Consider the following 135,912-nt stretch of genomic DNA (forward strand, 5'->3'; position numbering starts at 1 on the left):
CAAGAATAAGTCCCCCAAAATGAATTTAGAGACTTTCACAGAGCTTAACAGAGCACAAGCTACTGTAAGCTTTAAAATGAAATATGATTTGTCGAAAATTCATAGAAAAAAAAATTGATCAACAATAACCCTCACAAGTTCTGAATTGAATATTTGTGATTCACTCAAGCATGAGATGTGCACAATCTTGATGAAACTTCAATACAGTTTGCAAAAAAAAACACTTGTATCTTGTTTTTTATTCAACTTTACAACTTCAAACTTTGACACTATGAAGAAGAATTACTCTTTCAGACAAGTTAATTTTTGGTTCTTTGAAGACCAAACTACTATTTTGGCTATTTACAGAGAACGTTCCCTGCTTACTTCTTGTTGGTTTTGGAATGGCTGGTAACATAAGATCAGGCCAAAATCAACTTCATAATTATCAAACAGAATCATTGTTATTAAACACTCACAATGCATACTGGAAATAGATACTAGAATGCAAGTATGGGTTTTTCATTTCTGCATGCTGAATAAACAATTTGAAGTTTACACAATAGTTGACAAAACATAGTTTTAAGGGAATTTTCCACCGAGTATTTCATGGAGCCAAATACAATAAAGGAGTGAGAGAAAATATACACAACAAAAAAAGTAAGTCCCCCCTAAATCAAATTGCTGTAACTTTTGAACAGAATTATTTTGAGATATGATATTTCGTAGGTGGTTTTCTACACTCATTAAGCAACTCCTGGTGAAAAATGAGATTGATCGGTTGAGTCATGCATGAGTAATTAAAGATTGAATTAAAAATGACCATTTTTGAAAGTCACAAGAGTCGTTTTTCAGATTGTGCAAATACAAAGTTGGGCAAAAGTTGTTTTCAGGTGAATTTTATGGTGTTATGCTGTTGTACTATCCATCATTTAGCCACTCCACACTCAATTTTGATATCGTATGTTCATGGTTGAGTGAGCACAATGTATTGCAGGGGCCGCGGAAGCTGGGGGGGCCCCCACTTTTTTACAAAAGCATGTACAAAAATGTAAAAATGACCATACGATTGTGATATTTTGCATGGTCAGCCCTGTTACAACCGATAATGTCGCACCAACGCATAATGTCGCAGCAACGCATAATGTCGCAGATTGCGACATTATGCCAAGAGCGTCCGACGCATAATGTCGCAGTCAACGCATAATGTCGCAGCAAAGTGTCAACGCATAATGTCACATGTCGCAACGCATAATGTCGCAGCGGTATTTTCTTCAGGACTCGAGCTACAGATAAGATATAAAATATGCTTTCACTAAGTATTTTGAGACACGAGAAAGAGAATTTGGAAATCAGGATTACTCTTTGTATGGATATTTATCGGTTTATTGCCATTTCGTCTACTGCCTTTTTCCCCACTATCGCATGGTCTGATATCATTTCGTCTACCATTAGTTAGTCAACAACTATCAACATAGTCCAATAACCATTTCGTCTAATAGCCAGTCTAATAGCCGTTTTGTTTATTATCATTTAGTCTAATTGTATTTTTTTTTCAATTGGTCCAATATCTACTTTGTCTACTCTCATTTCGCCCACGTTCCATTTGGTCTAACTTCAGTTGGTTCCCTATCACTTTGCCTAAACCCATTTCGGCTAACAATCATTTGGTATTGTTGCCATGGGTCCAATCACTGGGATTTTCTTCAGGACTCGAGTTACATAACTACACAATTGACGGCAGCGCGAGCCGAGAAAAATAGATTTCGGATCTAAGAACAGGACACTCTTTTAATGTTTTGTAAATCGTAACTAGGTATCTTCCTACATTAATGTTAATAATGCGAGCAGAAGTTTTTTGATATTCTAATCTGAAACTGGATAATTCAAGCACGTTATAAATATATAGAACAAGCTGCGTATCTCAATAAACTTGGGTGCTGAGTGCGCGTTTTTTTTTAGATTTAGACCTAGAATTTAGGCATTTTGAATACATGTTTTAATCATTTCATTTTATTTCTGTTTCACAATGTTGTATATAATGAACATATCATAAAAATAAAGAATATAACAAAACATAACATCTTATAAAACATAATAAGGCCTATACATTTGATAAACACAATTAATAACATTAAGCTGCCTTAAATGATTTTTTTTTGTATTTTAGAGTAAAACGGAGGGGCTGCCGAAAATAAGCAATACTTGTATGTGAGGCCAGCCCCAAAACTTAGTTTCATTACTTAATTTTACGGAAATGCATGAATATAACTTCGTAATAGTAGAAACAATAATAGTAATAATTATCGATGTACACTTTGCAAAGCAAGTCAGAACTGAAAAAGCATAAAAATATAAAGCGAGAGCTAAAAATACTTCATATTCCAGTCCGAAAAGGGGTAAATTTAAGCACTTTTTCAAGCACTATGCATGAAAATTCTGAAGTGGATGTGGATGCGAAAGCGAAGCGCGAGCGAAAATTTTAGCCTATATAGTACATGGTGATTTTTTTTACCTGGTTGCTAAGAAAGCATGAATGCTTGTAAGCAAGCAACCAGAGAACCGACGGCTTAAGGTCCTCTCCAAGGGACCTGGTAGGCATAATGACTATTATGAAGGCATAGACTACTATGAAGGCATAGGTAAGGACCAAGGGCCACTAACGCACCAATTAGGAATCAAATGCATGTCACCGGAATCAGAAACCCCCATTTTACCGACTGAGCTATCGCGCCTCTTTTGAGACATGAAAGATTTTTTTTTTTTCCAAGTATTCACCTCACCCTATTTTATTCACTCTTCTGTCTCCTCTTATTTTTCCTCATTTTCCCTCCTCTCTTTCCCCGTTTTTTCTCTTTTCTTTCGTTCCCCTAATAAGTAATTATGCGGGGGGGGGGGGGGGCCGGGGGGAGCTGGGCCTTTCCCTGGATCCGCCTATGCCCTGTCGGCGGATGGTAAAGGCGTTTTTTGCGCTCGCGAGCTGATCTGAACCACAAATCAGGAGGAGTACTGCAACAAGTCGGCAATGATACATAGAGTCACCGTAGAGGTCTGGTGCCAGTAGACCATTATGGTTATAAGATGAAATGAATATGCCTATTGGACGAAATGATGATTGGACGAGATGGTGATCGGACCTATTGGTGATTGGACCCATGGCAACGATACCAAATGATTGTTAGCCGAAATGGGTTTAGACAAAGTGATAGCGAACCAACTGAAGTCACACAGACCAAATGGAACATGGACAAAATGAGAGTAGACCAAGTGGTTATTAGACCAATCGGCTATTAGACCAAAAGGTAATCGACGTGGTGATATTGGACAAAGTGGATATTGGACCAGACCTGCCAACCTCTGGGAATGAAAAAGTGTATTCTGTGATTAAAAAAAGGGTATTTTTCCTCAAAAAAGTGTACTTCATAATAAAATGCGTGGCGCACTCGCTCATCGCGGCGCTCAAGCTGCATGCAAGCTAAAATGCGCACTGCTCTTGTAGATGAAAAAAAAAACATTTAAATATGTGTATATCTCACCCTGGTTTTAACAAAATGATTGAAAAAAAAACAAAGTTACCTGAAATTACATTGATCCAATACCCATATTTGTGTAAGTTTTATTTGTTTTTTGTTTTTACAAAAATGTATTTTTTAAAGAAAAAACGTACTGCCGTATTTTGGTTGCAAAAACATACTAAATACGCCAAAAACGTACTGGTTGGCAGGTCTGTTGGACCAATTGAAAAAAACAATACAATTAGACTAAATGATAATAAACAAAACGGCTAGTAGACCAACTGGCTATTAGACGAGATGGTAATTAGACCAAATGGTTATTGGACTATGTTGATAGTTGTTGACTAACTAATGGTAGACGAAATGATATCAGACCATGCGATAGTGGGGAAAAAGGCAGTAGACGAAATGGCAATAAACTGATAAATATCCATACAAAGAGTAATCCTGATTTCCAAATTCTCTTTCTCGTGTCTCAAAATACTTAGTGAAAGCATATTTTATATCTTATCTGTAGCTCGAGTCCTGAAGAAAATACCGCTGTGACATTATGCGTTGACACTTTGCTGCGACATTATGCGTTGCGACATGTGACGTTATGCGTTAGAAAAACTACGACATTATGCGTCGGACGCTCTTGGCATAATGTCGCAATCTGCGACATTATGCTCTGCTGCGACATTATGCGTTGGTGCGACATTATCGGTTGTAACAAGCCCCCCCCCCCCCACTTTGAAAACTGTTCCGCAGCCCCTGTATTGTGACGTATCATCATAGGGGTTTATGGTAGTATCCTCTACAACTTGTTAGGTCATGTTAAAATTTGAAAATGTTGTTGTCTCCCCCGATTATAGGCCCCTCCCCCATTTTAAAATTCTGGATCCACCACTGATTTGTCCATAAATTAAACTTATGAGAAATTGTTAGGAAAAGAAACTTAGGGATGAATACTCTTTATACTGCATAAATGTATATTTATGCAGTATAAAGAGTATTCATCCCTAAGTTTTTGAATGTGCTCACTCAACCATGAAAATGTTTAAAGTTAGGAAAGTGTGTGGTGATAGAAATGATGGATGATAAAAACAACAGCAATTAAAGTCACATTTGAAACCCAATTTGCCCCCAATATTCATTTTATTACCCTTTATAATGAGTCAGTGACATTTAAAATACCAATTTTCCCACTTTGATGCGTGCTCACTCATCCATAAATAAACAAAGCGATTTCATTTTTGCACAGAATTCTGCCCATAGGTTGATAAACATTACTGCCAAATGACATTGCTAAAGACAGCCTTGAAAAAAAGTTCCACCATATTGAATAAGGGGTTACTTATTCTTAAACATATGCACCCATAATGTACACAAGTCTATGAGAGAGGAAGTCAAAATTTTAACAAATATGAAATGAGGGTTTGTTTCATGGACGGTTTTTGTTACTTCTGCCAACAATTATTTCATGAAACTTCGCACATGGTTTCAGAGTAACACTATCCAAAAGGCGCGCACACCAAAATAACCATTCGATACGGCACAGAGTGGGCCAAGGCCTTGAACTTTCTTCTCATTGGCATAATTTTCTAATATTGTGTGCTCACTGATGCATTAAACATCGGGATTTTCATAAAAATCAAATCAAATGAACTATGCAAGGAGGTTTGTGACAGATATCCAGAGTTAGAAATTGCATTTTTTCCAATAACGTAAAAAAGAGCTAATCACATTCCACATGTTCATTCAAGCGTGAATGTTAAATTAAATGCCTTTGAATCATTGAAGCATGTTAATTGGTCATGAATATAACAAAAAATTTGAGAAAAGATCATTTTTCAGTTACCAAAATGAAACAATACATGCCTATATTTGAAAATCGTATTTTTTTTAAATAAATGTTCATTGAACCGTGAAACAATGAAAATTGTTGAAGATACTCTTCCCAAAAATAACTGTCATCATATTCTATCATTTTTATTGATAGAAATGTGTAAAAAATTAGACTTGTGTTTATTCAACCGTGAAATTTAGCCAAAAAAGTTGTATCGTCTTTTAGAAAGTACCTTTTGCAAGCCTTCTGACTATTTTTCATGATGAGAATGTGGAATTAGTTCCAATAAAATGGAATCAAAGTAATGATATTTGGCTTGTGACTTTTGAAAAGTGACATTTTTGCCTTCTGACGGTGCTCATTGAAGCATGAAGTAAATTACATCCATAACTCTTACTCAGAGGATAGCTTATAAAATTACCTATACGCTCATGTAAAAATATATTAAAAACTCGCATTAGTTCGGAAATTATTGATGTTTGTTTAAGGGGGGACTTACTTTATTTCTTGTGTATAGATAACATCTTTTTGTACATTTCAACTGAATGATCGGGCACTTTATACCTGATTCATGTTGTTTGTGATTTATACCTGATTCATGTTGTTTGTGATTTATACCTGATTCATGAAACGATTTACATTGTCATAATCTGCTATCCAAAATCAAATTCATTGTAAAACCATTTTTTTTGGTCAAACCCCACTGCAAACACCCATTCATAGTTCCCAGGGGAATTTTTCATAAGTGATTAGCAATCGTGATCTCACTTATTCCAGTGCTCATGCAATTCAAATGGTTTAATGGATTTCAATCCCCTTCAATATCAGTCTGATCAAAGTTCAGAGAAAATTGATCTTTTATCTGCATTTTTCACATGAATAGTCACTGCATCTAGTCTGGGTTCATTCATTCATGCTGAATTCAGACATAATACTAAAATCATTTTGACACAGGTTTTGGCTGTCTAATGCGAGATAACATTGAAAATCGGTACACACATTTTTCAGGACATTATTCCGATCACCAATTACTAATTTTTCCAAAAATAATATTCATTTCATTCATTTCATTTATTTCCATTTCTGGTAAAAAACATTCAAATACAATCAAATATTTACAAAAGAAAACATATGAATACAAATACCAAGAATATGGGGGAGCCAGCATTGGCCTTTCAAAGGCTGGGCTCCAATGCCATATTGAAACATACATAATATAGAGAGAGAGAGAGAAGGGGGGGGGGTACATTTATGTCTGGATTGTGATGGGTAAATTATAAAGTACTTAAGATTCCTTCATGAGATGCATTTTATATTTTCGTTTAAATGAGGCAATAGATGGGGACATTTTTATATTAACAGGTATTGCATTCCAAGTAATTACTCCAGAATATTTTACCGATTTACGTGAAGTTTGATATTTCAACAGAGGAATATACATATTATTAGCATGTCTTGTATTAAGTGTATGAACATCCTTTGTCATTTTAAACATATCATAAAAAATTTGAGGAAGCAAGTGTTTATTATACATGTACATAAATGATCCAACTTGCAGTTCATGTATTTGAAATATAGTTAGCATATTAAATTTTCTGAAAAGAGGTCCAGATGGAGTTCTCGGATGAGAATTTGTAATTGCACGTAGTGCTCTTTTTTGTAAAACATACAATTTATTTAGAAGAATTTTGGCACAATGCCCCCAAGTCACAGTACAGTAAGACAGATGGGGAAGGATAATAGCATTATATATATTAATCAATATTTTCAAAGGAACAAAGTGTCTTATTTTGTATAATATACCAATTGCACACGAGATCTTCCGCAGGATGATATTAATATGTGGAGTCCAAGTAAGATTTTCATCGATTGTCACTCCAAGAAATGTGGTGTTTGATACCTGTTGTATATTAAAATTATTGATTGCAACATCGCAGATTTGTTCAGAGAGTTTTTTATTTTTTGGTTTGAATATCATATAATTAGTTTTTTTAGAATTAACAAGTAATTTATTAGCCAAAAACCACATCTCCAATTTTGGTAGTTCCGAAGTAATTATATTAGATATTTCATGGACATTTTTACCCGATACAAAAAGGTTTGTGTCATCTGCGAATGTGATTGGACGAAAGTTTGGGGTTACATATTGCATATCCAATCGCTGATGTGGTTTACGGTACACCATGTGAAGTGTTGTAGAAACAGTGGATAGGAGAAGAGAAGAAATGGATAGGCGAGAAAGTAGAGATTTGAGAGTAGAGTATTCTTTCTTGAAAGTAGTCCTGAAAAGGACTGTAAACCAGGAAAGATTGATGAGTTGAGAACAGCTTGAGTAGTAGAGCTAGTGAGGAGATGCTGGCTTGAGTCGGCGAGTAGAGATGATGAGTAGTAGAGAGACTCAACGTTTCGGGCAGTAGAGAGACTCGACGTTTCGGGCAGGTTGACTGTCCGTCTCCTGAAGACGGACAGTCAACCTGCCCGAAACGTCGAGTCTCTCTACTACTCATCATCTCTACTCGCCGACTCAAGCCAGCATCTCCTCACTAGCTCTACTACTCAAGCTGTTCTCAACTCATCAATCTTTCCTGGTTTACAGTCCTTTTCAGGACTACTTTCAAGAAAGAATACTCTACTCTCAAATCTCTACTTTCTCGCCTATCCATTTCTTCTCTTCTCCTATCCACTGTTTCTACAACACTTCACATGGTGTACCGTAAACCACATCAGCGATTGTACATACCACCATGCAAACCTTCAAACAACATATTGCATATCGTTAACATATAATAGAAAAAATAACGGGCCTAAAATGGATCCTTGCGGAACACCTGCATTAAGTGTTAGCAATCTAGAATTAATACCATCTATACATACAAATTGTTTTCTATTATATAAATAACTCTGTATCTGTATCTGTATCTGTAATAATAATGTGATATTGCCCTTTTACTTGCCAAGCGACTAAATAAAGCCCTTGAAGTGCTATTTTGATAATATGTACATAAAAAATATAATCAGTATCAAAATGTTGTATTTTATTGTTGTTGTTTTTTTCCAACATTTTGTTTTTAATAATTTTTTTATGAAAAATGTTTTCCCAATCAAAAAAACCATGAAATTAATCAACTTTTATCAGTTAAATCAATAATAAATATTCAGTTATGAATTTTGGCTAGTAACAGGATTTAGATCGGATTTGTACACAAATGTTTTCAAGCAATTGTCTGATATACACTTACATAATGTTGCATGATTTCAAAACTGCTTAAGATTTCATCTCAAATTTTGTCTTAAAATCGTGCGAGACTTGAAAGAAATAAGTCATAAAACAACACAGCACAAACCTTTCACTTTGCTGATTTGTGGTGAAAAATGTTAAGGTATTTTATTTGATTTTACAATACAAGAAGAAGAGAAATATTTCCTCACAGTATTGTACATACCTTGAGATAAGAATGATAAAAACCTCTCAGCATGGAGTTTGACTGCTCCTTTTGTTGCCTTGACGACCCGTTGAAGGAACTTCTCCCCACCCTCTGAGATGAAGAGCTGCTTGATTCGCTGGTCTCCCATCATATTGCGTAGAATAGTAAGGCCTAAATTACAACGATGAATGAAACATCATGACCTGCTCACTTTACAAAGGGCAAACACTCCAGAGAAGTACTCAGCCCATGAAATATCTTTTAAAATACCTCTGAATCATAAAAATAACCTCATTAATTTGCAAAATAACCATATATTAAACTTTGAAATGTGATTATGAATGAACAGAAGAAACCCAACTCACTGCACACATCACAGAATTGTGTTTATATTCACTTGGTCAACACTGTTCAGATAGTCTAACACCACATGGACTAAACCCATTTGGTTTACACTGTTCAGATAGTCTATTAAACACCACATGGACTAAATTCATTTGGTCTCATTGATATATGGTCTACACTACTTTTAGTCTAATTTTCATTGGCCTGAATTCACAAAGGTTGCTTTGAAAACCCACGCTTGAGTCCATGGTTTATGTAGATTTCCTGTATAAATTACGACTAATTTAACGCGTATCAGGCGCGTGTATAAAAAATGCCCGATGCTGATGCACACTTTTGTCACAGTGCGCCAAATTGACGCCCGTTACCATGGTTAGATACACTATTTTAATCATGAGTCCACTCTTTTGAGTAATGAGTCTACTCTTCAAACAGTGGACTCATTAATAAAATAGCATGGATAACCACGGCAACAGGCATCAATTTGGCGCATCAGCATTGGACATTTTTCAATATATGCGGTAAAATGAGCGTAATTTATACAGGAAATCTGCTTAAACTATGGACTCAATCGTGGGTTTTCAAAACCACCTATGTGAATTCGGGCCATACAGTCTCTATTCCATTACTATACTATTTATTTTGCACTGTAAAATGAAAATTTGATTCAGACTTTTCAACCCAATGTAAAATTGGAATAAACAGTATTTACCACAGGATTGTGCATTCAAGTTATCAACAAATAATAGGAAAATCATACAAAAACAATGATACGCAAGAAGTCACCATCACACACACAAGAAAAATAGAACAAGCTTTCAAATACCTCAGTAAAAACACTTCAACACTACTGACCTCTTTTTTCCCTCAATTTATTTTGGCAAAAACTCAGAATTTGTATGAAGCCTATCAATTTTCAAAATTGGTATTTCATGTGGCACAAATTTGTCATCGCTCGCTGCAGGGTTCCCAGCTTTTCAAGAAAATAATATTCCCTGATTTTTTCCTGATGAAGTTTAAAAATTCCTTAATAGTTATTTAAAACATTCTCAGTTTTGCATGTTTTCGCAAGTTGTTGCAGTGAATTACATGTAAAAAAAAACTTAAACACCACCATAACCAGTCATTCAATGGATTTTGTTTTGATATGCAACAAATATAACAAGAGTCTGATTGAGTCCGTGCTTTCGACTTTTGGGCAAATCAAAATTCCCTGATTTTTCCCTCATTTGGGGCATTTGTCCCTGATATCAAATTCCCTGATATTTCCCCGACATGGAAAAAAAGTAAAATAATTTTCCCCGATGGGCTGGGAACCCTGCGCTGGTCTGACTGGCTTCCTATGGGGGCTGGTGCCCTTATTTGCTAGAGTTCATCCCTTTAAACTGTCGGTGAACAGGGCAGCAAGCAGAAGAACACAAGGCCCCACCATGATAAAACTAGGAATGGCCGGCGAGTGATGCAAAACTGTACTTTTGATAATATATAAGACATCAACATTATTTTTATTATTATTGAACTGCACTTTCCACCTTCATCTGGTGATTACCAATGCGATATGATGTTGATAATTTGTATAGAAATTAAACAAAATTTTTTTCTAGTTATAACCAAGGTACAATTTGTACTTGTATGCACACCTAATTGAGCACCTCTAGGCGGCTTCCGAGTTGCCAAGCCGATTCAATTTGGCACCGGCAAGATATTTTTTAAGCAAAGAGGTATCATCTTTTACAGTGTGTATTGAGTGTAACAAACCTTGCATGTGCTTGCAAAATCTAATAGCCTTATATTTCTTGAATCTCAAAATATAAGGCCTTATCTACTGAAAATCATAAAATAAAAACATTTTGATATGATAAAATAATTTTGATTGGTGCATATAATCTTATTTGAATGAGAGCACCATAAAAAACAACATTTTAAGGAGCAAATTATTTTAATGAAATTGCTGATAAAATCCATCGAAATAAAACGTGATCAATTTACTTACAAATGAGGATATTAACCGAGTATTGCACATTCTTCTGGATATACTGTATCAAATATGAGTGTAGTCCATAAGATGCCAGTGTCATATGCATAACAACCTGAAAAAGGTAAAGATTGAGGAAATCAAATTAATTATAAGATTCACAACATTCACCTATATTTGGCGTATTGCGAGACAGTATTATATACAAGAATAGGTTGTAGAAATACAATCTATAAACCCATAGCAGAGAGCTAAAATCAAAGCAAGTCTATAAATAAAACATAAATGACTTTTTAGTTGTGTTTAAAAACAACTCATTCTGCAACATACCCTAGCACCAATTCAAAATGGTTTGTATGTTGATTTATTGTACGACTGAATGTACATTGTGTCAATGCAAATGCCAAAAAAATTGTTTTTAGGATCAATCGCTGAAGTTTGTGATATGTGCCAAACGTTGAGACGGGATGAAAATAAACAATGTCAATGAATAACATTCTGAGAAGATTTTTCTAAATATGTTTGTGGATCTTGGGAAAGTAATTCCACTTTTGAAAAATATAAAAAGGAGCTGAGATTTCTAGTTCCCCATGATTGTGCCATGTATCAATAATTGTCTGGTGATAGAGTTCTTACTGGCAAGAATTAGATCACAGTGAATTCCTGCAAGAGCTATACATAGCGCATCTACTAACGGTTTCTGTCGGTTTCAATCCTAACATGGTAAGTAATATAAAAATAAAGAAATATAATGAAAAAAGGGGGCTACATATAGAACTCGCTCCAATAAAATCAGTTTAACAATAACTCACATCTCCATGTGCCACTAGATCATAAAGCACTAATAACTGCTTTCTTTTGACATCAGATGAAGATTGATGGCTTAGACTCTTTACCAGCTGTTTCCCAATAACATCCAGAACAGTAAGGCTAGTCTGGTGTGCCAGCGGTTTGTCTGATTTAACTGTTGGTTTGTAAGCAGATACCGAATGCTTGTTACGTAGCTTTGATGCTGTCGCTGAAGTTGACGTACTACTTACAGAAGTAGCTGAAATGAATGAAAAATATGACAATGAGGTGAAGAGAAAAATAGGAAGACCTAGTAGACCTCGGGCCATACATCAGATATATGCCTCCTTTTTCATTTTCGTGCCTCAACTCTTGTATCTACCTGATTTTTTGTCACATTTTAGAGATAAAATCACTGAACATTGTTTTATAACTCGTCAAGGTAAAAAGTTGCACAGTAATTAATTATTCAAATTTTAAAATCTACAGCGCCCTCTTGTGTTCAAGCAGTTATATCTGTATTGCTTTTACATAGGTTGCTAGTAGTAAAACTTAATTAGACTTGCTCTTATGTATGTTAGTTGTTTTCTACACATTCATCATGAATGACAGGGGCGGTGGGGCAAAGGTGGAAGTGGGGAGGGGGCGGTAGGTAATAAAATGGCATTTTCTTTTGAAAAGGGCGTACACCACTCTAATTAAATGATGACATTTACAATCAGTTTTTTTTTTAATGGCTGTTTTTTCGTGGTCATTTAAATTGGACAAAACTTTTTTTTGACTGAGGAGATTTCTGATTATTAAATATAAAGATTATATGCTTGTGGGTCATATATCAAGCGAGCGAGCATAGCAAGCGAGTGTGCTAGTTGGAAGAGCGGTTAACACAAGCAACTTATAGAGAATGGGCACTTATAAAAAGGCAAAAGGGCACTCATTGACACATGACACACGTCCTTCTATTTCTAAGAAAAAAATGGCACTAGGAACATCTGTAAGGGGGGGGGGCATTTTGGAAAAAGGGGCACTTTGTTAGTGCTTCAATAAGTGTGGGGACACTGTCCCTTCCCCCAAGGTAACCACCCCTGATGGGCAGAATGTATAATGTCCGAAAAATTAAAGGGTAAGTTAAAAGAAAAATATGAAAAATTTAAGTTCTCGAGTTTATATTGTTTTTTTCAATTTCACTCTCCTTCACCACTTTCTTTTTTCTTTCTACATGTACTTCACTCAGTTTTCTCTATACCAGCCCTGCTCTATACATTTATCGGTACTACCCTCTCTCTCACACATATTTCTCCCCCCCCCCCCTCTCTCTCTTCCAGTGCTTATCCCTCTTTTCTTATATAACTTTCAGGTCATGTGATATCTAGTAAGTACACTAAGTTTTGATAGAATACTGTAATTATTTTTTATTTGCTTTGTTATGTTGTAATTCATGAATTTGTACATTGGCCCCTTAATATTTATGTATACACCAATAAAATTAAATTAAAAACAAATTCATCCCCGATTTTGTCTTTTGCTTTCATCTCTCATCTGTGAACGTTTGATGCATTTGTAAGTTAGTTTGTATGCCATTGTGTGTCTTTTTTATTTGATGTGTTATGATTGTGTTAATTTAATTGGCTTGTTCTTGTATGATTGATCAATGAGTGATGGTGAAATGTATCAGCTACAAAGACTTGGTCTATATGGATATACATGTATCAGTACATTTTTACAGTCAGTAGGCAGGTCAGTAGGCAGGTCCCCAAAAAGTGGCTTCTTTCATCCAAATGATATTCATGACTTGAGAAGTTTTGCATATTTAATGAGCTTGATGCGGACCAAAACACCTCTTTTCATTCGGTCATTGCTGCTGTAATTGTGCATTGAATTTCATGATTCTGGTATCATTGTAAAGAAGAATTATTCTTTCAGGTCATGTGTTTGAATTTATTCAAAGATTTTGTAATATAGGTTAAAGTTTTGATCTAAAATATGCTACAAAATAATTATTTTCACCTGACAAAAGCTGCTATTTTCACACTTTATTTTTGTTTGAGCCCAAATGATTTTTAAATCATGATAAAGTTGAATATGTATGCTTTAAAATGGTATAGGTTTCAAAAGAAAAATTGGTTTAATCGGGTCAAGATCACACTTTTCATTGTCCAAGTACATAAAGCAGCTTGAAAACAAGAATACTGCACTCTGATTGGTCAAAGAGACCACACACTGGCAAATTCCAACGGTTCCAGTGCCTGGGTTCATGGGAAGGTCACACTTCCCATGTGGTAATCTCCTCAAATTACCAGCGCCTGTTGTTCTGTGAACCTTATCCAGCCAATCAGAACTCTGGATTTCAGTACAAAATTTCAGAAATCTCGTCTTGTACCTTGGTGGGAAGTGTGATCTTGACCCGATTAAAAGGTGCCGCATATCAAGAGTGGCATTGTGAGAAAGTACAGAAGTTCAGCTTTATGGTGCTTTATATATCATTGAGGCTCAAAATAAAAAGTTTTGCACAATTTGCAAAAGAAAACAGAGGAAGAAAATTCAGTTTTGAGGCACATTTTCAGGCCAAAAATTTACTTAATGGTTATTCATCAAAATATTGTATACAAAATAAATGACCAGTATGAAAGAATAACATTTACTCTATCTGATGGTGCAATGATATTTCATTTAAATAGAGGTTAAAACAGGTAAATTCTTAGAGAAAGAAAATCTCACGAATCACGAGATTTTGCAAGGAGGATTCAGCCACGAGATGATTTGGATGAATCTGACCTTTTTGCTCATTAGCATAGGGACCTGCGGTCTGACTGTTTATGAATGACACTACACATGAATTAAAGACCCACACTGCACTCTTACTGCCACATACATGCAATATAACACTCACAATCAGGAATGAATCACAGTTGTGCTAAGAAGTTAGAAAACCCCACCAGACAATGAATATATTTCAAGTGTTCAAGTCTGCCATGTTTTGATATTTTATCCTGAAGTCAGGTAATACAATATTACATTCAATAAAGTTTGTTTGTCTGGGCTCACCAAACACTGTAGTGTTGTTGTCTCCACTCAACACTCCGCATGCAGGAGTGCTTTTTTTGGTTGAGTTCACTAACTTTTTAGAATCACCGTACATGTATACAGTGTATTAATAAATTACAAAAAATAAAATTCATCAAGACAATGCATTTAATTCTCACACCACAGTGATTGATATTTTTCAAACCGGTTGTCAAAAGACAGGAACATTATTTCACATTAAATCAATAGTTATTGTCTTTCATAAGTCAGATACACTGCACTGAAACTTTTGGTAAATGGGAATACAAAATAGCTAAAGGTTTGCAATAAGGCTATGCAATAATATGAGAAAAAAAACTCATTATTAGAAAGGAATAATAAAAAAACATAGTAATCAATATTGCAATAAACAACACGTAATGTGGAAAAACACCAGTGCATTACACAAATCTTTTTAATTTCCCCATTATGATTCTGTATTAGTGATTTCAGTCTCCTTTGTAGAGGTAGAATCTCTGTAGTTACTAACATAAAACAATGTACATGTAATATGTTTAAAGCACATAATACATATCCATCTTCCTTGTCCATTTGCCTTTCATGACTTACAGAGCCAAACTGCAATGGCTAACTAGGAGTGTGAAATTGAATATGTATACATTTTTTTAATTCTATGTGAGACTTCACATCTGTAGTTAGTCAAAAGAAAGAAATGTCTGTTCTTCCTTTAATCTATGGGAACAGTAATGGCATTGTTAAGTGCTAATAATCCTCAATCAAATTTAATGAAAATGATTCAGAGTCATTTGCTCAGATAAAATTTCTGCAGTAAACAAATAGATCTACAAAACTCTGTAGTTTGATAGCATGTAAATACACTGCACATGTTCATATTTAAAAAAATCATTTAGATTTAAACATTTTGCATTTTCATAACTTGAAAAAAGTAACAAATGATCCGCTTAACAATTGTAACATTGAATGCAGATGTACAATATTCATTGGAAAATAGGACACATCAATATTTCTATTCAAACACAGGGCTGGCGATTTTCAAATTCATTTTTCCCAATAAAAAAAAAATCAGATTATTTAATTTTTTTGAAAACAAAGTGCAAACACCAAAAATGTAACCCTTACATTGACATCAATTTTAAAAAAAATCACTAAACTGGTAAATATGTGATTTCTATGTTAGTCTATTATCGCCAGCAAAATGTGGCTCATAAAATGCATCCTACAGGTAATGTGTGTCTCCTGTCTTGGCTAGTAGAGGGTCGATGCACATGCTTGCTAGAGCCTGGCCATAGGAGTCTCATGGGTGAAGGGGCAGGGGTATCATAATAATTGCCAATCGACTCTTCCTGGGGCTCCTGTGACAATGACTGGTCCTTCTCTGCATCTGAGCATGCTGAGGGGTATAAAAAAAGGAAAAGGAAAGATGAGTCTAAGGTTTTTAAAGGTAAAAATACAGCCTTACAGGAAAGAGTAAAATTTTCCATAAGTCATTTCTTGTAACCATTATTCTATTTATTTTACAAGGAAAACTCAATCTGCATGGCAAATTTGTACAGGATAGTAATTTTTATAAACATTCATGTGATAACCCACCCCCCCCCCCCATCACATCATATTGCAGAGTTCAGAGTGGAATTGATGCTACGGTAACTCCAGTTGTTTTTACCATAGCATGATCTAGATTACCTCAGGCGATGGTTCGTATAGGTTCCACTACACTTCACTACCGCTACTCTCCGCTGCACCTATCCGAACCATCGAAGAACAAAAATTATCTCTCAAACACCAGTGACAAACTGTGTCACTTTATAAATGGTACAAAAGGCAACATATCATGACAAAAAGATACATTAAGCTTACTCTACAGTGCGTCTTGTATTATTGATGAAGAACAAAAAGAAACAAGATGGCGACGTAAACATTACGCAAGTTTTCCCCATCTTTTCATATTTTTCTCGTTTTTATGAATACTTGTTTAAAAATGAAATCAATATCGTAGGAAATGAAGTTGTATCTCGTTTAGACTACATGATTTAGGGCTACATCCTTTAGAAGTAGAAATCTCAGGGGCGAAAGTCTGTTTTCTGCGCGGTACACACACACGAATGAGAATGGGATGCAATCCCTAGCTCCGTCGAGAGTAAGCATTCTTTATTTAGTAAATGAATGACCGTCGTTTCTGGGGATTTATTTAACAATTTCTGACATTTTACTGTATTTGTGAAGCCAACGCAGTTCAGCGGAACAACCAAATACTAGTCTACAGAGACTGAAAGTGCCTTGGCTTGGTCCATACTAATACTAACCTCGCATGTTGTGTGAGTGGGCTTGGTCTAGCCAGCGCGCGAGTCGGGATCTCTGTCATGTCTTGGAAGGTTAACCGTTACTTAGGACAATAGCCAATATGCACATTCCTTTTGATAAAGAAATTAGTTGTATTATCAGAGTTCATGGAATTTACCTGGCATTTCTCAATCTGCATGCAGCTTCATCTTCACAACTTTCCTCCAGCTCCAGTGCTCCACGCAATCGCCAGTGCAGCAAGGACACGAATACCTTGTCCCACGCCTTCACTTCTGTGTCAGTTGCCAAGAAACATCTTGGCGACTTTGCTCTCTTTACTCGCTTCCACGCTGATCCACTTGGCCGCACACTCTCTACATTTCCGATGATTTTTTTTCCTCTAAATTATACAAATTTACTCCTAGTGGTTATTACATGAATGGAACAAAAAACTGATTCCATGGACTCGAAATCCTCCGGAGCACTGCCACTGGAATCGGTGTCAGACGATGCTATCTGCGACCGTGCGCCGGGCCGGAGGTTCGTGCGTATGAAACAAAGAGCGTGATTGGTTGTAAGCTAGTCAGTCCGCAAATCACGCTATGAGTGCTGTATTGTGATTGGTTATTTTCACAGAGGAAATGAGAAAATCTCGGCAGTTTTTGTATGATATTTTTCATTTTTTTCAGAAAACGTGCAAGTTTTGTCTCTGACGAGTTTGACATATGATTTTAGAATTATTTTTTACACATGTTGACAAAGTTGTAGGTAGATACAACATTTGAGGCACGAAACGGAAGAAAAAAGCACCTCGGCCCGCGGTCTATAGGTCACAAAGGTGGTTTGAAAACAAGGCTTATGCAGATAAACCATAACAAAGACAGGGGTGGTATTCTGAAAGTTGTGTTAACATTTCTTGTAACTCAGTACATCTCGCTAAAATGATCTTAAATCGGTATTCTGAAAATCGTCCCCTATATTATCTCTGACACACCCAATATTTCATCATCAACCAATAATTTAAGTTGTTATATGCTTAGGTCAACCAATAGAAGCGTCTCTTCTGTAAAACATTTAGCGCATTATTGACATGAGGCGTTATTTCCCTTGCGCATCTGATGCTCATGCTTGTGCACGACTGTGCTAAAAATACACGTCGCTGTTCTCCCAGGCATGTTTTCTTTGAAAAGATTCATCTTCTCGAATGATATCATTAAATTGCTGAAAAGTCTGCAAACTGTCTCTGTAGTATCTCCGGAATGTTTCCTTTTGTACAAACAAGATGTTCTTGTGTGATGCAGCAAGAAATTATTATTTTTGACCGAGAAATATCGCATGCAATATTGAGTTACAGTAGCCCCCTACCTCTTGTAAATTTTATTGTATTTTCAAAAGAAGTCAACAGAACGCAAAGATAAAAGAATTTTCAGAATACCTTTATCTTGATATATTAACTTGCGCACAGAGATACATACTGTATGCCCCGTTCTCAACTTTACGCTTAATTCTATCTCTGACATCATATGCGCTCAGCGAAGTTACAAGAAAATTTACGAAAAAAATACAATAATTTTCAGAATACGGATGTTATTGTTACTCTGAAGATACAAGAATATTTCTCTTAAGACAATTTTCAGAATATGGCACAGGCTATTTAGGAATGTTAAGAGCTGAGGAAGAGATGGAGCAGAGATCCCCCCCCCCACCTCTAAATCTTAACCATCGACTGTGCTATCACACCAAAAATCAGAAATTGCCAAAATCTGTATGTCCCTTAGGGCATAATTTAGATTATTGCATATTTAATTTGTTTGAAAACTTGTGTGATTTCATGAAGTATTATGCATACAATGGGAATTCTGTTCTAAATAAAGAAAAAGGTTCAAATATGATAACAATATAACCAAATGAAATGACCTAACTATAAGAAATTAGATAATTTGTCTTCCTCGCTTTTCCTTTATTCAAAGGAAAGAGATGCAGACTCACCATCATCATCTTTTCTTTTCTTCTTGCTAATCTTGGGTTTCTCATCTTTCTTCACCTCACTGTAACCCTTGACCCCATCTTGACCTTTGACCAGGAGACTGTCTGACACGAGGTCAGCTGTCTCCATGGACATCTGAGATAGGATCTTTGAGAGGAGAGCATCCCTTTGAGCCAGGCTGTCGGCCATCTCCTGGGCTCTGGATAACAAACATAAAGTCATTGATTACTCATGGGCTCATATGGTACTACTTTCCATTAAATCTCATCCCACATGATCTAATACTAATTCATATACTATCAGTTAGTCTACTTTCCACTTGGTCTAATTGCCTGTCAGCCCAGATACCATTTTGGCTAATTTCAATTGTTAGGCTATACCCGTTTCTTCTAAATATCAACTTGGTCTATTTTTAGTGTATTTAAGATGAACTGATTATGAACCACATTGTAATTTAACAAAGTGCACATAATAAGTAGACAAATTGGAAATAAAATCATCTGTGCATTTAACAGCTAGACTTAGTGGGTATACTATTAGACCAAGTGCAGCGTTGACCAAATGGCAATGAGCCCAAATTGATAGTTGGCCAAAGGAATATATAAAAAAATTGGCTTTGTGCAGATCACTCCTTTGTTGGGTGACTTGAATAAGATATTGTTTCCTTTTTATGTAAGAACAGAAGATATTAGCATGTCAAGTGAAAGAGGATAAGAAAGTTCTAAGACATAATAATAATAATGATTATAACAATAATAATATGCATTTATATAGCGCAAAAACTATTTCTATATATTCTATTGCACTGCAAGAACTTCCAAGATGCTTCACATACTACTGGAATAGATAGGTTTTTAATTTTAGTTTGAAATTATGTGAAGTTATTGAATTACTAATGTCAAGGGGAAGTTTGATACATAGTTGTGTGGCTGACATCAGAAATCTCCTAGTGTTGCTTTAGTCTTGTGCTGGGGTACTTGCAGGGTATGACCTATCTCCTAGTGTTGTTTTAGTCTTGTGCTGGGGTACTTGCAGGGTATGACCTATCTCCTAGTGTTGTTTTAGTCTTGTGCTGGGGTACTTGCAGGGTATGACCTATCTCCTAGTGTTGTTTTAGTCTTGTGCTGGGGTACTTGCAGGGTATGACCTATCTCCTAGTGTTGTTTTAGTCTTGTGCTGGGGTACTTGCAGGGTATGACCTATCTCCTAGTGTTGTTTTAGTCTTGTGCTGGGGGTACTTGCAGGGTATGACCTATCTACTAGTGTTGTTTTAGTCTTGTGCTGGGGTACTTGCAGGGTATGACCTATCTCCTAGTGTTGTTTTAGTCTTGTGCTGGGGTACTTGCAGGGTATGACCTATCTCCTAATGTTGTTTTAGTCTTGTGCTGGGGTACTTGCAGGGTATGACCTATCTCCTAGTGTTGTTTTAGTCTTGTGCTGGGGTACTTGCAGGGTATGACCTATCTCCTAGTGTTGTTTTAGTCTTGTGCTGGGGTACTTGCAGGGTATGACCTATCTCCTAGTGTTGTTTTAGTCTTGTGCTGGGGTACTTGCAGGGTATGACCTATCTCCTAGTGTTGTTTTAGTCTTGTGCTGGGGTACTTGCAGGGTATGACCTATCTCCTAGTGTTGTTTTAGTCTTGTGCTGGGGTACTTGCAGGGTATGACCTATCTCCTAGTGTTGTTTTAGTCTTGTGCTGGGGTACTTGCAGGGTATGACCTATCTACTAGTGTTGTTTTAGTCTTGTGCTGGGGTACTTGCAGGGTATGACCTATCTACTAGTGTTGTTTTAGTCTTGTGCTGGGGTACTTGCAGGGTATGACCTATCTCCTAGTGTTGTTTTAGTCTTGTGCTGGGGGTACTTGCAGGGTATGACCTATCTACTAGTGTTGTTTTAGTCTTGTGCTGGGGTACTTGCAGGGTATGACCTATCTCCTAGTGTTGTTTTAGTCTTGTGCTGGGGTACTTGCAGGGTATGACCTATCTCCTAGTGTTGTTTTAGTCTTGTGCTGGGGTACTTGCAGGGTATGACCTATCTCCTAGTGTTGTTTTAGTCTTTTGCTGGGGTACTTGCAGGGTATGACCTATCTCCTAGTGTTGTTTTAGTCTTGTGCTGGGGTACTTGCAGGGTATGACCTATCTCCTAGTGTTGTTTTAGTCTTGTGCTGGGGTACTTGCAGGGTATGACCTATCTCCTAGTGTTGTTTTAGTCTTGTGCTGGGGTACTTGCAGGGTATGACCTATCTCCTAGTGTTGTTTTAGTCTTGTGCTGGGGTACTTGCAGGGTATGACCTATCTCCTAGTGTTGTTTTAGTCTTGTGCTGGGGTACTTGCAGGGTATGACCTATCTCCTAGTGTTGTTTTAGTCTTGTGCTGGGGTACTTGCAGGGTATGACCTATCTACTAGTGTTGTTTTAGTCTTGTGCTGGGGTACTTGCAGGGTATGACCTATCTCCTAGTGTTGTTTTAGTCTTGTGCTGGGGTACTTGCAGGGTATGACCTATCTCCTAGTGTTGTTTTAGTCTTGTGCTGGGGTACTTGCAGGGTATGACCTATCTCCTAGTGTTGATTTAGTCTTGTGTGGGGGTACTTGCAGTGTGAGTGTATCTTGTGAGCTACGAAGGTGATGATCAGAATTTTGATTTCAAAAGACATGACAATGATCTTACCTAGCATGATGTCTCTGGGCAGGGTTGAGCTGTTTTGATGATTCGGTAGCAAACCTATGGATTTCTTCAGGATCCTGAGGTTGAATTACACACTGTATCACATCACATGCTACTTCCTGTAAAACACATTCAAAGTATGCAACAATTTCTATTAAATATTAATACTGCACATAATTACATTAATCCAATTAATCCGGTCCTATTGACTGGTCTTGATTAATTGAATTTTGAGGTGGGGCTGATTACACAAAAGGGTCTTTGCTAGAAACGTCTATCGTGTCACCCATCTATTATGATGCGCCATGTGAAAAACATTTTCAATAAATTACCTGCAAACATATTTAATTCGTCCAATTAAGTTAACAACATCTTTGTTTAATATGAAATGTGATATCTAATGAAATTGTATAAAAAAATGATTTAAAAATCTATTTAACAAATCTTATTTATTTATCATAAATTTCAGAAATATCCTGCATACAGCGCATCATAAAAGATGGGCGACACAAATGACAGTCCTTGGAAAGACCCTTTCTTGCAATCGGCCCCTGGCCTTTTTTTTCCTCCCTTATAAAAATATGTCTTGCATAAAAGTGGTCTTACCCTACATACATCATAATTTAAGGCCTTTTACAGTTTGTTGTACAAGCTGTGTTGTGGATCTGAAGATAAGATTTTTTGAATTATTTTTTTTATACCTGCTGTCGATGATTCAATTTGAGCTGGTCTGAAAAACCTCAAAATCCCAATTATACAATGAGCTGTTGCAACACATGCAGAGATGCCAACTTGATCAAGAACATTTCAGTATTTAAAGGATGAAAATCAGTATTTTGGTGAAGAAATCACTATTTTCACAGAAATACCAAAGGACAACACATAAAACTGAAATTTTAGAAATCAGTATTTTGCATGAAAGCATCAGTAATCTTTCTCATTTTTCAGTAATAATTACTGAAAACCAGTAATACTTGGCATGTCTGCATATGTCTTACCAAATACCATTTATTCATGGAAGCTGCAGTTAATTTTACAATATTTCAAGGGAATCATTAAAGCATGTCATGGTCTAGTCGTTCTGACTCTTGTCTTTCATTCAGAGGGATATGGGTTCAAATCCTAGCCATGGCGTGTTTTCCTTCAGCAAGAAATTTATCCACATTGTGCTACGCTCAACCCAGGTGAGGTGAATGGGTATCAATAGCACTGGAAGCGGCAGACCAAACTAAGCTGAGGTAATAACTATGTCTCAGAATAGATTTTTATCTAAGTAGATAGATGGTACTATATCTTACCTCTAATCTCTCCTCTCCACACGCCATCCATGATGAAACCGTTTCACAGACCCCACCCCTAACCAGTGCCTTCTTGACCACCAGCTGCCTCCTCTGGGACACTTCCAGGTCATCACCATTGCCATGTTCATAACCGTTTCCTTTGACAGAGGTTTCCCACTGATTGTTATGTCTTCTGTTATTACTCTTGTTATTACTATTGTTTGAATTTGACCCATGAGGTTTTGGGCCACATGGCAAAGCGCTGACCCCAACATTGTGATCGTTATTTTCGTCCCATGCAAATTTAACCTTTGACCTTCGTTCTTTGATCCCTCTGCTATTGGGGAGTCCCCTGTCATGAAAAGCTTGACCTATGCTCTCAATGTACTTATACTGTGCAGGGAGAGCAGTAGAGTCACTGCCATCCTCTATCCAGTTGGTTGATTCAAGAACTTGCTCTTCAAGCTGTCTAACTAACTGCCTACTCCATCTATTGCACGATGCTTCGGCCAAACCCAATAAAAATTCCAGGACTGACCGAACAAAACTCAGCTTAGATTTGTCATAGAACTCCTGGACATCTACAATGGAGTCTGTCCTTTTCGTTGCTCCTTGCCAGAGCTTCATAGATGCCTGAAGATAGAGTGCCTCTGGGTTTCGCTGCTGCCTGTCGGTGTCTGGGGTAACACAATTGGTGAAACCAAAGACTGTTGCTGAGAAGGTGTGAAGGAGATCAATAAGGCAAAGAGAGCCATGGGAGACCAGAAGACAATGCGTTGAGTTGGAACTCATGATTGCCTCAGACCTGCAAATATACGGATTAAACCTTTTATCAAAGATTTGATTTTCAAAGCTAAAAGTGATTTTTGTTCACTCCAGGAAACCTTGCCTAATGACTGACTGTAATTTTTATCTTGGGAGCCACTAATTGTAGTTTAATAGTTTAATACACCATGCATACAATATACATGTATAAAATAAAAGTTCAAAATCAATGAACCTCTCGGCCAAAATGTGTTAGGCAGGAAATCATTGCTTATACGTGAGCCTATGTTGCGTGTAACTTATATCCCGGCAGTCCATCCCATAGTGCCCCCCCAAAAAAAATGAAATACTGATCAAAATAATCACTGGACATACATCTAAATGATTCAAACCAGGCAAATAATAAATTGGTTTCATCAATGGGGCCTACATGTAAACGGTATTAATTTAGCCATATCTATTCTAGGGGCACCATGAACTGATTTTCACGAAATTTGATATATGTAGATATTTTTTATCATGCTCTACCGAAATATGGCATCATAAGAGCTGAAATGCAAAATAGACAACTGATGACAAGACACTTCAGTACTCTATTACATGTATCTCTACAAGATGCATTACAACAAGCAGTGTCTTATTTATTAAAAACTCCTTTGAAAAGGGTTAGATTTCAGTTTCAAGGTGGGGAGCATGTCATATAGGACTGGGTGGGTGATTTCAATGTTAAGTTCACTGAGATAAGTAAGAGCTATGTATACTCAATTTTGATGTACATACATGTTTGCTAAAGATTTCAGACAGTTAACAGCTTCTTGAAGACACGAGATATCATCATGAGTCGGCCGGAACCTCACATCTGTCACATTGCTCTTCTCATCTGTGTGGATTTTACCTGAAAATACAAACAGAAATAACAAATTGTAAAATTAACCAAGATAAAACAACATCAAGCTCGTACAAAGAAAATGTTTAAAAATGTTGAATAACATGATAAATCTCATGATGTACTGGTTCCAACTCTTGCCTTGTGTTTGAGTCCCACCGAGACACTAGCATCCTTTGGCAAGGCACCTATTCATACTTGGTCACTCTATATCCAGAAGTTAAATGGATACCCGGTAGGATAAAGACTGGCCAACACACAGTGGCTAAGAAGTATTTATTGTAAGAGCAACTTTAGGTGACAATTGCATATTTTTGCAAAACAAAACTAAGATTAATTTGATTGCTGCACATGAGTAGGCTCTGTGACATGCAATTAAAAAAAAAAGAAGAGGAGGGAAACAAAAAGAAAATATGAAGACACATGAAGAAAGGGAGTATAAAAACAGAGACCTCTGGGTTGTGTAACTCTATATCACTTGTTAATTGAAATAAAGTCATCTTGAGCCCCAACCCCACCCAGATCAAAATACCCTGACACTGCCCCTGTAGATATCTAATGGACCTTGTGCGGGAGAAAGACAGGAAAGAAGATCATCTCATGGATAAATAATCTGACTTGCTCTCACCTTCCACTAGAATCACATGTACAACCAGGTCCACTATCTCCTTGACTCCAGACTTCATCTTCTTCTCCTTCTCATCAACTCCCTTCCGTTCTTCCTGATCTCCATCACCATACTCTATCTCAAAGGTCTGTTTGGTCAGGGGTATCCACACATCCTTTGCTCTCCGACGATTGGGATCTAGATGGACTTGGGTCCTCTCATTGAATGCTAGGTCTGTTTGATTGAAGAATGCCTGGAGTTGCCTGGTGTTTGACCCTCTGAGGAGGGCATCCAGAGTGGAGGTGCCTAGTCTTCGGACATACCTGTAACAAAGTTACAATGGCATAAAAGAAGTCATAGGGGAAGCAGCTTGGTTTCAGAACAGAGAAGACTTGCTCAACACAAGTTCAATACAAGGATAATCTATGCTACTAATTGCCATATATTGCCCTGAGTTTAAAAGTTTTCACAGTAAAAAATCAATTAAACTTCTGATCATATGAAAAATCAATAACAAGTAGACTCTCATCAAAGTCTAAAAGGAAGTCATCATTGGTGCCGATATGTCTAGGACAGTCTGGGAAAATGAGGGGATAGTCCACTGACCAACCAATAGTAAACTGCATATTTTCTCTGAACATGTAAGTGTGATACAAGATGCTTGCTCAGATTTAACAAGTATGAGACCAACCAAGAGTCAAGAACTTGAGGAGTGTAGACTCCTGGAAACTGTGAAAACCCAGAGTAAACAATGATCTGAGTTTAGACAACTTGCACTTACCAATTTTGTATCACATTAGTCACATGACGGACAGATAATTATGTACAAATATATCTAAACATTCTGTACAATTTTTTTTTTTTTTTCAGAGATGGGTTAGCCTAGTCGTGGAGCACTGGTCTCAAACCAGAAGATCTCTGATTCAAACCAATCACATGCTTATGTGTTCTCTTGTAAAAAGAGAAGAACAAAAAAATAAAGAGTGATAGAAAGAAAGGAAAAATTGTGTGAAAACAGGGGATAATAACAGAGAGAGAGACCCTACCTGCAGTTAGTTGATTTCAAGACTTGAAGACAAGTCGCTAGTAACATAGTGTCTTTGATTAGAGCATGGATACCAGCTTCATACATGCACAGCTCTCTACAGAAATCCATCGCTTTGCACTGAACACAGCTATAGAGAAAAGTTAAGAAATAAAAACAAGTTGTGGTGGAAATGGAAATAGTCATTGAGGCGTATAAAACTCTTTACATGACATTAAGGGAGAATGTACAATTAAATGGTCCATTGCAGTTCATCCAGCACCCTCACATTCAAAAATTCATGCAGTAAAGTGAGGTACATGTAAGTCAAGCTATATCAAGCAGTAATATGCAGTATAGACCTGCATAAGCTGATCTTTGTTGCCTAACCTTGCTCAAATTTGCTTGTTGCCACTCACCTTAGTTCATATAAACATTGGCTGCATACAATAGCACATGTTTGAAATAATTTTTCAAGTATTCAGCTTATTATCTGCTTATTGACATTGTACTAGCTTTTTTCATTGTATTAAGTTGTGTTCATTGTGTTAAATTGTGTTCCTGCATTCATGCACAAGCTGCTGATCGCCAGCTAAAACAAGGTGGTTCGCGAACCAAGAGTCTTGCCTGATTTTGCGATCAATAGAACATGCAATATGTTCATTTAACCCCTAAATGACCTTTGACCCCATCATCCTCATCAACGCAGATTTGTTATTACCCAAGTTCTTACCAAGGACCATCTCTGAGTGCCACTGCAACAAGGGATGTAAACTTATAATTGAGGACTCCTCCAGCGGTGTGATCATTATGACGGATCAGATTGGTTAACAGTTCTGTGATTGGTTCCTGATGGGTGGAAGGACACAGTTTATAAATGACAATGTTTCATTACCATATTCACACTAATACTTTAGTTCATCTCTATTACACTTCAGCTCTCACCTCCATACATGTACATGGCACAAAGGTCTAATCTGTGCCAAACAATGCATTCTTGTACTATTCCTGTACCGGTGTAACAGTTGATTCATTGCATCATCAGAGTGTAGCTCCAGTTCACAAGATTCTGAGCATCAATACATCAATAATGTGTGTACCAAATTTCATGAGAATTGGTTAAAAACTGAGCAAGTAGTGTGAACTGCAAGATTTTTACCTTATTTTTGCCAAAATATTCCATTACCATGGCAACACAATATCTGACACATGTAGAATACAAATAAAATAAATACATATGATTTATATAGCGTCTTTTCCATTTTGATTAAATGCTCAAGGCGCTTATAAGAGAGCAAAACATAAAAGTAAAGAGATACTAAGACAAGTGCAAGAAAGGGTAAATTACAAATTATGAGGAAAGTGTGTCTTGCACATCTTTACCCCAACACCAATATGTGTTCCAAGTTTCATGGAAATCGGTTAAATCCTCAAGAAGTAGTTCGATGCGCAAGATTTGCAACAAACCAACTGACCGACCGCTCGACCGTACCCTGATTCCTATATACCCCTTCAAAGTTTGTTTAGCGGGGGTATAATAAGTGCCGTCCAACCTCTCTTATCTGGCCTCCCCTTATCCGGATCTCTCATTTATACGGACGCACACTTGCCAAGATTTTTTTTTCAATCTAGTACGTGGAGAAATGATATTTCAACCTTAACTCAAAATTCCTAAGCAAACACACTTTGATAACATACATTTTCCAATATAGTCTACCTACAACCACATTATTTTTTATGATAATATCTTACCAAAATCACCGAAAGAACTTAGACAGGATAATTTCCAGGAAATCAGGGCGCAGCACAACCATTTTTTCACATTCTCTTTTTTTTCCCAGGAAAAAACAACACATGTCTCACTAGCTAGCGCTAGGCCTTGATAAGGACAGCGCCATCTATCATGTTTGTGCCTACAGTCAGTATAACAATGGCTGACTTTGCGAAGCTGCAATGCTCACCGCGATGATCCAATTTTAAAACTTAGTTTCATCGATTCATTCTCTTTCTTTTTGAGGTATGCTTGATGTATACCTCAATCATTTCAGCAGGCAAATTATCCAAGAATTTCGGTAACCGATCAATTTCATTTCCGTAAAAAACGGCTATAATTTGCACTGACAGCAGTGAAATACTCTCTGTGTACGCCCACTACAACAGATTACGCGTAGCTACCATAGGGGAGGAAGCTGCGTGTATTTAATATTGGGTCTCCCAGATCCAGATAAATCCCTTACCCGGATTGGTGCTGGTCCCAACGTGTCAGGATAAGAGAGGTTGGACTGTATAGAATACATTACCCTGATAGCTGACTGCTTCCTGAAGGCCACCTCAATGTCATCCATGCCATGATCCAACATCATGATACCTAGTTGAAGGTGATTGGCTAGCTTGCTCAGAAGACAGGCAGCTGCCCGCTCTGATTGGACAGAGGTAGTGGCTTGGCTCCTCCCATCTCTTGATAACAGACCAATCAAAACGGTCAGGCCAGTGACTATCATCTCCTCTAGCCAAAGATCTTTCAAGGCATTGTGGCTTGTGATCTGAATGCATAGAGGATTCATAATAACAATTAGAATAATAATAATCACAGTAACAGTAAATCCAATATGATGATAATGATGATTGTGACTATGATGACGATAACTAAGGTGACGACAAAGACAATGATGGTGATAACGAGAAGAATAATCACAATAATACTAATTATCATAATGATAACATTAACAATAATTACAATTAATAAATAAACTGGTAATGATGTGAATTCCCAAAATGTCAAACTAATCAATTTGTCGAAAAAGATGAAGAGGAAGAAGAGAAATAGGAGGAGAATGAAGAGATTGTCAACACAAATTCTGAAATGGTTTTTTTGTGTGTGTGTGTTTTCATGCAATACAGAGCAATTTTTAGTGATATTAGACATATCTCCCAAAATATTCTAATTTACATAAATATAGAAAAAAAAAATACTGGTGAAAGTTTATCAAAATCCAATACCATATAAAGGTTTCACTAACTTTACAAAACGGTGATATACACTGATAACATTTTTAGATGCTATAACTTTCTACATTGACATCTAATTTGATGAAATTTTCAGTTTTATGCTCATATCATTTCCTTTAGTTATTCAAATCCATGAATTGCAAGGTTGGACTTGGCCTCTAACAATTGTTCGCTGCAACTACAAACAAGTTTATCCTAAAGCGTTACCTCTTCTAGAAACTGGCATCCAGCGATGATAACAACACCTTCATCTTCCCCATGGAGCAGCATGACTACCCTGCCTAAGGCACCTGATTCTAACAGCATACTGGCTAGATGAGATATCTTTCCTGCCTGTTTTAGGGTTAACAATGCTGCTTCCCTGACGCATCCAATATGGCTTGTCAACAGACGAAGGAGCTGGGGAAATACAAATCAGCGATTTCAAGGATAATCCAAGACTTAGATGTAAATTGCAGATTGGTTGCTTCATCAAACATCCATTAGGACTCATCACACATGGTATAATCATAGTTCCTCTATAACCAGTTCAATCTCCTACATGTTCAACGTCATTCAACTCAATCCTACGGCCAAAGATCCTTTGAAGTAGCAGTCCCAACACATTCACTCCTTCTGTACATCCGCCAGGCTTCCTCATGACAGTCCTTTAAATCTAGTTTCTTACCTAAATCTTAGTATCTTTTATATCATTTTTATAACAATGTTGATATAATTCCATATATTGCTAGTTTATTCCAATTTTACAATAATTAATAAATATCTACATGCTATTCGACAAATGTCTTAAAATGTTAACTTTGATTTAATTATGCTTGGTTTTATTTTCATGCTGTATCAGAAATTTATATCTTTTAGCTAGTTTGCATTCTTACAATTTCTTTCTTTTATACTATGTTAATAATTATGTCTTACATTGTAAAGTGCATAGAGAGAGCATTCTTTTGTGTTTTGTAGGGCCTCGGCTATAAACAGTTTTGCTTCTTAGGGGTCCTGACCATTAAGTAACTTGTAACTTGTTATATTTTGTATTATTTGTTTGGTACCATGTTGTTTCTGTAAATAATTTGATGTTTTTTAATGGTCAATAAATGAAATTGAAGTGAAGATAGGTCAAATGAGTTTCATTCATGTTCTATTACATGTAGAATAGAAGTAGACAAATTGTTTGAAACTAGGTGGTGCATATAAAAAGGCTTGAATTTTATAATAAAGTGGTTCCAGTTCTAGCAAATGTATGGTTACCTGCTTTGTTAAGAGTTTAAAATACATGTACATATACTCAGGTGATTTTTTTTCAAAGGGTGACATGTCCTCTTAATCTTGAGAACCAACCCTCTTTCAAGCGAATGCTCGCGGGGAATCACTTTTTGGTCGAATACAGAATATAACCTCCATGCAGAAAAATGATAACTTTCTTTGTCATACCTGTTAAAAGGTGAATATGATCTTCTGCATAAAATATGGATGCCCCCTTCCACAGGGTACTTTAATTTGAAAAGAAATTCCAAATATAATTATACAATATAGAATAAATTCATCTGCATACACATATTGTAAATAACCAATATGACAAACATAATGTAAATCATCACGGTCGTTGGCATGGTTTACATGGTTTGAGGCAAAGATTTCCTGACAAAGATTGGCCCCTTTCCTACAATGTACATGACAAATGTGTTTATCAAGTTGTTTTTTTTTTTTGGGGGGGGGACAAAGAACAGAATGTAGCAAATGCAAAGTACATGTACCATGAGATGGTTTCTACAGGGAATTCTAAACTCCCTCTTGCAGCACCTTGGAGATTTGTTGTGCCTTTGTTTAAATTGTCTTCCATATGTGCTGTTTAACATCTACTATTGAGTGGATTGTAATACCTGATGGAGTTGGACTTCTGTCACATCTTCTCCAATAGTCACGCTCCTGGCAAGATTTCTGAGGATGCTCCCCAACCTCTGCGGCCCTTGCTTGGTCTCCTGTATGATCAGGAGCTTTATCAAATCTGCGACATCATAGCCTCTCTGATCCTGCTCATCATTCTCTCCCTCATCCTCACTTTCATCACTAGAGGACCAAGAAGACGATGATGACTGGATTGGTGAAACAATACCTGGCTTTCGGTTCTTCAGATTTCCACAGCTGCATTTGAAGTGAAGAGGTCGAAGTTCAAGCTCATTTGATTTTGTCTGACCAGGATGAAGCTCTGATGATAACAACTTATGAAAGACATCAGACTTCTGTGGACTGTAAACCAATTCGAAACAAGACTTAAAAAGCTTTGACAACATGTATATTTTTCGGACTAGGACCTTTGTAGCACAGAAACGAAACACCCCTATTCCTTGTGAAATTTATTGTTTGTGAGCTAAAATGGTTAAAAATAAATGTGATAGAATATATCTAGACTACCTGTTGAGAGTCCAATATTGTTAACAAAATGTAAATTATGATAAACAGAACTTTGAAAGGTTTAAAGAAAGCTGACAAATATTAAGAAATTTATGGTTGTTCAAAAGCAGAGATCACTAACACCAAGGAATCTCTTTATTTTCCTGATTATCAGACATTAATTGTAATCAAATCAAATGTAACATACATGTAGATGTACACATAATGTCCTCATAAAAGAAAACTATCATTCAAAGTAAACATCAAATTGTGTCTTGAGTTTGAAGGAGAAGTCAGCACAATGATATCACCACTTGTATGTTGCCATTCTGAATTGTCTTTCTTGGTACAAAGTTATCTAAATATGAATAAATTTTTGAAAATCTATTCATTCATTGTTTGTCCAATTTGGTTCCAAATGTCCATCTATCTGCTTTTCTTAAACAAGTATCCCTTTGAGGTTTATAGATTCCCCTTTAATAGAGGTAATGTGTGCATTGCTTCTAGTTATCTGCCATACACTGTACGTCATAATGGTTACTTTTTCTGCAGAAGGATCCTGGCATTGACTTTTTTCATACAAAAGTTTGATTCCGTTAATATTTCTAAAGATGCTCAATTTCAGATGAGCAATTGTTGCCTAGTACAACTAATTGTCTGCAGTGATTTCTTTTCTTCTCAAAATGCACAGCAGGATTTTAAATTATTGAATTTTTGAGGGTTGTTTCTCACATCCTACTGCCTTAATCTGCAATATTAGAAAAGCAAAAGATCTGGGAGTTTCTCTGTTGTTTCAACCCAAGTTCATCTTCGTGATAGGTTGCAGAGCCCTTTGAAGATTACAGCAGATGATGATGATGATGATGATGAAGTTCCATAAAATGTAATCTAAATCAGATAATTATCTTCTGAAGAAATTCCATTCAAATACAGTAAGGTCAGGAATATTCAATTGGTGTCACAGCAAGCGAGTCACAACAAACAAATTGAAGTATCTCCCACAAAAATAACTGTAAATTCTAGTTTGCTGTTTGACAATGTGTATGGTACAAAATATTTGGATTGATATAAAGATGAAACAGGTCTACAATATAATATTTTCAAGTGATTAACTTTATTTCTGTGCCCTGTGAATCACAATGGAATGGATCTTAAACATTGAACTGAAGGGGGACTTTCTTATTTTCCATGGCTCTTTTTAGCGGGCTAAATTGTCTTGAGTCCCTGTGTATTTTTCCCTTATGCATAGTACATGTACCATTAATTAGCCCCTAGAGAATAGTTTTACTAAAAATTACTGGATTTGAAAATGAACAATTATATATTTTTTTTTATAACCACCTTTAAATGATTTTACGCAAAGAAAATGACACAAAATCATTCTCTTGCCAATATAATTTATTACACATAATTTCCCTTCAGAAAGATAGCTTTAGATCACCCTGAAATGATAGTTTGACCCATCCTTGACATAATTTGTGCATTTCATATTACTCTTACCTCACAGGAGCTTGCATAGGTTTATAAACAGGAACATGAAGACTCTTCCCAGTAGCTGCTAGATCATGACCTTTGACCCTAGACTGCTTGCTCTTTTCACCTGATTCAGTTTTACCCCATTTATTTCTTGATCCATCATCTCTTTTCAATGGAGTTGGTGTCCTTTGACCTTTGTGACTTGATATGGCCTTTGACCTAGTAGAATTACTGTTCATAGAGTGTGTTGGAGGAAAGGCGGGGTTGACAGATCTTCCATACATAGTGATGTTTTCAACATGGCTGCATACATCTATATTAAGAAAGGAGGAGAAAGAAGACAGACTGTCTGCTGTGTGTGTAATGTGTACCAATCAGATCTGATTATTTGCCTTTGGAACCGACTTTCAATGTCACCATAAAAAAAACGTGACCGGGGCTTAAACCTTTGCATCAATTTTGTAACTTCATTGGCAATGCGACAAATATGTGTGATGTCACATGTGAACAACTTTCCCTTTGATGGACTATAAAATACCCCCAAAATGTCTCTTTTTGCTCTTTCTTAAACTCTTTATCCATAATATATTCTTTAAAAATCTGTATTACAAGCCCTCCTGTAGCAAGAATTCATGATCTATTGATAGATGTGATGAAAGAGGCATTTTAAGTGAAATATACAAAAGCAATGGGAAAGTCGTTCACATGTGGCATCACACATCTTTGTCGCATTGCCAATGGGAGGATATATATTATACAATAATGATCTAAACTTCAAATGCTCATAACTTTCTTATCATTTATTCAATTTTTCTCAAACTTTCATTGATCTTTTTCTTTGATTTTTTTGTTTTCACACAAACCATCTTGTTCCAAAGGTTTAATTTTCCTTTAATGTATTTTCCATGAAATAATTTGATTTTATTGTCATCTGATTGACCCTATACAGGTACATTGGTAGCTATTTGTATACTCATGAGTCACATGACCAGAGCTTTTAGAGGTGAAAGATTCTGTTCACAAAATTCTACATTTTTGCACTTTTTGCCTACGCAAAAATAACCGCTCTTACAGTATAGCGTAATTTACAATGCATTGTTCAGCTCAACTAGTGTAACATGATCAGTAAAACAATGCTCTATAATAACTGCAGTCAAGATCATTGACGCAGGTTCGAGTCTCACATTGGCTTTAACGATTTTTCAAAGTTATCTTTTAGTTTTATGGAGTATTTTTAGAATCCAATGTCATCAGGGCTGTCATAATCGATTATGAGAACAAACGAAAACTAGGGGACATGGATCTTGATTTAGGACACCTCATTGCAGCAGTCAGGCCTATGCCTTTCCTTCTTCCCAAGAACCTGTAAGGACTGGAACAACCTCTAACAGGATCCAGCCCATTATCCCACTGTTGGTGCCTTTTAAGTTCAAGGCCTTCTTAAGTGGGATGCAGAAGTAAACACCACAAACAAGGATGTTTTACTTAAAGGTCAAGTCCACCCCAGAAAAATGTTGATTTGAATAAATACAGAAAAATCAAACTAGCATAACGCTGAAAATTTCATAAAAATCGGATGTAATATAAGAAAGTTATGACATTTTTAATTTCGCTTATTTTTTTAACAAAACAGTGATATGCACAACTCAGTGACATGCAAATGAGACAGATGATGACGTCATCCACTCACTATTTCTTTTGTTTCTTATAGTTTGAATTATACAATATCAATTTTTTTACAGATTTGACAATATGGACCAACTTGACTGAACCATATATTATTAAACAATGCTTATTCCACATGTTCAGGGAGGAATTAATCGTTGTTTCACTTGACAATCCAGAGGATTGAGGAATATTTTATATTTCATATAATAAAATACAAAAGAAATAGTGAGTGGATGACGACATCAGTCTACTCATGTGCGTAGCCACCAGGATGTGCATATAGCAAAACTTTAAAATGTCATAACTTTCTTATTTTACATCCGATTTTGATGAAATTTTCACTGTTATGCTTGTTGGATTTTTCTCATTTTATTCAAATAAACTTTATTTGTCCTTTAAAGGACAAATCCACCCCAACAAAAGTTGATTTCGATAAAATGAGAAAAATCCAACAAGCATAATGCTGAAAATTTCATCAAATCAGATGTAAAATATGAAAGTTATGACATTTTTAAGTTTCGCTGAATTTCACAATCCCAGTCGGTATGCAAATGAGGGAACTGATGACATCACTCACTCACTATTTTTTTTAAATTTTATTATAGGAAATATTCTAATTTTCTCCCCATTGTCCTGTGAAACAAAGTTTCATTTCTCCCTGAACATGTGGAATTACCATTGTTTAACATTTTATGGGTCAATCAAGTTTGTCCTTATTGTCAAATCTGTAAAAATTAAAATAATGTATAATTCAAACAATAAAAACAAAAGAAATAGTGAGGGAAATCATTGATTCTCTCATTTACATGTGAATAAATTGTGCATATAACTATTTAGAGAAAAATAAGCGAAGCTTTGAAATGTCATAACTTTTTTATTAAAAATTTCACATCCGATTTTAATGAAATTTTCAGCATATTGCTTGTCTGATTTTTCTCTATTGATTAAAATCAACATTTTTCTGAGGTGGACTTGACCTTTGAACATGATGTATATATATATACACACAGGTCTGCACGACAAGGGAAAAGAGCCTTTTAGATAAAATATGTGAAAAGTTCCACACATACACACACAACCAGTGTGTTTATCTTCATCATCTTGAAGCAGCACTTACTCTGGAAGAAGACGAAGAAGAAGAATATAATGCCAGATGCTAACTGTAGTTTTAGAAGGAGGTACATGTATCATCACACACGCTGACATTACCCTGAGTGACATCATCATCACCGGTACAAAGCAACAGAACGATAGATCCATGACACTGTGCCCGTAGTCATGGAACTCTCAATGCGGCAGTGATTAGACATTAGATTCTAAAGGTAGACCTAAGGTACTAAAAATTGAGGCAAGACTGACAAATACAATTCCAACTCCAACTAGGTCTTGTAGTCCAAGATTTGTAGTCTGATTCAAAGCCTCCAAAAGAGCTGGGTGCACAAGGTGTCCCAAGGCCAAACTTTCGCAGTCCCTGACTGCGCATACGAGCACGAAGAGTGCCACAAGTATACAAAGACTTGATCTACAATTGCACAACAACCACAATTTAGTTTTAAACCTGCAATAGCCTAGGATGGGGAGGTGAGTCGCTAGTCGGGTGTCCAGACACTTGATATTTTTGAAGCCTTCTTTTTTGTCTTTATCATTGACTTTGGATTACAGTAAAAATATGAATGCAATAGATATAGTTGTAATAATTTTTTCTTCTCTCTATACTACTATAGATAGTATATAAATATAAGGCCAAAAAAGATAGTAGTTGATCGTCCAGGTTTTTTGAGAGCAGTGATGAGGGAGGTCCTTACTATTTACTATTTTTTTGCTATTTTTTTATCAAATGATTGTCAGGCTATGTCAAGCTCAATTTATGTGATCGATGCATGCTCAATATTAATAATAAATGAGTAGAAACATATATCTATCTATATATATATATATATATATATATATATCTTGGTTTTCCACGTATTGGCAATAATAATAATAAGACATCAGAAATGCGAAACAAATTCACGAGTAATGCAGTTTTTGAAGTGCCAACAGTTAAGTTCTTTTATTAAATCTCCAAATTTTCAAAAGCCGCACGTTTGAAAGTGGCCTGAACAAAGATCTGTCTTGGCTCAACGCATTCACATTCTATAGATAATCATATCTTTTTCCTCTTTGCCTTAATTTCCTTAATTCAGCTATCTTGTTTATTATGATCTCTCTGTGCAATGTGCAGCGTGCGCGGTCTCAGTTAGACACTCTTATTATTACGAAATATTTTTATTGTTACGAAACCTAAATCATACTCTTTTATTATTACGTAACTTACGTCATTAATGGTATATTACCCAAAAGCGCGCACTATACATTCATAACAGCATTTTGCGCAGCTAGCAGTGGTTACCCTAGTCCCGCTGAGATCGCGCACGCTTTAATAAAAACAACTGTCATTCAAACTTGTCACAATTCACGAATCTTCCCTGAAGAAGGTAGATGTCTACCGAAAATTTGGAGATTTAATAAAAGAACTTAACTGTTGGCACTTCAAAAACTGCATTACTCGTGAATTTGTTTCGCATTTCTGATGTCTTATATATATATATATATATATATATATATATATATATATATATATATAATAATAAACACAAGTTCACAAGGTTAACTGGAGGTTCATCAAATTTAATTGCAACTCTGAGTTTCACGCAACCTACATGAGGTGCGATCTTCAGGCAACTCTTCAGTTGCGATCTTCAGTTGCCTGAAGATCGCACCTCACGTAGGTTGCGTGAAACTCAGAGTTGCAATTAAATTTGATGAACCTCCAGTCAACCTTGTGAACTTGTGTTTATTATTCAAAGCTCTTTCTGTGAAGGACATCGAGCACTCTATAAAAGGATAGAATTCCCGAAGTATATATATATATATATACATATATACATCGTACGTAAGGGCAAAGTCTATGAATGGGTTTATTCCGTCATAATACACATTTAGACGTTAAGTCGAAGGTAGAGGGCGTTAAGGCGCATTGTGAACATTGAAAGAAGACAAAGAAGTTCGCCTTAACTGCAGATGTAGAAAGACACTTTTTCAGCTCTGGGCATGGTTTCACATCGCAGTTTCTAGCTGCTTGTATATTCGTTTACATAATATTTATTCAACTGCTATTCATTTTTTTTTATCAATTGTTAAATGATTATTGAATTAATTGTTCACTTAATGTTTATCATTTCAATATTTGCAGGAATATTTACTAACTTACAATTTTACAATTGTCCATCAAACTGAATAGCTCAAGGAAGGGTGAAGTTTATCAAATTTGAACAGAATTGGCACTTACTGGAATGCCATTAATGATTTTCAATTTCTTGATAATAACTCACTTGAAATTATTTTTTTATATTCAATGCATTGCCTGCTGGATAGCCATACCTGCCAACCTTTGATAATAAAAAATCAGTATCAAAGCTACGAGGGCGCCGAGCGGGTGTCCGGCCCGCTCCAACGGTAGGGACTCTTTGCATTTTCAGCATGTAAAAGTAGCATTTCCCTACACTTTTTAAAGCAAATTTACCCTCATCACCACACCAGAGGATGACCTGCATGTAGAGTCTACTTTCACTTATCAATTAAACAAGGTCTTTATATCACTTTTGTGACAAAAAATCACCCAGTATCATTCAGGTTGGATTTGTTTTCATTTAAGGACGTTCCACAGTTATGTTTGTGCGCATTTAGATCTGCGCATATTTTACACTCCGCGCGCTGACGTCACAATGGATGAACAGGTGATTAATTAGCTGTGGGTATGAACTGATTTTTCTCATCATCTGCACTCTAACTGCAGATCCGATGCATTGTTTTATGAAGCTAAAAACCTTAAATTATTCCATGGACCATTTTAAAAAACATCTCTACAATTTCAAAATACTTTACTCTGCAGTTCTGCCAAAAATCACGAATATGACCCTGAGTTTGAATAAATGGTAGAGTGGTTTTGATTTTTTCTTCAAATAGGTACAAAGCATTTGGCGCATTTTTGTGTTTTAAAAAGCACATTTGCTCTAATGAAAATGCTGATAGTTTGAAAACAAGCACATGAAGCCCTATTTTTTAATGTTTGCACCTCTTAGGTATACCTTCCTCTACAACTTTGCAAATTTTGGTGAAAATGACATGGATTTTGAATTAAGTGCAGCATTTATTGTACTTTGTAGTTTGTAATTGAAATTTCACTTTTTTTTAGATTGGGTTTTTGTTATGTTTTACGCCATTTTTCAGAACTGACAGTGCTGTTAGACTTAAAATTGCAAACAAATAGCACTATAAATAGATTCTCCATTCTAACGATACAATTATTAACTCTTTTGCGAAATTTGATACCTTTTTAATGTATTGAGACTGAGTAACAGAGGTTTAAACTCATTGTAGTGATCTTGCGAGGTCTAAAAATGCCAAATTCTTTTGAATGCGCAATTCGTAAGGACATCCAGTTGGGTGAACTTTGAAGCTCTATAGCAAAAAATCAAGGACATGGACCTATGTTAATTTTTGCATATTTCGAATATTCTGGTTCTAAAGTATCTATGTGCAAAGTTTGGTGAAAATGACATGGATTTCATTTTAACTGTGGAACGTCCTTAAATCTATATAGACTTAGGGATAATTTTTCTTGTTCACCAGAGCTCTCAAAAACTTTAATTTTGAGCATATTTTTGTGAGGCCCTCTATTGGTGGAAAGGGAGATTGATGCAGATCTTCGTCTCCATAGAATCTCTTTTTAATTAGAAAAAAATAATTTCAAGATTTCAATTGAGTTTTGGGCCAAGGCATATTTTTTAATGATGAATTTAGATTAAAGTTAGCCTTACTGTATTAAAAACTGACGTGCCAATAAATCAAACATTTGTTATCCAGGATTCCAGCCTAACTATCAATCATGCATCAAGTCAAGAGAAAATAAGCCAAACATTGACAATCTTATTCATGTTATTTCACCACACAGGGGTTACTGACTGAGGACAAGGTTATATCATAACCTACATTGGATAAGTGCTTGTTGGTATAAGAAAGCAGATTTTCAACCATGACAAAAACAGAGCCGAAACTAACGGCTGCATGCGCCCGACCTGCACCCACCACTGCACTTGCGGTGCGCCGGTGAGGCTGATCGAGGCGCAGCAACTCGACGGGCGCCGGGAGTTTAGGCAAGTAGATTTGGCGTTCGGCTCCGAAGGCTCAACTTGAGATTGAAAGTTGATAATCTCCTTCCTTTCTCAAAAAATTGACAATTATTCGAAAAATAAAGTACAGATCAATGTTAAAATTGCGTAGGGATAGATCTAGCTTAAGGGTAACTGCGTCGGTGCGCGGCTGGGCGGGGGTTGGTGTGCAGCCGTTCAGCAGATTCGGCAATATACCACTGAAATCACCAACACACTCGAGACATGTACACTACACATTCGCCAACTCACTCCCACACTACAATATCATCCAGCGACATGGGCAAAACCTCAAATAAAAAGTGAAATTTTCTTACCTAAATCACCATGTTTCGCATAAAAAATATCACCATCGGTGATTCTTAACATCGTAGTTAGGAAACAATGGGTCTAAAAAGGTGAAATTTTCATGGTTTTCCGATGTTCGTGGATTATGAAAACATGTCCTCACTAAAAAATGGCACTTTCGCTAGCCGATGTCAGCCACCATTTTTTTCCGGACGTCAACGCTAATACCGAAAAAATATATGAAGAATACGACAACACCTCAAAATGTAGCGCCCTAAGTGCGGCCGTTGCGTGTACGCTCGTTATTTTCACATGCATTTGCAATGGAATTGCGCACTTAGCAGTATTTGCGCGCCGTTTAAAGTCGCTCTCTGTGTATATCGTGTAGCTAGCGCATTTACGTAGCCGTGCGCTCCAGTCGTTTATGCGTTAGTCGCATCATACAGCCGTTTCAATAATTTCAACACTATATTGATTAACCCAAAAATCTGAATTTTGTTTTTAAAATTCGGAATTCGGAATAGAGGTTGAAAAATCGGTATAATTAATAAGCACAGTCAATCACATCACCACAGCACACATGCACACCCAACACAGTCACAATCACCGCAACAAACATCGAAGTACAGGAAGCGGGGTCCCCGAAAATGCACTAAAAATTAAGAAATCCGTGATTTTTTCTGAGTTTGCAAACTTTATTTTCTCGCTAATTTATGATCGTATCTTCAAAATAACAAACCAAATCAGAATTTTTTTCTTTATCGCCGTTACGGCGATATCGGAATTTGCAATCGTTTTAAGTTGCGAGAGAGATCCCAGAGCACATGAGAGCAAATCGCTCGCCAATCTTGTGAATTTTTTTCGCTCTTCAGCGGCCATAAAAATAGTAAATATCAAGAAAATTGATGCGGCAATCAAAAAGGGAAGCGGACGCGGACGAGAAACATCACTTTTAGAAAAAAAATTTCATGCGGCGGCCATAATAGATGCGCGCGAGGACGATCAACTACTTTCTTTTTTTACTTGGCCTAATATTGTCGGATAGTTTTGTACTAAAAATTTATGAAACTTCATGTTCATTTGTAGTTGGACGCAGTCAGTCACAACCTGTCCGGACACAGGCCAAGGGTTCATTACAAGCCATAGAAGTCGTGTGCTGTGGACACTAGACAGGAATAACCGTCGTTTCTGGGGATTTATTCAACAATTTCTGACATTTTACTATAATCCCCATTCACCGACGGTAGTGTGTTAGTGCGAGCCTGCATGTGTAATCTGGTCGGCAATTCGGAGGACGGGTTTTGTCCAGATTTTAATTTCGTTTAGATTCTAAATGACATTATATTATCTTGAACGCAAAGGCCCACTATTTTCGTTAGACTGTAATCTTTCTTTTGAAACTATGTTAGTTCTATAAAATATCTAAAATATTCGTTACCGATGAGTTATTCCCCGGGCAGGGTGCTACATAACTTTTTTGAAGCACTTGCCCAGTCGGGCAAGTAAATTTTCAAATAGTTGGAAAATACTTGCCCGAATATAGATTTCACTTGCCCGAAAAAATCCTTCAAAACAAAGTTTTATTGCTTCAAAACAAGTTATAGCCTTATAGTTTTACATACCATACCACTGACGGCTTTAAAAATACATTTTTCAACATGACTACTGATGTACCTTCTAGTTGTATTTCTTTTTTTTTATGATTTTTATCTTGAACATCATGACAAAATATATGGTAAATATGCTCTTTAATTAATTTCCTAATCTCATATATTTTCCATATATTTTGGAGGGGACTAGGACACGCAATAAAAAGTAAAAAAAGGGGAAATCACTGAAAATAACCAGAGAAAAAAAATAAGAAAGGGTGAGAGAATGAAAGAAAAAAAGTAAGAAGACAGACAGAAAGGAAGAAGAAATAAATAAAGAAAGAGAGATAATGGCTGCGGGGAAGAGTAAGATGGAAAGAAAGAAAGAAAGAAAGAAAGGAAGAAAGAAGGGAAAGGAGGATGGAAAGAAAAAAGAAAGAAAAAAAAATAGAAAAAAATGAGAGGAAGAGACAGGAAGGAAAAAAAGGAATTAACAAAAGGAAAAAAAGAAAATAAAAAGGTAAACAGAAAGGAAGGAAAAGGGAAAGAAAGAAAACGAGAGAAAGGAAAGGAAGAAAGAAAAGGTATAAGGATAGATGGAAGGAAGGAAAAAAAAGAAAAAAAGAAAAGATAGATACAACGAAAGACAGAAAGAAATGAAGGAAGGAATGAAGGAAAGAGATGAAGGAAGGCAGAGAGAAAAAATAAGGAAGAAAAGAAAGGATAGATGAAAAAAAAGAAAGATCAAAAGAACAAAAGACAAAAAAAAGAAAATCAGAAATAAAGAAGGATGGAAAGAAAAAAATAGAAAAAAAACTGAGGGGAAGAGAAAGGAAGGAAGAAAGGAACGAATAAAAAAAGAAAAAGAAAGAAAAAGGTAAAAAGAAAGAAAGGGAGAGAAGAGAAAAAGAAAAGGATTGATGGAAGGAAGGAAAAGAGAAAGAAAGAAAACGAGAGAAAGGAAAGAAGGAAGATAGGAAGAAAGTAAAGGTATAAGGATAGATGGAAGGAAGGAAAAAAAGATAGAATGAAAGACAGAAAAAAATGAAGGAAGGAATGAAGGAAGGCAGAAAGAAAAAATAAGGAAGAAAAGAAAGGATGGATGGAAAAAAGAAAGATCAAAAGAACAAAAGACAAAAATAAAGAAAACAGAAAGAAAGAAGGAAAGAAAGGAGAAAGAATGAAAGACCAAAAAAAGGAAGGAATGAAGGAAAGAAAAAGAAAGAAAAGAAAGAATGAAAGGGATGAAGAAAGTGAGGAAGAAAAAAGACAGGAAGAAAAGGTAAAGAATGGATGGACGGAAGGAAGACAGTAAGAAAGAATGAAAGGAAGGGGAAAATGAAGGAAGGATTAAAGAAATAGGTAAACAAAGGTTGGATTGAAGGAAGAAAGAAAAGAATGACAAAAACAAAGACAGCTATAGTAACAGAAAAAATGAACAAAAGAAGGAAGGAAATTTAAAGAAATACAGAGAGATTCAAAAGAAGGAAAGATAGGCAGAAAGAAAGAAAATAGAGGAAGAAAGCTCAAACTATCCAGTCATAAATAAAGAAGAAAAATTATCAATTTCCTTGGCTAAAAAAATGGTTACGAAAGAAACCACGTTTATCAACATACACACAAATGCATCTGTGGGACTGTCAAACAATGTATTTCAGTGTGTGCGATACAGACGATCATTCGAAACCCGATCTTTTTGAAGCATAACAGAAGTGAAAATTTATCCTTTTACTGCTTACAAATGACAGAGCTACCCCCAATTTTTAGGAAATATGGACACTACAAGAATTTTCATTGGTAAGAAATGTGAATTTTGACAGTTCTGTGGGAGATTTCTTCCTGAGCAAACTTCGTTCGTGCAGCACCGTACTCTGTATGCATCGGCTACGTGGACTATGCGCTAGCTAGCTAGGTATGCTAGACTGCCATTGATTCTGTGTGTGTGTGTGTACGTCTCTAAGCTGTGTGTTTATTGCAGAAAATGGCGCAAATTTTGCAATTCGAAAGAAGAAATTAATGATATTGCTTTTTTTGTCTCTTTTTCTTTTTTATATTTTGATGGTTAAATATGGGGAATCTTTCTAAAATATAATTTCCACAGGAGAATTTTGCTTGCCCGATTCGGGCAAGCAGTTTTTGTCTTTGCTTCAAAACACTTGCCCGACTCTAACTTTTACTTGCCCCGGGCAATCGGGCAAGCGCTTATGTCGCACCCTGTCCCCGGGTTATTCCTTATTTTTTTAATTTTCTGCCGCAGAGGAAAAAATTGGCCGTCAACGAGTTGTGCTTTTATCAAGGCTTTCCGATTAAATTTTCGATATCCTGGCCAATCAATGCGAGCGACAAGTTCCGAACGCACGCACATCTACAAGCGCAAAGCAGCGGCACAAATCGCGATATATAGCGACTGGTAAATACGTCTGTAAGCAGGGCGCGACAAACCCGCTTGCCCGGGGCAAGTGAAATTGACGTGCGGGCAAGCATTTTTCAAAGTCAATTGCCCGATCGGGCAAGTGCTTGTTTTGAAAATGAAAAAGATAAATTGACAGTAAAGGTTAATAATTTTTTGATAAATTGCAATCATCGGCCAATTATCTCTCATACAATGTCATACCAGTAAAAAAACAGTGGAAACATGTCAAATCAGCGCCAATTTACCGACATTTTATCGCCAGCGGTCCCGTTCGATGGGGGCTGCCATCTTACTTTCTAAACTACACTGTGCGCATGCGCTAGCAATCGACGAAGGAGCTAGCTGGGGAAACCCCTCTCTCGCGCACTCTGAGCGCATGCTCTAATACATCGGCGCTACAGTACATGTACGGACGTACACGAGCGATCGCGAGCCAGTCGACTTTCGAGCTAGATTGCGCTGAATGCATGCAAGCTTCGGACCGACTCGGCCAGGACCAGGGTGACCAGACGTCCCGTATTTTATTCATATCTAAAACAGTTAAGTTTTTTTTTTTTTTTTAAATAAAAAAAACACCAAATATCATTAGGATTTTTGTTATATGATTGGATTGTTTTTATTTGCTTGAAGTTTGAACTTTTTCCTCTTTCTTTCTTTTCTATCCTTCCTTCTTGCCCTTTTTTGTTTCACATTTATTCTTATTTCCTGATCCTTTCTCTCTGTTCATTTTCTTTCTTTCCTTCTTTCTCTTACTTGCCTTCTTTATTACATTTCCTTTTTTTATTTCCTTCATTCCTTCTCCCTTCCACTCGTTTTTATTTTCGTTCTTTCTCTCCTTCAATTATTTTCTTCTTTTTTTTTCATTCTGGCCTCCCTTCATTCTTTCCTCCCTCTCTTTCTTCCTTTCTTTCTTTCATTATTTATTTCATTTTGTCCTTATTCTTTTCCCTTATACTTTCTTTCCCTTTCTTCCTTCATTCCTTCCCTCCTTCCTTCCTTCTTGTTTTCTTCTTTCTTTGTTTCTTTCTTTCCAAGAATGAAGGAAACATTTTCTTTCCTTCATTCCTTCATTCTTTCTTTCCTCCTCCCTTTTTCTTACTTTCTTTTTGTCTTTCTCTTCTTTATTTTGACTTTCACCCATTTATTCATCTTCCCTTCTTTTTTTTTTTTTTTTTTTCTATATTCAATTCATAGAATGACGGAAACTTTTTTATCTATTTTTATTCTCTCTCTCATCCTTCTTTTATTAGAACTTTCTTGTTTTTTATTATTTCCTTCATTTTCCCCTTCATTTTTTCTTTCTTCTCAATTTATCTCTTTTCTTTCTCTCCTTTATTCTTTCGTTCACCCTCCCTTCCAATTCTGTATATTTTTTTTCACAAGTCTAACACTGTGTAGCCTTCTTTCTTGATCTTTTTTTGTTGATTGTCCTGTATTTCATAATTTTGTGAAATCTTGTCACCCTGGCCAGGACTCGGCTTCAACTTCAAAGTTCAAACCAAATAAACAATGAGTCGTCAGACTAAAATAGGCTACGTTTGTCGTCGTGATCGGCGACCAGAACAACTTGAACAAGAGTCAAGAAAAAGAAATGCCAAGGGCAGCGCCAGTAAATCAAGTTCAGCCAGGACAGAAAAGAATAGTTAAGAGCAAAAGAATTTTTGAAAAAAAATCGGGCAAGCAGTTTTTTCTATCGGGCAAGCAAATTTTTTTATCACTTGCCCGACAGGGCAAGTGATGATTTTTTTTTTGTAGAGGCCTGTGTAAGGATGATGACGTCATCAAAGGTGGCAACTTACGTTGACCAACGAAAGGATCGAAGATGACGATGTTTCGATCATCATTTGAAAGGAATTAGCGGTAACTGCGGTCTAAGGTACGATATTTCTGAATTTTAAACATTTTTTCGTTAAAATAAATGGATGTGATTTCTTTTTCATAATGTGACATTTTATGTACAAAAAAACAATGTTAGATCTAACGTTACTGCTAATATGTTGTCTGTACGTACGGGCCTCCAAGCTCTTCAGTATTGGTGAGTGAGCCAACGCAGTTCAGCGGAACAACCAAAATACAGAAACTGAAGCTTTTGGTCTATGTGGACACCAGAACAAGGCAGCCAGAACTAAAAGTGGTGTCGCAGCACGCGCGACCCGTGTAATAGAAATCTACTTTCAAACGCGGAACTGTGAGGCCTCACATATAGCTTAACTAACAGTAGACCAAAAGCTTCGAACAGACTCTGTTTTATTGGTTGTTCCGCTGAACTCTGTTGGCTCCACTCACCAATTACAGAGACCGAAATTCAACTCAATCTTTACAGGGACTCAATGGCCATATGTTTATGTATAAAGTTCGGATAAACCAGGGAAGTGAAGTTGCGTGAAAGCCGAAGTCACTCTTTTTTGTCCTTTTAAGTTTATTTTTTCCCAATTTGGATTTTGGTGCATTTCAGGCCAAAACGGAATAATAATCTTTATTTTGGTCCAGTTCTTTTCGTATATTTTTATTAAATTAAAAAATCGATGAGCCCTGTCGGGGGGATTTAGCATTTTTAACCCCCGGCCCCCAATGGCGGCTGCACGATCACGAGCCATCTGTGTAAAGTTATTGTACCGACTGTCTGACTCTAACTTTAAGTTACAAGATCAGTCACAAGACACAACTTCAATTCAAGGTCAAGGAGAATTTTTTTTTTTAAATGTTAAACTCCTCGAAGCAGACGGCTGCCAGCTCTGGCCCAGCTGTCTAAACTAACAGTTAGTTAGGCCTACTGAGTGAACTGTGAATCCCAGCGATCTAGTCTAGATTAGCCAGGCGGCTTCTAGAGAGTAAAATACATTTACTAACGTAAGGTTACTCTCATCCATGCTCATAGTATGAAGCCAGGCCTTCTATCTCAGTCATAGACCCACACAGAGCCAGCTAAAACCTGAAACTTTCACCCCCGAGATTTCTACTTTCCTTCTAAAAGATCTAGCTCAAAATCATGAACATGGGATAAAACTTCATTTCCGACATTTCTACGCTCTCGTTGTTATTTTTAAAACAAGAATTCGTCAAAAAAATGAAAAAATATTATGAAAAGACGGAAGAGACTTGCCCGATGTTTACGCCGCCATCTTGTTTCTTATTGTACTTCCCCAACGTTAACGGACGCGAGCGTCGCGTAACGTTGGGGAAGTATGGCAGTGAGTCCAAACTTCGCGCGTGTCCATACTTCGCGGACGGTCATTATCTAAAAAACTAGCCAATATCCTTAAAATCTGACATCACCTTGACGTGAAAAGCGACCTAAAATTACCCTTTGGTGTAAGTTTCTTTAGGATGAGTTCAGTATTCATGAAAATATTGGTAAAAGATCGGCAAATTTGTCGCCGTTAGCGCCCGTTTTGAAGAAATCTGATATTCTCAACAAGCATCACGATATCACCATTTTGCAAGCATAAATCATCAAAAATGTGAGTTAAATATGGTACTAACCGATTCTATAGCATTTTGCCATCAATCTGATATAAATTTTTCACTTTTTCAGCTTGAGTTTCTGTTTAAATCTCCACAAAAACTTTGGTCCGCGAAGTTAGGTCACACTTTTTCTGAACGGTTTTCCAGCACAGCGCGCATTCGCCGATCGGAATAGAATTTTGAGATCGCGATACCGGCGAAAGCCCTTGACCTACTTCACATTTTCGTCCATGATTTTATACTTTACGATCTTGCCGTCAATGTGGTAACTATTTCTTGAATTCTTTTTGTATGAATTATGAATATTTTGTGAAAAAAAATCAGCCTGATGAATATTTTTGAAAAGGGCGCGAAGTTTGGACACCCCATCATACAATAAGAAACAAGATGGCGCCGTAAACATCGCGGCAAGTCTCTTCCGTCTTTTCACAATATTTTTTCATTTTTTTGATAAAATTCTTGTTTTAAAAATAACAACGAGAGCGTAGAAATGTCGGAAATGAAGTTTTATCCCATGTACATGATTTTGAGCTAGATCTTTTAGAAGGAAAGTAGAAATCTCGGGGGTGAAAGTTTCAGGGGCCCGTTTCTCAACACCGTCATAAGTCTAACTTCTTGACTAAATCGAAGATAGTGAGCTACTTGTCCGCTAACCGTTTCACGAAGCCCTCTTTGCCAAGATCGGGGACAACAACCTGACTAAATATTTATGACACCTCCGAACCTGTCATAACTTCTTTCTTAATGACGTAGTGGCATCACGTGGGTAGACTATGACACGCAAAGGTGCCTTGAAATGTGAAAATTTTAATCTTACGTAATCATTCATAAAAGTTGAAATTACATTACAAAACAGGCCATATTAGCTAATATGCCCAGCCGCCATTAATACCGCTCATCTAAGTAAAAAAATCCGGGACGGGCGCAAAACGCACACATATGAACACACACAGTGCTTCGCTTCGCGAAGCACTGTACCCGTGTGTTCATATGTGTGCGTTTTGCGCCCGTCCCGGATTTTTTTTGTTGGTAAAGCTTTACGCGGTATGTATGAATCTTAATTTCACCACGACGAGTGAATAGGTGAGCGTGGCGCAGTGCATAATACGTAGGCATCTAAGCGTTTGAGGTTCGAACTTCAACATGGTTCTTTTTTTTTTTAGGGGATCGGGGATGTGAAGTATTTCGGTGCTATTTCTAAAGGTCGACATTCTATCGTTTTTATTGCGTATTTCATGAACTTCAACAACTTTCTATATTGCTTAAATCCGTATTTTCAGGAAATTTGTCACTCTATACTAGCACCTTAATATGCCCAAAAGAATTTTGAATAAAATATGCCTTTCCTACTTTTCTCTTTTCGCTCTATCCCCCCTCAGACATTTCAACCCCCCTGTCCGCTGCTTATATACCCCCAACAGAAAACCCCTTTTCTCGCCCTCCGGGCCAACACGAATTATGAGAATCTTGGCTTGTTCATCACTCTATACTAGCACCTTAATATGCCCAACAACTTTTCATTATTGCTTTATTCCGTATTTTCATGAAGCTTGTCACTCTATACTAGCACCTTAATATGCCCAAAAGAATTTTGATTAAAATATGCCTTTCCTAATTTTCTCTTTTCGCTCTATCCCCCCTCAGACATTTCAATCCCCCTGTCCGCTGCTTATATACCCCCAACAGAAAACCCCTTTTCTCGCCCTCCGGGCCAACACGAATTATGAGAATCTTGGCTTGTTCATCACTCTATACTAGCACCTTAATATGCCCAACAACTTTTCATTATTGCTTTATTCCGTATTTTCATGAAGCTTGTCACTCTATACTAGCACCTTAATATGCCCAAAAGAATTTTGAATAAAATTTGCCTTTCCTACTTTTCTCTTTTCGCTCAACTTTTCAATATTGCTTTATTCCGTATTTTCATGAAGCTTGTCACTCTATACTAGCACCTTTATAAATTATGCCCAACAACTTTTATATTTTGCTTTATTCCGTATTTTCATGAAATTTGTCACTCTATACTAGCACCTTAATATGCCCAAAAGAATTTTGAATAAAATTTGCTTTTCCTACTTTTCTCTTTTCGCTCTATCCCCCCTCAGACATTTCAATCCCCCTGTCCGCTGCTTATATACCCCCAAAAGAAAACCCCTTTTCTCGCCCTCCGGGCCAACACGAATTATGAGAATCTTGGCTTGTTCATCACTCTATACTAGCACCTTAATATGCCCAACAACTTTTCATTATTGCTTTATTCCGTATTTTCATGAAGCTTGTCACTCTATACTAGCACCTTAATATGCCCAAAAGAATTTTGAATAAAATATGCCTTTCCTACTTTTCTCTTTTCGCTCTATCCCCCCTCAGACATTTCAATCCCCCTGTCCGCTGCTTATATACCCCCAACAGAAAACCCCTTTTCTCGCCCTCCGGGCCAACACGAATTATGAGAATCTTGGCTTGTTCATCACTCTATACTAGCACCTTAATATGCCCAACAACTTTTCATTATTGCTTTATTCCGTATTTTCATGAAGCTTGTCACTCTATACTAGCACCTTAATATGCCCAAAAGAATTTTGAATAAAATATGCCTTTCCTACTTTTCTCTTTTCGCTCTATCCCCCCTCAGACATTACAATCCCCCTGTCCGCTGCTTATATACCCCCAACAGAAAACCCCTTTTCTCGCCCTCCGGGCCAACACGAATTATGAGAATTTTGGCTTGTTCATCACTCTATACTAGCACCTTAATATGCCCAACAACTTTTCAATATTGCTTTATTCCGTATTTTCATTAAGCTTGTCACTCTATACTAGCACCTTTATATGCCCAACAACTTTTATATTTTGCTTTATTCCGTATTTTCATGAAATTTGTCACTCTATACTAGCACCTTAATATGCCCCAAAGAATTTTGAATAAAATTTGCTTTTCCTACTTTTCTCTTTTCGCTCTATCCCCCCTCAGACATTTCAATCCCCCTGTCCGCTGCTTATATACCCCCAAAAGAAAACCCCTTTTCTCGCCCTCCGGGCCAACACGAATTATGAGAATCTTGGCTTGTTCATCACTCTATACTAGCACCTTAATATGCCCAACAACTTTTCATTATTGCTTTATTCCGTATTTTCATGAAGCTTGTCACTCTATACTAGCACCTTAATATGCCCAAAAGAATTTTGAATAAAATATGCCTTTCCTACTTTTCTCTTTTCGCTCTATCCCCCCTCAGACATTTCAATCCCCCTGTCCGCTGCTTATATACCCCCAAAAGAAAACCCCTTTTCTCGCCCTCCGGGCCAACACGAATTATGAGAATCTTGCTTGTTCATCACTCTATACTAGCACCTTAATATGCCCAACAACTTTTCAATATTGCTTTATTCCGTATTTTCATGAAGCTTGTCACTCTATACTAGCACCTTTATATGCCCAACAACTTTTATATTTTGCTTTATTCCGTATTTTCATGAAATTTGTCACTCTATACTAGCACCTTAATATGCCCAAAAGAATTTTGAATAAAATTTGCTTTTCCTACTTTTCTCTTTTCGCTCTATCCCCCCTCAGACATTTCAATCCCCCTGTCCGCTGCTTATATACCCCCAAAAGAAAACCCCTTTTCTCGCCCTCCGGGCCAACACGAATTATTAGAATCTTGGCTTGTTCATCACTCTATACTAGCACCTTAATATGCCCAACAACTTTTCAATATTGCTTTATTCCGTATTTTCATGAAGCTTGTCACTCTATACTAGCACCTTAATATGCCCAAAAGAATTTTGAATAAAATTTGCTTTTCCTACTTTTCTCTTTCGCTCTATCCCCCCTCAGACATTTCAATCCCCCTGTCCGCTGCTTATATACCCCCAAAAGAAAACCCCTTTTCTCGCCCTCCGGGCCAACACGAATTATTAGAATCTTGGCTTGTTCATCACTCTATACTAGCACCTTAATATGCCCAACAACTTTTCAATATTGCTTTATTCCGTATTTTCATGAAGCTTGTCACTCTATACTAGCACCTTAATATGCCCAAAAGAATTTTGAATAAAATTTGCTTTTCCTACTTTTCTCTTTCGCTCTATCCCCCCTCAGACATTTCAATCCCCCTGTCCGCTGCTTATATACCCCCAAAAGAAAACCCCTTTTGTCGCCCTCCGGGCCAACACGAATTATTAGAATCTTGGCTTGTTCATCACTCTATACTAGCACCTTAATATGCCCAACAACTTTTATATATTGCTTTATTCCGTATTTTCATGAAATTTGTCACTCTATACTAGCACCTTAATATGCCCAAAAGAATTTTGATTAAAATATGCTTTCCTGCTTTTCTATTTTCGCTCTATCCCCCCTCAGACATTTCAATCCCCCTGTCCGCTGCTTATATACCCCCAAAAGAAAACCCCTTTTCTCGCCCTCCGGGCCAACACGAATTATTAGAATCTTGGCTTGTTCATCACTCTATACTAGCACCTTAATATGCCCAACAACTTTTATATATTGCTTTATTCCGTATTTTCATGAAGCTTGTCACTCTATACTAGCACCTTAATATGCCCAACAACTTTTATATATTGCTTTATTCCATGTATTTATGAAGTTTGTCACTCTATACTAGCACCTTAATATACCCACAGAATATTAAATTGTGTTCAAAATTTTATATATCGCTTTATTCTGTATTTTGATAAGTTTGTCACTTTATACCAGCACCTTAATATGCCAACATTTCTGTATTGCTTTATTCTGTATATTTTGTATGCAGTCACTCTATATACTGCATCAAATTAATACGGACTAAAGCAATAGAGAATTAAGAATCTTGGCTCGATCATCACTTAGTACTTTATGCCCACAAACTTTTCTTTATTCCGTATTTTGGTAAAGCTTGTCACTCTTTATTAGCAAAAAAAATATGTATATTATTGCGTTTCAACTTTACTATATCGGTTTTTGTGTATTTTGTTGAAGTTTTTATACTAACACCCTAATATGCCTCCCATTTTTGTTGCCTTACTTTTCCTTCGCTCTACCCCCCGCCCAGCCAGACATTTCAAACCCAGAACACCACTTTTCCCGCCCTCCGGTCAATAGTTATTATTAGAATCTCGGTTGATTCGTCCTTATGCTCACCAAGTTTTCTCTATAAGCTTTATCCCGTATTTAGTGAAGTTTGTCACTATACTAGCACCTTAATTAATTTGCCCATCAAAAAATTCAAATTGCGTTTTAACATATGTTTTTCCTTTATTCCGTATTTGTAGCTAATCACCTTTGGAATATACATCTGTACCATTAAAAGTTCGTCTTGCTCTTTCTTGAGGAAAATAAAAATAAGCTAACATTGACAAAATCCATTTATGATAGGGTGACGATGGAAGAGTAGAAAAGATACGCAAAAATGTTGGACATAATAAAATGCCCTATATAGAGTTTAACAATTACGGAATAAAGCAATAACGCGAAGGAGGAAAATTGAGAAACAACATAAAAATACAGCATAAAGTGAAAGTTCATGAATATATAAAATCATGCATAAAAGTTTATGCATTATGTGCGAGATGCGGCAAGACACATCTTGATGTCAGTGGGGCACGATTGACATGGAGGGCGCAACTTTTCGCAGAGGATTAGAGTGAGGATTGTTTGAGAGGATTAGAGTGAAGAAAGAAAGGTTTAATGAGAGAGATGATTGATGAGCTTGCCGGGCGAAAAAAAAATGAGGAAATTTGTTGACTTGGAATATTTTGGCGGAAGGAGTGAAGGAGGTTAAAATTCAATATAACGGGGCATTTATATAAAACCAAGAAGGATAACGCAAAAGTGAGTATATGAAATTATTTACAATTTCTTGTGCATACTTTTTTTTTCAATTTTGCCGTGCCTACCAAAATGCCACATTTATTTGAAAATATCCGAGAAGATCGTATATTGGCGGACCGATAGCGACATGATGTTTGCTGTACATAGAGGGGATAACTTGGGAGTTTAGAATGAAAAAAAGGAAGCTATATATATGTTAAAATAAAGTTTTAGGCCTACACGCCGACTACGAACATCAAGTGCAAACTAGTTGCGTGAGTTTTTTGTTCCATGTTTAGGCCCCCTGTTGCCTAAACAGAGAAAAGTTCCGGGTGTTATTTCAGGTGACTCAATATACTCAATAGTAAACGCACATCGTGTTAAAATACATAGCGATAATATAAACGAAGTGAAAGAAATAACAAAATCCTGTTTGGAATTATTGGTACCATTATCTATAGCCCCTGGATCCTTAAATATATATATTTTCTAATTAATTAAATCACGGATCGTTGATTCCCTGGCCTGCTAACTGCTGCCGGGGAAACCTCCGTACGACTTGAGCGCTAAACCAGTTTCGGCTGTCAGCTCATCTCATGTGGCGTGCTGACTACGATGCTGGACTGCAGATCAAAAGGTTCGAGTTCGATTCCCATCAAGGACAGAAAAAATAAGGTTAGTAAAACAGTGTTATGTAATATGATATGAAATGAAATGTACAGTATGATGAATAAATTGGATGGAATGAATGAATGAGGAATAAATCCACCCACCATGTATCATACAGAAAACACAAAAAGAAAACGAAAATACGATGCACATAGTATTTTATTGAAAACCCGCCGATTTCATATATTTTAGTGCCCCTTCACCCCCCCCCCCCCCCCCCATCCCTAATCCCCGCCCCTCTCTCGCACGGCTGAAATACCCATTAACACGCCACTTCACTGAACGCCGATATCCCGCTGACTGAGCTTTGTTATTGTGCGGTCATGTGTGACACCGGTCGCACATGCTCTTACGCACGTCTAGCGATAAGAATTTTCACTGGGCTGAGCAGTTTTAATGGCGCTTGGGCACAATAGCGAATTTGGCCACAAAACAGGTGTGATAGATCATTCAATAATAATTGTAATGCACAGAAACTATAAAAACTGTTGGTCAAACGCAACAAAACCATTCATTTTGAAATAGTAAAATAATTGAATCGATAAAGATTCTACCACGTCAGGCCATCCATAACTGGACTCGTATTCGTCGTTTTCAGACACTTATCAACATTTTTGATAAATGCTATCTCTAATTTATGCAAAAAAATTGTCAAATCGTGTGTTTCGGTATGTTAAAATTTCAAATTTATGTTAAACTATATTTTGATGATGTTTGGAACCATAAATAAACGTATAATTATCATTATTTTACAAAGAAAACAACTGTGGTTTACTTTCGTAAACTATCAAAATTTACTATCCCGGGGATACCCATCTCAATGTCCACATAAGTTTTTAGTCATGAAATGAATTATTCATAATTTGATTTTCTCAGCAAACGAATGCTCCAGTCTTCATGGTTTAGGTATGCATGGTACATATTTTGCCTCCGCTATTATTTTGATTAAATGTATTTCCAAATTAATCACAATAATTGCAGTTTTATCATATTTTTACTTTTCAAAAATTATGCTATTTTGTGACTAAGGCTACGTCTCGTCTGCTCTTTCAACCGATAGTATCGATATCAAGGTATTCTAGTTAGGAAGCCTTTCGTGAAACAGGTTTAGTAAGATTGGAACTAACTCCGTGGTTGGTGGATAAAGATATGACTAACTTGTCCAGGTGTTAAGAAACGGGCCCCAGGTTTTGGCTGGCTCTGTGTGGGTCTATCAATCATGAGTACCGTATGGGTACTAGTAGTAGTATTCAACCCGGCATAATTCAAAGATTTTGACATATTCCCCAAAATATTTAGAAATAGGGAATTTATCTTAATTTCATACCTTTGTTATTTCCAGGGTAATCTGTTGTCGATATTTTCTTTGTCAATCTGTCGACTGTATGCGCGGAGGATCGAATTATGCGGCGATGGCCTTTTGCACTGAATGGTACTATTCAACCTAGTGAGGATTGATACTGATAGCAAATCTCAAAAGGGTTTAGAATGCTAAATTAGATCTAGATCTATGTAAGTTATTAATTCCCTGTTTGGTCTCATCTCAAATGGTCTAGTCCATAGTCGGATGGGACAAGGGCAGATTGAGAGACAGGGCCATCTTTCATCGCTAGGTTGAATACTAGTGCCGACGGGTTGAATACTAGTACCAAAATCCGTCGCCGTATAATTCGATCGCCCGCGCAAACAGTCAACTGGTTGAAGAAAAAAATAACGGAAAAAGAATAACCAGCATTTGCTCTTGGAAATAAGACGGGTCTGAAATTCAGGTAAATTCTATATTTCTATATATTTGAGGAAACTCTCCAAACGGGTTGAATACTAGTGCCCTTACGGTATGACTATTATGAGATAGAAGGCCTGGCTTCGTATGAGACTGAGAGTAACCTTACGTTGTCGTTAGTAAATGATTTTTACTCTCTAACAAGTTAGAAGCCGCCTGGCTAGTCTAGATCTAAATCAAAGTTAGATCTTCCATTGACGAGTAAAAATATCGCCCCACAATAACCGCTGACCTTCGGCGGGGCATGTCGGGGGAGGAGCGGGACAAGAGCGGGGCGAGGACACACCGTCACCGGCAGTGCGAGTTTTCTATCCGGGACAACTGTCCCGCACACATCTTAACTCTTTTTTCTTTTAGTTAAATTCTTGACGAAGCGAAAAATAATCGCAAACAAGTCAGCTCAGCCCGATTCTTCTATTTCTCACTACCGTACAGTACCGTAGGTATGTGAATTTAAGCTAGGCTGAACTCAGTAGAGATCTAATTTTAGGAGAAATTTAGTCAGACTCACCATCCGACGGTTCCGGTTCCGATCCACGATAGCGATCCGGCCGTACGATCGGATCCGAAGCGGCCCGTACGATACGATCGAACACGTTTGACGTTGAGGGCTAGCTGAAAAATCTGTGAGTGTGAATCTGCGAGAGAGCGAAGCAATTAAGGGAGCAAAATTTCTGAGCCATTTAATGGCCTGTGGGGGTGTCGTGGTCTGTGGTTACGACATTCGTCTTTCAGTCGACAATCGAGGGGCATGGATTTGCGATTCAAAGCCATGATATGGCGTGTTTTTATTTAAGGTCAATTCCAGAAGAATGCTGATTTCAATTTTAGTTTGAATTCATAATCTAGGGAATCTAGCTAGCGACAAATCCAACAATGATATAGCATAATGTCGGCATAATGTAGAAAGTTTCATCAAAATCTGCTGTAAAATAAGAAAGTTATGACATATAAAAGTTTCGCTTTTGTATAATTATATACCGTATATATAAAGCGCCATCTACTCTGTAGAATGCTCAAGGCGCATATAAAAGCTATAGAGTTAAATAAACAAAGTTTTTAGAAGATTTTTGGAAGTTTCGACAGATCGAGGTACATATTTTTATGTCTTCAGGAATTAGGCTACTCCAAAAAGTGGGGCATATGCAAAAGTAAATGATCTCTCCCCCCCAAGTTTTTTTTATATATACCGGGTAGGCCTATAACATTATTTTTGTAGTGCCATTAGTATTATTGTCTCAATAATTATAATTAATTTAAAAAAAAAAATCCATGTCAAATCAACCAATGCTTGTTACCCGGCCGACCCCCTCCGATTTCTTTAAACTCGCACCAAAGGTGCCCCAAAATGTCTGACGGAAAATTTTAAAATGTCTTGCCCGCCCGGCCCCAAGGTCAAACGGTTGCTAAGATAATCATATGGCCTCCCTTAGCAACCAAGGTGTTTCCAATTAAACAATCGAGTTTAAATAAAATTAGTTATTTTTCATTGACTGCTGGACTACTGGAGCCAAGTTTAATGAGGTAGAGTCCAATTGGAAGAACAGGCAGATCGAGCATATCATGCGCATGGATCTCATCAGCGCACGAGGTTGCCGAAAATCAACCGCGTAGCCAGGATTTCATTTTGGAGGGGGCGGTAAATGCACGCGAAGCGTATGAGGCGCCGATTGTACCAATATTATATAGAACAATTATTTGTTATATAATCATTATTTATTAAATAATAACTATTATTTATATATAATTTACATTTTATTTGTAAATAATTACTATTATATAAAACAACATTTCTAATTATTTATGTATAATTCCAAGTAATACTTCATTATTTGTAAATAATAATAGTTCGACATTCCATTATTTATAAATAATGATTATTTGATTTTCATTATTTATAAATAATGATTATTTGTTTTCATTATTTATAAATAATGATTATTTGTTTTTCATTATTTATAAATAATGATTATTTGTTTTTCATTATTTATAAATAATTTTTATTTGTTTTTCATTATTTATAAATAATGATTATTTGTTTTTCATTATTTATAAATAATGATTATTTGTTTTTCATTATTTATAAATAATGATTATTTGTTTTTCATTATTTATAAATAATGATTATTTGTCTTTTATTATTTATAAATAATGATTTTCGTTTTTCATTATTTATAAATAATGACACTACATACTTCATTATTTATAAATAATTGCAATTCGTTTTTCCATTATTTATAAATAAGTTTTCTATTATTTATAAATAATAATTATTTATTAACAATGCCAGTGCACATTTCTTTATTTATAAATAATTTGTTGAGTTTCCCATTATTTTATAAATAATGATTATTTGTTAAATAATGAAAACGTCTACTTCATTATTTATAAATAATTTTTTCGAGTGCGCCATTATTTTCATTATTTATAAATAATCATTATTTAATGTTCGAGTTTTCCATTATTTATAAATAAAGATTATTTGTTAAATAATGAAATATCTACTTCATTATTTATAAATAATAATTTTGTTTCAATATCCCATTATTTATAAATAATCATTATTTGTAAACAATTTTTACAGTTTGCCATTATATACAAATAATCATTATTTATATACAAATAACCATTATTTATTAAATAATTGAAAAATTCGCTATAACATGCAAATGTGGGACCGCCCATGATGTAAATATTCATGATGCGATTTCCTTTTTCGTGATTTTTCTTCACAAATTTTTGTCCGTTTCCTCTTCATAATGGCATTTCTTGAAGCAATTTTCTAGGGATATGGTCTGATTGTAATATTCTTCATTTTCTATAATTCGTCTTCGTAGAAATATCAAAAAGTGTAATTTTATACGATTTTTCCTACAGTTCACAATCCCCGTAGGCGCGCGTGTATTTCACCTTTTCTCTCTGATCGTAGGAACAACCCAAGGGTTCATTACATGTTGTCGCGCACAGAAAAATTAAGCCATAGAAGTTGCGTGTTGTGGACACCAGAAGTGAGATCCCAGCACGCGAGACCCACTTGTTAGAAATCCACTGAAAAATGCGGTTCATGGTGCGACCTTAGTATACGGTACCTCGCAATACGAAATATTACGTTGGTTGGTCCCCGATACTGTCGGGCGGAATTTAGCCCGAAATCCGGATCCTTAATGGAAGTGGATCAAGTGCATATGAGCTGAGAGAGTATGTAAGTGCATCAGGCCCTTCTACTTTCTATAATTTTTTGTTTTTTGTTTTTTGTTTTTGTTAAGTTAATTTTTCCCCAAAATGCTCGCAACGACAATACGGGGGCATGATGACCCCTAAATTTTTGAAAACTTATTTTTCTATTGAAAATTATCATTAATATTAATGAGGGCTTATTTTAGCTTCTAATGGATTAAACAAAATGGCGGTAGCTTCGGGGGCTTGGTGCCAACACTTACAGAGCGCGCGAAGCGCGCGCTCCCTAGGGGGTGGGTGCAGGGAGGGGGAGTTTCCCCCTCCTTCGCGAAGCGCGAAGCTTTTGGTGTTTCATTATTAAAATGAAAAGGAGCCGTCTCTCTTGTCTCTAGTATCTATATCAGCTCCAATTCAGTTGACTATATTGTGATTTTGAACCTGGTTTTCATGAACCTTGTTTTTAAAAAAGATTGTGAACGCACAAAAAAGGAATACAATGGAGGAAATTAAAATGATAATAACCCCGCGCGAAGTGCGGAAGCTAAAGAGTTTTATCAATTTTTTTGCCATGAAAAGGGTCCCGAGAAAAGGATATTCTCAAACATATATTGAATACTTCCCTTGGAAAGATCAGATTTGATTACAAACAATTTAGCGACAGTGCATATTTTTAACTCGCAAAACAGAGGAGAAGAAGTGTATATGCCAGGAGGAAGATATTCCTCCCCGCGAAGAGCAACGAAACTCTGAAATTTCAAAGGGCAGATGTTTCATCAAAATAATGCAGATATCTCCAATACCCCATCGGCTCTAATTCAATTAATTTTCTAAGATTATTGAACTTCATTAAAAGGAAAATAGTGCGCAAAAAGTTGAAACTTCTGTGATTTATTGAAATTATATAAAAAAGGATGGCTAATTTCTTTGACTTATCCTGAAGTGCTTCATTTTGAATTATAAAGAAACTTAAGAGTCATTCAAAATTTCAAACTGAGGGCGCAAAACAGGACAGGAGATGAATGTACAGGGAAATGGCATGAAGGTTAATAGAATTTGATAAAAGATATTGTACTTTTTTATTTAATACCCTTATACGATACGATTTTTATACCTTCCTCTTTTTGGATTAGGAACCTGTTTGCCCCAAAAATTATGGTTGTTTAGTAATGAGCTGAAAAGCGGGAGAAGTTGACTTTATGGAGGTGACGGCAGAAATTGATATAAAGATTTTACCCGCCCGGAGCCGACCCGATCAGAAGTTGCGCGATCAATAAAAAAAAAGATAACTTCATATACTTCGGCCTAACCTTACTCTAATTCCATGCCCTAATGTATACATTTTAACTTTAACTGGCAATAAACACATATAGCTGAGGTAGAAAAACAGGATTAGAGAAATTAAGGGTGGGGGAAACAATGGAGATCTTCAATATTGTCATTTAACCGCGCGCAGCGCGGAAGCAAAATTCATATATAAATTTAGAGCAAGAGTGAAGGAGTTTCTCTTTTGAGAAAAAAAAAAGAATAAAAAGAAAAAAAAACACAAAGCTACCTTTCTTCCCTTTCCTCCCTTCCCTTTTCCTTTTCTCCTCTCTTTTTTCCCTTCTTTTTTTTCTTTTTGGGGACGTTTTAGGGGGGCTACCGCCCCCCCCCCTGGCTACGCGCCTGCCGAAAATGGCGACGCTCAACACATATGAACTACCAAACATTTTGATGATCATGTTTACAAAAAATTACGCTATTCACAATTATCCTACCCGACAATCCCGACGCTTCCATCTTCCCCGTACTTATCTTATCGCACAAAAAACAATTACAGTACCTTCTATGGCCCGAAATACTGGAACTCACTCAGCAATGACATCATAAATGCTGCCATGCAGTTTGAACTGTTTTAAGATTAAACTGAAGAAACAAATTCTTGAATCATATAAAGCAAATTCCAATTGAACAGTCGGTACCCGATCCCCTGTACCCTCCTCTTTCTCTCCCCCCCCCCCCCCCCTCAGGCCTGACCGTCTCTCCCCCACTCGCTCTCGTCCGCTCATTCTCCTTCATCGGTCTTATCCCCTTCACTCTTTTGCTTTTTTGTTACTCCTTAATTCTTCTCTTCCTCTTTCAACCACACATGTGCACCACCTTATCCTCTTCTTCCATTATCTCGGTATTTCTTCATGCAACCATCTCTTAAACCTTATTCTTTTTATTCTCTCATTCTCATTTTCGTTTTATACCTGTTCCTACAAATCTTTGATTTATTCTTCGAGGGGTCCACACTCAACAAGCCCTGCTTTTTAGTGAATCCCTCCATTTACTCAACTTTATTTATTGAAAAAAGGGAGTTATAAAGGTAGCTTTGCAAATTGTTTTATTGAGAATGCATGGTATACATTTTGTTCTATTTCCACTGCTTATATTGCTATTGGTTAATATGATTATAACGTTAATTAGTGTTTTCCATAAACATTATACTTTTCTTGTATAGTCATATTGCTTGCAATGTATATTCATTTGTATTGATTTGTATGGTTATCATTTTATATCTGTGTAATTATTTCTTATGTTGTATTGAGTTGAGAAATGAAATAAAATTGAAACTTGAACTTGAATGGTGTTAGTATCCAATTAGTCAATGTTTTTGGGTGCAGGTTTGGCCCGAGGCTCATAACTTCCAAATTCAATTAGCTTAAACGGAACCCAATATTATGTATATTTTGAAGACTATATGACTTGCATCAAGAGACCTACAAAAATATTGGCCCAAACATGCGTGTCAATTTCTTGTAGGGCGCCCTCAAAGTTTGATTTTTTTCTTAAAGTTGCCAAGTTCAAGGTCACAAATCACCCCTCGTCCCATCAAGACGCAATACCAATTTCTGTATTCTGATAGACATTTACCAATATTTTTATTTATTTGGCATTTTATTATTGTCATGTTAATAAAGTTTTATTCTTCCCGGGCTGAACGTGGAATTACCCTTGCTTTTGGTCAGTCAAATTGGTCCTTATAATTTATATCAATATCCAATTTGTAAAAAAAAAAATGTAATGCTGTATAATTCAAACGATAAAAATCAGTAGAAATAGGAGTGAGGGACATCACTGACTCTCTCATTTGCACGTCACTTAGTTGTCAATATAACTGTTTTGATTATTTGAAATTTCTTATTATTTTCTTCTTTTACATCCGATTCAAATTTTGATATTTGCCTATTTCATTTTATTAAGTTATATATATGTTTTATATGTTTGCATATACCATTTGTAAACTGAATGTAATTCAGTCCTTTGTTGCTATTTTCAATGTATATTTGAAATAAACCATTCATAACAATAATAATAATAATAATAACAATAATGATTAATGATAATAATAATAACAATAATAGCAATAATAACAATAATAATAATAACAACAATAATAATAATAACAATAACATATGCTTTCTGGCTGTTCTAGGAGTCGAGGTGTCCTTTGAAACGATACAGAAGGCAATCTTGCTTGGAACAGCTCATATCCTACGGAAGGTCTTGAATTAGAAAGAGAAGTGAACAATGATAAGAGGACCCATTTGATAGAAAATAAAACAATAACCCTAGATTTCTGGAAGAAGTCAGGTTGCTGTTTAATATACCAACAGAACATCAAGTTGTGGACAATGGAAATAACAATAATAACAATAATAATTTTGATGAGATTTTCTTGTTTGACTGAGGGATTTGCTTAGTTTCAGGGTGGGATGATTGGTTTGACGTTTGAACTGCTTTGATTTTTAACCGACTGTCAAATATTATGTGATTCTCAGTTTGGTTTCAGGAAAAAAAAACATTCAACTGTTCATGCTTTACCGGTACTTTCTTTTATTGATAAGGTGACATGTGCTGTCGATAAGTCATTACATACTGTTGGTATATTCCCGGACCTAGTTTCCAAGGTGCCGGGTAAAAATGGCAGAGGTAATAATGGCAGAGGTAAAAATGGCAGAGGTAAAAATGGCAGAGGTAAAAATGGCAGAGGTAATAATGGCAGAGGTAAAAATGGCAGAGGTAAAAATGGTAGAGGTAAAAATGGCAGAGGTAAAAATGGCAGAGATAAAAATGGCAGAGGTAAAAATGGCAGAGGTAATAATGGCAGAGGCAAATATGGCAGAGGTAAAAATGGCAGAGGTAAAGATCATGTTAATATCAGTCATAGTTATTGAACTTGAATGGACTCCTCTCGACGAAAGGAGTATTATGAACTGATTATATATTATATGGATTTTTCTGTCATCATTTTAGGTCTATACTTTATCGTTGATATGATCAAACTCAAACTATTTCATGCCAAATAATTTCAATTAGTGATTGATGAAAGTATTTATCTTGGCCAGTTCGTATAGTAGAACAGCACTTCATCCCATACATAACCAACAAATTTTAATGTAAAGACCAATGTGCGCTACCATTAACACACTGAAATAGACAAGTTCGGGATTTCTTTGAACCACTGGCATAACTTGGATAACAGAAAAATAACAAAACGTTCTGCAATAAAAGCAATTTTTCATATTTCGACATCATAATGGATCCGAATAGATATTGATATGATACGTATATAGTTTAATGTAAATGATATAATAATAGCAACTATAGTGTTCAGTTTTTCAGAGCAATACCTCATTGCACCTAGTCCAAGTGGATGTCAGGTTCCTAACCTAGTTTCTATGGTAACGGTTACCGCATTAATTTTGAAATGTGTAGCGAATCAGGGATTTGAATTTTTAGGTGTTTCTTAGGTACCATTCTATCGACCTGTTTTGAAGGGGAAATTCACCCTGACAAATGGTTTACTGTAAAATTAGCAGAAAAATATATTGGTGAAAGTTTGCGGCAAGCCCATCAAAGATTAAGATAGTTATTAGAAGTTTTTATGATCTGTGACGTCATATACTAGCAGCTGCCCCGTATTTAATGCACCAAAATGTGTACTTTTCAATATTTTAATCAGTGGTTCATGATTGCTAAAAAAAATATTTCAGGTGCGGATGTGAAATTATTTGTATGTTACACTAAAAGCCATTTTCATTTTTTTTTTAGAAATTGACATTTCATTGATATTTTTTATTACACCATATGCGGGAAAAACTGCTCGCAAATGACGTCACCGTTAAAATGTAAAATTCTAACAGCTTTTTAAATCTTTGATGGATTCCCTAAAACCCCCACCAGTATCATTTTAATTATTTTCTGCTATTTCTACAATAAACTTTATGTCAGTGTGAATTTCCCCTGTAATGAATGAAGTATAATACTTGGGATCCAAAGTGTGCTTCAAATTTGAATATTAGAAGAGCGATTTGACATGAGAAGACCGTGCATGTAAGTCCAGGAAAAAATAAGAAATACCAACTCAAGTGTTATCAATTTGGTGCAGAAGATCTACAGCATCATTTGAAAATGTTACCCTTTCCATTAATCAAACATTATAATTCCAAATTTCTTCTCAGAACCTTTCATATTTAATCTACTGTACATGGAGGGGCTTTTGGGTTTTTTGGCATGGGGGTTTAAAACTGACCATTCATACCTCTATCATTTTTACCTTTGCCATTTTTACCTCTGCCATTTTTACCTTTGCCATTTTTACCTCTGCCATTTTTACCTTTGCCATTTTTACCTCTGCCATTTTTACCTTTGCCATTTTTACCTTTGCCATTTTTACCTCTGCCATTTTTACCTTTGCCATTTTTACCTCTGCCATTTTTACCTCTGCCATTTTTACACCGAGCCGTTTCCAAGGCCTTCGACACGATCAACCATGAAATATTGTTATATAAATTATCACATTATGGTATTCGTGGGAAGGCATTGGATTGGTTCAGGAGCTACCTCAGTCCTCGAAAACAATTTGTTTCTTATACAGGTATATTAAATTCTAGTTTGAAATCAATAGCTTGCGGAGTATCCTTGTACGTCCCTTGCTTTTCATTCTTTACATTAATGATTTAAAAATTCTTCCAATATTTCAGTTTGTCATTTATTTTGTTTTTCTAATCTTTTTCTGTCTCACCGTGACCCACATACACTACTTAATATTTTTAATACAGAACGTCAATCAGTTCAGTCTTGGATTAGAGCTAATAACAAGTTGTCACTTATTGTTAAGGAAATCAATTTTATGATTTTTTAGTAATTCTCTTAAAATTTTACCTGGTCAAGTTGTCATGGAAAATGTGAGTTTATTACAGGTTGAATCTACCAAATTTCTTGGGCTATATATTGATTATGATTTGTCTTGGAAGCGTTACGTACATTATTTGTGTAAATTGACTTCTAGAAGATTTTTCCTGATTATATACTTATTAAACTTAAATTATGACTCTCATTTCAGATCACGACTAAATATTGGCTTGGGGCAATACAACAATTAAGACGTTATTGGAAATAATATTTAAATTGCAAAAGCGGTCTATTAGGTTGATTAACCAAACTGAATTTTCATGTTTCACACACAAATCCATAAAAAAGTAAAACCCTGAAAATTCATGATCTATACGAATTTCATTTGGGTACATTTATGTTTCAAATCTGAAAGATGATCTACCGGAAAATAATGTTCTCTTTCTTGTTTCAAAGAGCAACCTCATCCATTCTTATCCTACCCGCTAAACTCATTTCACGAATCCACGTACTCTGCTCAAAGAACAATTGTAATTGAAGGACCAAGCTTTAGTAATCATCTTCCAAACGAAATAACTAGCTATTTACCCTTAAGTATGTTTAAATGTAAACTGAAATAATTTCTTTTGTCCAGTTACGGACCCCGTTAAGACGCACTGGCTGACTGTATATATAATGTATTTGCTTTGTACCATTTTAAAGTATATACTGCGAAAACAATTCAAAACTATACTGCAGTTGGCGCAGTAAATGCGGTATAGTTTTGAATTGTTTTCATTCTTCGCTCACCCCCCCCCCCCCTCTATTTTGTCCACTTCCCCTCTCATTCTTTACCCCGCGATTATACGCTAGTCTTTGGCTTTTCCTTTGTACTCTGATTTTTTTTTTTTTAGTATCCGATCTCTTTGATCAGGGAGGCGCGATAGCTCAGTCGGTATAGAGCAGGGGTTTCGGATTCCGGTGACCCGGGTTCGACTCTCAAGTGGTGCGCTAGTGCCTTTAATTGGTAAGGCATTTGTTCTCAACACCAGGTCCCTCGGAGAGGACCTTAAGCCGTTGGTCCCCTGGTTGCTTGCAGCGGCGTAACAGGGGTCGGTGCCAGGGGGGGGGGCAAGAGCCAAAAATTTCCCGGTCATATCATGGAACAGGCAATGGCGTCATAAGGCAAAAATTTTGAGTGGGCGATATGGCGTATCAGGCAAATATATATAGATATATATAAAAGCGAGCGAAGCGAGCGAGCAAATTTTTTTGACATTTTTATTGCAAAAATCCAATTTTGTGATAGATTTTGACATAATGTTAAAAAGATGATATTATATATTTCACCCTCCTCTCTTTCCTTTTTTCTCTCTTTTTTTGTACGCCACGGTGAACAGGATTTTTGTTATGATTGTGAGCATCAGGGCGAAGCTCTATATGCTCGAGGGGGCGAGTATGGCGCTTGTGGCAAGAAGTAGCTTAATATAGGTCCCGAGCGAGCGAAGCGAGCGAGATAAAAAAAATCACCTTTTCATGAGAATCTAACATGAAGATAGATTTTAACGTGATATTCAGAAAAATATAATACACTTTCCTTTCTTTCCTCATTTTGTTGTTTGGTTGTAGAACTTTTGGGGGCCATGGTCCAAACTCATCCATATAACAGTGCCTTATGGGTGGGGTCAAGGGCAGAGCCCCGGAACCTCTTGATATCAAAGCCATTTTAAACCTCACATATGGCCACTTATTTTAATTAAATTGCGTGTATATTTATATAACTTTCACACAACACATAAATTCAATGCAGTTGTGTATCGTAATCATCCAAATATTGTGAGGGGCACACCATAGCAAATGTGGGGAAATTTGTAAAAAGTCGCCAGCGAGCGAAGCGAGGCAAAAAAAAATGGCCTGTTAAAATGAAATTCTACTTAAGTGATAGATTTTTACATCATTATAACAAATATCATGTCATATATTTTGTTTTCATTCACCTCATTTCGCTGCCTCCTTTATTTTCTTTTATTTCCCCTTGGCTGTGGAACCACCCCCCGGTACGCCAGTGCTTCAACGTAAAGCTTAATGCAGGAAGGATGAGGAGCCCCCACTCAGTGGCGTACCGTGAGTCACGGCATTGGGGGGGGGGCACCAGCAAAAATTTCGAGTCACTTAGTGAGCGCGAAGCGCGCTCAGTTGCCAGGTATACTGACCTAATAGAGACATTTTAAGGACATACAGTGCCATTAAACGGATATGTATCTAACTAATTAAATGATGCGAGCTCGAAGCGCGAGCTGAAAATCTTTTATATTCAGACCTAAAAAAGGACATTTTAAAGCAATTTTTTGTAATCATGATACGTACCTGTCTCGCCAAACAAACAATGCGAGCGAGAACTGAAATTTTAGTATATATTGACCCCAAACAGGGACATTTTAAATTCCATTAAGAGTATACATATCTCAGCATAGTCATCTAATGATAGTGCCATCATTTGTTGATTTTGTTAGAATTACATCTAAACATATGAAGCACTTTTTGTAGTCATTGTAATCATGATTATCATACGCATCTCACTAATCAAATACTGCGAGCGCGAAGCGCGAGCTGAAAATTTAGGAAATACAGACCTGAAGAGGTGCATTTTAAGGCTTGTTTACAGGAATTTACTAAGACCGTACCTGTTTCACTAACCAAATGATGCGAGCGCGAAGCGCGAGCTGAAAATTTTTGATATTGAGATAAAAAAAATTGACATTTTAAAGACCGATTTTAGGAATTCATGAAGAGCAGACACCTCACCAATAAACTAATGCGAACGTTAGCACGGACATGAAAGGATAGGGCAATCACTTTAAGTAGTCATGAAAAAGAAGCGAATGTCAATACATAAAACAGTAATATATAGCTCGAATTGCGAGGAAATACATTTGGTGTACAGTATATTGATTTGAAAACGGGAGGTTTTAGTACAACACCATTATATATCTCGTTAATCAGTCTGTGTGAGCACCATGAACAATGAAGACATAGGCCCTGAGCAAAGAATGTTTCATAAAGTTATGAAAAAATGCTTCTTATGTAATACAACAAAATATAACATTATAATGAACAATAATTTCTTTTCTCCCCACTACGTTTCTCTTCCTTTCTCCCTCTTTTTCTCCTTTTCCCGTTTTTTTGGCCAGCCGATGGGGGGGGGGGGGGGGGGGCACGTGCCCCCCATGCCCCCACCCCCGTAGTTACGCCACTGCCCCCACTTCACGGGGTATTGACTCTTGGACAGAGCCTTTGGAGATTTAGCAAGTTTATGATAATACTTTCATACGACATTATGCTATATATACCATCCATTTTTCTTCCATCTCGTTATCTCAATCCTCGGCAGCCCAGTAGTGTACGTTATCTTGTCTCTGTTCTTTATTTTCCAATTTATATTTTGGCTAATTCCATTCTGCCTTTATTTTCCGCTTTTGTTTGTCTCTTTGTCATCTTTAATTTATTTCCCTGTCTTACTTACTAATCATGCTAATGTATTTGTATATCGGGAAGAATTGTTCTTTCTCACTTGTTCTTCTTTCCTTCCTTTTCTTGTTATCTTTCCGTTTTCCGTTTTTTATGTTTTTTCTTAGTTTTCTTTTCCCTTTCCCCTTCCCCTTTCCCCTTTTTTCTTTCCTTTCCCTTTCCCTTTCTTCCCCCTTTTTTTCTTTGTCCTGTTTTTTTTTATTTTCCCGGTGAGCTCCGCCAGGGGGGCAGCTTGCCCCCCCTGCCCCCCGCCTGTTAAGCCATTGGTTGCTTGCTCACAGGCATTCGTGCTTTCTTAGCAGTAAGGTAAAGAAAACCTCGGTATATTACTGATTTTCATAATTACTTTAAGGAACCTGCAGACATACAAGCTCTGCAGCTTTTTATGCAGGTTTCTTCATATTTCACTTTATTTACTGCCATTATCTTTGGTATTTTGTTTGTAATCAAACGTATTTCTTGTATTATGTTACTATTTTGCTATATCTTGTGAAGTATGATAATAAATTCAATTAAATTCAATTTATATATTTCGTATAAAGTTGCCCTGTCTTTTGTTTTATTTTCGTTTTTCTTTTACATATAGCTTTAATTGTATATGTACTGTACCCTACTTTGTGTGTAATGTTTTCCCCAGTCCATTTTCAGGGGAAGTTCATCCTGACAAAAAGCCCATTTTTAAAATAGCATTAAAAATGATTTTAAAAATTGAAGAAGGTTTGAGGAAAATATATCAAAAAGTTATTAGAATTTTAATTTTGGATTTCTGACGTCATTTGCGAGCAGCTTCCCATGTATCGTGAATTTAAACAAAAATCAATGAAGTATCATTTTCTCAAGACATTGAAATTTTTTTTTTTAATTGTATCTCAATATACCAACAGACAAATTATTTCACACCCGCTACTGAAAGTAGTATTTCTTTAATTTAAACCATTAAAAATGTGAAATTGATGCGTTTTGTATTACATAACATGAGGCAGCTGCTCGTATTATGACGTCACAAATCAAAATCAAAAACTGAATTGTAATAACCTGGATTTTCCTCAAAACCTTCACCAATATTTTTCTGCTACTTTCACAAGCTTTTTATCTAAATGCCAGCACGTACGGTGCACGGTTAAAAGCTTTGCTTACTGAGTTGTGACCTCCATTATATTATAACTTTTAAAAATGTAATAAGATAAATGTACCTTTAATTATACCTTAATTTTTCTTAATTCAAATCAATATTTTTCTGGTGTGGACATGACCTTTGACAGTCCACCCCGACAAAAAGTTAATTTGAATAAAAAGAGAATAGATCCAACAGGCATTACACTGAAAATTTCATCTAAATCGGATGTAAAATAAGAATTTTCGCTTGATATCACAAAACAGTTATAATATGCACATAATTTATCCTAGTCCGTATGCAAATGAGGGGACTGCACGACCAAGTCAGTATTTATACATGTCCCCCCCCCCCCCCCGTGTGATTCTCATGCTGATTGGAAGCAGCGGCGTAACAGGGGTCGGTGGCCAGGGGGGCAAGAGCCAAAAATTTCCCGGTCATAATCATGGTATGAACAAGCGTAATGGAGAAATGAGGCAACAATTTTTAGAGGGCCAGATAGGCCTATTGCGTATCGGCAGAATTTATCTTTTTTAAAAAATTTGCGAGCGAGCGAAGCGAGCGAGCAAAAATTTTGACATTTTTAATCCAAAAATTCAATTTTTTTGATATGCAGAGAATCATATATTTCATCTTTCTCTCTTTCCATTCCTTGTTTTCGTGGTCTGTACGCCACTATGAACAGGATTCTTTGCGGCAGTAACGTGATATAAAAAACAAACAAACGAGGGGCGCAGTATGGCGCATGTGTTAAAAAAAGCTGCTTAATATAAGTCCCGAGCGAGCGAAGCGAGCGAGAAAAAAAATCACCTTTTAATGAGAATTTTACTTTGAGATATATTTTGACATAATATTCAGTAAAAAAATTATATCCTACACTTTTCCTTTGCCTTCCTTTCCTCCTTGTTTTTTGTTCTTGGTTGTAGAAATTTTTGGGGCCATGGCCCAACCCTACCATACTCAAATACGAAGTGCTATGCAATTGGAGTCGGGGGCAGAGCCCCCGGAACTTCTTGATATCAAAGCCATTTAAACCGCGCAGATTGCCGCTATTTTTAATCAAATATCGCGGGTATATACAGAATATAGCTTTTACACAACACATTTATTCAGCCCAGTTGCGTAATGAACCAAATATTTTGAGGGGGGGAGGGGGCAATGTGGGAATATTATTTTAATAAAAGTCGCCAGCGAGGAAAGCAAGCTGGAAAAAAGATTGCCTACTGAACTTAAATTCTAATTATGTGATATATAGATTTTTTTTTCATTCAGTAAATAACAAATTTCATTGTTCAGTCCATTTGTTTCATTATACGTTGTCTCCTTTAATTTCTTTTATTTCCTTTGGGTTTGGAACCAAGACCCCCCGGGCCTGTACGCCATTCATTGAACGTAAAGCTTTAATGTAAGAAGGGTCCCTACAGGGGGAAGTTATATAGAGCCATTTGAAGGTTATAGATGAAGAGCCCCTACTGCGTGGGGTCGGGGCAAAGCCCCGGTATCTTATTTGAATAAAATTTAGCAAGCTTACAGCGCAATGTTGTATGCAGTCCATCTTTCTTCCCGCTCTTCATTTTCAATCATCGGCAGCCCGGTCGTGTTATTAAGTGTTTTGTTTTTCTTGTCCCTTTTCTTCGTTTTCCACCTTCAGCTTTTGACTAATTCCCTTCTAACTTCATTTCCCGCTATTGTTTGTCATTTGTCATCTTTTAATTTATTTCCCATCACACTATTGCATTACATAGGCCTATTTCGGAATGATTTATCCTTTCTCAAATGTTCTTCTTTCGTTCCTTTTCCCGCTGTCATTCCTTCCTATTCTGTTAAAGAAATGTATATTTATCTTCGTTTTCTTTTCCATTTCCCTTTCCTTCTCCTCCTTTCCTTTTCCCCCTTTCCCTTTCCTCCCTTTTTTTTCCCCGTTTTTTAAAATGTTTTCCCGGTGAAATCCGCCAGGGGGGGCAGCTTGCCCCCCCCCTGCCCCCCCCCCCCCCCCCCCCGCCTGTTACGCCACTGATTGGAAGAAGCATAATTCATAAAAGGGAAGAGGAGGGCAATAAAGAATCTCAAAAGACTCTCAAGGATGACGTAATCTATCAGAGGGAATGGGTCATTATTAAAAAGGGGTAATTGTATCAAATTAGGGGGAAAATGTAACACTAAACTTGATCATAATATATATTATCTTACTTTAATATAATAAAATTATTATGTTTCAATTAAAAAATTGTTATTATTCTTCTATTAGTTATCCTGAAATGAAGAACTATTGAATATTTGAAAAGAGTTATCTCTTCAATAATGGAATGTCCCTCTCTAAAGGGGCTTTTCGCTGGGAATTCCCCTTTTTATTCTGTACGTACGTCATTGAACCTGTGTACAGCTAGTAGTACGACTCCGCGTTCTACAGCTTCGAAGATCTGTTTATGGACTTAATTCAACGCATTTGCCATCGAATTGATATGATTTTACAATACAAATGTAAGTTACATATCATCTTGTCAGGCATAATCGTGATATAGTCCCCAAATCCAAAAGTGGGGATTATTAGAATCACACCTACCAGAACGCATGAAAATCACTTCCTTTCTCCAGAACACAGTCTCCAACTCTCGCACAACTCTGTGGCAAAATGATAACACACACAAATGAAACACATTGTATATAAACACTAGGGTTCTCTCCCTATTATATACTCGTGATACAGTCCCCACTCAACGGGAAATCAAGCTTGATTTTCACGGCGGTGGGGACAGTTTCAACAGTATATATACTCGTGATCCAGTCCCCACGCTATGTGATACACGGTTCACTTTGCACGCAGTGGGGACAGTTTCAACAGTATAGTATACTCGTGATCCAGTCCCCACGCTATGGGATACACAGTTCGTTTGGCACGCAGTGGGGATAGCTCCAACAGTATATTATACTCGTGATACCGTCCCCTCACAACATAAAATCGTGCTCGTTCAACAAGGGGATGGGGACAGTTCCCGATGCATTGTGACAAGGATAAAACATTTTAGGGTATGGCTGCGGAAGTTGAGGGAGGGGGGGGGGGGGGGGGGACTCCAGCCCCTACCTTTTTCCAAAACATTGTGAATCATTCTGAACTAAAATCCTATAGAAATGCCTTCATATAGCATAAAAGTGCAAAGTATAAATTGTAATATAAGTTCAAAGTCTTTTTTTCCAGACCCGGTTGTTTAAAAAATTATAATATAAGTTCAAAGTCTTTTTTTCCAGACCCGGTTAATTAAAAATTATAATATAAGTCCAAAGTCTTTTTTTTCCAGACCCGGTTGTTTAAAAAATTATCATATAAGTCCAAACTCAGATACCATAATGATATTCCAGTACATAAAAATCAAAAATCGAATTTAGTCTTTTCTCCAAACCCTGTTATTCCAAAATTATAAATAAAAATACAACAACAACAACAACGTTATTCTACATCAATAATATTAGGGGGGCCTTGGTTAATTAATATTGTTTGTTTTTATTGTTACTCATGATTTCCTATTTTGAAATAACTGGAGCAAAGACTACACCATATTTCCGTGCTATTCAATGTTGATAAGATTTCAGGGTTTTTGTTTTGTTGTGTTTTTAACGATTTTTATAACTGGGTCTGGAGGAAAGACTAAATTCGATTTTTAATTTTTATTCCACTGGAATATCATTATGGTATCTTAGTTTGGACTTATATGATAATTTTTTTAACAACCGGGTCTGGAAAAAAAAGACTTTGGACTTATATTATAATTTATACTTTGCACTTTTATGCTATGTGAAGGCATTTCTATAGGATTTTAGTTCAGAATGATTCACAATGTTTTGGAAAAAGGTAGGGGCTGAAGTCCCCCCCCCCCCCCTCCCTCAACTTCCGCAGCCATACCCTAAAATGTTTTATCCTTGTCACAATGCATCGGGAAACTGTCCCCATCCCCTTGTTGAACGAGCACGATTTTATGTTGTGAGGGGACGGTATCACGAGTATAATATACTGTTGGAGCTATCCCCACTGCGTGCCAAACGAACTGTGTATCCCATAGCGTGGGGACTGGATCACGAGTATACTATACTGTTGAAACTGTCCCCACTGCGTGCAAAGTGAACCGTGTATCCCATAGCGTGGGGACTGGATCACGAGTATATATACTGTTGAAACTGTCCCCACCGCCGTGAAAATCAAGCTTGATTTCCCGTTGAGTGGGGACTGTATCACGAGTATATAATAGGGAGAGAACCCTAGTGTTTATATACAATGTGTTTCATTTGTGTGTGTTATCATTTTGCCACAGAGTTGTGCGAGAGTTGGAGACTGTGTTCTGGAGAAAGGAAGTGATTTTCATGCGTTCTGGTAGGTGTGATTCTAATAATCCCCACTTTAGGATTTGGGGACTATATCACGATTATGCCTCTTGTCATTTGTTTAAGTAGTTTAAGTTTGGATTATGCATGGATAGCTGATTAAATGGGGTAAAAATAAAACTAATTGTACATGGTGGGCCAGGCGGCATAAACAACAACACGACCGTCCCACTCACAGTCGCATGCACTCACACACTAGTAGTAGTATGGCAGTGTATCCTATTGCCGGACACCTTTATTTCAGTGCTTTAAAAAAAAGCCTCTAGTAAATATGATAGGTCAACAGAGGTCAAGATCATGAGGATGCTAACTGGACAGACTAAGCTCAGAGACCATATGCACAGAGTACTCCCTCGTGTATGCCCTACACCCACATGCGACTGTGAACATGACAGGCAGACAATTGAACATGTCCTTCTTCACTGCCCACTCCACAAGTCGCATAGAGAGGAGATGATGCAATCCATTGACGTTGGATATCAAAGGACAAGCACCCCCTCCTATCTTCGAGATATATCCCTCTTTTCCCTCCTTGGGACTAACCCCAAATTGTCACCCCAAATGCAATCTATAATAGCATCTTCTTTGGCTCGCTTCATCAAAAGCACCAATGCCAACTTCTAGCACCAGTATCTAAGCAAATAGTACCTAGCAGCTCATCAACCTTGTGACAAACACACTGAGAGTATACCGACTAGGAGATCATTTGGGTGTGGAAACGACCCACAACGAACAACAACAACAACAACAACATAAAAATGACAACTAGAGGAAATACAATCAAGAAAAATTCACACTTGCTATTCCAAATATTATGAAAATTATGAATATGATAAAATTATTTTATATTTACCAACCATTTTCTTTGCATCGCACTTGCCGCATACCCCTCCACGAAAAACAATTATTTTCGTGCGCGACAAATTACATCATGATTCCGGACGCGCGCCGGACGGGTAAAGATATCCTTGATTATAATGATGTAAAAAAAAGGTCTTCGATCACAAATAAAGGATTTCGTTCCAGAAAAAAAATTAACAAGCAAAAAAAAAAAAAAAAAAAAAAAAAAAAAAAAAAGGTCTTCAAGCTCGTCAGGGGGGCATTAGAGGTCTTAAAGCTCGTCAGGGGGGGGGGGGGCAAAAAATGTTTTTCAAGCCCGTCAGGGGGGGCAAAGATACGTTTTTGCATGGGTTGTGACTCGTCAGGGGGGGCAGAGTGCCCCCCCTGCCCCCCCCCCCCCGTAGGTACGCTAGTGATCATATCATGAGTAAATTCTAAGTATTATTTGCTTTTTTTATATCGAATCTGAGCAGATGTTGGTAATAAATTCGTGTTTGATAACTTATTTCATTTTGTCTTGTTAGTTGCATGTTCCATGGCACTTTCCAATAATAATATGCTCGCGTTCGACGATCGTAACGTGACGCTCATCAAGTTCTATCGATGCGCTGCCGATCGACGGCTCTACTCAGGGTAAACCTCGCGCACGGGTACCTTGAGAACTAGCCGTCGACGATCACCCACAATACACCACACCTCATCATTCGATCGAAGGAGTGGACGAGATTGAAATTCGGCAAATCAGGCCCATATTTCCGTTGAAAAATATATCAATTGTTAATACAAAACTATGTTATATGATATTTTAAGCATTTTCTGTCATTTTTAGAGATAATTAGGTAAAAGTTGGATTTTTCGCCTTGTTTTTGCAATCTTGTTCTATGTATTGCTCCCCGGGGGGGGGGCACTCGACCAAAAAAGTGGTAGGGGTGTGCCGCGGGCGAGGCAAAAAACGGGGGCCTTGGAGCGGGCTTATTGTAAAAAGGAGGGTCCTCGGAACGGGCTTCGGAACTACAAATTTTTGTGAAAACGGGGGTCCTCGGAACGGATCTCCGTATCTCTGTGAGTGCGTATGCATCCCTATGGAACGGGCAATCGTGCAGGACGCAGCTAGCGCGGCCTCCGCCGGGTGCGCTCGCGCTTAGGCGATGGTCGAAAAGCGCTCTACGGCCGCTTTTCACCAAAATTGTAGCAGATCAATGCGACCGGAACGGCGTAACGAAAAATATGCAAAGCTTTGGAGCGGATTTCTTTCTTCTTTTTTTTCTCGATAAGAAGGAAATGCTATGCCTTGGAGCGGCTTTCTTTGTTCTTTTTCTCAATAAGACAAAAATGCTATGCCTTGGAACGGAAATTTGAGTGTAAAAATGGGGGTCCCCTCCGCGGCACATACCCACTATGCATTATATACTGAGTGCCCCCCCCCCCCCGGGTATTGCTCTGTGAAATTGAATTGCGGAAGTCTTACGGTACGAATTTGTTTTAGAACGCAGTAATATGCGCGTCCGGAATCATAATAGTGTCCGGTAATACAATACGTGACTATACGACTCGAGGTTAGTATATATTCGTACACCAAACCGTGTTTGACCCTTGATTTCGAAGTAGTCGGCAAACATCGCTTCATTGCTGAAGTAATATTTGCCGAAACTCCTTCTCGCTACTCACCGGGGCTCTTTCCGGTAAGTAGCAATACATTAAAAAATTACAAATGTAATTTGAATATAATAATCGGTCAAAAAGAGCAAATTTCGCTTACCTCGGCCTGGAAAGTAACTTCGCTTGTCTCTTCTACAGAAATACAAGGAGGCCCGTTGGTGGCGCTAATAAATTTCACAACCTTGATTCAGCTCCTCGGTAATTTTATAACTGTGTCTAAATTCTTTGAATGCGCAATTCTTATGTTAATTGTTATGTTTAATTTATTATCAGTAGAGGCGCACGGCCAATATGGGAGACAATCTACCACATTGGAGACTTGCTTTGCAAAACGACAAAAGAAACAACACCAACAAAAGCATGATTTCTTCCACCCAAAATTTTGTGTCACTGAGGTCAGAAGCCCATTTGTTTTGTGTGTGATTGACAACAAAAATCCTTATCAAAACCACTCTAGGCGACACCCCAATACTTACCCGTGCTAATAAACTGGGACTCCACTCACGCGCATTTGGGCCGCCCTAGCTTAGAACTAAGCTTTGTTTTACTAAAAAATAAATCTTGTAATGATTCAATAAATGTTACTTAATAAATTAGTACTGTTAAATCGGTACTCACCGGTTCTTTTCTTGAATTTTCTGGCAATTTCCCACGCTTCTGGCTTCATTTCTGCGGCTGTTCCTGTCGCGGTAGACAGCTACATATGCAACTTTATTTATAAATAGAGCGCCCCTTACGATAGTTGTTAAGAACGCGGCCAAATTGTTAGGCTTTTTGCACTGTGTCCAAGGCGTTTTTATTTTGTTTGATTTTTTATTTTTAATAAATATTTTGTTAAATAGTGATTTTTACGTCAAATATTAAATTCATATCACAAAATATTTTTAATTGTAGAAATATATATAATATCATGCAATTATTCATTCTATATATATTTTATAATAAAATTTATAATTGTTGCGGTCTTTAAAAAAGGATAGTCGATTGATCAGGTGATGACCACACGTATCACGTGATCTGAAAATCAGCTTCATACCGCTTTGATCGCACTCGACGGTGACCGGACTGACTGCCAAAAAAAGATCGAAAAATGACTCAAATGTAAGTTTCCCTTTATTTTATTAAATTCAAATTAGGAATAGGAATATATTTAATGGGCAATCTTTTAATAAATGATAAACAAACGAGGACAAAACTCATATTTTGGGAGCAATATCATACTTGGGTGCAGGAAACAGTACGTTTAGAAGTTCTAACCTGTTTTTAACGCATTGTCGCCTATGAGGTCCATACATGTTAATGTTTGGACCTCATTGGTACTAGGAGTGATCAAAACAAAAGTAGACGGTGAAATTTTAAAGTAGACGGTGAAAAGGGGTAATTTTTTATGAGGAATCTGCTTATCACATTTTTATTTGCCGCCAAGGTAATCCTTTGGCAGCAAATGTAAACAAAGGAAATTGGTCTCCAAAACTGGAGACTGTCTCTGAAATTGGATACCCAAATTCTTTACAAAAGTATCTGATATTGGAGATAATCTCCCACATTGGAGACAGTCTCCAATATTGGCCGTGCGCCTCTACTGATTATGGGCACCAATAAATGAAATACCTTCAAACATGTCAAAAACATAATTCAAGATTATTATTGGCGATGATAACACTTTTCTGCAATTAATTTAAAATGATGACTAATAAAGAAAAATTGAAAAAAATATACGTGCCTGGAACGAAACCAGCTGTACAGGCTTTAACGAACATCAATAATACGGTATACCAAAGTCTTTACAATGAAAAGATTGGACACTTCACGGACTTTGCGTAATGACCTGCGTCAATTTGCGTGTAAAATAGTGTAGGTGCCTAGTCTTTCCCTTGTCGTGTCTTTGATATGAATGTAAATCGCGCGCCCTCTTCAGACGAAAATTGATATCGGCGCTGACCAAATTTTATCTCCGTGAAATCTTCACTAAAGATCAAGAAAATATACATATTTTTTAGAAGAAACTTCAAGGAGAAGTCACGGAAGGATCTAAATGATTGGGTAAGTGTCATAGCAGAATGTGAAATCCCTAATTATGTGTGATGTTTTATGTGGGCGAAAGCCCAGTAGTATATGGATGTGTCGTGTGTGTCGCGTTATTATGAATGATATTCCTTCGCACGCGAGATGATATGAGCCCATGGGTGAGTCACATGCGAGGTTTATGTATGTACAGCGAACGACAATGAATGATCATGATGATCTCAGCCACGCTGAAACATGATTTGACAAATTTCATGCATAAAAGGAGAGACACAATTTGTCAAAATGTTGTCTGAAAACAAAGATCGCAAGTCCAATTATGGATGGCCTGATGAATGTGGCAGAATCTTTATTATCAATTGGCTAAACAAGATGTTGAGTGTGATCTCATCACCCAAGTCAAGATAATTAATTGCTCTTCACCAAGTCTTGACAATGTCTTACCCTCTGTAATTGATAATTTGCAAGATGTAGAGATTCATTATAATGAGGATTCAAGCAGTACTGACACTGAGGAAAGCAGTGATAAAAATGGGGACGACACTCTACAAGGTGCTTGAAGTAATACTAATAGTACCCCAAGCCATGCAGAGGCCCCATCAAGCCTCTGACATCAGGCATCACACAATCATGCAGTAAATGTGAGTGGTAAAGGAGGACGTGCAATAGAATTTGAAAATAGGACTCAAAATGAGCTTAACAATAACAGTGCAATAAACGTTCATGCTTCAGAAGAAAACATTTCTTTGACTGAAGATTCATCCAGTTGGTATGAGTCTGACGTTTCTAGCTGTGAATCAGAAAATGATACAGACTATTCATCTACATGTACTTCAGATGAAGAATGTGAAGCTGATTTATGTCAGACTGGAAAAAGAGCCCCCTATACAAACATTACTAATGATGGGATGAGAGTCCTATAGTGACAGCTTACTTAACAAGTTGGATGAGTTAGCTTTGCTTGCTAATAAATATGAACCAGATGTTATGATTGTATGTGAAGTGTTACCAAAAAACTGCAATGTGAAACCTATTGAGGAAAATTACAATGTAGACAACTATGTAACCTATACAAACATTGAGAAAAATGGAATACGAGGCATAATGATATATGTACAAGAAGGGATTGCATCCACCGTCAAGTCTTTTTTTAAACTGATTTTGATGAAAGTGTATGGATACATATGCGTCTTAAAAACAATGACACTCTGACAGTTGGTGGTATATATCGTAGCCCCTCTATAATGCGAGCAAACTCTGGTGCTGATAAATTATGCCAAATTCTGCATGAAGCTGTAAGCGGCAACCCATCATACTTGCTTGTTGTAGGAGATTTTAACTACCCCACCATCTGTTGGAACCTTTGTGTAATGAGATGAGTTGTATCTATTTGTACTGCGCGTATGTACACCCCTTTGCATGCGGGGTAAGGCGCGGCACTGTCCGAAGTAATAAATAAAGGATTAGTCAACTTGTATTATGGAACCTTAACAAATTGCCTTCGAGTCCTTATTTGTATGGGAATACAAATCACAACATGGTGGCAGCGGTGCAGAACTTTTATCATAGAAATGACTGGATCGATTTGATTCGATATATCTACCCTAAAGATCAGATGAGAAACGTTTTATATTGTGCCGTGTGATTGACGGAATTGACTGAACCGGCCTGGTCGTTTGAGCGAAAGCCCAGTGAGACACCGTGCCGAAGTCTTCCCGTTGTGTGCCGAAGGAATCCACTACGGCGCTTGGGGTGATACGTTATGGTACACACACCCATGAACTTTTCAAGCGCAGGTTGCCATGACATCGACGCGGACTGATATTGATTGGTCAAGCATCGCGACATAAATTATGTTGATGAGGATCGTCGACGTCACAATACGACCGGACGGGACCCTTTTGTGATAACGTCTACATCTAGCTCTTTATTGGGAACGACAAGTAGACCAAGACTTGCTGAACTGGATCCCGGTGAAATTGAGATGTAACAGAGGGCCTGCAGTTCCATCATAAGAGAGACTTTCCATAAGTTTCCACGGGCTGCCTAACTGAGTATCAAAATGTTCAATGATTATGAATCTTAGATTCCAGTTGAGACAATGAGAGACAAATTGGGTGGTTGACTTAGACTGGATCTGCCAGAAGATAAATTTCACAGATGACAAACTAAGACTAAGTGACCGCGTCAGTGAGTATGTGAAAGGACATGTCAAAATCAGAGCCTATCTATTTCAAATGAGGAACTGAGACTATGAATGTATATTGAGCATTGAGGACACTTTCTATTGAATTTGATGTTCTTACTCTTTCTATTGAAATTGATATTCCTTGATGTGTTAGACTTAAGGAAATTCCCTGAAATTATTTGTGTATGAATGATGAATTATTACATGTTTTTCTATTTTGTATGTAGACTATATTTGATGTATAGATTCTAGATTTAGATCTAAGGTGTAACACAAGGTTTTACCAAACAGATCTGTACACAAATCTTCATCTGCACAAAAGAGAAAATTAAGCAAATTTATCACACACAAATAATGACGAGTTAATAATTTCAAAATGGGGGAAATGACCGGTATTATACCACCTTGTATGGACTGGAAGTCCCAAGATCCTCCGTCATCTTTTCAGAATGTTAGACAATATTGTGAAGTAATTTTCAAAGGTCCATTGTCAAAGAAATCAGATGAAGAGAAATGCAATTATACTCTCCTGTGGCTAGGACAAGAAGGGATACAAGTATATAAGTCCTGGGCTAAGGAATTCAAAACGCCTGATGAGATTTTTGAAGCTTTCTCCAAGCATTTTGAGCCTAAATCAAACTTCCGTGTGAGTAGATTCAACCTCCAGAAGTTCAGACAAGATCAACATGAGACAGTTGATGATTTTGTGGCCAGGTGTAAACTTCAAGCAAGGAAGTGCAAGTTTACAGATGCTGAAATGGAAGAACGTCTCATCGAACAACTCATCATTGGTACCAAGCATGTCAAGGTTCAAGAGAGACTCTTAGGAAAAGACGAGACACTCAAGCTGGATGCAGCACTTGACACGGCCAGGACATCAACAAAGCCTTGCAATACTTGCGAGCCACTCCCATTGACCATCACCTACCATCACCAGCAGAAATACTGTTAGGCAGAAAGATACAATCAGATCTTCCAACTAGGATCAGAAACCACGATCCTAACAGAGACGCTATCAAAGAATGCCTCCAAGCAAGACAAGATCAGCAGAAGACCTACTATGACAGGAACACACGTTCCCTTCCACCACTACATCAGGGACAACGGGTTCGAGTGCAGAATCAGGAGAACGGAAAATGGGAAAAAGGAACAATCCTTAACAAGAGACCTGAACCTAAATCTTATGAAGTACGAACACCTAGTGGTCAAACTCTACGCCGCACCCGTAGGCATATCCGGGAAACCGGAGAAAAACATGAAACCCAACATGAAACAGAACAGGTCATTCCACAGCCTGATCATGACAGTACTGATGCAAATAGTGATACACTCAATTCACAAAAGTTCAGTGACAAACAAACTCAAGACACACATGTCAGAAAAAATGGCACACAATCCCAGAACACATATATCACTAGATCAGGTCGTCATGTGCACAGACCTGAACGTTTTGACCCTTAAGTGTATTATATGTAAATATGTTTAGGCACGCAAAGTTAAAAGTGCTAAAAGCTTGTTAAATATTATTAATATGTACAGATGATTCAGATAACTAAGAACTGGAAAATTTTTGCAAACAATTTACGTTAGAATTTATATGTGGATTGATGCACTACAAAGCAAAACAAGTGTGTTTTAAAGAGTTCAAACTTTTAACTGTTCATATTTTATAGTGAAAAATAATTGCCGAAATCATTGGCATTGTCTGGAATTTTTTTTGTTAACATTGATGAAAAGAGAGATTTTCAATAGTTGAAGGATTGAGCATATGTACAGTTTTTTTTTTGGGAGGGATAAGTTTTGTGAAAATGTATGACATATGATATTGCAAATGAATAGGAAATGTGCATGCCTAAAAGCTTTTGCAAGTGAGAAGAAATTAAGTAACCAAAAGAAATCATTCCAAAATGTTATGGAAACTGTTCAAATTGTTTTAAGGATAAACACGATGTTGTTGTTAAAAGAAGGGAGATGTAATGAGATGAGTTGTATCTATTTGTACTGCGCGTATGTACACCCCTTTGCATGCGGGGTAAGGCGCGGCACTGTCCGAAGTAATAAATAAAGGATTAGTCAACTTGTATTATGGAACCTTAACAAATTGCCTTCGAGTCCTTATTTGTATGGGAATACAAATCACAACACTTTGGTCCTCCCATTCTCCTGATGAAAGGAAATTTATTGACTGCCTACGTGATTGTTTCTTGCACCAGCATGTCACAGAAAGCACTCGGAGTAGGGATGGGCAGCATCCTAGCACCCTTGAACTACTGATCACAAACAAGGAGGAAATGATCAGTGATTTGACTTATCTCCCAAACCTAGGATTAAGTGACCATGTGTGCTTGCTGTTCACTGTAGATCTTTATGCCAATACCTCAACCAGAAAACAAACAGGATATAGGTACCATAGAGGAGACTATGCAGCTATAAACAGAGCTATACTAGATGTCGACTGGGAGGAAGAGCTTGAGGATATGAATGTCCATCAAGCATGGGACCTCTTCTCATCCAAACTTCAGAAAGAATTAGACAAAAACATTCCTAAGCCTAAGGCAGACTCGAAAATGAGAAGAAAGAAAAAGATTTGGATGACAAGAACTGCAATGAGACAACACAAACTCAAGTGTAGAGCCTGGAGGTCTTACAGAAATAATGGTACCAGGAGAGATTTAGAGAGATCAAAGTGTGAAGCAAAAAAACTTCAGAAAATGCTCAGAAAACTAAGACGAGACTTTGAGAAAGATGTTACAAGAAATATTAAGACCAACCCAAAAGCATTCTGGAATTATGCCAATAGTTCACTTAAGTCTCGTAGAAGCGTGGGAGTCTTAAGGAATGAACAAGGTGTTACTGCCAACACTGACAAACAACGTGCTGAGCTCCTCAACAGTTATTTTTGTAGTGTTTTCACTGAAGAAAACATCAATCATGTTCCTGACCTGACAGAAAGACATAATGGAAGTTCTCTGGCTGACATTGACATCACCTTCAGCACCGTGAAGAATAAACTCAAAATGTTTAGGAGTTCTAAATCTGGAGGACCAGATGGATTTCATCCTAGAATACTAAAGGAAACTGCTGACACAATATGTACTCCCTTGAATATCATCTTCAGGAAATCTGTGAGGGAAGGTGTACTCCCGCAATCATGGAAAGATGCAAACATCACTCCTGTGCATAAGAAGGGAAATCGAAATGCTGTTGAAAATTATCGTCCAATTAGTCTCACGTCTGTTAATCGGCAAGATTCTGGAATCTGTTATTCGAGGCATTGTAATTCAATACTTGTGCGAGAATGATATGCTCTGTCATGCTCAGCATGGGTTTCTTCCTGGCCGGTCATGTGTAACTCAGTTGTTGGAAGTTATGGAGCTCTGGACATCATCATTAGACAGTGGACACGAAGTTGACACAATATATTTAGACTTTCGTAAAGCTTTTGACTCTGTACCTCATGAACATCTTTTAAGCAAACTCAAAGCAAATGGAATATCTGGCAAGCTAGAGGACTGGTTCCGTGCTTTTCTAACGGAGCGTAGACAGAGAGTTGTTGTCAATGGCCAGATGTCAAAGTGGAGTAGAGTAAAGAGTGGAATACCGCAGGGAAGTGTCCTCGGGCCAACAGTATTTTTGATTTTTATCAATGACCTGCCAGAGATAGAACTACAAGTCTAGTCCGAATACATGCAGATGATACCAAAATCTTTAGAGAAATTGTAACAAATGCTGATTGTGAAATCCTGCAAGCTGATCTAGATAACCTTATCAAATGGTCTGAAGAATGGTAGCTTCAGTTCAACAAAGCAAAATGCAAGTTCTTACACATTGGGAGAAACAGCCTGCATTACAACTACAGCCTTGATGGAACTGCTCTTGAGGAAGTGTCAGAAGAAAGAGACCTGGGCATAATCGTGGATTCAGAACTGAAATTCCACACACATGTTGCTTCAGCTGTCATGAAAGCTAGCCGAGTACTTGCAATCATCAAGAGAACCTTCCTCACCAGGGATAGGGATACAATTCCAAAACTCTTCAAGGGTCTTGTACGACCAATCCTCGAATATGGGAATGCAGTTTGGCACCCAAGAAACAAGACGGTATCCTAGATTTAAGAGTGACAGTAAAGCCATTGAGAAGGTACAGAAGAGAGCAACAAAACTGATCTATTCCATCAGAAACTGCACATACACAGAGAGATTAAAAGCACTCAATCTTCCTTCTCTTGAGTACCGCAGAAGACGAGGAGATATGATACAGGTGTTCAAAATAATCCATGGATTTGAACGCATTCCAGGTGATACTTTCTTTGTGTATGCAACAGGCAACACAAGAGGGCATACATGTAGTCTGAAGCTCTCAAAACCCAGATGCTTGAAGAAGATCAGACAAGATGTTTTCAGCCAACGTATCATAAACGACTGGAATTCGCTGCCAGAAGAGGTAGTCACTGCTCAGACGGTGAACAGTTTCAAAATAAGGCTAGACAAGGTGTGGGCAGACCAGCGGTACTGCTCACCCTATGATGCATAAACCACACTAATATTGAGGACGGTGCAGATTTCCAAGCTAGACTGCTATGAAGATACCTAACTAACGAGAAGGATGAAGGACTTGAACTGGAAGCACGACTGCTGGGATCATCAGCATTCTTCCAGAATCTCGGGTAAAGGTAAAGGTAAAGACAGACATGAAAGAGATTGAGAAAGTACAAAGAAGAGCAACAAAACTCATACCATCCTTGGCAATGCTAGACTATGGAGACAGACTTCGAGCCCTAGGCTAAAACTACCATCCCTGCAATACAGAATGAGAAGAGGTGACATGATCCAGACTTATAAAGTAGTGCATGGAATCGACTGGCTTGATAAGGATATGTTCTTCTTGTCTATTACTGTTGAGGCAACCCGAGGTCACCCATATAAACTCTTCAAGAAAAGAAATAGACTGGATGTAAGAGCAAATGCCTTCGGAGCCAGAATAGTGTGTGACTGGAACTCGCTACCAAATGAGGTTGTCTCTGCTCCATCTGTAAATTCCTTCAAAGCCAGGCTTGATAAGTTCTGGAATAAAGAATGGTACAGTCACCCTTGGGAATGATTTGATTTGACAAAAATGATTGCAAATGCACCATGTTATGTACACTGGACACTGTCACACATATACTTGTGGAAGAAGATTAAGCTTGGACGAAAGCTAGACCTGGAAACTTGGCTGCATTTTTCCAGTACATCCGGTAATAAGGTAATAATTGACAAAGAGTTGAAGTTGAACTTCAGCTTCAGACTCGGGCCTGGCAGTGCCAGTGCAGTGGCACACCCGCATACACATGATACATGCAGCTGTGCACAGGAAAATCGCAGACGCAGGCTGTGCGGCAGGCACGGCGCTAGATACCTCAAGCGATGTTCGTGAAGGCTCCACTTCACTACCGCTACACTACCCTCCACCTACCCAAACCTCAAGGTACAAAAACTTGCTCGGATACTCCCGAGTGGCAAAGGTGGGAAAAAGTGCATATTTATTTTATTGTAAAAAATATACGTCGAAACGGCATCAAAAACGAATAAAAGCTTAATTTCTTACTTTACACCCTAATTTCACTCCATATCCATCCTCCGGTTAGCCTAAAAATTTGTGATTTAGAGCCAACATGAAGTTCCTCACACGTATTAATAATTCGCTGCCGATTTCAAAACATCGCATGTGCGAGGGTCTGAGCTAGTGTAGCGGTAGTGAAGTGGAGTGGAGCCTGCACGAACATCACTTGAGGTAGGTGCTAGACAGCTGGCAGCCGTCTGTTTCGAGGTGTTTTTAAACATTTTTTATTTCTCCTCGAACACAGACGGCTTGCGATCGTGCAGCTGCCATAGGGGATTAACAAAGCAAAAAACCCCGACAGGGCTCATCGATTTTTGTCTTTATTTCATAAAAGTTTATAAAAAGAACTGGACCAAAATAAAGATTACTATTCCGTTTTGGCCTGATATGCACCATAACGGGAAAAAATAAACTTAAAATGACAAAAAATTGTGACTTACTTAGGCTGTCGCGCAACTCCCACTTCCCTGGTTTATCCGAACTTAATACATAAACATATGGCCATTGACTGAGTCCCTGTACAGATCGAGTTAGAACTTCGGTCTCTGCAATTGGTGAGTGGAGCCAACAGAGTTCAATGGAACAACCATAACAGAAACCGAAGCTTTTGGTCTATCACGGCGCATGCAACACTTGCATGGACTTGCGTGAATTTAGGTCTGCATATTGTAGCTGTTATATTTTTAGAATAACATTCTACGAAACTTACTGAATGATATGAATCAAATTTCCTCTAATATTCCTCAAATAGATACATCAAATTTAAGCACTTATTTTTCTTCTCGTTGACAAACTATAGAGCTTCCGAGTTACGTACTCGCCGTTTCCGAATTTTTTGTCTTAAGAGGGCGCGCAATTTATATTCATATCAAAGACATACTGGTAGGCACTAAAATTATTTTACACGTAAATCAACGCAAAGCATTACGCAAAGTCGGCAAAGTGTCCAATCTTTTTATTGTCATACAGTGCGTCACAAAACAAAGGAAATCCGTTTTCAGAGATAGATTTCACAATTAAAAAGTTTTTACTATAAATTTGGTACTCATGGCAAGAGTGGAATCTCATCTCAAATTTGGAACCAACAGCTTAGCAAATCATTCATGGCAGATAACACAATAAATATGGAGACATATCAGAAAAGATTTGTGCAGGAATTCACATGTGAATCTGAATCCACTCTTATTTCAGGGATTAGTGAGAGAAACTTAACAAAGAATACAAAAGAAATGCTAATGAGCCAGTCATTGTATCATGAACCAATCTTGTCCAATTTTATGCACAATCTAATTTTGATATAAAAATTTCAAACTCGTCTGCTCATTAATGCCTGAAGTGTTCGTCTCATGTTAGCTATCAAATTAAATTGAAGACAAAAATAAAGAATAGAACATAACATTTTAATAAACGGAACATGTTTCGAGGTGTCGCACCTCATCATCAGCCTGAAAATTATAAACAGAGTCATTGGTATTTATACAGTTAGGATGTCAAGTAAAATTTCAAGAATGTAGTTACATAAGATTACAAGGAATGAATTCAATTGTTAAATGGAGTGAGGTAAAAAAAATTTACAGTGTCTATGGATTTATCAGATAGGGGTGGGTTGATTAAATGGATAACATTATTTGGTAATTGTACACCTGTTGGTTTAGTTGAGGTTGTTTCCATTTGATGAAAAGCCCTTCTTTTATTTTTAGTTGAAAATCTGTTTGAGCAGTATCGAGAATTTTGAAACAGTGGGTATTGCATTCTAACAAGCATTGGGGTGATGATTGCAGGTGTTTCCAGATATGGGAGTTTTTGTCCTTCCCCAGGTGCTCCTGTAGGCGTGTCTTATAATGACGCTTGGTTTGACCAATACAGCGAGCTTTACATCTCGCACATGTAAATTGGTATATGACATGAGCACGAAGCTCCTGGGGAATGGAATCTTTTACAGAAAGTAAAGAACTGAGCTTGAAAGATGAGAAAGAGAGAGTAATATGAAGATCTTGGCAATATTGTTTAACCATAATGTTGATTCTCTTTTCAAGTTCCTTTGATGCTTTACCAATATAAGGTAACTTGAAAAATCTTGTAGTCTTTTTTTCTTCTTGACCATTGTTTGGGTTTTGGATGTTTTGAAGGTATTGGTTCAACGACCTTTCGATCAACCAACCTGGGTACATATTTCTGTTCAACACCTTTTTCAAATTCTCGACACTAGCATCAAAGAGATGAGAGTGACTACAAATTTTGTATGCCCTTTCTATCAAAGTTCTAATCAATCCGGTTTTGTATTTGAAACAGGTGAAGCTGAGAAAATTTGTATACCATCCAGTGTAATTCTTCTTGTGAAAGACTGAAGTAGTATAAACATCTGTGCTATTGTTGATTAAAATATCTAAAAATGGCAACTGTCCATGTTCTTCCTTTTCAACAGTGAAATTTATATTAGGATGCCTGGAGTTCAAATAGTCATGAAAGGTTTGAACCTCATCTTCATTTTTAAAAATACAAAACACATCGTCTACATATCTGCGATAGAATGGAACATTGGGTCCTTCAAACTCTTCCAACCATTTCTTTTCATGATGGCCCATAAATAGGTTTGCCAGTGTAGGGGCAAGAGGAGAGCCCATAGCAACTCCATCAACCTGGTCATACACTTCACCATTGAATAGGAAATGGGTCTGTTTGGTAGCATATTTGAACAACTCAATCAGTTCATCTTTACTAAAACATACATCATTGTTATTCTTCAGAATAGTATCAGCAGCAAGTTCAATAGTCTCATCTAAAGGAATATTTGTGAATAAACTAGTAACATCAAATGACACTAAAAACTTTCCTTGTAGGTTCTTAGTTTTAAGCTCCTCTATAAAAGAAAATGAATCTTGCGTACAGAATTCATCAGATATATGCGGTGTGATGAGTGATCCCAAATACTTAGCCAAATTATAATTGTACGTCCCAATAGATGATACTATGGGCCGAAAAGGTGGTACATCATTGTTATTGTTGATTTTATGTGTTTTAGGTAGCCCGTATATTCTTGCTGGTTTTGAACCTCCTGGGTATATATTATTGTAAGTAAAACCATCAAATGCCCCCTTTTTTTTAAGTTTACATAGTAATCGTTGAAGAGAACGTTCCCTTGTCAGGGTGGGATCTTTATTAAGTTTGTTGAATTTACTTTTGTCACCAAGTAACAAAGATATAGCATTATTATACACACTCCTATCTAAGATAACAACACCGTTCCCTTTGTCAGGTTTGAGAATAACAATCTGTTTATTGCTCCTTAGTTTCTTAAGTATCCTGAAATTATGTAAGTCACTGTGTGAAGGTTGATAGCTGCTTACATATTCATTAGCTAGATATGATAATTCTGCTTTCACTCTGGGGTCATCTTTGAGGTCAATCAACTTGTCATGAAAAGCTCGTTGAATTAGCTCAAAAGTTGTGAAGACATCTGCTTTGTTGATCCAAGACTTTGGAGGTTTGATCGAAAAGAACAATCAATTTTTTAGTGCTCGTGTCATATACCAGTTTACATGTGCGAGATGTAAAGCTCGCTATATTGGTCAAACCAAGCGTCATTATAAGACACGAGTACAGGAGCACCTGGGGAAGGACAAAAACTCCCATATCTGGAAACACCTGCAATCATCACCCCAATGCTTGTTAGAATGCAATACCCACTGTTTCAAAATTCTCGATACTGCTCAAACAGATTTTCAACTAAAAATAAAAGAAGGGTTTTTCATCAAATGGAAACAACCTCAACTAAACCAACAGGTGTACAATTACCAAATAATGTTATCCATTTAATCAACCCACCCCTATCTGATAAATCCATAGACACTGTAATTTTTTTTTACCTCACTCCATTTAACAATTGAATTCATTCCTTGTAATCTTATGTAACTACATTCTTGAAATTTTACTTGACATCCTAACTGTATAAATACCAATGACTCTGTTTATAATTTTCAGGCTGATGATGAGGTGCGACACCTCGAAACATGTTCCGTTTATTAAAATGTTATGTTCTATTCTTTATTTTTGTCTTCAATTTAGTATCGTGTCGTTCTTTTGGAAGTATCAAATTAAAGAGGAATATTTGAATTATATGATTATGTAATTTGTTAACAAATTTTCGGCATTACTCCTATTTGTTTAAGATCAGTATGCTCGATCTGTAAATGAAATGAACGAAAATTTGTTAACAAATAATAATTTCCTCCTATAAAAAGCCTCTTAATTTACTATCTATTGTCCACGGCGGACGGTATTTGAATATTAATGAGTCAGAAAGAAGAGGATCGAGGGTATTTGAATTCCAGTTCATCGTGGCTTAGCCGTGAACCAGAATAGCCTGGTGGTTGAGTCGCTGCCCGGAAAGCAGTAGATGGCAGGTTCGAATCCCACTGGTTCCAATTTTTTCTGACTTATGATCATATGATTTTCATTACAGATCGAGCATACTGATCTTATGATTTTCATTTACAGATCGAGCATACTGATCTTAAACAAATAGGAGTAATGCCGAAAATTTGTTAACAAATTATAATTTCCTCCTATAAAAAAGCCTCTTAATTTACTATCTATTGTCCACGGCAGACGGTATTTGAAAATTAATGAGTCAGAAAGAAGAGGATCGAGGGTATTTGAATTCCAGTTCATCGTGGCTTAGCCGTGAACCAGAATAGCCTGGTGGTTGAGTCGCTGCCCGGAAAGCAGTAGATGGCAGGTTCGAATCCCACTGGTTCCAATTTTTTCTGACTTATGATCATATGATTTTCATTACAGATCGAGCATACTGATCTTATGATTTTCATTTACAGATCGAGCATACTGACCTTAAACAAATAGGAGTAATGCCGAAAATTTGTTAACAAATTATAATTTCCTCCTATAAAAAGCCTCTTAATTTACTATCTATTGTCCACGGCGGACGGTATTTGAATATTAATGAGTCAGAAAGAAGAGGATCGAGGGTATTTGAATTCCAGATCATCGTGGCTTAGCCGTGAACCAGAATAGCCTGGTGGTTGAGTCGCTGCCCGGAAAGCAGTAGATGGCAGGTTCGAATCCCACTGGTTCCAATTTTTTCTGACTTATGATCATATGATTTTCATTACAGATCGAGCATACTGATCTTATGATTTTCATTTACAGATCGAGCATACTGACCTTAAACAAATAGGAGTAATGCCGAAAATTTGTTAACAAATTATAATTTCCTCCTATAAAAAGCCTCTTAATTTACTATCTATTGTCCACGGCGGACGGTATTTGAATATTAATGAGTCAGAAAGAAGAGGATCGAGGGTATTTGAATTCCAGATCATCGTGGCTTAGCCGTGAACCAGAATAGCCTGGTGGTTGAGTCGCTGCCCGGAAAGCAGTAGATGGCAGGTTCGAATCCCACTGGTTCCAATTTTTTCTGACTTATGATCATATGATTTTCATTACAGATCGAGCATACTGATCTTATGATTTTCATTTACAGATCGAGCATACTGACCTTAAACAAATAGGAGTAATGCCGAAAATTTGTTAACAAATTATAATTTCCTCCTATAAAAAGCCTCTTAATTTACTATCTATTGTCCACGGCGGACGGTATTTGAATATTAATGAGTCAGAAAGAAGAGGATCGAGGGTATTTGAATTCCAGATCATCGTGGCTTAGCCGTGAACCAGAATAGCCTGGTGGTTGAGTCGCTGCCCGGAAAGCAGTAGATGGCAGGTTCGAATCCCACTGGTTCCAATTTTTTCTGACTTATGATCATATGATTTTCATTACAGATCGAGCATACTGATCTTATGATTTTCATTTACAGATCGAGCATACTGATCTTAAACAAATAGGAGTAATGCCGAAAATTTGTTAACAAATTATAATTTCCTACTATAAAAAGCCTCTTAATTTACTATGATTATGTAAATGAAATATCATAATTCATTTGCCTTTGAAGAAAAAAAGACATGTGAATCCCGGTTTCCTTTTTTCTGGGACGCACTGTAGGCCTATAGACTTTGGTGGAGCGCTTGTTGACAAACAAACATAGGCTCGCACTGCTGGCTTCGTTCAAGGCACGTAGAATTTTCTATTTTTTTGTTTCCTTTTATCATCGCTTTGAAAGTTTTTCAAAAAGTGTTATTGTAAGGTTGAAAAAATTATAAGTTCAGGGGTAGAAAATTATATAGAACTAATCAGCAAACTCAATCATCATCAAACCAAAGGAGAAATAAGTGAAACTGAAGTAGAGACGCAAATAAACAGAACTGCAACCGAAGAAGTTTGGTCGTGCACTGCTTTAATCTCTTGGCTACTTTGCCTCAGTAAAACTCAGAATCACATAATAATTTACACATATTCAAATCAAGTAGAGTCAACCAATCAAAATAAAATGAATGGAAAGATCAAACTAACATGTAAGAACCCAATTCATAAGATAAACCAATAAGATACAAGTTACAAGATATTTATTTTGTCTTCGCAAACATGATTACAAAGAAAGTTACTCAGGTATGAAGCAGATACAATAAAACATTTGCAAAAGTTTGAGTCGTCCAGAATACTTATCATAATTATTATCATTCAAATATTGTTATAATTATTATTAACATTATTATTATCATTATTATCATTATTAAGGAATGAGATGAAGATGATAGAGGATGTCTGGGTGATTATGTAATAATGGAAACTAAGGAGTCAGGTGAGGGATGGAATGAGTGGAACACCTGAAGAGAGAATAGAGAAGGAATGAAGATGACAAAAGAGAAACAGAGGAAAGGCATTCAGAGTAGAATGAATGAATGACAACTGAATATCATTAAACTCATATAACCTAAGTTCAGACTGCAAGGACAGTGCTGAAAAGAAATGCAAATGAACTAAAGTCTCGACGGAACAGAAATGTAAAACAGCTGAAGAAAACATGAGTCAAAGGAAATAAACAAAATAGAAAAATTACAAAATATCCATCCTACATAAACTTTGTCCATCCATAAATTTTTCCTCAATGTTTAAAAATTAAAAACAAAATATATCAGCTTTTGCAAAACCAGATTTTGACAATTTGAACATCAACATTATTAACATAATATTCAAACAAAAATCACACCATGATATAATTCAATATTTACAATATTATAAATGAGAATGTTTCCAGAAGATTAAACTTGAAAAACCCAAAATAATTTTTTTTTTTGCATTGAGTAGCCCAAAAAAGATTTTTTTTCATTCCAAAAAGATAAAGTAATAACGTTGCAATTTCTATACCAACTTCAAATTACGTGTATAATCGTCATAAAAACAAATTTGAAAAAAATTGACTTTTTTTTATGTGTGTCCAAAGGATAGATGAACATGCAAATAATTCCTCCATATTAATTTCATTTTGTAATTGCATGTTATTTAATAATGCAACAATGCAACAATTCACCAATAAAGAAAAGAAAAAATATTTATTAAAAAAAAATAAAAACGGATAGCCACTCACCGGAAAGAGCCTCGATGTGTAGTGGAACAAGTTTTGGCAAACATTATTCCCATTATGAAGCGATGTTATCCAACTACTAAAAAATATGTTGTGTAATCACGTTCGTATTGTGTGTGAGTGGGCCTGGCATGGCATTTTTGTCTCGCCTGCATAGCAGAGCGAGACTATAGGCGTCGCTTTTCCGACGGCGACGGCGGCGGCGTCAACATCAAATCTTAACCTAAGGTTAAGTTTTTGAAATGACATCATAACTTAGAAAGTATATGGACCTAGTTCATGAAACTTGGACATAAGGTTAATCAAGTATTACTGAACATCCTACCTGAGTTTCAGGTCACATGACCAAGGTCAAAGGTCATTTAGGGTCAATGAACTTAGACCATGTTGGGATAATTATTTTCAAAATCTTAACCGAAGGTTAAGTTTTTGAAAGGACATCATAACTTAGAAAGTCTATGAACCTAGTTCATGAATCTTGGGCATAAGGTTAATCAAGTATTAGTGAACATCCTGCTCGAGTTTCAGGTCACATGACCAAGGTCAAAGGTCATTTAGGGTCAATGAACTTTGGCCAAGTTGGGGGTATTTGTTGAATTACCATCATAACTTTGAAAATTTATGGATCTAGTTCATGAAACTTGGACATTAGGTTAATCAAGTACCACTGAATATCCTGTGCGAGTTTCAGGTCACATAACCACGGTCAATGGTCATTTAAGGTCAATGAACTTTGGCCGTGTTGGGGGTATTTGTTAAATTACCATCCTAACTCTGAAAGTTTATGGATCTAGTTCATAAAACTTGGACATAAGAGTAATCAAGTATCACTGAACATCCTGTATGAGTTTCAGGTCACATGACCATGGTCAAAGGTCATTAAAGGTCAATGAACTTTGGCCATGTTGGGGGTATTTGTTGAATTACCATCCTAACTCTGAAAGTTTATAGATCTAGTTCATAAAACTTGGTATATAAGAGTAATCAAGTATCACTGAACATCCCCTGTGAGTTTCAGGTCACAAAACCAAGGTCAAAGGTCAGTTAAGGTCAATAAACTTAGGCCATGTTGGGGTAATTGTTGAATTGCCATCATAACTTTGAAAGTTTATGGATAGAGTGAATGAAATGTGGACATGGGTGTAGTTGACAAGTCTTAAGTCACCGTTCAAATGTCATTTATGGTCAATGAACGTGGTATTATGTCATTATATGAATGGTGTTTTTGTGAATGATTATTTTATTGTAGTTTTCAAAGTTAGCACTGCTGCTATATTAAATCGTGTAATGCAGGCGAGACTGCCAGAGGCGTTCCACTTGTTATTTCTAGTTATCAAATTTATGAATATTAAGTAAGATTATATTGTCAGATTGTGAGGCTTTTTTTCATGTCATAGATTACCCATGTGATGTCACTACGTAATTACGAAAAAAGTTAAAACAAGGTCAGGGGTGTCCAGGTGTCAGATTGGCCAATTTGTATATAGGAATACTTTCTTTTGTCTTTCTATTTTGTGAACCTTACATGTATGTATCCAGAGCCAATTCATGCACCTGCACTGACAACAATGCATGTGCACACAAGTATGCAATATAGAAATGGTAAAAAAAAATGTTTTGCATGAGTCCCAATCCCATTATGTAACATATTATCAGTCTCTTCTTAGACTTAGTATTCTCGTTTTAAAATATACATTCTGTAACTAGCAAATCTTTGCTGTCTTTATTGTGCAATTATACATTAATAAAATTAATAACTCTCATTTGGAAGTGAAAGTACTGTTTTTGTTTGTTTTTGTCTTCATTATGCAATTATACATTACTGGTAATAAAATTACTAGTAATGGCTCTCATTTGGAAGTGAAAGTACTGTTTTTGTGTGAAAAGTTTGAAAATTTGGATGCTTCGATCCATTAATGAACAGTTGCCAAATGGTATCTTACCTTGATTATTTAATTTCTAAAGCCCCCATCACACTTATTCTGAATCAAGCAGAATTGGCCTGAATGAAAGGACTATTGTTTGACCACCAATTGGTCATTTAAATCTACTTCCAACATCGTTCGAGAATACCCCTCAAATGTTTTGAACATGACCAAAACCTTCGGGACGGCCCAAAGAAATGACAAAAATATTTCGAATGCACTCAGAATGCAGTCAGAATATTTAGAATGTCCAAGAACGTAGCACGAATTATCAATCTGACTCCATTGCGGTTCATTTTGACTAGTGTATGATGATACACCTGGTCAATTTACTGAATTTCAACTCCAGTTTGATGAATTCATAAGTTCCTCCCAAAAATTTCTAGATTTTTTGAATATTTTTTTCTTTCCAGCTTCTGCTCGATTCCTGCTGATTCCGAATAAGTTTGACGGGGGTATAAGGGTTTTTATCACACCATGTTTTAGAAAAATTAGAAGCTTACAAATAGATAAGTTTCTTTTTGTTCTTGCTCAATTATCACATCTTTGATGTGTCACAGCATCTTAAAAGGTCATTTCAACATTGTTACAAAACTTTTCAGGTGGTCACTAGTCGGATAAAGTATTTTTTTCCATATATTAATCGTTGTGGTTCCCACACCTGTTTCTTGGAATGAAGCATTTAATAACAAAGAGGTTGTGGCCCCTCAAATCAATTGGTTCCGGAATCCAGTCACAAAATGACAAAAGAAAGACCAGTGAAAATGAGATGGGATTAAAACCGAATGGTAATTCTTTGATTGACTGCTATTGAGTCCTTTCATGCATTATGCTTCTTTGACCTCAATACGTGTGTTTAAAATGTTTAATTTAAACTTCCTGTAACTTCTAAGTTATTGAGGCAACCAATTAAACATGCCGATGGTCATACTGTAAACCTTTATATAAACTGGTAAGTTTGTTTAATCCCATCTCATTTTCATTGGTCTTTCATTGGTTATCAAACCAATCTCTTAATTATTGACATCTGCTTAGTAAAAGTTATTGAAGCTAGCCTGCATCAAAATTTTGTCCATTTTGACTGCTCAGTCAAAATGGACAAATTCCACTCAAGTGGAATATGTGTAGTGCGCTTGTGAAGTTTGATAAGTTTCTTTTGGAACCCAGTGTAGTAAAAAAAATCCTGTCATAGTCATTCATTGGGTCAAATTGATTAAAGATTATAAACAATTTCATGAGTAGCAGGAAAAGCGAGCCCACCCCAATAGCCTGGAGGGAAAGCATTAATTCATTTCCTGTGAAAGGGATAATGACATCCGTGGTTATCCATATAAGGGCATGTACTCCACTGTACACTGTGATTGTAAAGTATCAAATACAATGGGAATGATGATGTCATCACTGAAGGGGAATACCCTGTTCTGTTCCGTGCATTCTATTTACAGTTAGGGACATTTTGCTTGTGTGCTTACTGTCGTTCCACCAAACTTTAGCTTTACTATTTGTAAATCTTTTTGTGTGTTTATTCTGAATACATCTATCAATATTAGAAACGTTTCTCAGTCATATTCTTGAGAATATTGTTAGGAGAGTGTATAACTCCTGGTTACAATTTTGGTACATCACGCCAAGACTTTCGCATTGTGGTTGGTATGTACATGTTAAGTTAATTGTCATTTAGTCCTATATTCTATCTGCAGTTCTGAACTGCATGTTTGTTTGTTTATTTCTTTTAGTGGATTTTTTTTCACTTTGTCCATATATTTCTATAACAGAACATTTCATGTGTTGTGTAATATGCTTTATTGTAGATCAGGCATTGGTGCATCCATGGTTTTTTATTAAAGAATGTTTTTCCTGGTATTGAAATCATTCTTAATCAGTAAATTGAATTATATTGATAATTTGTTTTGGGTGCATGACTCTTAATCCTCCCTTTTGTTAATAAATGAATTTGATGGTGAATTGGTGAGAATCAATATAAAGATAAGTGCTTATGCTTTAACATGATATAGTAATGATTTTTGTATTCGTACTTTAATACATGTGCATGTATGGTGTTGGTGATTTTTTTTTCACATTTATTTCTTATCACAAATTTTAGTGACATCAAAAGTAGAGGATTCAAACAGATTCAACTTTCTTATTTGCACAAATATTGTAATAAATGTATTAATACATAAACATTAAGTCTTGTTACACCAATGAAACTGACTCCTCCACAAAGACCGATAGCTTTGATTGATCTTGAGTCAGTTTACTGTTGTGACTGGGGGTAATACTCTTGATACAGACTTACTGTATACATGTAGTATTTCATACATGTGTCTACTGTCTGTTTAAATTTGTGTAGGCCTATTCATAAGAGACTCATCCATATATGCATGATTAGTCTTAAAGGTCAAGTCCACCCCAGCAAAATGCTGATTTGAATAAATAGAGAAAAATCAAACTAGCATAACACTGAAAATTTCATCAAAGTCAGATGTAAAATAGTAAGTTATAGCTTATTTTTCACAAAACAGTGATATGCACAAATCAGTGACATGCAAATGAGTCAGTCGATGATGTCCATCACTCACTATTTCTTTTGTTTATTATTGTTTGAATTATACAATATTTCATTTTTTTACAGATTTGACCATAGGGACCGACTTGACTGAATCATATAGTATTAAACAATGCTAATTCCACATGTTCAGGGAGGAGTTAATCACTGTTTCACTAGGCAATGAGGAGAAAATTAGAATATTTCATATTTCATATGATAACATACAAAAGAAATAGTAAGTGGATGATGTCATCAGTCTCCTCATTTGCATACCAACTAGGATGTGCATACCATTTTGTGAAATTAAGCGAAACTTTAAAATGTCATAACTTTCTTATTTTACATCCAATTTTGATGAAATTTTCAGTGTTATGCTTGTTGGATTTTTCTCTTTATATTCAAATCAATTTTTTGTTGGGATGGACTTGTCCTTTAAGTCATGGTTTTTTTCTACAAAATTTTAGTGCAAGTGAAATATGAATTATCCATCCCATCTCACCTTGTCTATAGAATTAATTCACTGGCCATTTACGAGACAACAACAACTAGAAGTCTATTTTGAAGAGAGTGATTGAAATGACACCCCATCCTGAGGATAATCTTCCTGGTAGTCAGAAGCGTTCTCCCCTGGGTCTACCCTTGAAGGTAGGAGATGCAGACCACACCAAGACTAATCGGATATGGAGTAAAGTACGGGACAACCTCTGCAAGGCACCAGAGCGGCACAGACAAACGTTCTTGGCGGTAAGTGCATGATTTGAGATGATTTTCACAGAACTTTCTCTAAAACATGTTTACATGTATTTTTATTTTCAGCTTTAATAAAAAAAAAAGAATTGATACATGTAATTCATTGTGACAGTTTTAAAACCCTTTGATTTTAAAAGACTACATCACGATCAGAATGTTATATTTTTGGTTAAGAATCAGGGATTATTTGAACTGATGGTATTCTTAGTGACCATAGCACTTGGGTTTTTAAAAAAGGTTTCCTGATAATAAGTACATTTTTGTCATGCTGCTACATATTCCATATGTGGGTTCAATCCAAGGCTGAGTCACACAAAACAATGTAGCAAAATGAGACCTTATACCTTCTTGCTTGCCATTCAGCATTTACATTATAGAAGGATAACACAATTTGTTTTGCTCGGACTGCCGCTAGAGCAGATCCTGAAGTGGGCTACCCTGAATGAATAAAAGATTATTTCTTTTGATCTTTCAGGAGATGCCAAATGCAACAGCGATATTGCCCTACTGCTGGCAGCTCTTTGCTCCAGACTTCAACAAGTATATGAGACATGAGCTGTGTGACCTTCCTTTTGGTCATTTCTTAGAAGAGAAGAAGATATTGAACTGGTGTCCTATTTTCACCAAGCTCTACCCACTCAATGCAACAGGTTTGTCCAGTTCATCCACGTAGTTATACCTCATTCATGCTTTCAAGTAAACTGTACAGGGCTAAAATCATTTGATGGCATATAAGAATGAGGATCAGTGAATACTGGGCCAGTATTACTGGCTATTTGCATCTTCCGTTTGAATGCTTATTATGTGGCTATTTTGGAAATAGAATTCAAGAGAAAATATGTCTCCTTTTGACATTTCCCTGTCCCTGAGGAAAACAAGATCATCAGAGTTGGGGGGGGGGGTTCAGGAAGGAAGACCTGTTGGTTATGGTTATTGATTTAACCCTTTACCTACCCAGGCAGCCTCTCCAGCTCTCATATCTATAGGTCTTGTTTTCTTTATCATGCAATATGACTGTAATTATTACTCTTATTGACTTCTCTACATGTATGCAAATGCCAAATGAATATTAATAACAATAGTAATTATCACCATTATCATCATCATCTCCTTCACCATCACTACCACCACCATCATCATCATCATCATCACCACCATCATCATTGCCATCTTCATCTCCATCATCATCATTGGCATCATCATTGCCATATCTTGGAGGCGTATTTATTTATTAAGATATTAATTTGAATGTGTATTGTAGGTGATGGAAATTGTCTACTTCATGCCATATCCCTTGCCTTGTGGGGTGTAGAAGACACTGACCTTTGGCTTCGCAAAGTGCTTTACACTGTAATGAGGGGAGAGTTTGCAGGAGCCAATGAATCGCGATGGAGACGGGAAAGAAACCTCTATGATGCTAAGCATATTCCTGGTCAAGGTTTTCGATACAACACCAAGGTATGTTTATCACAGGCAAAGAAGTATTCGCTACTCTATTTGAAAATTAATCTTTTTATTAGTAAGAAGTGCATAGGCGATTCGTTTTAGAGTAGGAGTTTTATCAATAATTTCATTTTAAGACTTTGTCTTGATATGACTTGAATGTAGCCTGATGTTTTATCAAATATTTCTTCATAGGACTTCTTCATTTTAAAAACTCATGCTACAATATTTATTCTCTCTATCCTGTGAGACTTGTTTCTTTTGAGTGAATTTCTATCTCATGTTTCTAATGTTATTACATACCAGCACAGCAAACCCCAAAATGCTCAAAACACTACATCATTTGTGATCTCTTTTGAAATCGTATTTCTCACACACACAAAAAATCATCAATGTGTGATCATTTTTTTGCTTTAAAAAAATGATGCCCATATTTCATTGAAAAAAAACAAAACATGCACTTCAACAGTTTAAATCTGAGAAATTTATTAATTGTTTTTCTTTCAGGAATGGACAGCAGAATGGAAGATTGTTGTTGATATCGCCAGTCCTGAACGTCGCATTGATCAAACGCTGGGCCTGCCCTATGAGTGTCTGGAGGAATTCCACATCTTCATCATGGCCAACATCCTGCGACGTCCTATTATCGTGGTAGCAGAGAACATGTGGCGTGATGCAGCAGGCAAATCTCTTCAGCCCATGAACTTCAACGGTATCTACTTGCCTCTTGGATGGGATCCCAAAGAATGCGTCCCTCATCCCATCTTGTTGGGATATCACCAGATGCACTTCTCGCCCCTGCTCTGCACCGCCCCGTCACCCTACAAAAAGGAAGAAGACTTTTACTGCGTGCCGCTGGTCGACCATGTCATGAAAAGCCTTCCGATCCACTTCTTGAAACCAGAGGAGGAAGGACAGGAAACCAGGCTTCTGCAGATGTACCTGATCTGTGAGGAAGTAGGGATTGGGGACCGACTCATCATGTGTGCCAGACTAGCGACAGATCCCCCCAAGGAGGAAATGGATGTCTTTCAGTCCTACTTGAATGTTGCAGAGACAAGGTATAGGATGTACTCAGAGGAGCAGCATAATCCTGAGAATGCTGAAGCTCTAAAAGCAGCAGGGATGATGTCTGCCATCAGCACGAAGCAGTTGAATGAGAAACTAGCTGCTGCAGGTGATCCAACGCTCACTGGACATCCTGGACATGATTCCAAATTGGAACCATCGGTTGCTTCAACTGGAAGATCACCTGTGAATGATGCCTTTGATATGGAAACTGAAGAGAGTATTATGATATCAAGTACCGCGCTACTGTCAAGTGGTATTAAGGCACCACCAACGGATGCCAAGAATACCAGATATTCTGCAAGAACAACCCTTGCCTGTAAGAATCCAGGCTGTCACTACTTGAGAGTTTTGGCGAGTGACGAGTACTGTGAGAGGTGTTACAAGGCCATGTCTTCGGTTGGCAAACAGGCCTTCAAGAAATGCCGCGTTGATTCCTGCTTGAATGGTGGAGAGAGGAAGTATGAGGGGCTTTGTCAGGTGTGCTATGACCAGAATACATTCATGAATGAAGATACTGCTCCTATTGGCCACCCAACAAGCCTAAAGGACCTAAGCACAAGTCCCAAATTCTATGGACTGAATGCAAGAGGTCCTGTTATCTTTGACCCTGCTACTAAGCAGGATGGAAACGGAATGGAAGTAGATGAAGATAAAACTTCTGATAATATGTTGAACACTAACGTTGTTAATGAATTCACAGTGGGAAGCAAGCAGTGCTCTAGCCCAGGCTGTGAATTCACGGGTAATCCAAACTTTGGTGGTTTGTGCAGCAAGTGCTTCAAAGACAAGAAAGGACTAGAGCAACAAAATGCAACAGGATCTGAGCCTTTGGGATACCTTGATAGATCTCCTCCACAAGAAATTCCATTGACAGTAGGTAAGAAGAAATGTATTATGCCAGAATGTGAATTGACTGGTCATCCAGAGAAAGGGGATCTTTGCAGTGGTTGCTTCAGCAGACAGACAGAAATTGGTTGGGAATCTGGGTTACCAGTGAAGACCAAAGACAAGAAGCCTCAGCCACTTCCAGATAAGACTATTCCAGGAATTTCAAGGGGCTTCAGTGCGGAGAGACAAAAGCAGCTGTTGAAGGAAGTGCCTCAGCAGTGTCGTACATCTAAGTGTGAAATGTTTGCTCACCCCAGCCAAAATGGATTATGTTCAGCCTGCTACAAGGAATCCCTAGCAGGCAGATCTAGTCCTCGCGACACCGGGAGAGCACTACCTTTATCCCAACGAAAACAAGCAAAAGATCAAGAAGGCAGCAGATATAGACCAATACTGCAGTTCACTGTGCAGAAGAACATGTGTGCCATTCCTGGATGCAACGGTGTCCGTCTCCAAATTGGATCAGGTGACCTCTGCCGCACTCACTATGAAGAGAGCTCAAGAAGGTATAGCCCAACAACCACCACACCTTCACCCTCAGGGGCCTTCAAAAGAACAGGCATGCCATCTGTGGGTGGGAGAGTCCAGCCCTCGGCTCCCCCACAAAGCATCTACGCCTCCCAGTCAGGTTACCGCTCTAATGGAGTTTCCAACCATAGGGAGGTTCCGCAAGCTGTTGAACCAAGCCAAATGGCTAGGACAACTCTGGAGATCTGTTCACATCCTTGTTGTAAGAACCCTGCAGTTCCTCCAACTTACATTGCCTGTAGAAGATGCCTGAGCTTTGTTGATAAGGTCAATCAGATGGAGGCTGCCATCAAGTCTGTTCGTGGAGAGGGCGCTGTTTCCGAGACTCCTGCTGTCCGTAAAGCTTCAGAGAATGATGAGATGTCACCAATCGCCTTAGAGACTGGAAGAGATCCATATGACCCACCCACTGAAACAGTTAGAAGTAAGCTTGCCATTCCATTTTTATTTCACCCTTATTATGAGAGAATGTTTTATAAAGCTGTTCATTATGTAGATACAACTTTATGCCTGACTGGAATATGCTGAATCATATTCTCAGTATTTTTACTCCCATCAGCTTAAGTTAAATCCAATCTCTTTTTATGTAAATCCATGTACATGTACACGTAGGTTAAGCAATTGTATTCTGTACTTAGGGCTTAACTCAAACTCTGGTCTCTGTGTTGGAATAATGAAATAAATGATGAATATTTTTTATCCTCACCATTAAAGCATGGTAAATGAGCATAATAAAGATATAAGAACTCCACAGCATAAACAAATTATCTACATTATCGGCTTCCCATAATTTTTGCACATAGTCATATGTGGCCTAGTATAAAGTTAAGTTGGACTTGTTCCTATTTCGTTAATTATAATACCAGTAATTTCTTTTATGTGAATCTACAGATCTGGATATCCATGAAAAACCTTCCTCCGCTGGAATCAAGGGTCAGTTTCAATATGACTATATCAAAAGGGTCAAGTGTCGAGCTGTAGGAGGTGAGTCAGATGCAAGAGATATCTTTTCATGAATAGTTTGTTCATGATTTCACTTATTGATTTCCTCTCTGCTTATCAGTTGCAAGGATTTACAGTAGCTTATAACAATCATCAGTGAAAATCACTTTATGTGTCATGAAATGCTTCTCTAAGATCAGGGGGGGGGGGCGTCAATGAATATCCATCAAAGAAAAGAGAGCTAAGATGTGAGCAGCTGCCCCATATAAATTCCCATAATGTCACCAAAAATAATATTAGTTTTTATGAAGTGTGTACAAAATGAAGTGTCAGATGATATCTTAGTTATCTTTAAAAATATCAATATGGAATTAATATAACTTGACATATGATATGTGGAAGCTACTCCAAAGACTGTACCCTGTTACTTGAAAGATTTTCACCAAACCTTCATTGTTATGTTTCTTTTGTTATGTTTCTTTGATTTTTCTACTTTTATTAAAATCAACATTTGTCACAGTGAAATTCCCCTTAAGCCTGGCACACACCTTTGCATTTTGGACTTATGTTCAGCTCTGGATTGCCTGAATGCAGGCAAATACAACACCACACAATGAAACACGCTAAAACAAGGTCATTATGCAGTCTAACGCAAATACGAGCAAGGACAAGCAACATCAAGCAGCTTACGCATCGGTCAACACAGCATTACTGCTCGATTTACCTCAAATTAGCTTGCATCACTTCGTTTTAATGTGCGCAACTTCTTACAAGCTCGTAAGCTAAAGTGTGATTGCAACAAAATGTTTCGCTGTATCGTATGCCTCTTAAAGGCTGCATATTGCTTTTTTTGCCTAACGCAGCAAATATAAAAGATAAAGAGTCTTTCTCTTGACAACACCGGCATCTGTTTGAGTACTGTCACAGTGGTGTGTACTCAAATGTGTAGAAAATGAGCAACACTCCCAAAACAGTCAAATACAAATTTAAGTATATGTCTTACTTTGTGTGCATGTAGGCACAAATTTGCTGATGGGATTACAATATAAAATTTCTTCTGCTTAACCCTAACTAGGCCGGGCTTTTTTGGCTGTTCTGTGGCCGGGGGGGGGTTGATTCAACCCCCCCATGAGATCTCAGCCGCCGATCGCGCGAGCGCCGCAAAAATTTGCACGCTGGTAGTGTGCGATGTAATCTACAAGGCTGTATGGTAAAATTTTCCAAAATAATGAGATTTTATTTTATATGAATTAATTATGCTAATTTATGCATAAATCATACTTTTTGCTCTAATTCACTAAATAAAGCTCCTAGAATGCTAATTTTTGGTAAAAAATATTCTTTATAGCATTCTTAACAATCGCAATTGAAAAAAACTTCGGTTTGGAAATCAATTTCTTATGTATTTTATTGTTTTATGAATTTCTTATGTATTTCTTTGTTTTTCAACCTTTTGTTTTTCTTTGTTTCTTTCACCAGATTTATTGCACAACCTTTTTGAAGCATAATTATGCTAAAATAAATTGATTTCAGCTGTTTAAAGCAAAAATAATCATATCTTTATGAATAAGATGAGAAAACTCAATTTGCATCGACTTTGTACACAGAATCACGTTTTGGAACAATTTTTGGTCTGACATGCACTTACGAAATGTTGCGTAATTTCGGAACCGCGTACCCGGGCGTCGCAAATTTGGTCTCAAAAGATGCGCGGGACTTGAAAGTATAAACTCTGTGAGTGGCGCTGTCAAAAGATTTCGCGCAGCGGAATGATCGCAGAAAATGTTGAGGGGGGGTTGATGTACATCACTCACTATTTCTTGTTTTTTATTGTTTGAATTATACAATATTTCATTTTTTACAGATTTGACCATAGGGACTGACTTGACTGAACCACATAGTATTAAACAATGCTAATTCCACATGTTCAGGGAGAAATTAATCACTCCTTCTCTTGACAACGAGGAAAGAATTTTAATATTTCATATTTCATATGATAAAATACAAAAGTAATAGTGAGTGGATGACGTCATCAGTCTCTTCATTTGCATACCGACCAGGATGTGCATATAACTGTTTTGTGAAATTAAGCAAAACTTTAAAATGTCATAACTTTCTTATTTTACATCCGATTTTGATGAAATTTTCAGTGTTATGCTTGTTTTTTTTTCATTTTTTATTCAAATCAATTTTTTGTTGGGGTGGACTTGTCCTTTAAGAAATGCTTGGATATTTAAAGGACACATGGAACTATATAGCTACTGCTTACGTGCTGTAAATGCAATACAGGAGTGTTCAATTGATTGAATGCGGTATGTGGATATGAGTCACCTTACCTACAACCATAACTGAATTCTCTTTGTTTCATATAGGTTGCCCATATAACATGTTTGGAAATCCTCAATACGGTGATCTCTGCACGGAGTGCTTCGACCGGGATGTCGTCTTTCCTACAAAGAAGAATTTCACTAGCAGTTCTGTTCCACTGAAAAAATTGTCTCGTAGTAGTCACACCCTCCCTCCGAAGTCCCAATCGGCTGTAATCTCTGGTACTAGCACTACTTCCAGATCAGCGGCACGTGCGTCCAACTACCAGAAGTGCAGCAGCCAAGATTGCCACAACCAGGCGAATCCTCAGATCATGGAAGGCTACTGCAATGACTGCTACCCAGCCTACAAGTCAAAGGAGGACAAGAAGAAGAGTCGCGCATCTGCTGGAGCGCGGGATCGGTCCGCACCATCATCCAGAACATCCAAGAGAGAGGCGCTGCTCGGGAAACAGGATGATAGTTTCCCGATATCAGCACCTAGATGTTATAATGATACCTGTTCCAACTATGGTAATGATCAGTGCAGGGGATATTGTAATGGTTGCTTTCAGAAATTAATGAACCAAACAGATTTAGTTTAGATCTCTGTAGCTATAGTGGAAGTGACTGACTGAAAGTGATCAGACATTTCCTATTGTTAAGTAAGCATCACAAGTTTCCAGTAGAGGCAGATACTGGCGCTATACAAGAAACCATCATCTACAGATAAAATGGAATAGAATCAAGAAATTAATCATGTATATAGAATCCAAATGTACAAAAGTAATTTATTTTTGTAATATTAACTCATATATTCATTTATTTCAAAAATAAATTGTGAAATATATTTCTTCAAAATAGCAAAATATTTCCTTGTAAAAATATAATTTTATATTATTGTTCATATTCATGTGACCAGTAGCTGAAATAGAAGTTCATTTTCTTGATTGAATTTATTTTCTGTGATCGAGGACTGGAGAAATGGGGGGGGGGAGTAAGCTAATCAATCTTTGAAAAATTTGTCATTATCAGCAGCATGAATGGGGGAACAGTTTCAATTTAAAATACAATTTAAAATGCATCCATGTTTTCATTAAACTTGTTATTTTTAGTCATTGATTTTGAGGAGCATTAGTTTTCTCTCTATTCAATATTCAATACAAAAGTATTTACAATGCATGTAGGATTATTTAAATATGTAATTTATTTTCACAATTCAAAGCATGATTTTTTAAAATTCAACCGATATACTATATATGTCAAATGTATTTGGGATGAAAGATAACCCCCAAGATTTTCATGACCTACATGAATATGCCCAGCTAACTATGAAATAAAGATTTTCATGACCTACATGAATATGCCCAGCTAACTATGAAATAAAGATTTTCATGACCTACATGAATATGCCCAGCTAACTATGAAATAAAGATTTTCATGACCTACATGAATATGCTCAGCTAACTATGAAATAAATTATGTTGGATATGATTTCCATTTCCATGAATGATTAAGTTTTATTGGAAATTAAGTAAAATGCAGGCATGTTATTAAAACCCGATTATATTTTTTGCTTTACGTACTCATTTAATTGTGAAAGAGGCAGTTTTGAAACCCGTAAAACTCAGCATGCTATTTTCATTCCGTTTGTGTGTCGTCTTTGGGAAATGGTGTAACATTTGAAATTATCATCATTACCTATCAAATCTTAATAATTTACAATGTTCCAAATGGTGATATGAAAATAATATCAAACTTGTAGTCTATTGCAAGCCTACCTGTTGAAATAAAAGCGAACTAAAGGTGCTTTAGTCAAATTACAATTCCAAAATTCAAGGTGATATGAATTTGTTGGTAGTGCTAGGAGTCCACCGGGCTGGCGCCACCACACACCAGTTGGGAGGCAGTTTGAGTCACTGCACGCTACTATTGGTGCCACTAGGTGCTACAGCCGCTTTGGCACAAACTGGTGCCGGCCCAGTGGACTCTAGGCCGGCATCATATGCGATTTTGTATAAAGACAAAGATTAAGCATCAATCACATATTTTTTTCAATGCTGTAAAGAATATGGATAATATATGTTAATACATGTAACTGTCATGAATGCATAGGAAGCGACTCCCCTTGAATTTTGTACAGCATCCCTAGGGTAGAGGGTTGTTACACCCCCCCCCCCCTGAGGGGCCATCAATCTCACAAAAAACCGATGTCTCCATTTCTTAATAGCAATAAAATATGATTGATGCTTAATCAATGTTACATATATATTGTGATTTGTTAGGTCAGCAACTCTCATGTATCAAGACTCGTCCAATTTAAAGCTGTTTTTGATGACACTCATTTGGATACCTCAGACATCATACAGTGCCAAGAGAGAAAACAAAATCTGATCATTTCATTATTGATGATTTATCATAAGTTATTTTTGGGATTCAAACATTATTTTAAAGAAAAAGGACCTTTATTTCTTTACCATTTACTTTGACTGAGGTATCAAATTAAAGATCAGATATTGAAATTTTTTGACGCATGATTTTGTTTTTGAAATTCAGATACCCTCTGCCAAGTGACTTTTGGTTTCTTTTCTTTTCTTTTCCACTCGCGTGTGAATTGGGGATCATCTTAAGTTAGAATAAATGAAAGAATCTAATCTTTATGACCGGTGTGTTGGCTCAGTTGGTAGAGCGTCCGTCTCACAACCGGGAGGTCGGGGGTTCAAACCCCGGCCGCGTCAGACCAAAAGACGTAAAAAGATGGGAGTTGCTGCTACCCTGTTTGGCGTTCAACGATTAAAGGGTTAGAGCCTCGTCGATCTGGCGCTGCACAGCGGCCGCCGGGCCCACGATCAATTGGGCAAAGCAAATTTTCGGAGCATTTCATTTCATGTCTATTTCGAACAATAAATTATGGATTTATTTATTATTATTTATAACGATAGGTCTTTGTCTACATGTATATTATATTTGTGATTAACTTGCTGATAATTCATCAATAATTCTTAGTTACATGTTTTTTTGCGGGTCGCACTCTAAGGCCTAAAGTAATCTTGCACAAAATGGTTCTCTGAAATTGGCAAAATTAATAATGACTGATATTGTTGCTAATATAATTTGTACAAAATTATATGCTATATGCCACTTTACACTTTGTGAATCACTAAAAGAAATTACATGTAGGTTCTAGCTTGTCATGTGAAGTTTTTATATAATGTAGATGACAGGATTGGATGAGACTGAAGAAATTCAGAATGCCAGATTGGGTTTACAACTAGTAAAGATATTTGTATAAATACTCATTCAATCAATTCCCTATAAGATTTATAGACTATAGTTCTCCTAATTTGGCAATGGTTAACTGTATGTCAGTGTATACTAATATAATTAGTAAAATAATATGAGCTGTAGTGTATATCTTAGAATAATATACGATAAGAATTTCAGACTAGATACCTTTTGTGGACCAGAAACAACTCATTTAAATGTAATATGATTTGCTCAGTTGATTTAATTGATGGGATCTGTTAATCATGTAAAAATATAGGCCTAATTTTAGTTTGAAAATAAAATGACATGTATATAGTATATGGCTTCACACTTATATTTTCTTGTTTGCCTTCACTATACATGTACTGTATATGGCTTATCAAAATAGATTTACCATGTGACAAATATTCAAGAGTATACATGTATATTTAATGAAGTATAAAGATCTTAAAAGATGATTGTTTTGATGGTATAATGGCACCTCTCATCCTCAATGGCAGTACTACATGTTTATCTCTTGCTCTGTGGAATAAATGTAAATTCATTAAATGTTGAATGAGTAACGGTAATCGGTGATTCATGAATTATTTGATCTCTCACGTTTTGTCAAGCATAAAATTGAAAAGTGTAATAAGATATAGAATTCATTAAAGTTTTTCATGCTGTCTTACGAAAGGTGGAAATCTGTTTTTTTTTAATTGTTTTTACATTCTTGTTTCTCATCCTCCTCCTCCTCATCATCAATATCATCCTCATTGTGCTCATTGTCACCATCATCACATTATCTTCATTGACATTGAGAAATTTAACATCAAGGCCACTTTAAATAATAATAATGATAATACATGTACATGAGATTTGTATAGCGCACTTTCCATCTTGATTAGATGCTCTGAACAATAAGTAATGTCTATCAAAAAACAATCTTATACAGGTATGTTTTCAGGTTGCCCTTGAAGGTGGTCACTGAAGTCTGGGTTTTTTAAAATCTGTGAGAGAGAATTCCACAGGCTAGGCCCTACATGAGCAAAGGCCCGTTCCCCGCATGATTTCTTAGCAACTGGAATTTGTAAGAGATTAGATGAGGATCGTAAATTTCTTGAGGGTTGGTAATTATGCATCAAAGACCTACTGTAACTGGGGAAGTTCCATTGACTATATGAAAAATAAAAAGAAGGATTTTAAAGACTATACGTTCCTTCAGGGGCAACTAGTGAAGAGTTTTCAATATAGGGGTGATGTGGCTGCGCTTGCTAGATAGAGTTACAATACGCGCAGCTGCATTTTTCCAAGTTGAGAATTTGGTAAGTTGTAAAGGAGGCTATTACCAAAATCGAATCGTGAAGAAATGAGTGAATGTACCAGTTTCTCTGTTGCTGAGTGAGTGAGATATTTTCTTATGAAGCCAATATTGTGCAATTGATAACAAACTGATCTGCAAATGCTTGTAATCTGGTTGGACATGGACATGTGAGAATAAAAAGTAATTCCAAGATTGCGACATGACTTTGACAAGGGGAGGTCATTGCCTGAGATAGAAATGGAATCAATGTTGAATTTGTTAAGTTGAAACTTTGAGCCAAAAACTAAAAACTCACATTTACTATGGTTCAAAAGTAACGAGTTTGACTTCAACCAAGTGTCAATGTCCATTATGCGTCTTTCAAGATTACACAGGGCTTGTGTGGCACTAGTTTGATTGGGTAAAAACAATACAAAAATCTGGGGGAAAAGAAATTTAGAATATGATGAACATTATAAAATCTTAATTTTTCATTTTCGAAAGTACTTTGAAAAATATTCTTATTAGTGCATGTGTTTCAGAATTCATAGGGGCATTCTAAATAAGCAAGACAAAACATGATTATTAAAGTATTTTATTTCAAAATGAAAATATATCAATTTGATAGAGCAAATCATTGTGAATCCATAAAATGAATAAAGGTGGTGAATCTCACCAAATTTGCAATCATTTTTTAGTCAGTTTTAGTTCTTTAAATCAATATTTTGCCAATAATCACATTTTTCAATCGATTTTGGACGTCTTCTTGCAACAAACAACATATTTTGCTTTGCTATGTTCAAAATTGATCAATTACAACTGTATAACTGAAATTTGAAATTAATTGCAATATTAAAGGAGAATGAAACCCTTGAAACCAGCTGAATCTATATCAAAGAGAAAAATCAAAGAAACATATTGTTGAAAGTTTGAGGAAGATTGAATGAATAATAAGAAAGTTATGAGCATTTGAATATTGAGATCACTAATGCCATGTAGATCCTCCCATTGGCAATGCGACCAAGATCTGTGATGTCACACACGCACAACTCACTGATCTCTCCCTTAGTGGAGAGATCAGTGGTACAACTCCCTCATTACTTTAGTACTTATTTCACTTATATTCTCACTTTTACAGAGTCTATCACAAGGTGAGGTGTTTGTTCTCTTTATGAGAGGACAAGTACAGAGGTTTCACAACATTATATCATTGATGAATAGTTTGTCATATGATTAGAATGAACAAAAAGATATGTTTTGGGGTATATTTTCAGTGTCCAAAAGGGGAGATGTTGTTCATCTGTGACATAGATCTTGGTCGCATTGCCAATGGCATTAGTGATCTCGACATTCAAATGCTCATAACTCTTCTACTGCTAGTCCTATTTTACTCAAACTTTTGTTGATCTTATTCTTTGATTTTTCTGCTTTCACAAAAGCTAACTTGCTCCAAGAGTTTCATTCTCCTTTAAAGGAAGTAAAAGTCAAATCTTGATGTTTTCATTCCTACAAGGGAAGATTAAATACTAATATTTTCATGTTTTGATATCACAAATTGCAATGAAATGTATCCACAAATTGAAACCTGAAAATAATTTAGTAATCAGAAAATTGAAGTAAATTATGTTATAAGATTATTTTGAAAATCATTACTGGTATTAAAAGTTATATATTGAGAATTATGTCCTTCCTTATGACCGATATGAATCCTATACATGTACAGTGTGTATACATGTACAGTGTGTGTATATACACTCCTGTGTGTATAAAAATAAATTCCTGCAAGTTGCATTTTAATTATTAATCTATAATAAATTTATTGTAAGAAGTCAAAATAAAATGACAACACAACACATCCAGTTCCTTTCATTTTATATTTTAATATGAAGTTTAAAGAGCATTCTCCTTCAATACATAAAGGTGCTCTCATAACTAGACATTGAGCCAGAATATTGTATAACAAAATATTTTTATTTCATCACAACAAGCATTGCCTTTCATTAACTTCACAAAGAAATCACATTCATAGCAAGAAATCTAAAAAAGGCCAAAGAGTAATTGTTTATATAAAAAAGGATTAAATGAGATAATGACTTTCCATACGTCAGCATCCGCTGGTTAAAACATTCAGATGGGCGTTTCATTTTCATAAATCTAGGAGCGACTTTATGAAAAACAGGTGACCCTTTCTTACGAACTAGATCTACAGGTACATCTACATCAATGAAAATCTGGTGTGTTTCATTTAGCATAAGAAATGATCACCAGTCTCTCATAAAGTCACTCGTGACTTACAAAGAGCTTATGAAACATCCACAAGGTGTGATACCCTTAAAGATAATGATTGATTATAAAATAATGTTTATAATAAATTTGTCCTATCTGTGAGGTAGAAACGGATTGGACAAGCCTACTATGGTCTATAATATATCCAAATTAATTGGATCCACCAATAGGTGGAAACACACTCATTACATGTATATTGCATTGCACAGCTGTAATGATACATGTAGCAGCATTTTAGCACATTAACTCTATATTATAGAGTGCTAATTCAAAAAATCTCAGAAATACCGTATCAGATCCACATTTTCAGATGGACCCCTATGGCGATGGACCAGGTTATTAAGGCCCCCATTCAAAAGAAGGGGACCTTTGAAAGACCAGATATTGGCAACGCCCTACAGCAGTCTCCAAGATCACTGAAATTTGTCATCTATGTGGAATGGCTCCAAAAGTCCCTTCAAAGAACTCTGAAAAACTGATTGATACTTCTTGTCTTACTGGGCTTAGACTAGTCCTATAGAGATCGTAATGGTTTTTCAGAAATCTTTTATACAACAAGTGATCTTTCAGAAGTCTTTCCGTGGACTTTTCCTGGTCTTTCAATTATCTCCGCAAAAATCTTGAGAAACTGTCAAAAGATCATGAAAAGACTAATAAAAACTTTGAAAGTTCATTAAGAGACCGCGGAAAGACAGTTTTGAACCATTTCAAAACGTTTTGGAGGTCATGGAGACCACAAAGATCACTGAAAGATGAACCAGGAAGCGTGGAATACCTCTGAGATCTTTGAAAGTTGATTGAAAGACCTCTATCAACAGTGGTGATGGTTTGAATACTCCTTCATTGATAATCTATCATCAGCCAAGACCACTTTTGTGCCATGGATAGCAAGCATCAAGAGACTATCATTGATCACCACTAATTGTAAGTGGGCAGAGCTTAGGTCAAGCATAATTTATTATTTGCACTGTGACATCACTATAGAAAGTGTGCATTACTTATCGTAAGTGTGCTAGTGTCTGAATGCCACGTATATATGATCACCACTGGTGATTGATACATGTAGCACTATTGCTACAATACATCCATTGTAATAATAATAACATTTCTTTATATAGTGCATATCATACTCCATTTAACATCAATCTCTAGGCACTTCCCAAAGAACTTTGGATGACAAATGTATTTGATAAATAACACTTAAGTTTTTTCAGAGAAAATGTGTCGTAAGGCACTAGATTAGAATTAGAACCATGATCATACTTTAGAACCATGATGCAATTAGAATTAGAACCATGATGCATGTGTCACAAAACTCAACACACACTTAGCCCAATAGTAGATCTACTTATCAAAATCACATTGCAAGATAATTGGAGAATGACCACCTTTTACAATTAGTATACCTAATAGAGACAATCTTCAAATGTAATATACAAATAGAGTACATTATTTTAAGACATTTTCATCAAAGATTTTACAAACCAGCATAAACCTAAGTTTTGGTAAAATTTTCAAAAATGACTCTTGTTTTCATATTCTGAAAGCCATCATTAACTCTATACAATTACCAACGTTTTAATCAAAATTCTTTCTTTTTTTAAAGAATAAAAGCATGTTTAATTTTTGCAAGAACCGTTGCATATTTTGAGAAGCTTCCTAACGCCATGTTTCTGTACTATAGCAGTATCTAGAATGGCGCGCAGAGGTAAAAAACCTGACCTAGATATTGTGCGTATGCACTGAATGATTTTATAAACTAGCATAATAAACTATGGTTTATACAGCTAGAAACTATCCACATGGTTTTACAAAGTGATAAACCCCATGTTTTTCATATAAATGAACAGTTTCTGAAATGCATACCTGCGCTTCATTTCAAACACATGTACATGTATTGTTTGCATATTATAAAAGGATAAAATGTATACTTTTAAAGTGGTATAAGTAATTGTTCTGATTTAAGTCAAAGCGCGAAGTTATGAGCATCTGAAAAAAACATGTAAACTTTGAATGCGATAATCTCAAAATCGTGTTTTGGATACTAGCTGAGGTTTATGCCAGTTTGTAAAATTGCTGACATTATGTTACATGTAGTAAAAATTGCAACACAAGGTAGTTTTTGAACAGTTGTAACAAGCCCAAGGCATAGCCAAGCGTATTTGAATTATCCCAAAATGTGACATGTGTGGGTAATTATTATAATGCCTTAGCAAAATGATGTGCATGATATGTTCCATAAGATAGTGATGTAGATTGTATCTTACATGAAATCTAACTCAAAATTAGCTCAATACTTAAAGCAAAATCACATTATTACAAATTTATAAACTGTTTCCATGGTAACAATTGTGTGTTATTATTCTTATGCCAAATCAAAATGATGTTTTATAAGATACTGATGTGGATCCAAGTTATTTGATAAACCATCCTCAGCTAAAAACAAATACCAGTGATTGGAACTCATCCAATCATTTGGTTTGGATTCCTATCACTGTTTTATATTACCAATAGTGAAATTGATGGGACACTCCCAGGCCAGTCTGAATGGAATTATCTTTCCAATATTGAGAAAGATAACATAATTTCTTAGGATATTACCTAGGTGGTACTGGTTTAATATGCCACTTCACAGATGATTCAACAATGATTAAATGTAATTAGATAATAAAAGTTAAAGCTAGAAATTAACAATATATATACACTCGGCAAAAAAAGTTCTTGGACACTTATAAAAGTTAAAATATTCCATATAGATATTTGATTAAAGGCAAATTATTGTATGTCAACATGACCAGACAATATTCCTCTTCCAGTATGAACTTTTTATAAGTGTCCAAGAACTTTTTTTGCCGAGTGTATATATATTTACTATCTGGGGGACGCACATATTATTTTTTGTTTTATTTTTGTTCAATGCATGCTTGTTCACACTTTCTTTAGTATGATTGATATCTAGGATTTTACACAGTGCAACAAACTTTCATCAAAATAGTGCAATGCACTTTTAAACTTAACAAACTTAACAAACACCACTTGTGAATGACCAGCTATCCATTTACTTTAAACCACTCGAACAGTAAGATTCTTAGAATGTTAAATACATCATGAAATATGTAAATTAGTATTGCCAAGTTCTTTTTCACATTAAAGAATCTTGCAAAATATGAATAGTAAAAGTAGATAGTAATAGAACTATAATTGCTTGTGGACATATGTGTAAACATTAATTATAGAAGTAAATAAGAAGAAGATGCATTGTGGTCTAGTGGTTACGACACATTGTCTTTCAATCAGAAGTACATGGGTTCGATTCCCAGCCATGTCCTGTTTTCCTTCAGCAAGAAATTTACCCACATTGTGCTGCACTCAACCTGGGTGAGGTGAATGGGTATCCGGCAGGATTAATTCCTTGATTGCACCAAGTGCCTTTAGCAGCTGGAGCTACAGCCAGGGTAATATATAGTGCGCCATTGAATAGGCAACTAGATAAATCAGCGCCTCATAAATGCTATACAGTGCGTATCAAAAAAAGTTTACACTTAGGAAAAATCCTGTAAAATTATACATTTGTAATATCCTGAAGATTTTTCCACATTTTAACATTGGTACAGATCCATTTAAGCATATGACGATATAACTGTTGAAAAATATTTCCGCTTGAGTGAGCACCACTTACTTTTGAAAAGTAGGTGAAAAATGATTTGCGCAGAACTTTGAAATAGTTATGCGAATAAAAGCAGACCTTAATCATGAAGAACATGTGGAATTATCTAGTAAAATTGATTTGAAGATATCTTATACCCCTTTTAACTTGTTTCCTTGCCCAAAACACTTCGAAGAGTGCATTGCGCCCCACACACCGAGGCCATCGTGACGATATTTGCTTTACATTGAGCTGTGATTTACATGAAATGGCTTAGGGTTGATTTTCATTTTGTTATTCATTGTCAAGCTCTGGAAAAGTGTGGAGAAACAAGTATTAAATGAAAAATGAAATGTAAACCCACTTTAAATGATAAAAACTTAGTGAAAAAATGCTGGAGATGTCTGACATAAACTTTTTTCAGATTCAGTTATGTCTTCAGATCCAGCTGGCACAAAAAGGGTAAAGGTTGCGCCTATTAAGTGTTGACATTTCAATTTGGGTGGCAAAATTGTTACAAAATACTTGAATGTATCCGTTTTATTTCAATTGACTAAAAGTGCAAGGGAAATGTATGAGAAATGTTCCGCAGGGTAAGTTTGATTTTGCCCTTTCCCTTTGACACAGCGTGAAAATGAGCATTTCTGCGCAAACAGATTTCTGCGAGCTTTACAGAAATGGACAGTGCTCACTCAAGTGTAACATTCTGTCAAAACTTTTACTTTTATTGGATAGATGAGACCCAAACCCAAGATTATATGTGAAAAAATTACCCACATGTTGTATATTTTTAAATTCCAAGGGCTTTTTCAAAGTGTAAACTTTTTTTTGATACGCACTGTATATTAAATTGATCATAGTTGAAAGTAAATGGTCATAACACATGAATAGGCAACTAGATAAATCGGCATCTCAAAAATGCTATATATTAAATTGATCATAGTTGAAAGTAAATGGTCATAATACAGAAACTGTTACTTTGGGTTGAAATAGTAATAAGAAAATTAAGAAATGTTGCTCATAGTTGAAAGTAAATGGTCATAACAGAAAAAAGTGTTGCTTATGGTTGAACGCAAATAATCCTCATAGAAACAACTTTTTCTAATCATATATGTACATGCAGTGCTCTGGTGCAAAAAAAATAACCGTAATCAATTATTCAAGGAAGCATGCTCATCATTATGTCACTTATTTCAAACTACAGAAATTGATTTCCAATCTGCATTATTTCACTTTTTTAATGTTTTTATTATCTTCATTTATTAAGCCTTGTTATGAAGAAGAAATAAAAATGTGCTTGGCACTTTCACAAAATGCCCAAAACACAGTTTTGCACTCTTTATTAAATGTTCATACAATAAAGGCTTTGAGGTGAAATAAATAAGTTTTTATTTCTCAAAAACACAAAATTATGAGATCCAGCACATTCATCTCAGATCTTTCTTTGTTTTATTGCCAATTAATTATTTTTTTGTAATCATACATTTATGACTTTTTTTAAGAGATGGGTGGGTACATTTGAAATAATTGTTAGTTTATCAATTTACTTTATACATACATATTTATGTTGTAATCTACATGTATATGTATTTACCTATTTATCTGTTTAATTTATTATTCATTTATTCACATACCATTAACATGTTTTCTATTCAATCATTTATTATTATATATTCTTAGCATTATGACATGTTTTCTTATTAAGGGTTCTTTGTGGCCTGTCCTGCTACAGTGATTTATTGCAGTGAATTATTCTTTCTTTTAGTGGCTATATTTAAAAGAAATCTGCAAGCCCTTCGCATTGGAAAAGAAGACTCTCAATAAATTATATCTCCATAGGTATTTTCAGATCAACTTGAAAACCAAAAGTATTCTCTCTTTGGGAAATTTACCCTGATCTACCCTCAATTGGAAAATATCAGGTATTTCTGCCAGTATCTGGATAGCAAATTTCTTGTAATATTGCTGCAAGAAAATACCTACTAAATAGTAGGTACCAGTCAATTCACAAAAAATAGGTCTTATCCTAGGTCACAGGTCTTCTCGTAATGTGAAAGTAAATTACAATCAACTTTCCCTGGGAACCCAGCGAATATGTTACACATGGGTACCATGGGCTGTTAACATAGCGATTTCAGGTTGCACAGCTCATCTCTTGATTGCACCATGATGCATATTCCTAACTTTACCCCAAAGAGCTGGTGTTAATGCAGAAAATAATCAGATTGTTTTAGGACTGGACAAGTTTCCGTAAATTACAGATATTTTGGTGATTGAGTCGATGTGAAACCACCTAGTATGGATCAATAATTTGATCAATGAATTATTTTCATAACAAGTATTTTGGGCTTTGGGCTTTACTCTTTAATGTATATTAAAGAGTATCTGACTAGATCGACTCAGTATGGACAGATGGCTTGTCATTCCCAAGAGGGAAACAAACCACAGGTGGTCTTTTTAAACTCCTATATATTACCACTCTTTTTATCAATTAAACTTTTCAAATACTGAATGATTATACCTTATTAGCACACTCATATGTCTTAGGATGTGTTTATACTTTCTATTCTCTGGCCCATAATGAGATGTTTAATACCAAGCATCTCATATTCAAAGCAAGGTCTCTTGTCATATAAACACAGAAATGTGCAATTACAATCGGTGTTTCTAAAAAAAAAGACAATTCCTTGGAAAGCATTGATGCAATATCAAATCTAAAGATGTTCGATGGCATGATAATAAATGCATTTCCAATTTGATCAAGAGCACAATGCTATTTTTAAAAAGCAGCATGCCCCGATGAGACCAGCTCTTATCTTCTCTCAGGTCCAAATAACTTGGGTCTCAGAAAATAAAAAGTGTAAACGGTACTCTGTGGAACAAAAACGTTCAATGGCTTCACAAAAAGAAGCATACATGCACCCTAAGTACTGTAAAAATGATTAAAAATATTGGATGTCATTGCTCATCATTGCCAAGGTTGACATTCATGATGATTCTTCAAATTCCAAAATGACTTTAGAATTCTTATCCAGGTTGATCCTGTTGGAAAGTGGTTGACATCTCATCATCTTACACCTGATTTACATGCAGGGGGACAATATTTACATTTATACATGCATGGTGACACCCGAAAGTCTTTGTCAGAGCAGCTATCTGATAGCTGCTGAGCAAGCTTGCTGCCTACTATTGTAGCATTCAACTCTTCTATTCTATGAACGGCCTGTAGTCTAGCACCTAGCGTCAGTCTCTGCATGAAAATCAATACAAACAAGAACAAACACATTGTTGATTTGGTTGAGTACAGACAGACAATCATTGAACACTTGCGCTTCTGAGGGTAAAGAGAAGATTGATTTGCCCTGATGATGATATTTCAAGAAACAAACAAGAAAATGTGCAGAAATAGTTGCAAATCGAGGGGGATCCAGGACCTACTTTCAAGGTGTATCTGATGAACAGAATAACCGTCACTGACCAAGACAATGGGTCTACATTTGTCATTTGGGATAAACAATAAATGGTTTTTTGACTGGATATGTATGAAAATTAATTTTGATTCAAACAGTTGTTGCAAAAAGAGAGAAAAATTCAATTAAAAATGCACAGAAATTTGTTTTTTCATAGTAAGCCAATTCCCAGTTCCATTTTGTGCATGATCATCAGGTCATTAGTGGCATTATTCAATGGGATAAGCACCAACTTTGATGTCTTGATTATATATTCTTTTGAATCGTGTTTTCCATTAGATCCAATGGAAAACAATAGCCACTGGTACCTCTATTCAAATCATTAATGTTAAAAGCCAAGAACATTGTAATAGCAACTTGCTAACTAATGCATTCAAAATAGTCACCTGGTCTTTGTGCATCCCATTATATCAAAAATATTTAGGCTACATAAAATGTTGCTTTGAAATTTGCCTAACCTAATGAAAGGAATTGCCCATAAGGTAAATATGAACTGGCTTATCATAAGATAATGGAATCATTGTGTACCCCCCCCCCCCACCACAGATAAAATGATAACAGAACAATTTCAACAACCAAAAAAATAATGGTGCAAGTAATGGAAGACAAAAGGGAAAATCAATAAGTATAATTTGGAAGAAAATGAATGAGCAAATATAGATGTAGGTATAAACTTCATAATAATCAACATTGAAATTCAATAAATTTCAAAATTACAATTAAGAACTGAAAATGAATATACAGATAAATAATGCACATATTTAATAAATTATGAGTAAATAGATTAAGAAAAGGATGAATAAATAAATGATAGAAAATGATTTTTTTTAAATGCACATGCACAAATTGAATTATTAGGTAAATGAATGAATGAAATACACAAGATAAACAAAACATAAATATATAAATGAAAAGAAATTAATAAATAAATGATATATAAATGATGTAATTGTCAATCAATTTACCCTTTCCCTTGTTCTTTTAATAACACCTTCTTTTAAAAAGTGATAATCATTGATCATCCAGTGTGATTCCTTGATGTTGCGCCAGTGTAAAATCAAATTACTCTAAAGTCAAATCTCCATGCTTCAATAATGATGTAATTCAGCTTTCACACTATGATTAATACCTGTTTATATCCCCATGACACTAGCTTTATGTGCATGCTACCCCCCCCCCCCACTCTGTCAATGCATGCTACCCCCCTAACACTAGCTGTATGTGCATGCTACCCCCCCCCCCCCCACTCTGACAATGCATGCTACCCCCTAACACTAGCTTTATTTGCATGCTACCCCCCGAACACTTGCTTGATATGCATGCTACCCCCCCCCCCCCCGGTGATGCATGCTACCCCCCCCCGAACACTTGCTTGATATGCATGCTACCCCCCCCCCGGTGATGCATGCTACCCCCCCCCCCGAACACTTGCTTGATATGCATGCTACCCCCCCCCCCCCCGATGATGCATGCTATCCCCCTAACACTAGCTTTATGTGAATGCACCCCCCCCCTGACGATGCATACTACCTCCCTAACAATATAGCTTAATGTGCGTGCTACCCCCCCCCCCTTCCCCCTCTGACGATGAGAAAACAGACTTACTAATCACAAGTGACCCTGTTCAAATTAAAGGGATACTCCGGGCTGAAAATATTTATATCTCAATAAATAAGAGTAAAATTCACAGATCAAAATGCTGAAATTTCATTACAATCAGATAACAAATAACGAAGTTATTGAATTTCAAAGTTTAGCAATATTTTGAGAAAACAGCAATACAGCACGTCATCATGAATATTCATTAAGTGAGCTGATGATGTCACATCCCCACTTTCCTTTTTCTTATGTTATTACATGAAATCATAATTGTTTATTTTTTCATAGATGTGTAAATGATGTGTCTCCATTATAATGTAATACGTTTCAGCAACAAATAACTAATGCACTCAATCAGTTGTCAATCCATTTGTTATAGTTCCTGGTAGAAAAATTTTGAATAAACCTAATTTCATATAATAAAATACAAAAGAACAAGTAGTATATGACATCATCAGTTTGCTCATTGAATATTCATGAAGACATGCCTAAAACTGTTTCACCGGAATAATGCAAATCTTCAAAATTCAATAACTTTGTTTTTTATTTTGATCAAATTTCCAGCATTTTGCTCTGTAAATTTTACTTATTTATTGAGATATGAATATCTTAAGCCTGGAGTATCCCTTTAATTAACTATATCTTTCAATTGCATAAACAAGGGGGTCAGTGAATTAACTTGTATTTTGGTCTAAATGCTTATTTTTATGATAAGCAAATTGCACCCTGTTCATAAGTGAGAATACTGGAAATGTATAATTTTACTGAGCTATACATACACAATCTTTTCTTTTGTGATGTAAATGAATGATGCTCTGCTTTTGGTGACTAATGTCCATTGGCCATTTAAATTACCACTTTGAGGCCGGCCTGATTCTAATTGTTCAAATACCACAATACTGCAATATTCTGAGGCAAGTATGAACAGAGGTTTGGAAAACGCTTATTCAATGTGAATGGGTTGATATCATCATAATGTTGCAGCATTGGCAAATATGAACAGAGTACTTATATGAAAAAACAAATTATTGCAAGATAACAGGGCCCCGTCTTACAAAGAATCGAGATTGATCCGATCAACAACAACTATGGAAAGCAAGTAACGTCAACATACAAAATACATGTTCAAAATATTTCGAGATATGATGTATATTCACATTTATTGTTTTCTTGAAAATTCAGTATGCATCTCTTTGTTGATATTAAATTTCCTGTAGAAAAAATGATGACATTGATTGATGGATTTCCATAGAGTTGAGGTTAATTGGCTCAATCATAACTCTTTGTAAGATGGGACCCAACAGTGCATCAACTTTTTCAGATTTTTATGAGAGAGAATAATCTCAATTAAGAACATTCATTTGGTTAATGCCAGCATCTTGGAATAAAATCAATCAATGTCAAGCAATTCACACATCTTCCATTGTGGCGGCATAAATATAGTTGCTTTAAGAAAAAATTCAAAATCACAAAGTGTTTTGTAAAAAAAGAAAGAAAAGAACAGAAATATTGTGTTTTAACTTTCAACAATAGAATTTATAACAAAATGAAGTGAAATTTAATGGAGGGAATATTGTACCTTATTCTGCTGTTCAGTCAGGAATGATGATACACAGAATTATGCATACTTAAGTTTTCTATTTATCTGCAAGATTAAAATGTTCTGGAAGATGATTATTCTTTGAATTGAACTCGAGGAATACCTCTCCCACCCCCACATCAACAAGATCATTAAAATCATTATCATCACCACCATAATCATCATCACCATCACCACCATCTTCATTATCCTCATCATCATCACTATCAACATCACCATCATCACCATCATCATCATCATGTATCATTAACATGTCCTCTCTAACATCAACAAGACCAATATTCGGGTAGACTGTCCATCTAGCTCTAAAAATAAATGGTTTAGTTCTAAAAGGAAAATCAGATAAATGTGGTCTTTAATCTAAAATCCCTTGCAGTTTTCATCAACTTTGTAACATTCTCTTTTGGTATTCTGCCAATTTAATGATGGAATTGAGCCGAGACAAGTCATAGCTTTGTTTCTATTTTGAGACAGCTTCTTTATGAAAGGATTAGGAAAAGAGGACAACAGTGTATTTCCACTCTAGTTTCCATGAAGACAGCGATTTTACATTGATGTCTTTCGTACCAGTTCACTTTATTTTATTAAGTATGAGATGGTTAATTTATGCATTAATAGACAAAGTTATATGATTTATGATTCAATTAAAGTATGACCAAGTAAAGAAACATTAAGTTTGATTAAATAAGAAAAGTTAAAATAAATTAAAAATGAAAACCATCTTAGGTATTTAGTATTTTTCAGGAGTCGTAAAGTTTATTAAATGAGAATCTAACCTTGAAAAGGAAATACCATTCGTACTACCTACTACTACTACTACTACCACTACTACCACTACCACTACCACTACCACTACCAGCACTACCACTACCACTACTATTACTACTACTACTACTACTACTACTACTACTACTATCACCAGTACTAGCGCCGCTTCTTCTTCTCCTTCTCCTCTTCCTCCTTCTCCTCCTCTTCCTTCTCCTCTTCCTCTTGTTCTTCTTCCTATATCTTTCCTAATTCCCTCAATGAAAAGGGATTATTTTTTATTTTTTCAAAAAAGTGAATCTACAAAGACCCTGAAATTTTTAGAAGTGAAATATGACATTACAAACCCAAGCATGCTATGATATTATGCTGATAATATTGATATACATGTAGAGTATGGAAGCAATAAATGAGACTTAGGAGAATGCAGCCATGAATTAAACCACACAATTTATTAATGCATCCAATCATATCACTTTCATTGAACTATTTATATAGACCAATTTCTTGGACAAAATACAAGCACTTTAAAAAAGCATAAGACACAACACATGAGAGCAAGACAGTGTTAAATACCAGTTTTTGAAACCCTGAATATAACCATTTAATATAACAAAGTCCCATTTCTGAATATCTAAAGACAATCTTAACAAGGGTCATGTTTAACAAACCATTGATTTATTTAAGGACGTTCCACAGTTAAAATGAAGTACATGCCATTTCCACCAAATTTTGCAGAGAGTTACTGTTGTATCTATGCATTATGAAAATGCAAACAGTAATATAGGTTCATGTGCTTATTTTTTGTATATTGAGTGTAAAATATGCGCAGATCATGATGCGCACAAACATAACTGTGGAACGTCCTTAAAACAAAATAAATAAACTATGGTACTTATTAAAGGTACTGAAATCCTATCATTTTATTGCTTGCTTGCAAGCAAATGAGTCACAGATTTGCTGGAGATAAAAATAACTGTGTACAACAGAAATCAGATCATGCAACAAGAGATCGTGATTGATTTAAAAATGTATATATCACCCCATATAGGAAAGGAATGAACAGCTTCACGTATTTCATGAAACAATCACTGACATTCACTTATAAGCTACTGAAATCCTTGAATCTGATTGGCTCACAACAAATTAGTCAGTGAAAATGACTTTGTTTGATGAAACTCCCCAGTGTAAACGTGATTCATGTTGATGGTCATAATGACATGAGAGGTATGGGGATTAGGAGTCAGACATAATTCATGTCAGGTGTGATATAATACTCTGCCTACTCAAGAAAAAAAGCCCTTTTAAACCTTCAATTATAAAATTGGAAAAAGGGAGGGGCGTAAACAATTAAGAAAACCTTTTAATCACTACTACCCTCGACTTGAATATTTCATCCAATCAATGGAAAAATGATACAACAATTTCATTAACCAAATTTATAACCAATAATGTCCCCACAGCACAACAAAAATAATAAGAAAACCCAAGAAAAATAGAGGAGAAAGACATCCCTTTTCATAATTAAAAGCCTGAGCAAGAAGGGGTGGAAGAGTGTTAAGTTTTATCTGCACTGCAAGCATATCAAAAATTTGAGCATTGAGATACATACAGTAGAATACTTGAATGTGCATCTACATGAGTACTACTAATTATTTACAAATTATACACCACACACACTTCAAAAAATAAATAAATATGAACAGTTTAGTTAGCAAAGGCTGTTTTGCTACTTCAAACATCGAGATATATTTAATACTTAATATACCTAAATTGATACATCATAATGTGTATATTAATGAGATTATCATAAAGAGTAGAGAATGCTTTCAGTTCATACTTTCTAGAATTCATACACAGGTATCTCTGCCTTACATATTTTTCATGATTGCTTTCTGTGTTTTTTTAACCAAAAAAAAAAAAAAAAGTCAAATCTTTTGAGACCACAGATAACTGTTTGACTTAAGAGAAATTCAACTTTAGAAAAGATATAAACATGTTTTCAATAATGTGGTCTCAAAAATTATTTGACTAGTGTGAATACTTGTCTTATGGAAAGCATACTAAGGCAGAGTTACCTGTAGTTTCTATTGTTCTGAAAGATGGCAAACAATCAGGACTCTTGAATTATCAAAACTCAAACAAATCTTTAGAAATCCTCCATCAGTTCTGACTTCTCTGAGAGACCTTACATTATGTAATGATGCAATGTTCTTGTTTCTTATTTTTAAACACAATACATAATTTGAAAAAAATGTGTAGATGTATGTAAATATTACAACTCCAACCAATCGTTTACAGAAAATATTGAAGTTCATTTAGCTTTGTTCACAACAGAGAAAGTTGAGCATTTGCCAAAGATTCACTCCACTTAAAAGAAATCTCTTACTTTTTTTTTGCTCATAGTGTGAGACAATAGAAACACATCAAATCAATAGGTGAATCATTATTAATTCAATTACTGCCTTACTAAGCCACCAAGAACACTTTCTTGAAAAGAGGCTGACTAGTGTAATCTCCTAATTATTTTTCCCCCACACATTTATGAGCTGGCCAATCTGCCCTTATACATACCTTTGTAATACAATGGGCAATTTGTTTTTAATGAATGATTAAATGAATGCATGATCATTGTTCTATGCAATTAGAGAGAACTATTTTTACAAAGCACAAATAATGAAAGAAATATTGAGTTGGAAAGGGCTAAGCATTACAAAAAACAAATTTTTTGAAAAATTCTTTAATTAGAATTGCAGAAACAAAATTATTTGATTGAATATCAACCATTAAATGTAGCTCAAATATGTATTTTAAAAACACAGAAAGCAATCATGAAAAATATGAACTTATATGAAATTTAATATGAAACTTAATATGAAATTAAACATTGAATTCTTATATGGTTTTCAGTGGATATTAGTTGTAAGAAGACTGTTAATAGATGTACAATGTATGTTAACAGCAACACTGCATTATATATACTCCATGCAAATACCTGATTATTAGACACACAAAATCACACAGAAATATTAATATAGTTAGCATGAGCCTACATTACAGAGGGGAGAGGAAGAATATCTTTTAAAATCCAATTCACAGAGAACTATAGTTATTTATATATTTTTTATTATGCAACACTTTGCATGAGATATCCATGTAGTTTTACATGCATGGTTGTTGGAACAAATGAAATTGATTTTGAAAACCATTATCCATCCAGTTCTCCTGACCTCTGTCATGATGGTTCATATTATGGTAATATTGGAAAGTATAACATGTATTTCAAAATGAGAAAGGGAACTGGTTTCGGGTCTTTTAGGTCAGAAATGGAAGAAAAACAGCTCACTTGATTGTGCAGCAAAGTAACATTAACATTTGTAATCAAAATACAAAGTTAGCATCTGTAAGAGCTGATATGCATTTACTAATAGATGAACATTGTTTATAGAACATGATTGCAAAACATTATGGCAGACACTGACTGGTGTACACTTATGGCATTACAGTACTCATATCATTACTCTATTATTGTTTCTTTTATATAACAGGGCCCTGTCCTTGTATGTTCCACACTTTACTCATGGAATATGTCATAAAAAGACAGGTATATGGTGCGTCACTTGTCCCATAAAGGCAATGAACTCAGTTTATCGCTGATAAACTCAGTTTCAGGTGGATAAACTAGTTTAACACTTTAAAACATTTTTTTTTTGCTGAAAATTTCAACTTATCGATGAGAAACAAGGGTTTTTTAGTGATAAACTTAGTTTTTCAATTTAAAATGTGAAGAACACAGTTTATCAAACAGATTTAGTTTTCCTATTTCGACAAACTAAATTTATTGACTTTATGGAATAAATGATGCACCATTTGTTTGTATGTGGACAGGGAACCATAGCAAAGCCACCCTTCCCCTCCCCCACGACGACACTCATACATATTAATGTGCGCGTAGGCTATGGAAAGTGCCGTACATGAAACAAGCATGAATATGTCACAACTTTCTCCCAAAGAAAGCTTTATGTACACAGGTGCATACAAGCAATGAATCACTTTATACACCGATGAATTAATAACAATTACAATGATGAGGTATATATGAGAAGGCATATTATGAATTATTGTTCTTTAATTAAGTCTTTGGCAACAAAATAGAGAAGGCTATATACATGTACCATGAATAAATCCCCCAATGGTTGATATAGTCCTTTGCTCTTAGAACATACATAACCACACCAAACAAAAGTATATTTTATTTTTACAAAACTAAAAGTATGATGAACAGATGAAGCAATGGGTCCATTCTTATTACCTCTTTTAACCGACTATAAATGTAAACTGGATGTAAATGTTTTAATAATAAAAGTGCATACAGATTTCATTGTAAAGTAACAAATTACAGATATCTTTCCATTTTAGAAGACAAAATTCTTTTTTGTGACTAGATAGTAGAAGTAATCAAGCGTATTTTGCTTTTTGTACAATGGCAAGAGCATATTTACAGCATAAAAGAACAACTTCTGGATTCTTTTTGTGTTTTAAATAAAAAATGAAAATAAAGAGTAATAACAGAAGAAAAAAGGAAGAAAAAGAAGTAAAACAGTACAGTACAATGCATACCAAAACAGTAATACTTTTTTGGGGGAAAAGGTCAAACTGTATTTCAAAATATTATAAGATAGATTTTTGAGATGCTTTAGAAGTTTTGTCTATCAGATGACATAAAGAAAGGGACAAATAGTGGTTCATGATTGAATAAAACAATCATTTTGTGTCACAGTTTTGAAAGAAACACTGAAAGCATTAGATCTAAATATAGTACTCTGATCTCTGCATTCATTTAGGTATATCAACTGATTATCATAATTGTAAAAATTCTATTTGCTCTTTGCTTGGCTGACGATTGTTGACATATATTATTACTCTCAAGATCTAGCTGGGCAAACAGGTAGATAAATGAAAAGGGATCAACCAACATTTTTAATAAAGTGTCTTTCCAGTAGGAGGAAGAAGAATAAAGGAATATTCATTTTGACCTATTAAAGATATTACTTTGTTGGGCAGTTTATTGAATACATTTGGTACATATAGAACTACCTTTCTCCTTGACTAAATGACTGGCTTGACTACAAAATCTGGTTATGTACTCACTTATAATCCTAAAACTAACAAATTTCTAATGACAGAAAGAATGACAATCATTGTAGAGAATCGATACAACAGATTTTTTAAAGATTGAAATCACTAAATTCAGGCTGCTGCTACTATTAATTGTACCCATTTTTTTTTTCTTTTGGTGGAAGCCCTTTTCAATACCCTGAATATACAAGGAAGTGTTTGGTCAAACACAAAAAAATTGTTCAACTGTAGTCATCTGAAAGAGAAGACTTTAGAGCAGATCTATCAAAAAGACATCTCAGAAGCATCATTTTGAAAGCTTGACAGCATTTTGGCTTCGCAATTTGAGTTTTTCCAAAAATGTACAGACATCATTTTTTTCAGAGTCGCACACTCCTAGTCCAAAGATTCATGAGCTGCTATCAAAGCATAGATCAGGAACACTTACATCTTTGACATCGTTCTCACTAACTTCCTACAACTAGTTTAGTGGAAACTATTTTAACATGTAGTGAGAACGGTCGAAGCGATCTTCCAAACCGGTTCAGAAAACCACCTCGCGATGAAGTTTTCAAGATCGCTATGCCTTGTTAAACTGGTTTTAGCATAAGTGAGGACACAACCGTTCTTCGGGAAGCGATCTTCGCACATTATGAGTGTGCTTCTCCACAAGACAGGTGTAGAATGCCTACGCTGTGGTTTTGAATTTCACGCGAAACGTGTTACCCCACTGAGAGCATTTCCATAGCAACAAGATCGCTTTACGTGAAGTGATTTTGAAAACCACTTTCGTGTGATCAAGTGGGAACGCTAGCAAAGCGATCTTCCAAACTGGTTTCCTGTATCGGTTTCCAGTAAACTAGTTTTAGAAAGCATTATGAGAACGGCCTCAATATGTACCTGTACCCAACGATCCACAAAATCATTTGTTGGTGCCACTTTGCAAATCTAACAATGGTACATGTATGAGCAAGATCCCTTAATTTATATGTGGAACAGAGCATAGTGTGTACGAAACAGAAACATCTAAAGAATTCTCAGGAAAGCATGAGCATGCACAAGGGATATCCGGAATACCAAATGCTTTATGTTTCGGTGCCCTAGAGTTCCCTCCTTGCAGAAGATCCATTGGGCCACTCTACAATATTGGAGTAAAAGTAATTATATACATCAAATCTTGGGATTCCTAAAACTGCTCCAAGAATCATGTCACTACCAGTGATTGTTTATTATATTTTTGGATACATTGGGTTGCAATGCAATCTCCCTGTATTTTGGTAAAGCTTCCTTTTCAGAGTTTCATTCAGACTTTGGCACATCCAGTGGAGCTCATGACATGGGGTGCAAAAGGATGTGCCTCCATTTTTTAATTTGGATGGGGGGGGGTAGAAAAAAATAAGATGCACAAGAGCCTCCATAATAGTGATGACATTTGACCTTTTTGTGTTGTCAGATTCCCCATTTTTAAGGTTACTGTAATGTAGGTCCCATACCATAATTAGAAACTTTAATGTAAATGTATTCATTGAATTCTATTGCTTGTAATTCAATGTACAACAAAACAATTGTAAATCATGAGAATAAATTATAAATGATAATAAAAAATAAAGTTTTCAGATGTTTGCTCCCAATAAATCCTGGACCCCCCCTGTACCGCTTGACTTTAATGTGTGAATATTCATCTTATGGAAGGTGGACTGTTCATGCAAGTTTGCTTGTAGATTGAGTGTTGATGTAATAACAATAGAAGAGGAAGACCTACTTCACCTCACACTGATGCAAATTGTGCGTCAGTACACACAACAATGGCATCCATTTTCCATGGGATAAATGTTTTTCATGTATTTGTTCATATACATGACCTGGAAATTCAGTCACCTCAAAATAGTGTCATACTAAACTGTAGAAACTAAATGCAACTTAATTGGGAACGGTATATGAAATGTATTATGAGCCCTTTTGTCCATTTCTTCTGTATTAGTTTGAGTTGAAATTTCTCTCTGAAGTGGTTTAGGCTTAGAAGGCTCTGGTTCTGTGTCTGATTTAATGATTTCCATCTGTTTCATTACCATTAGCACAAAACATAATGGAATAAATGATAGTGCATAGTTTAGATGATTATATTTGTCACACAGTGGAATTCAAAGGACAACATGCCACAAATACATACATAAAGATGTAATACAACAACAAACATAAGTTTTTGGAGACAGTATTATCATATGGTGTACAAACACAAATACAAGAAATGTAAAATATCATTGAAAAGTGAGGTACACATGATAATGAACCATTACATGGCAAGTTTATTAATTACCACAGCATAACAGTGCAAATAAATATACAGGTTTTTACAGGGATAAAAATGAGTAACAATTAAATCAAACACAAATGACATGCACATTTAACATCCATTTAATATTTGCAACAGCAATTAGTTACAGGTTTAATAACAATTCACAATTAACATTCATACATGTACAATGTTTGATTATGATTCCATTTATTTAGATTATATCATTAGTCATAGAATACACAGAGGTGTTAAGTGATAGTCAATGAGAATAGACAGATGTTAAAGATAGTAGACAGGCGTTGATAGACACACCATGAATTGAACCATCACCAAAAGATGAGAAGATCCAAACAAGTTTTGAAGAGATGGTGGTAGTGGTGAAACGAAAATGATGAGTATTCCAGCATAACAGCACATGAAGAATGAGAAATGTCAAGAGATATAAATAGATACATGTACTTGTAAATGACTGTGAAAAGATTACAACCGAATATGAGAAATGAATAACCTGTACTATATGCCAATGAAAATGTTTTAAGTACCGGTACCCTTTTTGACAGGATAAACATGTTAACTCAATAATCATTGCCTGTATTCATATTGAATGCATTAAAATGCTTGGATACGGGTATGATTTTAAACAACAGTACATAAATAATGTTCTTTATATCTGTGGGGGGATGCCAATAAAAAATGCAATTGAAATAATGACTATCATTTAACATTATATATAGTTATCATACATGTAGGTGATAAATTCATCACATCCAAGCACTTTAATGACAACATCAATGAATTATTTTCAATCGCATTACAAATTTGGCTTTATTGAATATTCACTTTTACTGCTGGGTCATGTAAACCTCTGAACAAATTAATCTTCCTCAAACAATTTTATATGAAAGTCAACCCCCCCCCCCCATTGGATTGTTTTTACTTAAATGATGCAGTTCATGGATTAAATGCCCTTTAGAGGATTTTTTTTTCTCTACTTGTAAATATTAGAATAAATAGATTTATGTCATATTCATACCAATTTCAGGGAAATGAGTATCATAAACTGTTATTTCAGTCAAATTGGCAATAAGTAGTACAGCTCTATGTTTCAAAGGCCCTCAAATGCAGTTATTCAGATCACAATTAATATGTAGCAATGTTTCTGTGGTGGAGACTATATTTTATGTTTATGAGAGGAATTATATGTTCATATAAAACAAGATTGTTACTTCCAGATCACATTCCTTGTTTTTAATTCTAATCATGCAAATCGGGTATCTCTGAGTAAACATTATAAACTAAACTGCAATCAAAAAAGCAATAATTCTAGGGGTACATTGCATTTTAAGTTTGTATAGTGAAAAACAAGTTTGAAACAAGTTTTTCTCTTTTTTCTAATGTAGTTTTTAAACAAGACTTTTAAACCTTGTTCACTGCTTGGAGTTAAAGAGGTTGCCAGTACTATAAACATTTCTTATCAATTAAAGTGCCAAAATCATGCCATATCTGAATGAGAATTGGAATGGCATGCAAAACAAGATGCACATGCAAGGGACATGCAATAATATGCATATTAAAACTGCATTAATAAAGGATTATAAATACATGCAGGGTAGACTTTGTAAAGACTCTGAGACACCACTTAAAAAAATAAATAAAAAGGTGATATTGCTAAACTACTATCCAGTTATCATTCACTTATTCTACTAACTTAGATTGGACATACATGTAATGTAGGTAATTCAAGGAATTTTTTTTCTTTGATTCATAGTATTGTATGCACTTTCATATAATAAAATTGAATACATTATGAGAATAAAACCCTGAGAACAAGTTAGCATGTGTGAAATAACAAAAGTAAAAAAATAAGAAAAGATTGAGCAAACTTGGAAAAACAATAAAAAGTTATGAGTATTTGAATGTTAAGGACATCAATGCTATATATATCCTCCCATTGGGAATATGAGCAAAGGTCTATGTGTGATGTCACACACGTACAACTCACTCCTTATGACACTGAAAATTAGGACAGGCTTTTAGGAAAATCATAAGTTTATGACAATACAACATGAAAGATTGTTATCATTTGCTAAATATTTGAATTATTCCGCTAGCTAGGATGAAATAAATTGAGTTGTTGACCTGAATTTATGAATATTATTTACCTTTTAATTCTATCTATTTTGTTTAAAAATATTCCATTTTGTTTTAACATGAATTATTTGTTGAGCAGGGCTATCATGTAGAAATGCCAGTATTTTAATACCACTGACAAAGCTACCCTATACAAAAAAAAACAATAAAATTAGTCAATGACTTGAGGGTACATGACTGTATTTAGGTCAAATAAATTAGTATAAAGTATGTAAGGGCCAGAAAACCAATATCATGTATTTTTCCTTTTCAATATTTTTTCCTTTTATTTCCGGTGCCTTGATATAACGGGTGTTCTTGAGGGCTATGATAGACCTGAGGAGTATTTCATAAATAGTGATTTACACCAACTGATGTTATAAGCTACTGAACATCCATGAACGTGATTGGTTGAGAGCAGATTAGTCCGTGAAATGATCCCCTGACATGTTTCAGGTGAGATGTTATCTTGCTGCTTTCAAGGAGGAACACTTGAGGTTGGTTTGTCATGTCTTTATTGGTAAAGTCAACATCAAAAGAGCATGTCATGATTCCCATTCATTACTAGAATACATACCCCAAAACAGTTTAAATGTTAAGCATGTAAACTAAAAATCTGTTTTGCTGGATAAATTTCCTGATTTTTCATCAAAATATAATTTGATCAGGTGCCTGATCTAATTGAATATCTGCATATTTATATTGTTTATAAAAACCCTTCTCAAGCATGGATTCGGCTCAAATTTAATTACATAGGCCTTATCTTTATCAGTTGTTTTATATGCTGTAAAGTAAGTGCTAAAGGGCCTATTTTGAATAAAAGTATAAAAAAAAACATTGTCAAGAGTGCGAGATGCCAATTTCAAACTCTAATGGCTAAAAAAATGTTTCCAAATCTAAACTCTATAAACCCAACGGCTGTTCACACTCTCAATGACTGCTCTCTTGAGTCTATAATACATTGCGGTCCTTTCACCAAAACTAGTCCTGTCTTCATCCCATCACAATTTTCAGCAGTCAGTGCAAGAGACCCATCTTAATCCCAATTACATACCATTCAGCACTTTAGGGATTGGCTCATCTTAATTCTAATGTAATACAATCTTCACAAGGTAAAGGGATAAGAGACAGTGATCCTGAAAACATGACAAGGATGATTCCCTGAAAATGAACCTGAGTATTTTATGAACAATCTTGTCAAAAGTCAAGAGCAAATCCAAGGAACAGGTGGGGGAAAGAATTATAGGCTTGCACAAAGGTAACGAGAGCACACATGTGCACAAGGGCATTTCACATTTACTCAGGGGTGTGAGTGGTCACAAATAAAAAGATCTGAAAAAAGCTGAAGTGTTGAAAAAGTCTGAAATAGAAAGAGCTCCCATACTTTTTGTACAGAGGAAGGCCAAAAATAAGCTGAAATTAAGCTGGAAAAAAAAAATCTGAAATCAGATAAAAATCAGAACTCTCACACCCCTGTTAACTGCAAACTAATTCAATGCTAAATCATAGTTAGAATAACAAATGAAGTCCTACAATCACAAAATAACACAATCACAAAATGACAAAATCACAAAAGATGATGTAAAATGACAGTCATGTGCTGCGGAGGGGCCAGTAGGAGATTCTGTATGGGGAGTTCCTTTTCATGAGTTCATTTCAATTGGCTATTTGGTTTGAACATATTCAGGGCTCTGTTTAAATGTTGAAATACAAGTACCATGGCTACT

At 36.1% G+C, this 135,912-nt stretch overlaps 2 protein-coding genes across 4 annotated transcripts; one reads left to right on the forward strand and one right to left on the reverse strand.

Moving 5' to 3' along the window:
- Positions 1 to 7,878: 7,878 nt before the first annotated feature.
- LOC129258632 (uncharacterized) lies at positions 7,879 to 33,579 on the reverse strand. The gene is made up of 14 exons (XM_064098824.1): positions 33,295 to 33,579; positions 31,284 to 31,650; positions 29,614 to 29,805; positions 28,698 to 28,940; positions 27,131 to 27,246; positions 26,420 to 26,548; positions 25,395 to 25,696; positions 24,661 to 24,775; positions 23,134 to 23,920; positions 21,839 to 21,954; positions 19,171 to 19,367; positions 11,880 to 12,115; positions 11,086 to 11,182; positions 7,879 to 8,918 (listed from the first exon to the last, which is right to left on the reverse strand). The coding sequence occupies exons 1-14, from the start codon at positions 33,552 to 33,554 to the stop codon at positions 8,698 to 8,700; spliced, it is 3,378 nt and encodes a 1,125-aa protein (XP_063954894.1). The 5' UTR covers positions 33,555 to 33,579; the 3' UTR covers positions 7,879 to 8,697.
- A 38,916-nt stretch (positions 33,580 to 72,495) lies between these two features.
- Positions 72,496 to 109,645, forward strand: LOC129258701 (tumor necrosis factor alpha-induced protein 3-like). Of its 3 annotated transcripts, none has more exons than XM_064098825.1 (7): positions 72,496 to 72,617; positions 99,309 to 99,542; positions 100,024 to 100,198; positions 100,810 to 101,006; positions 101,499 to 103,902; positions 104,370 to 104,462; positions 106,793 to 109,645. In XM_064098825.1, exons 2-7 carry the CDS (start codon positions 99,375 to 99,377, stop codon positions 107,329 to 107,331), a joined length of 3,576 nt encoding a protein of 1,191 aa, XP_063954895.1. In that variant the 5' UTR covers positions 72,496 to 72,617; positions 99,309 to 99,374; the 3' UTR covers positions 107,332 to 109,645. The 3 variants fall into 3 exon arrangements, with proteins under 3 accessions (XP_063954895.1, XP_054752907.1, XP_063954896.1); XM_054896932.2 differs by lacking the exon at positions 72,496 to 72,617 and adding an exon at positions 97,680 to 97,897; XM_064098826.1 differs by lacking the exon at positions 72,496 to 72,617 and adding an exon at positions 97,845 to 97,893.
- The last annotated feature ends 26,267 nt before the right edge of the window (positions 109,646 to 135,912 follow it).

Source organism: Lytechinus pictus, chromosome 4 (assembly GCF_037042905.1).
Source record: "Lytechinus pictus isolate F3 Inbred chromosome 4, Lp3.0, whole genome shotgun sequence".
In the NCBI taxonomy this organism is placed as follows: domain Eukaryota; kingdom Metazoa; phylum Echinodermata; class Echinoidea; order Temnopleuroida; family Toxopneustidae; genus Lytechinus; species Lytechinus pictus.

Excerpts from the sequence above, each read along its gene's own strand:
- LOC129258632 (XM_064098824.1), bottom strand. The coding sequence starts at position 33,554 with ATGTATGGAAGATCTGTCAACCCCGCCTTTCCTCCAACACACTCTATG. Across the intron at positions 29,806-31,283 it reads CAGAAGTCCAACTCCATCAG|CTCCTTCGTCTGTTGACAAG; the intron begins GTATTACAATCC and ends GTATTTCCCCAG. Across the intron at positions 21,955-23,133 it reads GTGGAGAGGAGAGATTAGAG|GAAGTAGCATGTGATGTGAT; the intron begins GTAAGATATAGT and ends TGTGTTTTACAG.
- LOC129258701 (XM_064098825.1), top strand. The coding sequence starts at position 99,375 with ATGACACCCCATCCTGAGGATAATCTTCCTGGTAGTCAGAAGCGTTCT. Across the intron at positions 100,199-100,809 it reads CTACCCACTCAATGCAACAG|GTGATGGAAATTGTCTACTT; the intron begins GTTTGTCCAGTT and ends TGTGTATTGTAG. Across the intron at positions 101,007-101,498 it reads GTTTTCGATACAACACCAAG|GAATGGACAGCAGAATGGAA; the intron begins GTATGTTTATCA and ends TTTTTCTTTCAG.